The sequence below is a fragment of the Xenopus laevis genome, chromosome 6L (assembly GCF_017654675.1).
Source record: "Xenopus laevis strain J_2021 chromosome 6L, Xenopus_laevis_v10.1, whole genome shotgun sequence".
NCBI classification, from domain to species: Eukaryota; Metazoa; Chordata; class Amphibia; order Anura; family Pipidae; genus Xenopus; species Xenopus laevis.
Window position 1 is genome coordinate 58,288,971 of NC_054381.1, and position 144,179 is coordinate 58,433,149.

The following is a 144,179-nucleotide window of genomic DNA, read 5'->3' on the forward strand; positions in this document are numbered from 1 at the left end:
ATTGGATCGAATGCTTACAATCGTTCGAACGAATGGAAATCGTTCGATTTTTAGCGGTCGAAGGAATTCGAATGGTCGAATGGTCGAACGATCGAACGCGAACTCAAACTGCGAACGTTCCCAAACGTTCGCGAACATTCGGCGGACACGAACAGTCGAAGTTCGCGCGAACTAGTTCGCGGGCGAACAGTTCGCTACATCCCTATTTACTGGCCACTTGTACTGTACCATCTTCAGAAAAGTGATGTGCAGGCTGGCCCAATACTTGCGGGACCCGCAGTTCTGGGGACGATTTTGCTGCAATGTTTGCAGCCTTAGACTGCCGGCTTCATGTAAATAAACCATTTTCATAATAATATACTTTTTTAGTAGTATGTGCCATTGGGTAATCATAAATAGAAAATTGCCATTTTAAAAAATAAAGGCCGCCCCCTGGGATTGTACGATTCACTGTGCACACAAACATACCAAACAAACTATACTGGTTAGGTCAAATGAGCCAGTTAACAGAAAGAATTCTGTCTTTTGCTTCAATACTACTTCCTGTTACAGTTAGAGTTGTAGTATTTCTGGTCAGGTGATCTCTGAGGCAACACACAGACCATCACAAAATGGTGGCTCAAGGCAAGAGATGTAAAGCCAGGGCAATATTAACCTAAATAAATATTCCAGTTTGGTAAGATTCTTTAACATGCCACTTAATTTGATATAAACTATCTGTTGCTTAAGTATTCATTCTGGGGGTATAGTTTCCTTTAAATGACATAGAGAGCAGAGTGTTGCCACAAAAGGGGGAGGAGCAGTGACATAATCAGGTGGATTGGTTATCCCCTCTGAAAGCAGGGATTTGGGGTGGCAGAATAACAGGTAACTTCAAATTTACTGGAAGATAAATTGATAATTAATAAATGCCAGTAAATTGATAATTCCGGACAGGCCTTGGCTGGTGTATTACTGGCTAGGCTGGTAAAATAGGTGGCAACCTTAGTCCAAATGTAGTACAGCACCACATTTACATATAGTGTTACAGTGGGTAAATTCACCATTATCATTGATTTATATGGAACAAGCAAGTTACACAACTCCTGTCAATAATTTATACAAACAGGGGTCTTACAATAATTTAGCTAACAAAGGTTACAGAGTAAAAATCAGAGGGCCCTACTCGCAATAGCATAAATTTAAACAGTCAGAGAACATTTGAAACATAAGGAATATAAAACAATTGGTAATTTGATGTCTGATTAATCAAAATACACTGAACCTTCTTCCCTGCTTCAACTGCAATAGGGATAAAAAAAAACAGCACACTAGATTACCAATATATCAATTGTTAAATGACCATGAGTTCTAAACTAAAGCTTTTTTTTTTTTTTTTTAAACATTTCCTCCTATTGTTTGTTATTTCCTCAGAAAGCACTGTGCATTTTTAAATACATATGCTATGGGTTTGTTTCCTCCTTCGTTTTATCAAGTGTTTTCTGATGCTTATGGCATGCTGGGAGCTGCAGTTCTAACCCTGTTTCAACCTGGACCCACTCCTAAGAAAATTCTACTTTCAATCAGTCCAAACAGAATCAGATCCAGAAATCATATAATAAGAATGAAGTTACATGGCCATTTAGACATTGCTCTTGGCTTGGAGGCAAGACTTGAAAGTGCAACATTTCTTCCAAACAGAGACTGCTGCAAGCAGACAGTTCACATGTGGCCAATCATAGCAATCAGTGCCACAAACCCAAGCCCCACCCAGCCCCTAAGCCCCACCCCAGATCCCGCCCACCCCACAGTTAAAAGACCACACAGGCATCAGTGCTAAAAACTGTAAACCCCCCCCTCCACACTATGTTAAAAAAAGTCATTAATGGCCAGGGTCCCATTATAAGTTAAAAAAAAACCTGTGGCGCCAGGGCCCCCATTAAAGTTTTTTTTAAAAAATTGGTGGTCAGGACCCAGGGCCGGATTTACATAGCAGGTGCCCCTAGGCCTGCTGTCATTCGTCGCCCCTGTCCCCTCCCCTTTATTCACACAAGTTTTTGAAAAACTATTGTATCTCCCGTGCATCCCCAGTGTTTCTGAACCAATGTGGGTTTGGTTGGGCGTCATGCCGCCCCCTAAAATCCTGCCGCCCTAAACCCAGGCCTTGGTGGCCTCTCCACAAATCCGGGCCTGTCAGGACCCCCCTGCAAGAAAAAAAATTGGTGACCAAAGTCCCCCTATAACTTAAAAAACATTGGCACCAGCCCCCCCCCCCCTTAGAAGTTAAAAAGGAACATTAGGGCCCCAGAGAATATTTTTTTAAATACATTGGTGGCTAGGGGTTTAATAAAATTTAAAAAAAAACACATTGGTGTTCAGTAGGACTGAACTTGTGGCTTTAGGACTTCAAGTTCGGCTCCTTTAGTGACTTTGGGTCTTTTCACGGCTTCAGGACTTCAACTTCGGCTCCTCTCCGGGCTTCAACTTTGGCTGTTCGGGGCTTTGGTTGTTTGGGACTTCGGCGGTTTGGGACTATGGCAGATGTGGCAGTCAAGGGAGGCCCAGCTATTTTGAAAGGTGCAGCACAGCCGGGGCCCCCTTTAGGCCCGGTACAGTAGTATTCCCTGTGCCCTCCTGATAGCAATCCTGTGGCTTGCTAAGACTTACATGTACATGTACCATAGTTCAAGAGTGGAAAACTTGCTCTGACTTCTGCTGGACAGAGGGATAAAGTAAGAGATATTTGCCAGATGAGGTGTAACAGAGAAAGAGTGATGGGAGACATGATGCTTTGTTAAAGAATGACTGCTAGATCAAAGTTACAAGATTTCTGTCTGTCCTTTCATTTGAATCAGTTATTAGAGATGCATTCATTATTTATTATAACACACTTTGCAGGTGTGAGGTTGTTAATAATAAAACAAGTAGGCAGAGGACGTGCAGGTGAACATGAATGTGTTAAACCAGGCAGACATATAGGAAGAGAAAAAAATAGCCGGTTGACAGTCTAATTAGGGATGAACCAAATCCAGGATTTAGTTCAGTATTTGGCTGTAATTTTTTTGTGGAGGATTCTGTATTTGTTTGCTTTCACAAAATAATGGATTTGATGCATCTCTAAATACAATATCAATAATGTGTTTGTGTTCATTACATCCAGAAATGTATTAACTACTTGACTGCAGTTGATTCTGGCCCTGTATTTATGCTTTGTGCTCTGTGATATTTAACGTTAAGATATAAATCAGTCGTGTAACTACCATATACAGCAGACCCTGGGGGGGAGGGGGGGCAATGTGGGGTCTGCTGTATGGTAGCCCCATTCTAGTTCCTTTTGTTAATTTAAAGGGGTGGTTCACCTTTAAGTTAACTTTTAGTATGTTATAGAATGGCTAATTCTAAGCAACTATTTAACTGGACTTCATTATTTTTTTTTTTTTTAATTTTTAAATGATTTGCCTTTTCCTTCTGACTCTTTCCAGCTTTCAAATGGGGGTCACTGACCCCTTCTAAAAACAAATGCTCTGTAAGGTAACACATGCATTGTTATTGCTATTTTTTATTTCTTATCTTTATATTCGGATCCTCTCCTATTCATATTCCAGTCTCTTATTCAAATCAGTGCATGGTTGCTAGGATAATATGGACCCTAGCAACCAGATCATTGAAACTTCAAACTGGAGCTGCTGATTAAAAAGCTAAATAACTAAAAAACCACAAATAATAAAAAATGACAGTTGCAAATTGTCTCAGAATATCACTCTCTACACCATACTAAAAGTTAACTTAAAGGTGAACAACCCCTTTAACATGGCAGCCCCAAAGATCTTTTGTAGTGTCCCTGGTGGCACTGTAGATAGTCTGTATGTGTTCTGGAGGCATAAAATGTCACTGTATTTACACCGCTGTGTTTTGAGCATATAAAGATGAAGCTCCCACTACAACTATATTACTATGTGTATTGGAAGTAATCAGTTTGTAGTGTTATTTATTATTAGGAAAGAATATGGCACTGTGTTTATACTGATATGCATTATATGTGCTTCAAAGAAGAACTAAACCCTAAAAATGTATATGGCTAAAAATATATGGCTATATATTTCAAATCAGTTCCTAAGCTCAGTAAGTGACAGCAGCACAGAGCATGTGCAGTGAATCAGTAGAAAAGAAGATGGGGAGCTACTGGGGCATCTTTGAGGCACAGATTTTTACTGCTAAAGGGCTGTAGTTGCCTTGGGCTGGTACTGAAGCCCAAAACATAATGTACAACATTTCTATCCTTTAGTTAAGCTTTAGTTCTTCCTTAAACATGAAAATCCCACTGTATTTCTAGTTTTATGTAGTCTGTGATATTAACAATAAAGGTTTTAAAGGGTTACTATGAAACAAACCTGTTGAATTTTGCTTGAATGTACTGTATTTCTGTTTTATCTGGCTTAATATGTGGTAAATGGCAAATTCTATGGCAGAAAATATAAAAAGCAAAATCGTTAGTCAATGGCAACGGTGGGGGGAATTTCGTAAACAAACGATAACCCACCATTATCGGACCAACTATCCTTTCAAGAGGCAGAAACCATATTTATAGCTCCATAATATCCTTTCCATTTACATTAAGGTGACAAATGGGCAAATAAATAAATTAACTAACACTAACAGATATGACGGAAAATACACATTTGTAACAGATTTATCATCTTACTAAAACAAGAAGTATAAAAATATGATACAAATGGAATAGATAGCATTTCTACTGCCCTTTCCCAAAGCATTGTGGGTTGTGAATATATTAAGTGAATTATTGCTGCCTGTCTGGGAATTACCATATGGACTTTGCACTTGTGTGAGAAATCCGATACTGTTTAACTGGCACTCTGTGATATTTGCATTGCCCTCTACATACTACAGATAGTATTGCAACTTCTAATTCTGCAGTGTGTTTCTGATCGTACTGTAACTACAGCAATAAGGAGTTTTTAGAGCACGAAAGGGATTTCTTTTATTTACACTCAGAGCTTCCTAGTGCCGTCACAACAGAAAGCAATGTGCATGTACACAGAGGAATATTGGAAATAAGCAGGGAGAGATTCCTTTTCAGGGTGTACTGGCAATGAGGCCCCCCAGGGCTGTGGTCTCATAGTTACTCCACTGTTAATTATGGTGCCTTATTTAACAAGAGTAACACACACACTGAGCTAGGCATAAAAGCTTAGGTATAGCTCAGTGTATGGCCTTTTAACAAATGTAAACTTGTTTCTGTGCCTACAGGTTCTGTCCATAGTAGTAAATGAAGTCCACAGTGTTTTAGGGTTAGCTCACAAAAGGAGATTCGGGGAGATTTTGTCGCCTGGAGACTAATCGGCTCTTCTTCTGGGCGACAATCTCCCCGAACTGCCTCCGCGTGTCTTCCCATTCGCTATAATGAAAAGTCGCCTGCGCTAAAGCACATGCGGCGCTTCGTTTTCCGAAGTCGCCCAAAGTTTCCTCGTGAGGCAACTTTGGAAAACTAAGAGCCGGGTGTACTTTTCATTATAGCGAATGGGAAGACATGCGGAGACAGTTCGGGGAGATTGTCGCCCAGAAGAAGAGGCGATTAGTCGCCAGGCGACAAAATCTTCCCGAATCTCCTCGTGTGAACTAACCCTTAAAGTAATGAAAATATAATCATGTATTGTTGCCCTGCACTGGTAAAACTGGTGTGTTTGCTTTGGGAACACTACAATAACTTATATAAATAAGCTGCTGTTAGCCACGGGGGAAGTCATTCAGACTGAAAAAAGAGAAAAGGCACATAGCAGACAGTAAAAAAGCTCTGTAGAAAAGTCAGGTTTACATTCTTGTTTTAGAACAAAACCCATGGTATTCTACAAAAGCGTATCTGCCGTTAAACCTGTCGGACTGGCCCACCGGGATACCAGGAAAATTCCAGGTGGGCCCAGGTGTCAGGGGGCCCTTGTGCTGCTAAAGATTTGGCCTATTTCATGGCCATTTTCTATTTCTTTGAGAACAAAGAGGCTAAATAGATGAAAAAATAGATTATAATATGTAAATAATAGAGACTAGGAGAATAGCGGTTGAGTGAGAAGAATAATAATAGTACTGAGAGTGGGCCCCTGGTCTATGGTTCTTTCGTGGTCCCCTGGTGTCTCAGTCCGACACTGAACCTGTGCCATGTATCCATATTTCAGCTTGAATGGCTGCCCCTATGGCTATACAGCAGCTGATTTATATGAACTATATTAGTGTTTTTGTAGCACATTGCTACCAGTACAAGGCAACAGTAAATTATATTTGAATTACTTTCATACACTTTCATTTTTTGATATTACTGTTCCTTTAAGCTGTGCCTAGAACTGCAATGCAGAAAAGATTATTCAGAAGAAAATGCTATTTACACGTAATTCTGCCTTCTTGGAAGAATAAAAAGGCATGTATTATACCTCCCTAATAACAAGGATTGATTGTCCTAGTCCCTCCAGTATGCCCTCCCCCCATATATACACACATGGAATAAAGAGAGAGTTAGAGAAATAATAATAAAATTGTCGACAAATGCCTACCAAAAATATTAAACCACTTCCTATGTTTAAATGTATAAATACATTGTTTATTAGAGTGAATTTAAATTGGCAGTTGTAGTTGACATACATTAAAAAAAACGTTAGTCAAATCTGTAAGTGGGAACTATTGATTCGTAAAGTGCGAATGGCGATAACCCACCGTACACGGACCAACTAATACAAATAATGGTGCGAACTGTATTTATACCTCTGGCAGTGTAAACTTATTACAGATATAGGGAGCAACTGTACAAGACATAGAACAGAAACATTCGAAGCTATAATGGAAAACAGTATCTTAAAAATATATTCAAAAAGCAGTTTACATTATTTGTTCCCACCCACAGTACATGCCAACGTGGCTATAACTTCTTTAAAAGCATTGTGGGTAATGCATATATTTCTGTGTCTGCACGCTGCGTGTCTGTGCTGCTTGCAGCAGTTACTCTGCTCGTCATGTAAAGGCAGGACAGATTCAGTGGAAAAGGCTGGATCAAATAGCTCTTTGGTTGTGTAAAGTGCAATTATCTATGATGTGAATCGTGCAGCTTACACAGAGTGGTTCACCTTCAAAATACTGTTTTCCGTTCAGTTGTTTTCAGATTATTCACCAGAATTAACAATTTTTTTTCAATTGCTTTCCATATTTTACCGTCTTCCCAAAATCAATGATCCAGGTGCATAATCTGAATGATTACAATTTGCTATATTCGTTGATACATTTAATTAGTTGATACATAGTTGAAGCATCTCTGGAGTATTAGCAACTGTATCAATTCTAACAGTTGCCTTTAATGAAACTCTGGGATTCTGCTCAGCAGGGCTAAAGATAAGAAATGTATCAATTAATGTCAAATGTATCAAATTAGAACAGTCTGTGACCCCCCCCCCCTCCTAGAGCTACTTTAGAAAGACATAAGAAGATATAAAATGAAACTTTAAACTTCATTATTACAAAAATTGTCACAAATAGATAATAAAAGGTAATTGAAGAAAAAAAGCCTTTATTTCTGGTGAACTATCTGGATACAACCGAATTGAAAAAAACATTTTGGAAGGTGAACAACCCATTTAAAACAGAAAAAAATGTGAATTATACTTTCCCATAGTTGCTAAAGGAGCTAGGATCAAATCATTCTATATAAAGAAATAGCAAAACATTTGTCTAATGTTTAATATAATTTAAGCATCACTAAATGCAAGATGCTTATAAGTGCATATTAAATCATTCTTAAAGTGCAGAATTACAAGCTAAAGCCATCCTCAAGCAACAACAATTAAAGGGAAAACATGTTTTTTTCAAAACTCATCATTCTGCACTGAAATCAAATTCTCAAAAGAGCAAACAGATTTTTTTTATATTCAATTTTGAAATCTGACATGGGGCTAGACATATTGTCAGTTTCCCAGTTGCCCCAGTCATGTGACTTATGCCTGCACTTTAGGATGGAATTACTTTCCGGCAGGCTATTTCTTCTACTTAGGGGCACATTTACTATTGGTCGACTATCGAGGGTTAATTAACCCTCGATATTCGACCGTCGAAGTAAAATCCTTCGACTTCGAATATCGAAGTCGAAGGATTTACCACAATTCGTTTGTACGATCGAACGATTAAATCCTTCGAATTGAACGATTCAAAGGATTTTAATTCATCGATCGAACGATTTTCCTTCGATAAAAAAATACTTAGAAAGCTTATGGAGACCTTCCCCATAGGCTAACATTGGTGCTCGGTAGGTTTTAGGTGGCAAAGTAGGTGGTCAAAGTTTTTTTTAAAGAGACAGTACTTTGACTATCGAATGGTCGAATAGTCGAACGATTTTTAGTTCGAATAGTTTGATTCGAAGTCGAAGGTCGAAGTAGCCAATTCGATGGGCGAAGTAGCCAAAAAAAAATCGCAGGCAACATATTACTCTTGAGCAGGGCTGCCCCATTTAAGTTATTTATATGGGGCCCCAATAAAAACAAGTGTGCCCATGTCGCTTGTGTGAGTAACACAAATGATCAACTAGCAGGTAGATGCATTTTGCGATGACAAAAGGGTTGAACTAGTTGGATGTTTATTTTCTACCACAGCCACTAGAATACAAACTCATCAATCATTTTTCTGAAAGGAGAGGTGTAATTATACAGGAAACATACTCTGCGAGGGACCAAGGAACTATAGGGGGACAGACAAGCAGCTGCAGTATATGTTCATGGAAAATTTCTTGTTGCCAACGTTTAGAGGCCCAGTGATCTCACTGTGGGGCCCAATAGTCATTCCACTGCTGAGAGGTTCATGTAGATGAGAAAGTAAATAGCTCCCAATATAAACGGCTGATGTTACTCATACTATACAAATAGTTCATATAAATAGCTCAATTAATTGATTCAGTATTAACAGTTCAATGGGGGGCAGTAGAGTTTGGCCTAAGTTTAATCCTTACTAGGGTTGCCACCTTTTGGACTGTTTGAATCTGGGCAGGGCCGTGATGCAATGGGGAGGGTCTGTGATGCTGCGGGGGGTATGTCGAAATGTCAGGGACAGGTGATCAACCAATTTCCGCGTCAATCATAGGGGATACTGCCTGGTTTTCCTAATTTGGAAAACCGAGCAAGCAGTTTTTTTTACCAAGGCAGCCCTTAAAAAAAAAAAAAGGCTGTCTGAGTCAAAACCAGACAGGTGGCAACCCTAATCCTTTCCCACCTACCTGCTCATGTGTCACTGCTCTGTGCTGTCATTGATTGATACTCATGTTACATAATTTTTTCAAAAGCAGCATAGGTTTTTTGTAAATTGCCTAAGTTTAGGGGACCCAATGATCTTGCTGTGGAGCCCAATAATTAGTCAGTAGTAATATAAATAGTAAAAATAGCGTAAATAAGCAAGTCAGTTTGTTGAGGATCAGTTTTAAATTCATTGGTGGTCAGTGGAATTTGCCCCGCCTGCCCTTTTTAAGCTTCTCTGCACTCTTACAAGTTACATTTAGTTCCTAGGAAAGTCAGGGCAGTTTTTACAGAGGTTACTTTGTGTAAATTTGTGTATAATATAATTTATACAATTTGCGTAACTTTCATGAGGTGGCTAGGCCCCTTTCTGAAGTAGATTTCACTGGGCCCAGCACAACAGTACAACAGTACCCCCGTTTCCTACCAATGGCAGCCCTGGTCTTGAGCAAATACAAGCTATTTCTTTAATTGTTTTTGGGTTCCTTTCCGCTTCATAAATATACCATCTGCTTGTTCCATTCCACATATGAAATTCCTTTACTATCTCCTGGAGACTGTGTGTACTGCCTTAGAGGCTGAGAAAATAAGTGACTGAGCAGAGATCATGGCCTTCAGATGCACCATCCTAGACAAAACATTTATTCAAGACAAAACATTTATTCGGGACAAAAGACAATCCAATATTTTTCTTTATGTTAGTTGCTTGATTTATGGGGTGTAAGGACCTAACCAGGCACTCAGGGAATAATCTTAAAGGGATTCTGTCATGATTTTTATGATGTAGTTTTAATTTCTAAATTACACTGTTTACACTGGAATTAATTCATTCTACCATGTAAAATTTAATTCCTGAACCAGCATGTGTAATTTTTAATTTATAATATTGGTGTGTAGGTAGCCATCTCAGTTCATTTTGCCTGGTCATGTGCTTTCAAAAAGAGTCAGCACTTTAGGATGGAACTGCTTTGTCGCATGCTGTTGTTTCTCCAACTCAATATAACTGAATGTGTCTCAGTGGGACTTAGCTTTTTACTATTGAGGGCTGTTTTTAGATCTAACAGGGTGCTTCTGTCTTGTTACAGCGAGCTGTTATCTGCTTTCCTTCCCATTGTTATTTTGTTAGGCTGCTGGGGAGAAAGGGGTTATATCACTCCAACTTGCAGTGCAGCTGTAAAGACTGATGACTGGGGGCAGCTGGGAAACTGATAATACGTCAGATTTCAAAATTAAATATAAAAAAAAAAGTTTGCTCTTTTGAGAAACAGATTTAAGTGCAGAATTCTGCTGTAGCAGCACTAAATTATGCATTTTGAAAAAAACTTGTTTTCCCATGACAGCATCCCTTTAAATTCGGTCATAATTCAGCCAGCAGAGAAGCCCCAAATGCCTTCTCTCATTGCCTGTAAAGCAAAAAAAATAATAAAAAAAGCAAAAGGGCGCTGTCCAAGCTGCCATATAGGGGTCCCACGGAGTATTACAAACTAACAACACCGATGGCCACAGTGGCTGAGGCATTTAAGCGAGGTCTCAAACATGCTCGCAAGGGGAGGCCAGTGTGGTCCCCCTGGACCCCATTATGGGGTAATGGTACTCTCCCGCACCTAAGTTCTATACCTGATATTAACGCCTGGGCTATTAAGGGAGTAAAGACGCTAGGGGATATTGTAGAGAATGGTGACATAAAGGGGTTTCAGAGCCTAAAAGTGGAATTCCAGTTACCCAACTCCATGCTCTTTAGATATTTGCAGCTAAGACATGCATTCAGAATGCAATTTCCCATACAACCCATTGAAATGGTGGTCACTACACTGGAGAAATACCTACGAAAGGTGGATCTCAAAAAACCGACATCATGGTTCTATACAATATTGTGCCAAGCCTCCCCAGACCCCCTAGCTAAGGCAAAAGAGAAATGGGTTGGGGATATTCCGGAACTGGAGGACGAAATGTGGGAGGATGCACTGAAGCAGATTCCGGACATTACAATGTCAATTAGAGACAGATATATCCAGGCCAAATTCCTTAACAGAGTTTATCTTACCCCCCACAGACTTGCTAGGATCTATCCTTCGACCCCAGACCACTGTGGTAAATGTACACAAGAGGTTGGCACATTTTTGCATGTATTCTGGACATGCCCGCATATCCAGAGGTATTGGGGGGAGGTTTTACAATACATATCTGATGCATTGGGTGTCCCATGTATTAAAAACCCACTGATATGCCTCTTGGGGGTGGTGGACGATCTGGGGCTGCAAGTGGGAATCAAACTATGCTATCTACAATTGCTATACTATGCAAAGAAAGCCATTTTGCTTCAATGGAAGTCCACGGCTCCCCCAACACTAGCCTTTTGGCGTAGACTGGTTAATGACACCCTCCCCAACCAAAAACTGACGTACATTGCCCGGGGATGCCCCCAAAAATTTGAGAAGGTTTGGGCTCGGTGGCTGACCTTGGAGGACTCTAGAAAGGATCCTACAGTGTAATGTGATCACCCTGGGCACAAGAGTGCGGAAGTAAAACGCAAGTAGACGAAGGTGATAACAAGATATATTTATTGATACAGCATTTGTATTTTATTGGCTTGCAATGTCGGCTTCTCTGTCTTCTTTCTTTCCTCCTTTTTCTCTCTTCTCTTTCTCAAATGTGTGTTCTTGGAAAATGAAAAATAAAAACTTTTAAAAAAAAAAAAAGCAAAAGGGGACAAGGATTAAATTAAAGACTCATTGTTTTGATAGTTTAATTATGTTTCTTTTATAGAAATGAAAAACTGAATAAATTAAATATAATAGTAAATAATGTACCCTAAAATATAAGATATTATAAGTTACAAAGTATTTCCATGATTATATAAAAACACGAGGTCGAAAGCGGAGTGTTTTTATACAGATCACGGAACTCCGAGGTGGTTTCTAATATCCACTTTATTTATTATAATACACACATTTTAGTGAGTCGTGTGACAAAAATGACATCACTAAGCTTCGTTTAAAACTGATGACATCACTAAGAGCCATTTATAAGGATATAATTTACAGGATATTCAAGGCTTTTGTGTATTATAAAGTGAATATAGTACCCCCTCTTGTGAATTATAAGGATATTTTTACTTACAGATGAGTTTCATGAACATTTAAAAACACGAGGCTAAAGGCAGAGTGCTTTTATACAGGTCATGGAACTCCGAGGTAACTTCTAATATCCTCATATTTTGCAACAGGGGGTACTTTATTTATTATAATACACTTTTCCGTGAGTCTTGTGACAGAAATGACATCACTACTCACCGTTTATAACTGATGACATCAGTACTCACTGTTTATAAGGATAGAATTTACAAGATATTCATGGCTTTTGTGTATTATGAAAGCATAACTAAACCACAAAACAAATAGAACTAATCTAGCAAACATTGCTTCAAAGATACAAAAAGGGGACTGATCAATTTGTTTTTATTAAAAATTAATTGTTGCAAGTACAGGTGCATGCATATTTATAAACCATGTAGTTCACAAGCAATCCATTATTTGTTTATCATTAATTCCGCAGAAAGGTAGCCCATATGGTTTTAGCAATCCAAATCCTTAACTGGTTGTCTTATATGTCCATTTTGAAAGGACTGGAATCTGCCTATGCGCACATAGGACGGATTGCTCTTTACAAACATGTGCTCAGTAATTTTGCACACAAAAGAAGCCAACTCCCATCCCACCGGCAAAACACACTAAATCTTCCAAATTGAAATTGTCCTAACAAAATAAATAAAGGAGAATGAAACCCAAAAAATTAATATGGCTAGAAGAGCCTTATTTTATATACTGAACTTATTGTCCCAGCCTCTATAATAGTAATGATCCAGGCCCTCAAAGTTGTCACAGGCATTCCTCATCCTGGACACTGTTACGAGTGTTTGCGACACGCACATGCTCAGTGTGATCTGGTGAATCATAAATCATCAAGTAGGTTTGCTAACTTAAGATGATGGTACAGAGTCAATTATTAAATTCTGATTTGGGTTTTGAGCCTTTCATCAGATAAAAACAGAATGGGAATTCAGTACATTTATATATACACACATATAACACAAACACACACACACTTCACAAAATAGAAATATCATGGAAAGAAATGTTAATAAACTATATCAAAAAATTGGTGTCAATTATTGAATTCTGATGTTTCTGATTTGGGGTTGATCCTTTCATCAGATATAAACAGAATGGGAATTCAATAAATGTATGTATACACACATATAACACACACACACTTCACAAAGGCCCTTAACCTTCCAACTAAAAGGTATATCATGGAAAGTAAGGTTAATAAACTATATTATCAAAAAATGAGTGCTCAGTGCAGAGAAAACGGTTCTCCCAACGAGCCTTAAAAGATGGCGCACTTCAACCATGTCATTTTGAAGCCAAGTGCCAGAAAAGATGCAATCCCCACACAATCGATTGAATTTTTATATTAAATTTAGCTATTAATTTGACAAACACCATGGTAATTAAATATTCAATGCAAGTCTGAAGGTCTAGAGCAGTGACTTGTGAGCAACATGTTGCTCACCAACCCCTTGGATGTTGCTACCAGCAGCCTCAGGGTTGGGGCAGACAGGCAGATTTGGGAAGATTGGCAGCCAACAGGAGGCTCTGTGGCCACAAACCTGTTTTTTTTATACAGCAACAACTTGCTTGCAAGCCAGGAATTCAAAAATAAGCACCAGCTTTAAGGGTTGGGGCAGATTTAGTAGCCTGGCAACTAATCGCCTCTTCTGTGTGGCGACAATCTGCGTGGCGATCAAGAATCACCTGCGCTAATACACTTGCGGCGCTCCGATTTCCGAAGTCGCCCGAAGTTTCCCCGTGAGGCAACTTCGGAAATCGAAGTGCTGCGAGTGCATTAGCGCAGGCTATTCTTCATTCAAGCAGACGGAAGGCCGTTTGGGGAGATTGTCGCCACGCAGAAGAGGAGATTAGTTGCCAGGCGACTAAATCTCCCTGTCTGCCCCAACCCTTAAAGTTGGTGTTTATTTTATTTTTGAATTCCTGGCTTGGAAGCAAGTTTTTGCTGTATTTAAAAACAGGTTTGTGGCCACAAAGCCTCCTGTAGGCTGCCAATCCACATAGGACTACCAAATAGTCAATGATATTACCTATATCCTGTCACAGGATTAACACAGAAAGCAGATGTCGCTGCTCATGTTACCACAGTGCTCTGAAGCAAATCTCCAAAATGAACCACATTTGAAAGGCTTATAGATGCTTCAAATGATTTATTGCACAATTCATCTGTATCCCCCTCAGAAAGAAAATGGTTTGTATCTCACAGCTGCTGTAAGAAGTATCCACACTAAGAAAACAATTGGCGTAAAACGTGTCAAGCCAGGCCTTGTATAATATATATAAATATCAAAGATTATTACATCAAACCTAGTAATAAAACATAAAGTGATAGGTAACTAGCAAGTTCTTTCACAGCAAACTACACAACCTTGCACTTCCCTTCCCACAATCCACCAACAATTAGTCTCAGCCAGTAGGTTCTGCCGCCAGGTTACCCGGGGCCATTCAGCGTGTGGCGTAGGAGAGCATGTGACTCAATGGCCACGCCTCTTCCAACAGTCACCGCCCAAGACGCTTTCAGTTTGAACAGCTTCTTCCTTATTTTACGCGCCGTAATAATACGGCGCGAATAATCATACCCGTTACCCTTCTCAACCCCTGTAGGACGGACTCACAGCTTTGTGAAACGTGTACATAACCACAATTGTTATCAATTCGAAATATTCATTCCAGCTAATTCATTCATAATTTAAAAGAACAATTATATTCACAATGGGCGCGCCGGCTGTCGCAACTCGGGATACAGTCCGCTGCATATTTTTATAGTAAACTTGTTTTAGATTTCTGAATACAAAAGAGGGGAAATTTGGTTGATCTCTAAACCATAACTAATGTAGTATGAGGTAAAAAGCATATTGGAATGCACTAAAAAAACGCCAGAGCGCGCCCCCGTTTGAGTCCGTTCTAGAGTACAGGCAGAACAAAGGAAAACAGAGTGCACGGCGGCTCTATAACAGTGTATGAGGGAATAGCTGGCGCCGGCTTCGTTTTCCCTCTCTGCTTTCCTATTGGCTCGTACAGTTCCGGGCGCCCTTGAGCGAGCCAATAGGAACATAGGTAGAGGGAGCTAAGCGCCGGTCATGGGGGTGGCTGGAAGCTGCGAGAGGTGGACGTTTATCTGGGAGATTTAGTTTGGCGCCTGGGGCTGGCGGTAGTGCAAAAGGGATTCCATCGGTAAGGAGTTTCGGGTAGGAAGTACGGAGTGGAGAACCAGGCGACGGGGAGACGGCCATAGACAAGGTAATATAAATGGAGCCGAATTATGTGCCGGGCACATTGTTAATGCGGGCCCTCTATGGGAGCAGACGAGGACAAAGGGGCCGCCCCCGGCAACAGAGGGGGAGGGGCCCCAAATGCAACCTTACAGCTGGAGTTTAATGCGGGAATATTGTCTCTGGGTCGTATCGTGGTTTGATTCAAATAAAACGTTTGGGTGGTCTGGACTAATGCTGTGTAATAGACATTCCGCTTCAATGAATGTGTAAGAAAGCCAGTCGGCTCACACACACACACACGTACTCGGGCCAATCCTGTAACAAGCATGCGACGGCTACACCTAACTTGGAGCTCTTCTCTGGGCATTCTGGGAGTTGTAGTGCGTTCGAACTTAGAATTCGGGTGTCATAAGTTCAAAGACTGTTGACACAGTGTATCTCGGCAGAAACTGGGTTATATGTACAAGTATCTGCATGAAAGTGACAAAATACTTTAGATAGATCTGAAGTATCTAATATAAAGGAACTCAAAGTTGACCTGAAGACTTTATTGTAGGACTGCATATACCAGTTAGTCTACATAGCCTTTATATTTGCTGTTGGTCTGCAAGTGAATCCCCGAAATGGCCCCTTTCTGGCTTTCCAGCTGTTGGACTACAACTCCCAGAACTGACTGGTGAGAAATATATTTAAACATCAGCCCGAGGAACACTTAATGTCCATGACAGCTACCAAACATGAGAGAGAGAGAGATCTACAGAGAGAGAGAGAGAGATCTAGATGATTGAGATATATATATATATAGAGAGAGAGAGATATCTAGATCTATAGATAGATCTAGAGAGAGAGAGAGAGTATTTTTTTTAGCAAGCTACAGGGTTCTCAAAGTATCCTACTTCACTGTAGGGCTATGTGAGTTAATGATGTATGAGTGAGGGGAGCAATGCAGTGATATACTGTTTGCTGCCAATGCAGTGGTAAGGGGTTAAGTGCTACCCTAGTGAAATTGCATCATTTGAGCCTAAAGGATTAGACAGAAATTAAGCTTTTCCACATAAGTCATTGGTGTAGCTAAAACCTGCTGGTGTGGGTGTGCAAAGCAGAGTGAAAAAGTTGTCATGAGATAAGAGTCATGGATTAGTCTGTCAGGCAACAAGAGGAGGTGCTGCGTGGGTGCATACAAGTCACCGTGCAGGAAGTTCTACTGAAAACGTGGTATAGACTAGTGTCATTGACTGGTAGAAAGGGCACATGGGTCTTGAGACATACTGTACATGGGTGGTTTTTAGAAGCAGCAACTTATTAAAATAGACTCCAAAGTGCTCTATGGAAGCAGCTACATGGTCACCTGACAGTTTGTACTGTATCCTGCAGTTTAAGAAGTTCTTTTGTAGACAAGACTGATCAAAAGTTGTGCAAGTCGGCGACTGTTGCATGGTACTGAGCGACCATTCATCCTTTGGTATGTGTTTTTTTTTTTCTCTTCAAGACATTTCTCATGTATTACCTTTTTATAAATACAGGTATGGGACCTGTTATCCAGAATGCTTGGGACCTGGGGTATTCCGTATAACGAATCTTTCCTTAATTTGGATTAAACCTTCAAACAACTAGTTGCTTTCAGATAGATCACCAGAAATAAAGACTTTTTCCAATTACTTTTTATTTTTTGTGTCACTCTTTTTCTAATATTGAAGTGTAAAGTGTCATTTTTCACCTTCTAAAGTAGCTCTGGGAGGGCGGGGGTTCGCCGACCCTGTAAACTGTTCTAAATTGATACATTTAGTCGATACATTTCTTTTCTTTGTCCCTGCTGAGCAGAATCTCCGGGTTTCATTACAGCTGTTAGAATTGATACAATAGTTGCTAATACTCCGGAGATGCTGCTGAGAAATGTATCAACTAAATGTTGCAAAATTGTAACAGTTTAGAGTCTGCAACTGAATTACTGAGCTGCCAGATTCAAACACCAGAGACACGAACATTCAACTTTAAACTTGGATTTTGGAAAAACAGAAAAAAATAAATAATGGAAAGTAACTGAATAAAGTCTTTATTTCTGGGGCACAATCTGAAAACAACTCAACTGAAAATAAGTGTTTGGAAGGTGAACAACCCCTTTAAGTCTCCTTAAAAATCATATAAATATTAAATAAACCCAATAGAATTGTTTTGCATCCAATAAGGATTAATTATATCTTAGTTGGGATCAAGTACAAGGTATAAATACAGAGAAAAAGGAAATAATTTTTAGAAATTTTATGTTTAATTATAATGAAGTGTATGGGAGACATCCTTCCCGTAATTGGACAGCTGGGTGGCACTAGGCATGCTTGATACATATGTCATACAGATCTGGCCAGCACTGTATTCATAAGGAGCTAGGCCTGAACTGTGACCCTCTACCTGCACTTTTAAATATTCATCATAGGGGTCTGTGTGAGAGCAAAACTCCTGGTGTCTGTTATGCTGTTTGATCCTGTGCTACTCATGTCCGCTACAAGTAGGGTTTCCACCTGGCCGGTTAAAATGTAGGTTGATCCCAATGTTAATAGGGAAAAAAGTTAAATATATAGGAATTTCGGTATTTTTTTCCAGAAAATGTGGCAACCCTAGCTACAAGTGATCTAAAAAAGGGTGCAACTGTCATTAAATGTAAGGAATTGCCACAGGCTTTTCTTCATTTACTTAAATGGAAAGTGACTTGGGTAGACAGTGGCCTACAACAATTGCCAAAAAAGGGTTATGCATGTTTCAATGTGAGTTTGCCATCTTTGTTAAGATAGCCATACACTGTACAATCTGGATGTTTGGTGAGATTGCTAATGCACTGGGCCAGATGAAATAGAAATGATAAATTCGTCCAGAGGCAATAATTTGCTGTAATGCGGTGTAGTCCTTACCTGGGTGTGCTAAAAATTAGCCAGTGGAGGAAAATGTACATCACACATTAAAGCTTGCCCCAGCCTCACCCAACATAATAGAACACATGTCACAGGGGCTACTAGGACTGTGGAGTTTTACATGGTGTACATGCACAGGTTATGCACATTCATAAAGGTTCTAAAGGGACGTCCACCTTGGATAGCCATCCATGCAATGTCCTTGTGCTTGTTGGACTGCCTGTATGAAGAAACATTTTCAAAAACTGACTTTGCTTGGTCAGATGGGAGTCGAGAATAGCTAGGGGATTGTCTTTCTTATCAAAAATGTCTTGTTTGACTCCCCCCAGCTTCCTCACAAACTTTGTAACATTCAAGCAAAACCAAGGGGTGTGTAGTTGTAACCCTATGAGCTGTCTCCCTAGCACATGCCAAGTTGGAGGTGAAAAAGTGGGACAGTTGGCTCTCTCCAATCAATGGGTGCAGATTGCTGACAATAAACTGTTCAACAGGGTAGGGGTATCTGGAATATATTTGTGGGGCGCCTTGTACAAAACTGACCACTTACCTGTCCATTTTTAGCCCTTTTTGCAGTTAAAAAAATGTTCTATTGATGGCTCTGCAGACTGTAACCATGGAAGCATGCCTGAGCCATATACTCAAGCATGACAAGAATCTCATTCAGTACCACCAGTGTTCATTTGTCTCCAAAGACCAATCTTTTTTTGTAGAACCATTCGCTCAGCACTTCAGGGCAGCACCTTCACCACCAGACTACGAGGATTTCGGTGATATCACACTTGATGGAAAGAGAATGTTCCACACTCCAAAGAGCAGGCCTATGACTTCCCACAGGTGACTTTAGCTGTGAAAGTCTGCCAAAGTCTTCTCAGGTCTAGACGAGTCCTCAGACTGACTGATGATTGCTGCAGAAGATGGTTAGGTTGTTCATATACAGTGAGCACTTGATTTAAGATCTGGCTGGTCCTGGTGTGGTGATGCCTCTTGATCTCAGTCCCTAAGCTCAGTAAGTGACAGCAGCACAAAACATGTGCAATGAATCAGCAGAAATGAAGATGGGGAACTAATGGGGCATCTTTGGAGACACAGATCTTTACTGCTAAAGGGCTGTGGTTTCCTTGGGCTGGTACAGAAGCCCAAAACATAATGTACAACATTTTCTAGCCTACTTCTTTGCTAACTCAGGATGATTTGATCATTTGCCCCAAGCCAAGTGAATTATATAGCATAGTTTTAGCTTTAGTACTGTGAGTAAAATATGGGTTTTGATATTACAGGAGCATTTCTGTAGTGAGGGCTTGTGAGCCTACATATGCTCTAGTGAACCCGTCATTTCAGTTAATTTTATATTAAGAGTCATTATGAGTGGTAATGGCTTTTGCAGTCATTATCCCTGCGTAATATACTAGTTTCAGTATATTATAACTGTTTAGAATTTTACAGTAGCAAATTTAGAAACTTCAAAAGACAGAAATCTATGATTAAGTATTACGTGTGCATCTGTTGCATTCTCTTTACACACATTGAATGCTCTTGAATAAGAATAATCTTCCATGTATTTTAAAGTAAGTTTATAAACACTGCTGTTTGTTCTGTTTTCTGGACACTAAATATTGGCGTATTGCAAAGTCGCCCGAAGTTGCCTCTTAGGAAACTTCAGACAACTTTGCAATATATATGTTGGTTTTGCTGCCAGTGATTTCAGGTATTCCCAATGGAGACTTGTTTTCAGGAGGTTTTAATTGCTCACATTCGCACATAAATAATTGCAGGTGACCAATCTCCTCGTTGGCCACTGCCCTAAAACTAGCGTGCTTGCTTCAGAAAGACTAATCGTTTATATGAATAAGCATCTGTGTAGCCATGGGGGCAGCCATTCAAGATGGAGAAAAAGCATGGATAACAGATAAAACACCATTGTATTGGACAGGGCTTATCTGTTACGTGCTATGTAACCTGTGCCTTTTCTCCCTTTTTTCGAGCTGGAATGACTGCCCCATGGCTACATATTAGTTATGTGCAGGTGCAGGTCAAGTTTTCCTCGCACCCTCCCAATCCTAACCCGGCCCCTCTATTTATAGACCAGTGCCCGCCCTGTGTTGATGTAAATTGATGTGCCGGAAGCTGGCTGTGTGAAGTTGTGGACGGGAGAGCGGGTTTCGGGATGGCCCGCACATCATTACTACACAGTAGCTTATATATACTATAGTCGTCTTTCTGAAGCAAAAACACAGCTTTTACTAGTGCATGCTAACAGTATATTATGGGGCTGATTTATAAAAGTGTGAGATTAGAACTCGCCACAGGAAAACTCACTTTCTATTCATTCCTATGGCGTTTTTAAAAGCATGTTTATCGAATGGTGAACTCGATTGATAAATACGATTTTAAAAATCCCATAGGAATGAATAAAAAGCGTTTTCTGTGGTGAGTTCTAATCTCGCACTTCGATAAATCTGTCCCTATCTGTTACTTTAAAAATGCTTTAATTTTTTGGTGTTACTGTTCTGTTAATAGCTTTGGCTGTGTTCTTTCAAGTACTGCATGTGGATGCATATTACTTGTTCCTTTTATATTTTGCTACATCTCTGAGGGTACACGGCCATAAAGATCTATCCTCTCTTTTCTTGAGTGCTGCAGTATATGATTATCACCAGAAAACATTCACCACTGTGTTTTTGGCAAATAATCATGGGGCTGTGGCATATTTCAGTGCTTTACTTTCATGTCAGTTGTTCCATGGTAGAACTATGGTAATGACTGGTGTTGAAGGCTTAGCCTGTAGTGATGTGCGGGCCGACCCAATACCGGCGGGTCGAGTGGGTTCGGTCCGACCTTGCACACTTTTTCGCGGGGGTGTGCTCTCCCCGCCCCCCACCGTCAAATGCCGGCTCTTGGCTTTGTCTTTTATAGTCGCTGCGCCTGGTCACCACGGGTCTAGAAAAGCAGTTTAGGGTCGGTTCGGAGAAATCCCAACCCGTACATCATTATTGGCCTGTCACATACAGCTCCATATTGCTCTTGCTTTCTATTTGGAAGCCAACTCTAGTATAAGCAGTTTATTAAGAATGCAGGGATACTAACATAGGTTTTCTCTGATAAGTACAGTTTATGCTAAGGATCATCCTAAGGAGTAGACAGGCTAAAAACTCAGCATCTATTTATAAAATCTAAATGGCTTGGTGGTGACAGGGTGCAGCTAATCATGCACATGTTGGATATTTGCAGTGTACCAGAAAAAAGAGTTTTCACTGAATGTTATGGTAACAGCATGGTCAGCTCCTGAAAGATATTTAACATAAATGAACCACCAAAGTTGAATATAAAAAGATTACTGGCACTACTTCATTTTGCAAGGGCGGTGTTTAATCTGCCAGTAACATAAATAATTTTTTGGAATAATCGACACCCAGTGTTTACCACAATATAATTATTGCTTATAGATAATGGTATTCTGTATAATTTGTATGGGATTTGATGACCACAAATCAATTATCTAGACAGCACCAAAATAGAACAATGCAATTTCCCCTAATGAACAAATCGCATTCCTCCTGCCATGTCTTCGGTTTGCACTGACAGACAGAGCATCTGTGTATGAACACATAGGGCACATGTGTCATTAAAATTGTGAATTTTAACAAAATTCCCACCATTTGTGATGCTAGCTTAACTGCTGAATAATTAGTTTTTCTCTGTTTTATTAGGACAGTACATTATACCTGAGCTGAAAGTACTTGACCTGAATCTATGTTCATGGCAAAACAATCCTGTCGACTCTCATGGTTAGATCTTGCATTCTCCTACAAATTCTCCTATATTAGATCCTTCTGTATAATTCATTATATTCCTTTAAATCTGTATACTGGAAAGGATATAAACAGGCACATAATAGATTTAACTGTATAGAATTCACAGTACAGGTATGGAATCCGTTATCCAGAAACCCGTTATCTGGAAGCTCCAAATTACCGAATGGCCATGTCCCATAGACTCCATTTTATCCAAATAATCCAAATTTTAAAAAATGATCTGTAATAATAAAAAGGTACTGGTACCTTGTACTTGGTCCAATATAATTAATTCACATTGGAAGCAAAACCAGCCTATTGGGTTAATTTAATGTTAACATGAGTTTCTATGTATAAGTTAACTTTTGAGTATGTTTTAGAATGGCTAATTCTAAGCAACTTTTCAATTGGTCTTCCTTTTTTTACCATTGTTTAAAATTATTTGCCTTCTTCTTCTGACTTCAGCTTTCAAATGAGCCCATCTAAAAAACCAAGTGCTCTGTACGGCTGCAAATGTATAGCTACTGCTACTTTTTATTACTCTTTCTATTCAGGGCCTCTGCTATTCATATTCCAGTTTCCTACAAAAATCAATGTATGGTTGCTGGGGTAATTTGGACCCTAGCAACAAGATTGCCACTGGAGAGCTGCTAAATAAAAGGTAAATAACTCGAAAAACAACGAATAATAAAAAAGTTAAAACCAATTGCAAATTGTTTTAGAATATCACTCTCTTCATTATACTAAAAGTTCATTTAAAGGTGAACAACTCCTTTAAGGTATGAAGATCCAAATTACGGAAGATCCGTTATCCTAAAAACCCCAGGCCCGAGCATTCTGCATAACGGGTCCCATACCTGTACTATATTAGGCTTATGTTTGTTAATTGGAAAGTATCAGACACATTTCATTTGCGTAAACCAGGGGTGTCTAAAAGGTAGATCAGGACTGCCAGACCTTTAGCTGGTGATCAGCTGATCTCAAGAGACTTGACTGTCAACAGAAAGCTTGTCTAAATCACTCTCCTATTTCATGCTTTTCATTCAGATATTTATTCTATAAGGTTACATAAGAAATGGGGATTTGTTAAATATAATATTATACATTTTCTCATACATCAGTATTAAAGTAATATTTTCCATAGAACAGAATGCTAACAATTGTTTATGTAGATCATAATGGGACATCATCACTAAAAGTAGACCGTACAGTATGGGCACTCTTGAGGTTAACATTTCTTCAGTTGGTATTTTTCTAGCTGCAGCAAATCCTGTTTCAGAATTCGTTGGGCTTTACCAAAATTCATTGTCTTCCATGCCTCAATGGCGTCTTTCCAATACTTTAATGAACCCTAATTGTATTTCATTGTAATAAAAGTATGCTATTTTTTCATTTACATTCTTTTGTTTTTAACAGCTGGCTGTAAATAATTGGCAGCTGAATAGTAGATTACACGTCTTTCTTTGGCATTGCCAAATAGATTTTACGTGGGCCAGCTGCTTCAGTTTTCTATAATTAGAAAATAATTTTTATTCTTTACGTACTGGCATTGACTTTGTTTAACCACTTAACAATCTGTGATTGTGTGAGGACTAACGGCTATTTGTGCCCAAAGGAGACCCTTATGCCAGAGAAAGTCTAAGGGGGCTCACATGGTATGGACACCATTCTATTGGTAGAACGTGCAAAGAACACATGATAGTTACAGCAGGAAGTTAAGAGGAGCTGCGGCTCCCTTTAACTTCCTTAACTGCATATATACCAGCTGATCTGGTGCACAGATGACAACTTCAAACCTGCCTGATTCCCAAACTGGCATCCATTGTACACAAATATTGGTCAGGATCGTGAGATCACCACAGGTACATTCCATACAATATCATTGGTGTGTGTCTGTGTGTGAGACCAGCTGTAGAATGAAATGATTTTAAATCGTTTTGTTCTGAGACTGGTTGCAATTGGTCTTTGTGTGTTTTCCTGCATTTCTGTAATTTGACATTTTTAATTAGCCATGCCATACAACAAATGTATTCTCTGATTTTGTTACTACTCTGTGTGTTTGCTTCAGAAATACTACTATAGCTTATATAAACAAGCTGCGCCATGGGTGCAGCCATTCAAACTGGAAAAAAGGAGAAAAGGAACAGGTTACACAGCACATAGCGGATAAGCCCAGTCCAATACATTGATGTCTTATCTGTTATCTGCTGGGAAACCTGTGTAAACCATTCTGAAAATAAATATATAATTAATATACAGATTTCTCTTGGCACTGAAAGATCTTATGAGAAACTGCTGAGTGTGGAAACTATTTTTTTTGATGTTATCAGGTCTCTACTTCCTTTTAGGGACTTTACTTTTCTGTACAAAACTTAAAAAAGAAAATCCTCAAGTCGCCATTGCCAGAGTCCGTTATTTCTGAGTTAAAGGATGTCATACACAAGTTATTTATAAATGAAATTTCTATTGAAAGCCCTGTCTATCTGCCTGCCATCTTTGAGCTGCTGGTTCTAACGTCTGAAACAATGTCTCAGAAGCCAGCTGATTAACAGACCTTGAGGAGAACCTACAGAAACTTACGGTATCTGTGTTTGACAGTGGAACTAAAAAGCCAAAGCACAGGAATGCATTCTGAAATGCCTTTCTAAGGCCTGTCAGTATCCCTTTGAGTGTAAAGCTGACCATAGATGCAAAAATCCGATTGTACGAATCCTTGATTAATGTGATTTTCGCATCATGTGTGGAGTGTCCCGACATTCATCTTGCCATGCCGATCGGTCGTTCAGTCGATCCGACAGGTTAAAAGATTTCTGTCGTCTGACGATCATATCTCTGAATGTATTGCCGATCTTCAGTGGGAGACTGTCACGGTCAGCTTTGTCGGACAAAAACTTTCCTACGATTGCTGTGGAGCAGAACATCGGCTGATCTGTTCTTTACTGCTTTGTTTGATCAGAATGGTTAGTGGCAGGTCGGGAGATGAGGACGTACGATCGTTCGTCCGATATTGCAAGGAAATCTTTGCGTCTATGGCCAGCTGTAGGCTCAAATGTATGATTCAAGGCAGGATTTATCCCATAGATGCTTATAAGATAGAGTTACACATAATTGGATTGTTGACTGCTATCCAAATCCCTACACAGCAGGAGAAAGACATCTGGGGAATACAGAAGAAAATAAGTAACATTATTTTTATGTGCTATGTTTAAGGTGTATTTCTTAGCAAACAAAATCTACACGTAAAAGAAAAAAAAAGTTTTTGGGGTTTTTTTGCTGTGAAATCGCAGCAAAAAAAAATGTTTTCTTAGATTTTTTTTAGAATTCAAGTGATCTTGGAAGGAGTTTGCCTCTGAAACCTGTAGTTTTCAACAAGCACGTTGCTATGTATGGAGAGTGCTGATTTTTCAATACATCTATTTGACTGTTCCATAGGAAAAGAGCAGTCAGCACATTGATTCTCAGTATTCTTTGGAGATTGTGCACATTCTACAATGGCCACTTCCCATTGGCAAACTGTGTAGTAGAAGATTGAACAGCACCACCAACTCTTCAGGTAGTTGAAAAGTCTTTATTTATGCTTTTGTGGGCATCACCGCAACGTTTCAGGCCATGCGGCCTGAAATGTTATGTTGAAACTGTCCATAACATTTGTCTAATAGACAGGCTTAAAGGATTTTTTTTATGCGTTTACAAAGGCATCTGAGTGGGGAAAATACACATGTATATTGTGTCTATCAATGTTTTTCATTCATCCAGGTCATGGTATATCTATTAGAAGTAAATGGACTTGCGTCCAGTCGCTTTAGATTAACTTCTAATATATACACTTATATTGTGTTCGGATGCATTTAAAAAACAAAAAAAAACAACAACTAAAGCTGGCCATATATACATGGATCCGCTCATTCATTGAGGACACCATACGAGCGGATCTCTCCCCGATATGCTCGCCTTGTGGTAGGCGATATAGGGCTGATCTGATCATGGGCCCAATGATCTAATCACAACAATGAGCATACGGGCGGTTGATTGAGGACCACATCAACAAACCAATGGGATTTCTAACCCTGCTAACTTTCGACTAGATATCGGTTGGGGAAGCCCTTCGGAGGGCCCCATATACTGACAATAAGCAGCCGAATTAATCTATCGCCAGTTTATATCCGCTTGTGTATGTGTACATTTAGTAAAAAAAAAAGTTTTTTGGAGTTCCAAACAACCTTTTTATTTTTTACTTTGTCAAGTGCAAGAAAATGCAGCATGTTATATCTGAAATAACACAATAAAACACAGATGTAGAGTCAGACGTTTTTGCCAGCCTATTATTTCAGCATAAACCAGCATAAACCATTCCTTCCTGAACGGGTTTTCCAAGTGTGCAAGGACAACAGTTTGAGGAACCCGAGTGAAAAGAAGTTGTTTATTTGACTTCTTGTGGCATGGACCAGGCAGAATAAAATAGAATCAACTCATTTGTTTAAATGCGATCACACCTGCTTCGTAAGCGCTCGTCAGAAAAAAATATCTATGTGTGAGTTCTTGCATAATGCCTTATTAAAAGGCAATTTTTCCCTACTGGAGTAAAAGAAGATTGCTGTATTAAACATAGTTGTTATCAAAGCCCATGTGTTATCTTTAGTATGTAACTTAATATTTTGGTTTTGTGATAAAGAAGCCGTCAAAACGGAGTCTTAAGGAGCAGTAAGCATTTGCAGTTTTACAGAAATGCTCTTAAATTTGCAGATACTAATGGTCGTTTAAAATCATCAGAAATATAAGATGAAATAAGACCTCTTCTACTAATTTAAAGCAGAACTGTTGCAAAAAAATGGAAATTAGATATAAGGATCATATGGACACAGGCAATTCTCTAAATATAATCAACTAAAAGGTCTGGCTCGTTTCTGAAATTATCAAGTTACTCTTTGCTCTCAGCATCTGTCTCTGTTCATGCTCTCTTCATGCAGGAGTTGGGGACCTGATTTTAAATGACGGGCTCCTTTTGCTTAGAAGATGTATTAGAGCTAACTGTTTTAAAATCAACAGAAATCCTGTCTCTCTACATGCAGGGTTTGTGCCAAAGTCAGTTCATTTGTTTAGATTGTGTGTGTGCTGAATCCGTTTTTTAAGTTAACTCTAATATATCTGCTAGTAATGAGATATTGGACTAGAGGAAATAATAATTATTTACATTACCTCTAAAACATCTGCCCAAAAGAGATATTGGATCAACTTTTACTTTCATATTCTGTCTATTTGCAGTTGGTTTTTCTTTTTTACTAGACACTTTGCTCACTGTATTACTTTACTCCAAATGTGCTGGGTACTGTTCTTAATTGTGGATATCCACTTTCATGTGCAACTACAGTCCCCACACAGCTTCAAAGCATTGCATTACTCAGGGTGTGACTTGAAATCTATGTGCATGTGGTGTATAAGTCTAGCTTGTCTGTTACACAAAAGAGACTTTTCAATGAAATCATCTGCTAAAGCCAGTGCTGCACAGTGCCCACTTATATTTTATATGATTTCCATGTGGCATCTAGGAAGTTGAATACTATATTTTGCAAAATGTGTAATATTGCTAACAACGGGTATATACAGGTATGGGATCTGTTATCCTCAAACCCACTATCCATAACATTTACAGGAATTCCATCTCCCATAGATTCCATTTTAATCAAATAATTTAAATATAAAAAATAGTGATTCCCTTTTCATTATAATAATAAAATAGTACATTGATCATAGCTAAGATATAATTAATTCTTATAGGGTTTATTTAATGTTTAAATGATTTCCTTGTAGACTTAAGGTATGGTGACCCACTTTACAGAAAGATCTCTTATCCAGAAAACCCCAGGTCCCAAGCATTCTTGATAACCTGTCCCATACCTGTTCACTTAGTTCTGTAGGTTTGTAAAAATGAGTTCTGTGCGACCAAAGATCTTTAGTAGCACTTCTTTGTAACCTCTAATACAAAAACTGTATCTTTATTTTGTGGTTACTGGTGCATTCTTCTGTGTGGTTTGGATGCCTGACAGGACCATTTTGTGTAATATCTTAAAACCATGAGCAACACTGGCTTGAACATGTGTACATGTTGTAATTAGACTGAAGAAATAGCTGTTGGTTGGCTCCAAAGCCTTCTATTAGAAAACCAATGATTGGTTCAGCAGGGCATTCGTGCACACCCACAGTCTGCGGTGTGTCAGTGTGTACAGCCTTATTGCAGACAGTTTGTTCTTTGTTTCTTTTTAACCAAAGCATTGTCGAATGTATGCACAAAATATCCTTATCATGTAGACCTTAAAATCTAATACAAGCATATTATGCAGGGAAATAAACTGACATTGGTTATTATAAAAATTGTATGATCTATATAGTTAAGAATGGCTATGGCTTGAAACCTCAGGTACCAGTGGGAGTACTGCATTGTGGGTAATCAATGACATTAATATTGTAGCACTCTTATTAAACCCTTTGATCATTGCATAGAACCCAGCAGTCTTCTCTTGACCTTTGCGTTACAGGGGATGGCATGGGACAGGATTCTTATTGACCCTTATTGGGCAGCTAATGGCTAGGTCTGTTTGTGCATAGATCAGTACTATTTATCCTTGCATTTGATCATTTTTATGAATAATACAATGTTTTTATTTGTAGCATATCCTTCCTATAAGAGTGGATTACTTGTGTAATTTTAGAAGCGAGGAAATCAACCTTGTGGCTTTGAACAAAAAGCAAGTTATTAGGTCCTAAAGGTGGCCATAGACGTTACAATTACGATCTTTTCGGGAAAAAGAGTTGGTTTCAATACACACATGTAGAGCTGAATGGTCAGATATACAAGTAGAAACAATAGAATTCTATCTGTAGCTGACGATTCAGCATTAACCGTGGCGATGTTCAGATGCCCAACTAAAATTTTCCGGCAAGCCTGATGAGCCTACAGATATCCCAGTCTTCTGCCGTTCGGCTCGACTCCCATCTTTAATATTAAGATAGAAAATCTTAGGAGATTTGATCTCCTCTTTGTGTGCTTGCTGAGCAGAGAGTAATCCCCCATGTTTAGTCTCGTCTCCTCTCCATATGGTTTGATATTATTTGCTCTTTTTCTTGTCTTATTTATTAACTTTTGTGTTGTATGTTAATACAGTCTTACTTTTGTACAAGGTTCAAAGTTCAGCTTTGTATGTTTGGAACAGCTTTCTTTGTTTTTCATTTTGACAAGTGCCATGCATATTGTATTTAATATCCACATTTAATATATGCTCTCTCTTAACAGGATAATCATGGGCCAGACGGGGAAGAAATCTGAGAAGGGACCGGTGTGTTGGCGGAAGCGGGTGAAATCGGAGTACATGCGCTTACGGCAACTCAAGAGATTTAGACGAGCAGATGAAGTAAAGGTACATAATGATAAATATAGAACAGATAAACTGTAACGGTTTGTTCAAACTGTATAAAGTTTCTTTTTCTTTTCGTAATACATTTCTTGCCAATCCTTTTTATAATACCCTTCTTACCGATACCGATCTTAAATTGGTTTCCAGCAGTCTGCATCCTTCTTGCTTGATTATATACTCTTTCTGCAAATGTTAAAGCCTGTTTTCCTTAGCCTCAGTATATAAACTATGGTTGTTAAACAAAGTTGTGTATTAGGGATTTTATCTTGACTGGGTTACATAGTTAAATCGGTTTGAAAAAAGACAAAGTCCATAATGTTCAACCCCTCCAAATAAAAACCCAGCATCCATGCACACACCCCACCATACCTTCACATAAATTATACATACCCATATCTATACTAACTATAGAGTTTAGTATCACAATAGCCTTTTGATACTATGCCTGTCCATGAAATCATCCAAGCCACTTTTGAAGGCATTAACAGAATCGGCCATCACATCACCCAGCAGTGCGTTCCACGACCCCACTGAGCTCACTGTGAAGAACCACCTACGTTGCTTCAAATGAAAGTTCTTTTCTTCTAGTCTAAAGGGGTGGCCTCTGGTACGGTGATCCACTTTATGGGTAAAAAAGGTCCCCTGCTATTTGTCTTTTATGTCCTCTAATGTACTTGGAAAGTGTAATCATATCCCCTCGCAAACGCCTTTTTCCAGAGAAAGTAACCCCAACCCAACTTCCATCCCTCTAACCAGTTTAGTTGCACGTCTCTGCACTGTCTCCAGCTCATTTATATCCCTCTTAAAAGGATCCTGTCATCAGATTTCAGAACACATCAGTTAATAGTGCTGCTCCAGCAGAATTCTGCACTGAAATCCGTTTCTCAAAAGAGCAAACAGATTTTTTTATATTCAATTTTGAAATCTGACATGGGGCTAGACATTTTGTCAATTTCCCAGCTGCCCCCCTGGTCATGTGACTTGTGCTCTGGAACAGCACTATTAACTGATTCATTTTGAAAAAATTTTTCAAAAACTGCACTGCATACTCCAGATGAGGCCTTACCAGGGACCTATAAAGAGGCATAATTAAGTTTTCATCCCTTGAGTTAATGCCCTTTTTTATGCAAGACAGAACTTTATTTGCTTTAGTAGCCACAGAATGACACTGCCCAGAATTAGACAACTTGTTATCTACAAAAACCCCTAGATCCTTATCATTTAAGAAAACACCCGACACACTGCCATTTAGTGTATAACTTGCATTTATATTATTTTTGCCAAAGTGCATAACCTTGCATTTATCAACATTGAACCTCATTTTCCAGTTTGCTGCCCAGTTTCCCAACTTAGACAAATCACTCTGCAAAGTGGCAGCATCCTGCATGGAACCTATAGTTCTGCACAATTTAGTATCATCTGCAAAAATAGAAACCGTACTTTCAATGCCCACCTCCAGGCCATTAATAAACAAGTTGAAAAGCAATATATGCTATGGGTCTGTTGGCACAGACTATCACAGGCTATCTTTTCTGTGTGAGGTATAGATTAATGTCATATGTTGGTACTGTGTTTGCCCATTTGAATTAAATTGAGTGAGGTAGCCATGACTTCCTGTCCTTTTGATTTAAAGCGAGTCCTTAAAATTCACAGTATGAAATCGACTTTCCATTAGCAGACATGATTTTCTAACTCCCCCTTACCTTTTGCTGAATACTAATAAGTCCATTACAGAAATTATTCCTGTCATCTTTTTTTCAGTGATGTATGATTTCTATCTCTGATGATCATTGGGAAAATTGTCAATATTACTTTAAATGTATAGGGTTCTACAAAGAAGAGTGTCAAGCCCATGAGCTGGCTCGGTGTCCTAAAATCACCTGCATCCCCAGGGAAAACAGTTCTGATTTGTTTGTTGCCGCTTGCTTGTATGGTGTTGTCAAACTGTTCTTTGAATTCCAGAGCATGTTTAACACAAATCGGCAGAAGATTATGGAACGAACTGAGATTTTAAATCAAGAGTGGAAACAGCGCAGAATCCAGCCTGTGCATATAATGACTACAGTCAGTTCTTTACGAGGGACTAGAGAGGTAAGAACACCTTAAAGTGTATTTATGTACACACAGCAGGGGCAGTTAAGGCACAAGATCTACATTGCACGTATCTGAACACTAATACATGAATATTGCGAAAGCTGTGGATAGAAAACATTATTAGCAGTTTTATCCAAAAGCATCAGAAGTTTTCTCTCTACTTTTCTTCTGAATTGAAATAAACAGACCCTCAAAGTAGAAGGGCATAGTTGTTTTAGAAGGGAAATGTGGGAAATGATTATTGGCTCTAAAAAAAAAAAAAAAAGTCATATGACTGGTGTAGGTGGTTACTCAATTCAGCCAGCTCAAAATTCTCGGAATGGAAATGACATCCTGACTCTATGTTTGTTTTGTGGCTTTTATGGGTACTATAAGATATATGCAAACTGAGAAACTATAAAGCTGGTTTCACATGGATAAATTAATTCCCATATTCACTAGTGCAGGGACATACACTTATGAGAAAAGCTCCCTTCTTCAAGAGTGAGGACAGATTCTGTCTAAAGGAGACAGGCTTTCTTTAACTGAAATTTCCATCTTTTGACTGACCATTAGGGAATTATAAAGGATATACCCTGTTTCAGTCAGTCTGCATCTACAGTTCCCCTACTGCTTCTAGCATTGCATCACTGAGGGTGTGACCTGAAACAGGTAACACTGCCTTTATTAAATCATTGTGGATGTGGTGTATGGCCATAAATCTAGCTTGTCTATTATTACACAAAGCAACCGATTCCCATGATGAATCTAGTGAATAAAAGGCCTTGCTATAATGCGAATATTCAACTGCTGCGAGGGAGTGGCATTATACTTTGTGTTTCCTATAAAGGAGAGATTAGCTTTCTCCAACTGAAATTTCCATTGGGCTGTCCTTTGGATTGGCATCTGGGAAATGATAGGGATATATAGGTATTGGACCTATTATCCAGTATGCTTGGGACCTAGGGCTTTCCAGATAACGGGTCTTTTTGTAATTTGGATCTTCATACCTTAAGGTCACTAGAAAATCATGCAAACATTAAATAAACCCAATAGGCTGGTTTTGCTTCCAGTAAGGATTAATTATAGTTGGGATCAAGTACAAGAGACTGTTTTATTATTACAGAGAAAAAGCAAAACATTTTTAAAAAATTTGGATTATATGAGTATAATGGAGTCTATGGGAGATGGCCTTTCTATAATTCTGAACTTTCTGGATAACTGGTTTCCGGATAACGGATCCCATACCTGTACCTTGTTTCAATCTCTCTCTCTGTTATACCCCTTTATGAGGGTTACCTTTGGGAACCCTGTATTTCCCCTTTGTCTTGGGGAATAATTTGTTTTATCCAAGCAACCCAATGTTATGTCACATATGTCGTTATTTTGATAATATATGGTTAAGATAAATAACGATGAGAAAAATTTCAGGTATGGATTTTCATCAGTGAGTATCTTTGTGAAACCACTGCAGACATTTTCACAGTTAAAACGAGGCAACAATAGACCCCAATATATTTTGTGCAGAAATAAAAAATTTAGCTTTTTGTTTAGCAGCTCTCAAGTTTGGGATTTCAGCTATCTGTTTGCTAGGGTCCAAATTGCCCTAGCAACTAAGCAGTGGTGTGAATGAGAGACTGAAATATAAATAGGAAGGGTCTGAATAGAAAGAGAAATAATAAATTGAAAAAATAATAAAATTGTAGCCTCACAGAACAATAGGGGTTTTGGCTTCTGAGATCAGTGGACATTTGAGTCAGAAGAAGAAGGCAAATAATTAGAAACGATAAAAGAAGAGTTGCCAAGAATTGCTCATTCTATAGCATAATAAAATTAGCTTAAGGGTATGCTACCCCTTTAAAGAGAGCTTACTTTCTCCTCTAGTTTTACATAGGGTGGGTGTATACACAGCTAAGCTATGCTTGTATATAACTGCCTCTCTTATTATATACTGTAATTTAATATACCCTTGTACTTTAAATGTTGCAAACATTTGTGTGACTGAATTAGTTATAACCAGATGCAGATCTGTGTATAATTGTTGAACTTTAATGTTTTTCATTGCAGTGCTCTGTGACCAGTGATTTAGATTTTCCAAAGCAAGTTATACCTTTGAAAACACTCACTGCTGTAGCCTCTGTGCCTATTATGTATTCCTGGTCTCCTCTCCAGCAGAATTTTATGGTAAGTCATAGAATTTATTGAATTTCTCTGTGAGCTATTAACTTTTCTATCCAGTCTTTATTATCTGTATTGCCTCAATGCCATAGTTATCCACAGGAAGGAAATATGTAAACACGTATTGTGCTGCAACTGAATTTCCTACCTTCCCAAGGTCCAGGGCTCCGCAAGAAACCAATTAAATACATTCCTATCCTATGACTATACAGCATGGCCATAGTGGGAAAAATAAGACAGAGTTGTCCTGCTGTACATTAAATTCACAGTAGCTAAATGGGGCAGCAAGATCTAGCCCGCAGCTAGGGTAGGACTCTTATTTGGCTTGATATTACACTATTGCACACCAAGTTCTGCTTTGTTTTTTTATTTATCTTAATTGTAACTGCCAGACTGGTTTTACAGTGTGGAAGCACACAGGGTAACAATTCAGTCTTGCAAAACTTCCTTTTTAATGTCTACTCAGCAGAGAGCTAACGTAATCATTTTGGTTGGGTGTGGAGAAGTGTCATTATTTGTTCCATGGGAGCTTGATTCTGAGTTCTGCAGTATATCAGAAGCCTGCACTAGTAAAAGTGACCCTATTTATTTTATTATTTAATAGAACACTGTGCTAATAAATAATTTTTTTTTCTTCATAATTTTTGGATTCTGCTTAATACCAAATCCTCCACAAAATATTTACCCAGATATAAATTTTTAAACCATTATTTGCATACTTGTTTGAGAGAAATACAAAAAAATGCAATCGGAACCCTAAATATTTAGCAGTAAAGATATGGGACCTGTTATCCAGAATTTCTGGGCCTTTCCAGATAATAGATCTTTCCGTAATTTGGAACTTCATACGTTAAGTTCACTAGAAAATCATGTACATATTAAATAAACCCATAGTATGGGGTTGCTTCCAATAAGGATTAATTATATTTTAGTTTGGATCAAGTACAGGGTACTGTTTTATTATTACAGAGAAAAAGGAAATCATTTTTAAAAATTTGGATTAGTTGGATAAAATAAAGTCTATGGGAGACAGACTTTCCGTAATTCGGATCTTTCTGGATAACGGGTTTCTGGATAACTGATCCCATACCTGGGTCCCATATCTGCATCCTGCTTGGATTTCTTCCTGTTAGTTTTTTTGCTTTCTAATTGTGCCAGCTACTGTTGGTTTCACCCATTATTTCCGTATTTATCTGCCGTGGTCATACATTTTTAGTATCCCTTGTGCCTTACCCTTTCTTTTTTGCTATCATATGCCTTCCACTATAATTTATATAATGCTATAATTTTGTGTATAGACATGGGTATGTAGAGGTGGAGAGTGTTCATAGAATAAAGCAGACTCAAGGGCCTGAATGTTGACAGTTTGCTGTAGTTATTAGATTACTTACCTGAACTAAAGCCAGAATGGTGAAAAGTTGCATTTGTGACTGTCCACTAATGTTTGTGCTTAGTGTGTCCAAACATTTTTCATTATCTCCTTGTCTCTCATTATCAGTGTAGTTTCAGTTGGTTCATGAATTTAGTGTAAATATTATGCCTTGGGAGAATTCATTCTGTTTATTTCTGCCACTACTGAAACAGTAGAATCCGAGGGCCTTCCCATATGGAATCCATTAACAATGTATTGTTTAATGGGTCTATAGGGAATAGTCATCTATTAATATGCATGGCACACGTTATCAGGAGAAGGAGAGCAAATGCAGAATAAAGTAAGGCTAAAATGAAGCAGGCTGTTGTAAGGTTCATATGTACAGTTAGCTCCGTAAATATTAGGACAGACAACTTTTTTCTAATTTTGGTTCTGTACATTACCACAATGCATTTTAAATGAAACAACTCGGATGCAGTTGAACTGCAGACTTTCAGCTTTAATTCAGTGGGTTGAACAAAAAGATTGCATAAACATGTGAGGAATTAAAACCTTTTTTTAACACAATCACTTCATTTTAGGGGCGCAAAAGTAATTGGACAATTGACTCAAAAGCTATTTCATGGGAAGGAGTGGGCAATTCCTTTGCTATGTCATTATCAATGAAGCAGATAAAAGCCCTGTTTCCTTCCCCCTGCGTTCCTCCTGCTATAATGAGAAAACGCCAGCGCAATTGCACTCACGGCGATTCGATTTGCGAAGTTGCCTCACGAGGAAACTCGGGCAACTTCTGAAATCGAAGCGTCGCGAGTGCATTGGCTCAGGAGATTTTTCATTTTAGCAGACGAAAGGCAGATTGGGGAGGTTGTTCCCCTGAAGAAGAGGTGATTAGTCGCCAGGCGACTAAATCTCCTCGAATCTGCCCATGTGCCCCTGCCTTAATGGGGTAGTTCACCTTCAAACAACTATTTGTTTTCAGGTAATCACCAGAAATGACGACTTTTTCAATTTCCTTTCTATTGTCTACATGTCACCATTTTTCTAATACTAAAGTGTAATATTTCACCTTCTAAAGCAGCCCTCGGAGGGGGTGGAGTAGCAGACCCTGTAAACTGTTCTAAGTTAATACATTTCTTATCTTTGTCCCTGCTGAGTACAATCTCTGGGCAGCTGTTAGAATTAAAACAATAATTGCTAATACTACAGAGATGCTGCTGAGAAATGTATCAACTAATTGTTGCAAAATTGTAACAGTCTGCACCTGCATTATTGAGCTACCAGACTGAAACACCAGAGACCGGAACATTCAACTTTAAACTCAGATTTTGGAAAAACATAAAAGGAAAGTAATTGAAAAAAGTCTTTATTTCTTGGGAACAATCTGAAAACAGTGTTTGGAAGGTGAACAACACCTTTTAAGCTGCAAAAACTGAAAACCCATCCAAGAAATTGCTACAATATTAGGAGTGGCAAAATCTACCACTTGCGAACTCGGCAATGCAAAAAGACCTGGACGTCCACGGAAGACAACAGTGGTGGATGATCGCAGAATCATTTCCATGGTGAAAAGAAACCGCTTCACAACAATCAAACAAGTGTACAACACTCTCCAGGAGGTAGGTGTATCGATATTCAAGTCTACCATAAAGAGAAGACTGCATGAAAGTAAATACAGAGGGTGCACTGCAAGGTACAAGCCACTCATAAGCACCAAGAATAGAAAGGCTAGATTGGACTTTGCTAAAAAAAACATCTAAAAAAGCCAGCACAGTTCTGGAAAAACATTCTTTGGACAGATGAAACCAAGATCAACCTCCACGTGAATGATGGCAAGAAAAAAGTATGGAGAAGGCGTGGACTAGCTCATGATAGAAAGCATACCACATCATCTATAAAACATTTGGGAGGCAGTGTGATGGCTTGGGCGTGCATGGCTGTCAGTGGCACTGGGACACTAGTGTTTATCCATGATGTAACACAGGACAGAAGAAGTCGAAAGAATTCTGAGGTGTTCGGAGACATACTGTCTGCTCAAATCCAGCTAAATGCAGTCAAATTGATTGGGAGGCAGATGGACAATGACCCAAAACATACAGCCAAAGCAACCCAGGAGTTTATTAAAGTAAAGAAGTGGAATATTCTAGAATGGCCAAGTCAGTCATCTGATCTGAACCCAATTGAGCATGCATTTCACTTGTTGAAGACTAAACTTCCGACAGAAAGGCCCACAAACAAACATCAACTGAAAGCCGCTGCAGTAAAGGCCTGGCAGAGCATTAAAAAGGAGGAAACCCAGAATCTGGTGATGTCCAGGAGTTCAAGACTTCAGGCTATAATTGCCAGCAATTGGTTTTCAACCAAGTATTAGAAATGAACATTTTATTTTTTTCTTATTACTTTTGAGCCCCTGAAATGAGGTGATTGTGTTAAAAAATGCTTTAGTTCCTCACATTTCTATGCAATCTTTTTGTTCAACCCACTGAATTAAAGCTGAAAGTCTGCAGTTCAACTGCATCTGAGTTGTTTCATTTAACATTCATTGTGGTAATGCACAGAACCAAAATTAGAAAAAAGTTGTTTCTGTCCAAATATTTATGGACCTAACTGTAAATGAAAAACTTCTATAAACCTCTGGAAGTAATGGTGAAAAATACTTTTTAACATTTTAAAAACTGCATATGCACATAAGACAACGTGGCATTGTAGAGTTCAGTACCGTGGCTTGTCACAGAATTCCATTTCCTGCAGTAATTTTGCATGCATTATTTCACAACCATATAAAAGCATGCGGCTAAAGGATGATGATGAGTGTTTTTATATAGGTCATGGGGGTACAATACATATTGTACCCCCATGACCTATATAAAAACACTCATCATCATCCTTTAGCCGCATGCTTTTATATGGTTGTGAAATAATGCATGCAAAATACATATGCATGCAAAATATGTACCGTATATACTCGTGTATAAGCCGACCCGCGTATAAGCCGAGGTACCTAATTTACCTAAGAAAACTGGAAAAATTTATTGACTCGTGTATAAGCCTAGGGGTGAGAAATTATTTTAGGACATGGCCAATTTAAAGCAAGCTGAAGCATGCACTGACTCCTCCATGCTGCTGTCAAGGTGAAAAAGGTGGACATGTCATGCAAAAGGCCATTACTGGAACTGTTAACCTTTCAATTATACCTAGTGTTATATATTCACATTATTTTTCTAACACACATGGTCTACTGCACACACAAGTATACATAATTCTGCTCCAGCCCCTCCCCTCTCAGCTCTTGTCAATCAGTCCTCCCTCTCAAATGACAATGGTAGCTCACAAACTTACACGGAGAAGTAAATTGCCGCCTCCTTTCCCCCTATTACGAGGCTACAGCGTCCCAGGGCACATCACAAAGGGAGAAGACCTGGCATGCCGCCCAGCCACTTCTATAATTCCTACAGGAAACCTGAAGCGCAGTTTCCTGTATAGTGCCTGATCGGTGAATTTGTGTGAGGAGAGTGAGGAATGCTGGATCTTGTAGTTTTTCTACAGCACATGCACGCACAACGGTAACGCACGCGCATGCATCAGTGGCGTGTGCACACAACGGGGTTAGGGGGCGCAGGAGGCACCCGGCCTAGGGGCGCGCTATTTTCAAATCCGGCACTGAGTGAGAGCGCACCTCATCCACGTCCTCTTCTAAACTCTTGTGCGCTCCTACGCGCAATACGGTAATGCGCACACAGTACTGAGTGACGAGAGCTGAGAGGGGAGGGGCTGAGTGCTAAGGAAGCCACGAGCGGGGAGAAGTATGGGCAGCACGGAGGAGTCACTGCAGACTTCAATCAGTGAGTAAGCGGCAACCTTTTTTAGCTGACCCGCGTATAAGCCGAGGTAGAGTTTTTCAGCACATTTTGGGTGCTGAAAAACTCGGCTTATACGCGAGTATATACGGTATGTATAACGCACGTTTTTGAGTCATGTGACTGATAAATCACAAAGCCCAGTTCAAGGATATAATTTAAAGGAAAGTCATGGAGAATTAGCAGGGCCACTATCTTTATATATTTAATTTTCATTGTTTGACAAATTATTAGCCTGCAATGAAGTTTTTGGTGGAATTTTCAGGGCATTGCAATAGTAGGTACCAAGTTCCTTAGTCTGTGCAGGAACAACATCAAAATATATACTTCAAGATATTTACCTGCATTAAGCAGAATTTTGCAGAAAAATTGGTTATAGTAGCGCTATAAATATATTCTTAATTTCTCTAAGTCATCTTGGGGGACACAGGGACAGTTGGTATAGCTGGTACATCCAGGAGGGCAGGACACAACAGTAGGAAAAACTTAGCCCCTCCTCTACTGGCTATACCCCCAGCAGGCGGAGCTTAGATCAGTTTTTGTTGTGTCCTCAGGAGGATAGGACGTAAGAATTTTTTCTCTGTTTATTATTTTCATTTTTGCCTTTAGAGGTTACCAATAGGCATTCTACAACGTGGGACCTGACTCCGGGGTCTTTATGTGCAAGACCACCCAGTCTCATTCTAGTCTCCCCTCTTTTAGGTGGAGACTGACTGGCCGGAGGACAGAGGAGACGAACAGGACTCTGTAAGTATAGAGTGCAGTCTTCTCTCCTCTATAGTTACCCCTATCTACATATTAGAAAGGAGGTCTGGCTCACTGACGACTTGTACAGGCTGCTAAACCCCTCCTTATTGCCATGTCCTCCACTATTCCTTATAAGGTTTATTGGGAGGCTCCCTTGGGCTGGCGTGATTGTACTGAGGTGCACTAGAGGGGCAACGCTGCACTATTTTCAGTGAGAGGGAGAAGGTGAGCCAGCAGCCTGTCAGCTGTTCCTTTTTTATTTTCAGCAATGGCACGAGTCAGCAGCAGGGATAGGCTCTTGCCTATACAGTGGCAGGAGCTTCTTCCCGGTGCGCTGCTGCTTCTGGAGGCGCGGCCACAAAATGAACGGTCCAGCGTGGCGCATTCGCTAGGTTCTCGCGAGATCTAGCGCTCCCTCAATCGCGGCCGCCATTTTGTTTTCTCGCCGCACCGGAGTTACATTGCGCACACTATAGCGCAACAGCACTCGCGTGTGGGAGGCAGTTTGAAAGGCTCCCTGCATTCCGGAGTTTTCTTTATTCACTGTGTGACACAGGGATAGTGCGGGAGACGCTGCAGCTCACCGCAAGTCCCCAGAGAAAGCCTCCTCTGCTGGTTTTTACCACAGCAAGCGTTCAGCTAAGGATTTTTCCTCATATATTTATATATTATATATATATATATATATATATATACTTATACTTATTCATATACTGTTACTCTCACTATTAACATGTCTGAGGGAACTGGTGACAGGCCTTTTTCTAAGGGGGCACCTTCTCAGGTCAGATATTTAGCCTGTGCCACCTGCCGCAAACGTTTGCCTCCTGGGCACAAAGAGCCTTTATGTAATAAATGTAAGCCACCTGTTGCTGGTCCTGAATCCCCAGCACCTGCTCTTCCCCAGGTAGACCAAGGTGTTCAAAGGGAACCTACGTCTCCACTTACAAGTTCTCCTCCTCCAGGGCCCTCTCATAAATTGCCTGCCACTCCAGAGTGGGCATCACAGTTAGCTTCTGGGATACCCTTGTTGGCACAGTCTCTAGACAAGCTGCTTTCCCGCCTTGATAAGCCAAAGGGGAAAGTTTCAAAACGCAGAGCTCCTTCCCCATCCGATGAAGAGAGCGATTCTCCTCCTAGAGGTTTTTCGCCATTTCTACCTGATTCCGGTGACGAATTTGGACAATCAGAAGGCGAACTCTTATCTGACTCAGAAAGGGAGGATGAGGATTCACACAAGAATTCCTCCGAGTCCGTAGATGCTCTAATTACCTCTGTGCTTGAGACACTCAACTTTCAGGACTCGGTGACATCATCGGACACCACTAAGAGCCTGTTTAAACGTCATAGTAAGAACTCACCTGTTTTTCCTGCTCATGCTCAACTTGATCAGATCATACAACAGGAATGGGACACTCCAGAGAGGCGTTTTCAGACAAATCGAAAGTTTCAAAGACTCTATCCATTTCCTAAGGAGCTTATTGAAAAGTGGTCAATGCCACCTTCAGTGGATCCTCCGGTATCCAGGCTCTCCAAAAACACCGCTCTTCCTGTTCCGGATGCCTCATCTTTCAGAGATTCGATGGATAAAAAACTGGAAAGTCTTCTTCGCTCCGTGTTCTCAGCTTCAGGCACTTCGATACGACCTGTCCTTGCCATGGCTTGGGTCAGCAGAGCAGTCCAATCCTGGTCAGACTCCCTACTGACTGCCATTGATGCCGGAACACCTCGCCATGAGCTTTCTCAATATGCTTCCCAAATAAAGGAAGCGAATGATTACCTATGTGAGGCTTCACTGGATGCATTACAAGTCATCAGCAGATCATCTGCACTTTCTGTAGCAGCCCGTAGATCACTTTGGATGAAACTCTGGTCAGCAGACCTTTCCTCAAAGAAGTCTCTAACCTCCATCCCTTTCAAGGGCAAGCTTCTGTTCGGTCCGGACCTGGACAAGATTATCAGCCAAGCAACAGGGGGCAAGAGCACCCTACTACCACAACCTAAGGCTCGTCCCTCGTTCCGCAAGGGAAAATTTTTTCGTGGCTCCCAGGCCAAGCACTCGAGATCTTCTCCACCTCGACAGTCTTTTGCAAACCGAGGACGCTTTAGTAGTAAGCAGAGGTCCTCCTGGCAAAACAAGAAACATATCCCTAAATCGGGGGACAAGACTGCTTCAGCATGACTGCACCTGCACTTCGGCAGTCACAGAACCGATAGGGGGCAGGCTCAGCAAATTTTCCAAGGTATGGATCGCACTCATTCAGGACTCCTGGATACACGAGGTAGTAACCCAGGGCTACCATCTAGAATTTGCCTCAAGCCCCCCCAATCGTTTCTTCATGTCCAGACTGCCACAAAACTCAGACAAAAAGACAGCCTTCCTGGGCGCAATATCAACACTTTCAAAGGCGCAGGTGATCGTTCCCGTACCAGCCACAGAACTCTTCAAGGGCTACTACTCAAACCTATTTGTAGTGCCCAAGAAGGACGGATCAGTAAGACCCATTTTGGATCTCAAGGAATTAAACAAATTTCTTCGTCATCGAAGATTCAAGATGGAGTCTCTCAGATCTGTAATTGCGGCCATGTCCCCAGGGCATTTTCTGATGTCTCTAGACATAAAGGATGCTTACCTTCATGTTCCCATTTTCCCTCCGCATCAGAAATATTTGCGTTTTGCCTTCCAAAATTGCCACTATCAATTCACAAGCCTTCCCTTCGGGTTAATGTCCGCCCCGAGGGTCTTCACAAAAATCATGGCAGCAGCAACTGCAGTGATTCGCAATACCGGAGTCTCCATCACACCCTATCTGGACGACCTGCTAATCAAAGCACCCTCCTTTTCGGAAGCTCAGAGATCTCTCCAGATATCCAGGGACAAACTCCAGGAACTAGGCTGGGTCCTAAATCTAGAGAAATCTTCCCTAACACCCAGCAAATCCATGGTCTTCCTGGGCATGAGATTCAATACACAAACACAGAGGGTTTACCTACCTCAAGAGAAGATCAGTCATCTCCAAGCCTTAGTGAAGTCGCTTCTTCAGAGACCCCACCACTCAGTCAAGTTCTGTATGAGGGTGTTAGGGGTCATGGTATCCACTATAGAGGCAGTACCATTCGCACAATTCCATCTAAGGGAGCTCCAGTGGAATATTCTGAGATTTTGGAAGAGAAAATCCCTTGTTCAAGAGATTCGGCTGTCCAGCAGGACAAGAGCATCGCTTCTCTGGTGGTTGGACAGCACTCATTTATCCCTGGGCAAACCCATGGGAGAGCCGTCTTGGCGCATACTCACGACGGACGCGAGTCTCTTCGGATGGGGGGCAGTCCTAGAGGGCCTCTCTGCACAGGGTCAATGGAACTCACTGGAAGCGAGATTACAGATAAACCTGCTCGAGATTCGTGCAATCCGTCTAGCTCTAATACATTGGCAACAAATTCTTCGGGGTCAGGCCATAAAGATACAGTCCGACAACGCCACCGCAGTCGCCTATATCAACCACCAGGGGGGCACAAGAAGCAGAGGTGCACTAGACGAGGTCAATCTAATATTCAAATGGGCCGAGTCTCACCAGACCCATCTGTCAGCCGTTTACATCCCAGGCCTACTAAATTGGGAAGCGGATTATCTAAGCAGACAATCTCTAGACCCAGGAGAGTGGTCATTGAAGGACGAGATCTTCCAGGAGATAACACAGATGTGGGGCACTCCAGAAGTGGATCTAATGGCGACCAGGCACAACCGAAGGGTACCAGCGTTCATGGCTCGTTACAGAGATCCACTGGCGATAACAGCAGACGCTCTAACAGCAAAATGGCAATTTCAGCTGGCCTATGCATTTCCACCACTACCTCTAGTACCCAGGACTCTCAGGAAGCTTCAGCGAGAGCGGACCACTCTCATCCTCATAGCTCCAAAATGGCCGAGACGCTCCTGGTACACAGATCTTCTCAACATGGCCGTAGCAGAGCCTTGGACCTTACCTCAAGTCCCCGATCTTCTAACTCAAGGACCAATTTGCCACCCAAATCCAACAAATCTAAGTTTGACGGCATGGCTCTTGAAATCGAAATCCTGACCCAAAAGGGTTTTTCCAAGTCAGTGGCTAATACCATGTGCGCAGCTAGAAAGCCTGTCTCGGCAAAAACTTACCATAGAGTCTGGTCTACCTACCACCAATGGTGTGTTTGTCAGAAGAAACAGTTCAAACGATTCTCTATTCCAAACATACTTGAGTTCCTTCAAGACGGACTTTCCATGGGTCTATCACTCGGTTCTCTAAAGTCACAAGTATCTGCCTTATCTGTTCTCTTTCAAAGACGAATTGCTCTCCTACCTGATGTCAAGACTTTTATGCAGGGAGTATTACATTTGACTCCTCCAGTTCGAGCACCAGCTCCACTATGGGATCTCACTCTAGTTCTACGAGCTCTCCAAGACCCTCCTTTCGAGCCATTAGGATCTGTACCGCTTCTCTGGCTTACCTGGAAAGTTACTTTTCTTCTGGCCATTGCCACTGCAAGACGTGTCTCTGAGCTCAGCGCACTATCATGCAAACCACCTTTCCTTGTTTTTCACCATGATAGGGCGGTTCTACGCACCATTCCATCATTTTTGCCTAAAGTCGTATCTGAATTTCATTTAAACCAAGAGATTACTATTCCGACCTTTTGCCCATCACCTTCCAATCCTAAGGAGAGGGCTCTACATACCCTGGATCCTGTCAGAGCCTTAAAGTTCTACCTGCACAGAGTACAGGACTTTCGCAAAGTAGACTCCCTACTTGTCATTCCTTCAGGTCCTCACCAAGGAGATGCGGCCACAAAATCATCCATTTCACGATGGATCAAACAAGCGATTCAACGAGCCTACGTGGCACGTGGAAGAACGCCACCATCTAGACTCACAGCCCACTCTACTAGGGGAATGAGTACGTCCTGGGCGTTCAGGAATCAAGCATCAGCAGAACAGCTGTGCAAGGCAGCTACGTGGACCTCTGTCCACTCCTTTTCGAAGTTTTACCATTTCGATACCTTTGCGGCTTCTGACACTCGCTTTGGCAGAAGGGTGCTTCAAGCCGCCGTGGCTACTTCCACATAGGCCTCACTCTCCCTCCCGGAGATTTAAGGGGACAGCTTTGGTATGTCCCCACTGTCCCTGTGTCCCCCAAGATGACTTAGAGAAAAGGAGATTTTGTGTACTCACCGTTAAATCTTTTTCTCTTGGTCACTTGGGGGACACAGGGCTTCCCTCCCTTGACTGAGGCCCTCATTTTTCCGTTAGACATGTTTAATATTAAGTTTACGGTTAATGTAAGATTTTTCCTGTTGACTTTGGAACAAACTGATCTAAGCTCCGCCTGCTGGGGGTATAGCCAGTAGAGGAGGGGCTAAGTTTTTCCTACTGTTGTGTCCTGCCCTCCTGGATGTACCAGCTATACCAACTGTCCCTGTGTCCCCCAAGTGACCAAGAGAAAAAGATTTAACGGTGAGTACACAAAATCTCCTTTTTTGTTCAATCAATGCTGTAAATGGTTGTCTTTTTAGTACAAACTATTTTGAATGTGGCATCGCTGTGCATTAAATGAAACTCAATCTAAACAGGCATGTTTTTTTAACCTTTGATTCAGGTCGAAGATGAAACTGTTCTGCATAATATTCCATATATGGGCGATGAGGTTTTGGACCAAGATGGCACATTTATTGAAGAACTCATTAAAAATTATGATGGAAAAGTTCATGGAGACAGGGGTAAGTTCATTCTTTCTAAAGCAGGGGTGCACGCCTTTTCATATTGGTAAGCTGTTGAGAAAAATTAAGACTATCTAGCATCCGAAGATGAGTAAGTTTCACATCCTTGTTTAAAGAATATTTCCATGAAGCCAGATGAGTCTATCAGTTGGGTTATGGAGAGTTGTTAACTTGTATTTTCATTTTTTTGGCAGTTTTATAAAGTGATTTCCACAGTCACTGTTTTTGCCCCAGTGAAACAACAAAAAACTGTTTTGACATTTTAGATGCGTGTCTTATTTTGATTGGGCCGCTGCAATGTGAATCACATGAAGTCATTTGATAATCTATCCATGTTGTGCATCCACAGCATGAAGTGGGTGGGTTATATAATTTTTCCTGCATTTCTCTGTTACTGTCCCATGAACTAAGTCCACTGTCGCTTCACTATAGTCTTTGGAAACACATGCTACCCATAAAAGGCAATTTGTATTAATAGAAAATCTGTCCCTGTTATTTCACGCTCAAAGGTTTTTTCCAGTTTATCTTGGAAATATCCCTGAAAGATCAAAGTTTTAGCACTAGACTTCAATCGCTGCATCAGCTGTTCTATCTGCACATCTTTTAATCATTTGTACTCAAAAATAAGAGCGTACATTTCTGCTTTAAAAAAAATTAACAGTGGGATTCGTCACTTTTTTTTTTTAACATTTCTGGTTTTATCATACAGTACACAGATCAAACTGAAAGATTTGTCTGGCGTTATTGGGCCTTTAAATTACCGTAGAAAGCTTTAATCAAAATATGAAAATGGGTCATTATGCATTGAAATATAATGTGCTATCAGCCTGCATTGTTAAAATCGGTGTGTTTGCTTCAGAACCTGCACCTATTTTTAATTAATTCGAATTTTAGTCCTATCGTGCTCATCAAGATACACACAGAGGGGAAACTGGGTCGTTTGTGATTGTAGTTATGCACAACACAAAATTATTCTTCAGAAAATAACTGCTGAAGATAATGAAATTAAATACCCTAACATTTTCTCTGCTGTGGAGAAGCATCTGTTCATTCTTCCTCCACTGCCAGGTTCTAGTAACCAGATCAATTCCTGTCAACCTAATTATGAGTGTATATACTTTCAAAAAAAAAAAAAAAAAAAGCTGGTTCAAGTGTAGATTTACCAGTATCAAGTGTTTCAAGTGACGGATGAGTTTTGATTGAATTCGCTCACTTATTGTATTTGTGTTTTCTCTCACCTGAGTTAAACCACAAGGGCAAGAAGTTATATAAATGACATGGATGGGCAGGGTGTGTATTGTAGGGATGCTGTCACAGTATTGGTTAAAGGGATTCTGTCATGATTTTGTGGTGTAAACTGTTTACACTGGAAACTAACATGTAATATTTCATTCCTGAACCAACAAATATATTTTTTTAGTTGTAATATTGCTTACACTTTGCCTGATCCTGTGCTTTCAGAAAGAGCCAGTTCTGCACTATGGAACTGCTTTCTGACAGGCTGTTGTTTCTCTTACTCAATGTAACTGAAGGTGTCACAGTAGGACCTGGATTTTTACTATTGAGTGTTGTTCTTATATCTACAAGGCAGCTGTTATCTGGTAACCTGTTGTTATACTGCTGAGGGGGTAAGGGAGGAGGGTAATATCACTCCAACTTGAAGTACAGCAGTAAAGAGTGACTGAAGTTTTTCAGAGAGCAATTCACATAACTGGGGGCACCTGGGAAACTGGCAATATGTCTAACCCCATGTCAGATTTCAAAATTAAATATAAAAAAAATCAGAAAAACTGATTTCAGTGCAGAAGTCTACTGGAGCAGCACTATTAAATGATGCTTTTTTTATTTTTATTTTTTAAAAAACAAACATGTTTTCCAATGACAGTATCTCTTTAACAATCCCTTCATGAACTGCATAATTGTCCCATCCACACATTGGACATTGCTGCTGTGTAAGGGGGACACCCATTGACTTACTGTGCCAATTATTGGAACTTTCTTTGAAATAGAACTACTTTTATTTTGAAAATCAATTTTATTTAAAAAAAGAAGGCACTTCAATGGAACTTTCAATAGCTTCAGCATGCAGAAACTAGTACATGGCCCAGTACATTATCCACAAATCTATATCATCATCATCATTTATTTATATAGCGCATAAGCAAGAAAAGCAGTACATATTTGCAGTGAATGACGAATGCGTTATAGTCAGTTTGTTTCAGATAAATGTCGGAGAAATAAAGCTTGTTTTTCTGCACAGTTTATATCCCTAAGTATTAAAAAAAAAATAAAGTTTTAATGTACTTTTAAGTAGTTACAAATTATGGGAAATTTGTGAGGAGCCATTGCAGGAGATGCCACATACCCTTTTGTTACAAAGGGCATGTGAAAAAAATATATATTTATCCTCAAAAAAAAAATAGCACAGTACACTTGCTTTGACATTAGACAAACTGGTATATAGAGCATGGACCCAAACAAATCATTCTCCTAGAATTGCCTGCATTAAGAATTTCTAGTCAGGCCGTCTTTCTAGGTATGAGACTGATTGATTGTTTTTGTTTGGATTCTCAATGGCAGGTATTTGTTGTATTGCAGAATGCGGTTTCATTAATGATGAGATATTTGTGGAGTTAGTCAATGCATTGGCTCAATACAGTGATTATGAAGACGATGAAGATGGAGATGACAATCAAGACGATGAGCAGGATGACACGGCAAAAGATCAAGATGATAACATGGAGGGTAGGTCACAACAGACCATGAAACGTTTAATTGAAAGTTTTATTTCATTATGCTCCTATCTGTGCTGAACGCTCTCTTTTTCTTTTACTAAAAGACAAGGAAACTCAACCTCTCAGAAAGTTTCCCTCTGATAAAATTTTTGAAGCAATTTCCTCAATGTTTCCAGACAAAGGTACATCTGAAGAACTAAAGGAAAAGTAAGTCACATCAGCTGCCATTCAAACAAGTGTGCTTTTTAAAAACTAGTTGTTATGTTATACCACTGAACATTCTCATAGAGGGTCAGATATTTAGTTTTCCCACTGAGATGAGACCAAATTCTTATAAAGAGAATTTTTCTTTAGAGAGAAAAGGAAAAGTATCCTGCAAAAATGAATTACTAAACAGTTGGTCACTTCAAAATCTTATTTCTCACCGCCTACTAAGTATTCAAGATTGGTAACTGATAATTGGTACCCCTCCTGGGTAACATGCCTGCTCTTTACCGCTAGTAAACCATAAATTATTACAAGTATAATTAATAGGGATGCACCGAATCCAGGATTCTGTTCAGGATTCGGCCTTTTTCAGCATGTTTCGGATTCCGGCGAATCCTTCTGGCAGACCGAACCGAATCCTAATTTGCATATATAAATTAGGGGCATGGAGGGAAATCGCATGACTTTTTGTCACAAACCAAGGAAGTAAAAAATGTTTCCCCCTTCCCAGCCCTAATTTGCATATGCAAATTAGGGTTCAGTATTCGGCCTTTCAGGAAGGATTCGGGGGTTCGGCCAATCCAAAATAGTGGATTCTGTGCATCCCTAATAATTAATCAATGTAATTGATACTTAACTACTGATCAATTGAATTAATTAACTGTGAGAAGAGTGCTGAGAATTATTGCCTTATGTATCCAAACATTAGCTCCAAATTCATAGAACTAAAGTGCAAGTGCATGAATTAAAAACTGGCTCCAATAAACAATCAATTAACTCCCAGTTCGTAGGACTTAAGTGCAGTGCAAAATTTTTAAACAAACCAATTCCCAATTAATTAGATTAATTCCTTAATAAACAGATTGAGGTCAATCGATCCCCTATTTTTCAATCCACAAATTCATAAAGTTAAAATGCAGTGCCATAAATAATGTTCGTTTCCTTTTCTCTTAGGAAAAATTCTCTTTAAATCAATTTACACTGACTTCATTCATACCTCTGCTATAACTAATTGGATATAATTGCAAACAATCATGGGCACTTTTTCTAATCTTTGTTCACTTGACCAAATTCTTGGCATACAAAGAAAAATACACCATACTTTTTAACATGAGCCTAGACGGCTGTCGGACAAATGTATGCCCCTGACTGAACAGATCATATGGAGTAACATCCTCTGAATGGTGAGGATATTGTACGTTCACGTCAGGTACAGGATAAATGGTTTCTTAGTGGAATCCTGTATGTTTGTGTAAATCAAACCAAAACATGCGTTTATTTCTGGCAGTTTAGGCTGTTTCTGTTCTTTTTTTTATTTTTAACATGAGCCTGACTAAATGGGCTCAAAAAGGGGAATATATTTTCCCTTTGATGAGCCGTTAACAGCTCCATACTGGTGACTGCAATTAAGTGATTTATATTTTGCTAATATATTGAAATCTTGTCATGAATCACCTGTTCCATTTTTGTATTCATTGTGATGATTCTTTTCACTTGTTGAACTGATATTGACATTGATATAAATGTCAGGGGTTAGGCAGCGTGAAGTGTTAAAGGTCTCTGTGATAAGTTGCTTCCAGCTTTGAGCTCAGCAATTCTCTGCCAATATTCCTCTTATAATAGAGCGATTATACTTGAAAATGCATACTTTCAGGCTTTGTGGCCAGAGCGTTCACCCTAACAAGATACCATCATGGGGCATAAGCACTGACAAAAATGCAGTCTGTTTGCTTTATTATTGTCAGTTATTCACAATCTAGTACTTCAGAAACGAATAGGCCTTTTTATTTTCCAGATACAAGGAATTAACAGAACAGCAACTTCCAGGGGCACTTCCACCAGAGTGCACCCCAAATATAGATGGGCCAAATGCAAAATCTGTACAACGAGAGCAGAGTCTTCACTCATTCCATACCCTGTTTTGTAGGCGATGTTTTAAGTATGATTGTTTTTTGCACCGTAAGTATTTTCATATTTATGTTTAATCAAAACACTCCATTTACTTTTGAAGCTAGCTATTGCTAAAATGGCAAATATCTGGGTTACTAAAAACAAGAAATTTCAAATAACAATTTATCAACCGACCACAAATTGCATTTTGGTGAATTTAAACATCTGAGTTTGTGCCCTTTTAATTGGCTGTGTATTATGGAATTTTTAAACTGGCTTGACTTTGGAACTACATTGTCTTATGTCCTTTCCATAGTGATCAGTATTTTATTTTTTCAATTTCATTCCATTTTTTTTTCTGCCAAGTTTTTGCCTTTTTGCTTGTGGAGATCATTTGTATAAATATTCTACTACGTTGCAGTTGTAGCGTCATGTTGATGAGGATCCTGTATACATATTCCTTAATATTTTATTTGTTACATTCTTTTCCATGTTTGTTTTTGTTAAACAGCGTTTCATGCCACTCCTAATACTTACAAAAGGAAGAACAATGAAGCGGCAAATGATGGAAAACCTTGTGGACCACACTGCTACCAGCTTTTGGTATGTTGGTTGGAATTCATTTTGTTTGGATTAATGATGCTCAATGAAATCACTGCATTTGTAAATGTTTTGTGTGGGATCCGCTATTCGGAAACTCGTTATCCAGAAATTATAGGAAGGCCATTTCCAATAGACTCCCATTTTAATCAAATTATTCAATTTGTTAAAAAATATAATTTTTTTTCTGTGTAATAATAAAACCATAGTTTGCATCTGATCCAAACTAAGATATGATTGATCCTTATTGGAAGCAAAACCAGTCTATTGGGTTTAATTAATATTTAAATGATTTTTTTAGTAGATAATAGGTGCCGTACCTGTACTTCAGGTGTTTTTGTTGTTTCAATTTGTCCCAGAGCTACTGGGCATTCTAGATATCTTTTACCAGGTATACATGAACCAAACTACTAACACTGTCAATGACGTGTGCTTCCTGATTCCATTTTCCCTTTTATTTTCTACTGCACTGCAACAAAATTACAGGTCAAATGATGTATTTATAGGAGAAAACAGGAGAATTGGTTGAAGCACCGATTAATAACCCTTCTGCTGTTTTCACCATTGTGAGCAAAGGCTGAATCAAATTATCTTTATAATATATATTTAAAAAAATATGTGCCCTTATTTGCATCCTTAATGTCTCGAAAGTCCCAAGCTAAAGAATTTCCTTGCTTTTTTGTTACAGGGAAACAAATGTGATAAACTGTTTTATGGGGTTCTTTGGACTTGTCATACTTTTCTCTATTCCAGTTGTTGTTTTTTCCGAGTTCATGACTCCCGTCTTTATATAGTAGTTCCTTTTGTGGCCTAATTGTGTTGTGAATGGTTTAAAATAGTTTCCCCCCCCAGAACCTAAATAGTCATGGCGTTATGTAATGTGGTTCTTCACCTCAGACCTGTAGTGGTTTCCTGGCTGTTTGTGAAAGACATTTATTTGGCATGCTACTATCTTATCTCCTGGGAATTTGTAGGCACAAAGTGTTTTGAGAAAATCTTATTTTCCCCAGTGATCACTAGAATGAGCAATACAGCTGTATGTAAAGCTTATTTTCTCTGGAATAATATAAACAGATGTATTTTTTGTAGAGTTTCAGTCCAGGCTAAAGTTAAAATGTGATTTTGAGAGGGCATTGTTGCCAGTTTTGTTGAAAGATTATTATAACTTGATTTTGTAAACACATTTCTCCTTTGCACAACTTTCTTCTGACAAGACTGCAATTTGCCAAGACGGAAAACACCAAGCAATGAGAAAAGAGCAACAAACCCCCCTCCCTCAGTCCACTGTAGGGTTTAAGCACTAGTCGGCACACAATACTGTTAAACAGATTTATACTACGTATTTATAGCATCACTGAAAGGGCCTCTCTGTCTTAAAGAGGTTGCAGTTTATGAAAAAAGTGTATTATGAAGATGTAAACTTAACTTGTCTTGTAGTGTGTGTGTGTTTTTGTTTGTGATGGACCTTAACATTATGGTTTTGAGAAAAAATGCTGTCAAACCTGTATTGAAGGAAGGAGCACGGGAGTTTGCTGCAGCTTTGACAGCAGAAAGAATAAAGACACCACCAAAGCGCCCTAGTGGTCGCCGAAGAGGTAGACTTCCCAACAACACCAGCAGGCCAAGCACACCAACTGTAAATGTGTCAGAAGCCAAGGACACGGATAGCGACAGAGAAGCTGGCACGGAAACTGGCGGGGAAAGCAATGATAAGGAGGAGGAAGAGAAAAAAGATGAGACCTCCAGCTCTTCTGGTATGTATGCCTAACAGATTACCATCAGGTATGTGCTCTGATGTAAAGGAGAAGCCGAACCAAAAGTTAAATAAACCCTACCCCCTCACCTACATAGACCCCCCACCCCAGTGTTACCATGTGCAAATGCTCCTAAGCATTATTAACCCCTCCGTGCAGATTCTATCCAGCTGAGTTCACGGCAGCCATCTTCTCTTCGGAGCGAGACCGGCGGCACATGCACAGTTGGAGCAATTTTCTGGTTCGCGACAACTGCGCATGTGCCAAAACTCATGAAAATTGCCGAAGTGCCGGTCTCATTCTGAAGATTACCAAAGCGGCTGAAGATAGCGCCCGTGAACCCCGATGCCTGAATCTGCACCGAGGGGTAAGTAAAAAGGGTCATTTTCCCGGGGTAACACTTAGGCTGGAGGGAGGGGTGTCTATGTAGGGTACGGTTTTTTTAACTTTTGGGTTTGCTTCTCCTTCTCCTAAAGGAACAGTAACCCCAAAAACTGAAAGTGTATCAAAGTAATTAAAATATTATGTACTGTTCCTCTGCACTGGTACAACTGGCATGTTTGCCTCAGAAGACTACTATAGTTTATATAAACATGCTGCTGTGTAGCCATGGGAGCAGCCATTCAAGCTAGAAAAAAGAGAAAAGGCACAGGTTACATAGCACATAACAGATAGATAAGCCCTGTCAAATACAATGGCATTTCATTGGTTATATGCTATGTAACCTCTGCCTTTTCTCCTTTTTTCCAGCTTGAATGGCTGCCCCAAAGGCTACACAGCAGCTTGTTTATATAAACTATAGTCATCTTTCTGAAGCAAACACACGGCTTTTATGAGTGCATGTTAACTGTATATTATATGTTAATTACTGTAAAGCGCTTTAATTTTTTGGTGTTACTGTTCCTTTAAGAATGGACAGACGCACCATTGTACAGCACTTTATAATAATAATGATATGTCTTAATTATGATAACATGGCAACTAGCAACCTTCCATGCACTTAGACTTAGATTAACAGTTCCAAAACCTTTTTGTTTTTTATATGCGTGAACTGCAGTTTAAAGGACACCAATTATTTCATTATGCTTCATTTTTGTAAATGAATGCAAATCTGTTAATAGTCAGCTTGAAAACAGAACCGTGAACAGGCTTGTATGATAGTGGCCAAACACATTTTTATATGCCGGTGCTAGGGTTTCTGTTTGAGACATTTTGTATTATTATTTTCACATATTTGTAGCGCTAAGGTTTTACCATGGGAACTTCAGGGGGGTTCTAGAAAATAAAATTCTGTAATGAGATAATGTTATCCCTGTAGAAACCTAATTGTAAGCAGTGAAATACCCCCTTCGTTTAACTTGCTCTGACTGCAGAGGATAGGAAACTTCAGACTGTCCCTAACTGCTCTGCAGGGAAACAATCATAGTTCTCTGCAGTGTCCCTCTTACCTGCTCTTGTTCCATTGTGTACCTCTCAACAGAAGCAAACTCCCGCTGCCAGACACCAATAAAAATGAAGCCAAATATCGAGCCACCTGAAAATGTGGAATGGAGTGGTGCTGAGGCCTCCCTATTTCGAGTGCTAATTGGAACCTATTATGACAACTTCTGTGCAATTGCAAGATTGATTGGTACCAAGACATGCCGGCAAGTGAGTTATTACAATAAGGCTGCCAAATCAACAGATTTTTACTATCATCCGACTAATATGACTAAAGTGAACGGTCAGTCCCTCTGTGATCGTGTTATACGACAATTACTGTATCAGAGGTGGAGAGCTTAAAACCCTGAATAAATACCTTTTGTGGTACCAGGTGCTGTACTGAAGGACCCACGCCTGCTTCAGGGTCAAGTAATCCAGTTAAAGCAGATATCAGCAGCACACTGTAGATTTGCACAAGCCTGAAATTTATTGTGTCAAAGCATTTCAAACAGGGCAAAGTTTCGGACCACCCTGTCCCTTTATCAAGCGACAATACTACAATTACGGCAGCTTTTTTGTTCCTAGAGAAATTGTATATACACAAGTGACTTCATTATCAAGTGGTATTTGAAAGTATAATCTACAGTGAGTTATTAATCACTATAAATATCTTCTGCAGGTCTATGAGTTTAGAGTAAAGGAATCCAGTATTATTTCTCCTGTCATTGCTGAGGATGTTGACACTCCTCCGAGAAAGAAAAAGAGGAAACACAGGTCTGGCTTTTAGTTTAATACTTTTGTCGTGTTACTGAGGAATGAATTTGAAAGGTGTAGTATTAAACTGCTCTAATTAACACAGCCATAACTATATACCAAAATATTAGGTTATTCCAAAAATGAGTTTAAAGGAGACATGTAAAAAATAAGAATGTACCAGTTTGTTAAACTCATTTAGATATAGATAGATAAGAATTGTGTACTAAAAGTAGTGTTTTATTGAATTTTTGCAAAAACCCTAATAATCCCTCCCTTCTCTTCCACTTCCTGCTTCCTAAATTCCCAGGCTTTACAGGGGAGCTGGTGGCCACTCAGCTCACTGCACTGTAGGACAGGAACCAATCAGCAGCTAACAGGACTTGATAGGGAACTAAATCCCATCTTTGCAGGGCTGTAATTGGCTATCCCCCTCCTACTGTGCTTCTGGCAGGGACCGTTAGCACACGCCCACCCCTCATTTGAAACACTGACCAGTGAACATCTATAGGGAGCTCCAATAAAGTGGCTATTTTAAAGATAATTTAAATTTTTAGCACCATGTAAAAGCAACACCATATATTACTCATAATTGCCTACAAAATTAGGGTTTTTTAATTTATCCTAAATGTCTCCTTTAAGGGAGTCTGGGTGGCGTTATTTTAAGCCACTGATAATACCTCTGATTATTTGCTCATCATGAATAATTCCATGCCTAAAACATTGTACTACGCTGAGCTGTGTAAAATCAGATTTTGATTGACTGTCGGTTCTAATAGATCTTTAGGGGGGGAGGGTTTCCTTTGCATGAAGCCTATTCTACATAACTAATGATCTTCCTTGTCAATGAACCCTGTTGTCTTGAACTGATTGTGTTTCCAAGCTGACTTTCGTATGTATTCTGTAACTAATTATATTGTATCCTTACAGGCTTTGGGCAGCACACTGCAGGAAAATACAACTGAAAAAAGGTTTGACATTTTGTTTTCATTTTCTGTTGCTCCCTACATGCACAAGGTTCAGCAATCCAATCCTAATGGCAATATATATTCCTGTGCAGAGGTTCACAGTGATGCAGTATTGGTAGCCTTACTGTTCTTATGGAACAAAATCTCCGAAAGAAAAGTTTTTCTCTAAATTTTCTGTTATACAGAGACTTACATGATATTATTGGACTCCAAGGGACTTTTCATATATGTTTATATTTGATATTGTCTTTTCACTTACTCTTCTCTAGTAATGAGGATAATGCCTTGTGCTGGTGATATGAGGATTGTATAGATTTGTTCTGATAGATTGGGGGTATAGTTGCTTTCTTCTTAGGAAGCAATTGAAGAGCAGAACCTTAGAAGAGCAGATCAAATTATTTTGATCATTAAGTATGTGGCCTATTAATTGTTTTAACTACCCGAGCTGTGTTGACAAATTATTGTTTCATGGTAACACTAAATCTGATGGGCCCCATTGACACTAAACTGCGGCACCATTAGCAACCCACCAGACATTTAGGACTCATTTTTTTTAATAATAATATACATCAATTCAAATGCATTGTGCGAGTAAAATGAGTCCTTCACTTTCATTTTACTTGACCAGTGCTGTCCCAAAATTTCCCACAAAAAAATTAGTCTAGTTTCAAGTAGGCTGGGGGAGGAATAAAAATTACCTTTGAGGTCCTCATAAGGCTCTTAGGGGTATATTTATCAAAGAGTGAAGTTAGAGACCAGTCCACTAGCGTGAAAATTCACCTCTCTCCATTCATTTCTATGAGATTTTGTACGTACAGTATGTATTAAATGGTAAACTTTCACCCATTGATAAATACTCACAAGCAGAGCCATTTTCCTATCTTGGGACCTAGGAATATGTTTATAATTTTATATTAATGGCTGCATACTCTTCTGTATAACATATGAAGATTACATTAACTCATTTTAAAGGTGGTGTGTGAGATCATTTTAAATTAACGAGAAATTGATAAAAAAATAATCTTTGTTCGCACACAGTAAATAACTCCATTTGAATAATTTATTAGTTGTTTATTCATTAGAAAATATTATTTGAGGTTTTTTATCTTTATACTAAAACATTAAAAAACTTCATGTGTTAAGTATTATCAAATTTCATATATAAACATCAATTACAAATATGGCCAATGCGCATTGGCAATTTGGAAAAGTTAGCATTCATGATAATCCACAAAAAATCTGGCAAAGGGGGGAGGAGAAAAAGAGGTCACCTGATTATCTGGCACTAGAACGGACAGACTGGCACGGGACTTTCTACATATTGCCCCTACGTGAGAAAGCATTGCAGATATGCCGTGGTGGTAGAGTATGAATGAACACCAATGAATGAATGTGGAATATTAAAGCGGCTAAAAACTTAGACCGCAGCTGTTCAAGCCGGAGAGCCGTTGTGTGCAACGATGGAAGCGGTTTGATATGTAAAGCTCCAGAATACATTGTTTCACTGTTTGTCCTCGTAGCTATAACTATATTGCAACAAAAGCGGAAATGAAAAGTTACATAATTTAAAAATACTCCCAAGCCTAATAGCTGCCAGCAAAAGACATTTGCGGACATGCAAGAACTTGCGATTATTGGTTTGATTCAGAGACATTGATTAATGAGCCAATTTGCTATTACCTCCGCAAGTCGCATTTTTAACATACAATAACAGTTCTAATCTTGGAAGAACAATATTAGCAACTGATGTGTGTATATAAAATTCAATAATGTATAACATATTAGTAATCAATGTATATATATATATGAAATTTGATAATCCTAAACACATGAAATGTTTTTGTATAAAGATAAAAAAACTCAAATAATATATTTTCTAATTAATAAACAACTAATAAATTATTCAAAGGAAGTAATTTACTGTGTCTGAACAAAGAGATTCTTTGTCATCAATTTCGACCTAGGAATATGTATTTCGTTTTAAATGCCTAAGTAATTGCTTATCCATTTTTCCAATAGGAGGCACAATACTATGCCTAGGCTTCTAATTGCACACTCTGTAAATGAATAAAAACAAATTTTATTCCATGCTAGTTACCCCACATGGCAACAGCATGTCGCCCTACGCGTTTCGACCTACAGAGGTCTTCATCAGGTGCACAAAAATCCAAAAAAAAGGCAGGCCTGCCTTTTTTTTTTTGATTTTTGTGCCCCTGATGAAGACCTCTGTAGGTCGAAACGCGTAGGGCGACATGCTGTTGCCATGTGGGGTAACTAGCATGGAATAAAATTTGTTTTTATTCATTTACAGAGTGTGCATTCCTTATTTTCTGTTTTCATGCATGATTTTTTGGAAACTACAGATGGGTAGCCTCCTATAGGATTAGCACCTCGCATATATTTACTTTTTGTAGTTTTTGATTTTTTATTAGGGAGTGTGCGCCTTCTATTTTTGATGTTTTGTAGGCTTCTAATTGCAACCCCTGAATGCCCCAAGCAGCTTTTATGGTGATAGGTGAACTGTGCTGTTGCTATAGAAATCATGTTCAGGAAATGAGAAATGAGAGCCTTTACAGATAAGGCAGATATGCTTCCAAATGGAACCCAGCAGGGCTAGTTGGCTTTGAGCAGGGGGCCCACAAAGCAGTTTGTCTGCTTTTCTATGCCTGCGTTTTGAATGTGGATCTGTTGACACCTGCTCCTTTGTGTAGTAGAGCTACACACTAGTGGCATGGAATTGCGAATGCCAAACTGTTCGTTGCTCCATACAGGCCGACGCTCAGCCTGTCAAAAGGGCTACACGGAAAAGCAGAGGCAGGCAGAGGAAAGCATATGATCTGCTCAGTGTACCCTTAGTGCTAGTAAGGAAACTATAACCCAAAACAGACATACACCTTTCTACAGACTGAAATGAATCCATGAAACTCTGACAAATCATTACACTTTGATGTTGGGAAATGGTTTGTCAGAATATCACTTTTTCTTTCAATCTGTGGAATGAGGTGTGTCTGTTGTCCCATGCATCAATTTCTAAATGGATATCTGGAGATCACAACAACTTGTTTAATAACTAGCTTTCCATGAAATAACTGGAGCTACATGGGTTATTTTGTTATAGTACTCGGTTAGTATACTTCTTTGTTGCTAACATGCTTGTTAGTGGTTTTTTTATTCTTTTATTCAAATAGTCCATCGTATCTGTATTACATTATATATTAAATTACCCTTTGTTCACAGTGTTGCAATTTCATTTATTTCTTTTCAGATGGTTCTTCAAACCATGTTTACAATTACCAGCCGTGTGATCACCCCCGCCAGCCCTGTGACAGCTCATGCCCCTGTGTCATAGCCCAGAACTTTTGTGAGAAGTTCTGCCAGTGCAGCTCTGAATGTAAGTCACTTGTATTTTCCCAGTTAAAACATGTATCTTGCAGATATGTACTTAGCCAGCCTTGATTCTTATTTGTGTTTGCCTATTGCACTGAAGAGTGACCCAATGGTATGGAAAGACCTGGCTAAGCCTTGTACAATCATAAAACAAACAAAACTATCCAGGTCTACTTTCCAAACAGATCCGTCATTATGACTTCTAATATCCTGAAACCTGCAGTGCCAAGAATCTTTGACCTTAAGCAACTATGAACACGAGAATGGCACGGTTCTATTTATCCATTGTATACTTTGCACCCAATTAATTTATTTCTTAATACTGTAACTAGCAGTAGACCGCATAGATACCTTGGTTAATGCAGTCAGCAAATAATATTTGTTTCTTTGCAAGACTTTCAATATCCTTTTCCTTTCACAGGAGTAATTGTATTTGTAGCTTGTGAATGTAATTGTGATGAGTGAGTTTAAGCGGAGAAACTAGTTGAGAATATTGCAGGCATAGATAGTGGCAAACCAGCCTGCACATACTTTTCCTATGTACAGCCTGCACTTGTCTGGAACTTAGTCCTTCTTAGTGACCTAGTCATAGACCTGTACAAAGTGTAATCCTTTGTTTAGAACTGTAATCATTTATGAGCATACATTTTTACAATTTGACAAAAGAGAATAGAAACACCAGAAAACAGGAAGTGAAAATCATTGTCCAATTATCAGATTAGATTACAGGTCAGGTATTCCTACACTTTAGGGCATATCAGAGCAGTGGATGGGGAAGGGGCAAGGTTTGTGTGAGGGTTGGATTTTCATGACCTGATTTGCTGCTCTAGATAAATCATGTTGTTTTGGCCAAGGTTAAATTGCAAGATGAATTTGGAGGGGTTGGGGGGGGGAGATGAGAAGCATAGGTCGAACTAGATGCAAGTGCTTAGGCGTTAACCCTTACACTAAGGTCCTTTTTCCTTTCATCTATTTCAATGCGTGTCTAGTATGTTCAGGCACTTGATGGTGGTGCCTCTAAGAACCAACATATACAATATATTGGTTATCCTTAAAGGAGAACTAAACCCCCCCCCCCATACCAAACAACCCCCCCCTCTTAAAAGAGAAAACCCTTAACAATAAAAAAAACCCTACCCTACATAGACCCCCCTCCTTTCTCCCCCCCCCCCCAGACTAGCTACTCCTCCTCCCTGGGCAAATGTCCCTAACGCTTTACTTACCCCTCCATGCAGATTCTGTCCAGCAGAGTTCACAGGTGCCATCTTCTTCTCTTCGGTAATGTTCAAAATGAGACTGGCGAATTGGCACATGTGTAGTTGGAGCCATTTTCTGTTTTGTGACAACTGCACATGAGCCGAAACTCGCAAAAATTGCTGAGTCGCCAGTCTCATTTCGATTATTACCAAAGCGACTAAAGATGGTGCCCCTGAACTCCACTGGACAGAATCTGCATGGTGGGGTAAGTAAAGAGTTAGGGGCATTTTCTCAGGGGGGCAGCTAGGCTGGGGGGAGGGGGTATATGTAGGGTAGGGGGTAGGGTTTTTTTTATTAAGGGTTTGTTTCTCCTTTAACTGCCTGGCATTGCCCCCCTTCTCCTCTCCCTATACGCACTGTTTATTAGTTAAAAAAAAAAACCTTAAAGAGAAAATCTAAACCTAAAATGCTGAGTAGCACAGCAGAGCTCCAGGGCACCATCTTTGTGTACTTTTCAGACCCAACACCGATTTGAGCGTGCACAGTTGAAGCCGATTCCTGACTTGGCCCAACTGCACATGCTTCCGCAGGCTTTGTGTTGGCGTTGAGTCCTGAAAGAATACAAAGTGGTGGAAGATGATGCCCTAGAGCTCAGCTGCGCTGAAAGCATGAAATCCATATCTGATTAGTGCTTAGACTCAATACTTAGCATGAGCTCAAAAAAAACAAAGGGGAAGCCGCTTTTCTTGCAGATTTCACCAACGCTCCATAATAACATGGAAGCAGAGCAGTGTCTCACTGAGGAAGCCGCTTTCATATTCCGTTAATCCCTGCGTCACCTGCACAGCAGCCTTTAGGTTGGCTCTGTTAAAGGGAATCCATTGCTAAAATGGTTTGATATAAGCTTGACGTCATTGAAAAAGCTTTCCAAAATTCTGTACCATTTCTGAAATAATCCAGCTACTCTTTGGTATATCAACTCCTCCTCCTAGAAATCTTTCTGTCTGCTTGCAGCTTTGTGCTGGAGTCGGTTATTTTAAAAGACCGCTGTAATATATCCACGCAGGAAGGGCACACGCCAGTATGTTGGGCCTAAACGTCAATTAAAAAACAGACACAAAGCCGCATGTAGAGAGATGTTGCCGAGACCAGGATACTTAACAGAAATTTAAATTTGCATTAAAGAAAAAAAAAAAAGTTCAAGAACACACTCATTTTGCTGTCAAGTTATGAAGGGCTTAACACTTCAATTTCTTAATTGTTGTCACTGATTTATATAAAGTGTGTTCCTGCCTTTCTCTAGTTCAGGTTCTGATGTAATTCAATTGGCAATCTGGAGTTTTCTTCTACTAAAGGATGTGTCTGTACATGCATCGAGAGCTATAATGCTGTCCCACTTCCGTTCATCTTTCAATAAAGGCCATAAACAATAAAATATGTATGTGAGACAATAATATAATACACGTGAGTTCTTATGTTATGTCCTCTCTTTATCTCTCTGAAATTCTAGTCAGTGACGGAAGCCTAAGCAGACTGACTGCTTTAGGATAATATCTTACAAGGGTTGTCTGCCTGCCTTCTGGCTGCGCAAGTTGCATTTGGACCCTATGAACGAGCTTTTAACAGAAATTATATACATAAAAAATGCTCCAAGGACCATGTGGTATATTGTTTCCTGGTAAATAATGCCTCGTAATTTATCTTTTCATGCTGACAAGTCACTTTGCACCATATACAATAAATATCCACATCGACTACCTCAGAGGCAGAAGTCAATACTCTGTCCCTAGGAAAGCTTTTACTGTCCAGTGTAAAACATACAAATCCCATCTACATTCTTAAGTCAGCAAGTCAATCACTTTCTTTAAATCATCTCATTAAACATGCTTCTCTCGTTAAAGCTGGGTAGCCATGTTGTTGTGCATTTCAGCACCACATGCAAAATGTTTTTGTTTTTTGTTTTTTTGCCATGAAATTGACCTGTCACCTTAAATCTGCATAAATGAAATAAAGAATTGCTGCTTTTTGAGGCAAATGCCCAAAAAATATATATATGTGGGTATATGGGGAGAGATTAAAACCTATTTTGGATGCTGCCTAGGCAAGTTCTTTAGCTAGCATGATGCTTAGGCTTTACCAAAGCTTGCACAGATGGACGCTTTATTTAAGGTGAGAGGCCCCTTTCCTGCTTTTATTCGTGTCTGAGAAAGCCTGTCCTATTTGTTATTCATGCCATGTAAAATGTGTTTTTAAAGGCCAAAACCGGTTTCCTGGATGCCGCTGTAAAGCACAGTGCAATACCAAGCAGTGCCCTTGCTACCTGGCTGTACGGGAGTGTGACCCAGACCTGTGCTTGACTTGTGGGGCTGCTGATCACTGGGACAGTAAGAATGTGTCCTGCAAGAACTGCAGCATTCAGCGCGGTTCCAAGAAGGTTTGTTAATTATGAGCATCATCTTAAATGTGGGGGGGGGGTTTGATTTGCTTTCTGTAGTCTCTTTAGTGCTAACATTTTGGTTGTACTTAATATCGAAAAAGCAAAAAAAAAAATAGCCAACGAGATCCTGTGGGAATTAACAACATAGCTAAATATGGGTCGTGCATCCCAGAGAAATCTAGTAAGACACTGTCTCAAATTTTTTTATTTTTTTTAAATACATCAGTTAATAGTGCTGCTCCAGTAAAATTCTGCACTGAAATCCATTTCTCAAAAGAGCAAACAGATTTTTCATATTTAATTTTGAAATCTGACAAGGGGCTATGCATATTGTTAGTTTCCCAGCTGCCCCCAGTCATGTGACGTGTGCTCTGACAGTCCGTCTTAACCTAGTTGTGCATTTATGGGTGTTATGGCTGCCCTAATATTCCTCTCAGAGTAATCATTAGACATATAACTATCTGAAAGCAGGCCTTGTTAAGTCTTTTGTTGTTCCTCTCCCTTCGCATTTTGTCATAGATGAAATTTAGTGACTCTTGAGCTTCTATTATGTTCACAGAGCCAAGTATCTGTTTTGTAGAATCTTAATCTTAACTGTGATGCAGGCATTGTGAATATCTCCACTGACTCGAGGAGGATACTCCATTTGTTGCCCTTTTAATTACTGGCACTGCACTTTATAGAATGTATTTTACAAATAGTTTTTTGTATTGACAACAAATTTTCCTTTCTTTCCTTAGCATTTGCTTTTGGCTCCTTCTGATGTTGCTGGCTGGGGGATCTTCATCAACGACACTGTACAGAAAAACGAGTTCATCTCTGAGTACTGTGGAGAGGTGAGTTCAATAACGTGTATTCTCTTCTCTAATGCAGTGGCAGTATATGTGAAGAATGCTTCCACTCCGTCCATATGGTTTTTCGGCATTCATTACAGAAATACACTTGCTGAAAGGTGTAGCTGTTTCTGGAAAAACACCTGCAGCTTTTTTTTTCCTTTTGTTAAAGGGATAAAATGAAGGCGGCAAGGGTTTAAACCTTTAGTACTACCGAACGGGAAACTACAATTACTGATCCTTGTTTGGATTCAGCAGAACAGTGCAGCCCAACTTTTCGGGCAATGACTGACAGAATGTTTTGTCACCGACTGGAAATTTTCTCTCAGACAATAGTATCTGAAAATAGCTTTTCATCTGTACGAATGAACATCACCAAACATTGAAAGACTTTATATTTGCCGTTCGGCAGATGCTACCTCCTCTTTTCTGACGCATAGTCTATAGCCATTAGTTTTAAGGGTTGATTTCCAGGCATGGGCATGACGGTTATCCAATTATTCAATGAATGCATCTGACAGTTGGAGGAGCTACAGCCTGTCCTAAGGTGGCCATACAGGGAGAGATTGGCGATGTTGCCAAACGAGCGGATCTCTCCCCGTTGTGCCCACCTCGAGGTGGGCAATATAGGGCCCAACGATCGGATCCTAACGGATCGCGGTCCGATCGCGGAACCGCATCAACGAATAGATGCGGCCGCTATCTGACGGGATTTTTCCCGGCCAGATCTCGATCGGGGAAGCCCGTCAGGGGGCCGCATACACGGGCCAATAAGATGCCGACACGGTCTGTCTGCAGCTTTTATCGGCCTGTGTATGCCACCTTTACTTTCACATATGCTGATGACCTATCCACATCCCATAGGCAGATTATATGTCTGGACAGACTAGCTGTGATCTGACAGGGATTCCACTATCATGCTGAACATTAAACTGGATTAAACTGTTTGTCTAGATCTGGACATATATGGCCAGCCAAAATCTGCCACAATTTGATCCTTGTACAATTTAAGAGCACAGAAATCCAAGGAATATTCTCTACTGTAGTAGAGCTGTAGTTTTAATTTAACAGATAATGTTTACTATTAACTTCTCTTGATTTGTCCTTTCATTTCAGATCATATCCCAGGATGAAGCTGATCGAAGAGGGAAAGTGTATGATAAATACATGTGTAGCTTCCTCTTCAACTTGAACAATGGTACATGATCTCGCCAGCAATATGTCCTTTTCTAAGGGTTTATTATAGTGATTCTGTGCAGATGGAGTGCACATTCCACCAACCTATCTCTAAATGGAGTTTACGGTCTATTTAAGGGGGATAGTCAGAAGATAGAAGAATGTATCAAAGGAAGTTGTACGCAAATAACTGTTTTCAAACTTTATTGTATGCATAATGGTGAATATTTGAGATCAAGCTCTAAATAATAATGTATCCCCACTCCCCCCCCCCTTTTTTTTTTAAAGATTTTGTGGTAGATGCAACACGAAAAGGCAACAAAATCCGATTTGCAAACCATTCTGTGAATCCAAACTGCTATGCAAAAGGTAAGAATTGAAATGATTTGTCTCTTGGGTTTGTTGTGTTAAAAATATAGGGCCCATTTCATGTTTTATCAGGAATACTTCAGTATGCCCTTTCCAAGCTTTCAGCTATTTGCATGTGTTGAACCCAACAACTTTAAGAACAGGGAAGTTTATGTTGATTTATTGCAAAACTTCCCCCATTCTTGGCATGTGTGTTGGGAATGGACGCAGGCGAGGAGGACTGGGGGTAACTCTGTAAATGTGGGATTGCTGCTGGGCAAGCTCTCATAGCCCTGTTAAAATATGCACCATAAATCCAAAAAACTAAATTATCATATCATACGATTATTTCTTGACATTTGAATGAAATCTTGCAGAAATGCCAACAAGGGGTCCGTTGTCTGAAGTTCAGGGCTTTAGTGTTATCATAGCCTTCTTAAAATGCTTCACTCAGCTCATTGTAATCTAATTTGGGAATCTCTTATTTTTCTTTTTTTATGGTTTTATATGAGACTAAGTAAAGAAATAGTTTTGATTAATGATTTGCTCCTCTCTCTTTAGTAATGATGGTTAACGGAGACCATAGAATAGGGATTTTTGCGAAGAGAGCCATTCAGACGGGTGAAGAACTCTTCTTTGATTACAGGTGAGAGTTTTTATTTGCTTCCTCAAATATTCTGCTTGCCGTGTGTTGTAGGAAAATGGTTTTGCTTAAAGGGCAAGTCAACCCCAAAAATAATATTTTACCTAATAAAAGAAAACAATTCTAAGCAACTTTGCAATATATATATATATATATATATATATATATATATATATATATATATATATATATATATATATATATATATATATATATATATATATATATATATATTTTCACTACATATTTTTTTTTTTTTTTTTTTGTATATGTATTGCTATTGAAAGCAGTGTTTGTCCCTTTCTATTTTCTGTCCTGATGGCTGAGACTGTTGATACAAGGCAGCTGATTAACAGACCTGTCTTTGCTGGGGAACAAAGACTTTTGCAACATTGTTTAAAAAGTAGCAAGAAGTTAAGCAAATGCTGCTTTCAATAGCAATTGTTTTTATGAATAACTTTAAAAGCACTGAACATTTTAAATAAAAGTTTATTGGAAATAATTATTTTTTTCTATTAATTAGGCAAATATTTATTTTACTTACCCTTTGGGCAGCAAAAACAAGACCAGCAACACCGAGATAACTTGTAGAATGCTTGAAGTTGTATTGTGAAATTACATGCAAGCCGACTTGTTTCGGTCCACATAGGGACCTTTCTCGGTCCCTGTGTGGACCGAAACGTCACTTCGGCTGTTCTCTACACCTTCTTAATCAGTGTTTCTATCCTTCGTATTAAACCTCGCTGATTGTTACTACCTTTCAGTCCCCTTGTCTGCGTAGTTGAAATACAGTCAAAGGGATGGTTCTCCTTTAAGTTAACTTTTAGTATCGTTGTAGAATGGCCAATTTGAAGCAGCTTTTCAATTGGTCTTCAATATAAATATTTTTTTAATTTGCCTTTTTCTGACTTTTTTTTAGCTTTCAAATTGGGGTCACTGACCCTGTCTAAAAACAAATGCTCTGTAACATTTATTGTTATTGCTATTTTTTTTTTATTACTCATCTTTCTATTCAGGCCTCTCCTATTCATATTCCAGTCTCTTATTCAAATCAATGCGTGGTTGCTAGGGGAATTTGCTGATTGCTGAAATTACAAAATGGAGAGCTGCTGAATAAAAAGCTAAATATTTCTGGCTTTTGAGTTAGTTTAAAAAAATGAAACCCAATTGCAACTTGTCTCAGAATATCACTCGGTATATGATACTAAAAGTTAACTCAAAGGTTGAACCAACCCCTTTAAAAAGAGTTTAATAACATTTTACTACTTTAACTGATAAAAACTTCTTGTGATTCCATGAGAATAGTGATGGTTACTCCGGCAGCATGTTCAAGTACAAACACTAGATACAAAAGGCAATTTAAATAGAGATACCTCTGCTGCTGTTGTACTAACATCCCTGTTTATTTCCCTGGATTATCCCTTTGAATCTCTCTCTTTTGTACATAAAACACGGGAATAAGTCGCCCGCACTCGATCTAAAACATATTATGGAGTTGACCAGCTGCTAGAAATGATTAAAAACCCATAGTTTACCTTTAAAAAAACGATTACAAAAATTTGGTGTAAGTTACCTTATATAATGTAAGCCCTATTAGCCTATTCACATTCTGAAGGAGGCCAAATACAGGCCTAAATGTTGTCAGCAGCTTATTGGCCCATGTATGGGGCCCTCCAACTGGCTTCCCTGGCCAATATCTGACCAAAAATCAGGCATGTATCGGACAGGTTTAAAAATCCTGGCGGAGCGAGGACTGCAATGATTCATTGACATGGTCCTTGCACCAACTGCCTGTATTCCCATGGTTGTGATCCAGTTGTAGAGACCTAGGATTGGATCAGCCCAATATTGACAACCTCAAGTTCGGCATATCGGAGAAAGATCCACTTGTTTGGCGACGTTGCCCTATGAGCGGATGCCCAGCTTAATTCTGAATCACATTTCAAATAATGTTCCCCAGAGTCGTAATATCATGTGCACATTTTGTTCGCTCTCACCCTTGTACAACACTTTCCTGTCCGTTTTATGAATTCTTCTCCTGATACTGAAATGTTCCTGGTCTCTTTCTCTCCTGCAGATACAGCCAAGCAGATGCGCTGAAATATGTGGGTATTGAGAGAGAAATGGAAATCCCCTGATTCTAGCTACCTCCTTATGAAACCCATGCCTTACCTTCTTCAGGAATTTCTTACTCGCAATTTTAGATACAAAGAGGGGAAGAAAAATGTGGGAAGCTGAAGTTCTGAGTTACCGAGTACTGTAACAGTAATTTATAGTGATCTGACCATAACGCAACGACTTTCCTTTGCCAGTTGCAATGTATTTTGTACCTAGGAACGTTTGGCAATAATGTTATTCAGGTACATGTCCCACCTCAAATAAAATATACTTGAACTTCTGTATTTTCTGTACTTTTCATTTGTCAGGCTACAACTTTAGATATTAAATAGATATGAAAAAAACCCAGCCTTGCCCATTCTGTGCATTTTCTAAGGTTTCTGTTGTGTCTTCTTGACTGTAAAAGATAAGTAAGATAGAGTTGTAGGTCCAATCAGCTCTCACTGGATCCGGACAATTTCCCAACTTGCTCCTCATTACAGTGCGGAGACTCACAACCTGGATCTTTATACCACTTCTATTATGTGGCTGATTGTTACTCTTGTAAAAGAAACACTTGAGGGAACATTACATGCAGCAACAAATGTACTCACAACTTGTTCAGTATGGCAGACTGTTGCAGTCTTTTGGACTCTGAGCAGCAGGCATGCCTTCTCTGAGCTGCAGAAATGACTTGCCACTTGCACTTGCTCTTCTGGTTTCCATGGAGATGAGGGAGTGTGTGCATGGAGGTGAAAAAAGGGGCGAAAGGGATGTGAGGAGGGCCTGGAAGGGGAGTGTGGGAGAAGTGAACAGGGCATCATGGGAGGAGCTGGGAATAAGCAAGTATTGGCTCTGTTTGAGTCATGTCACATACAAATATACAGGGCTGCCATCAGGGGGGTACAAGTGTACCGGGGCCTGAAGGGGGGCCTGCAGTGCTGAACTTTTTGAAAGAGCCTGACTCCCCTTGACAGCACCAAAGCCGTGCTCCTCTCGAAGTCCCGAACAGCCGAAATGCAGAAGTGGCGAAAAGACCCGACGTCACTAAAACAGCCGAAACTGAAGTCCTGAAGCGGCGAAAAGACCCAAAGTCATGAAAGGAGGCAATACTTTCCCAAAATTGGCGGTTTTAATGAAATACTTGGAAATCGACTCAAGGCTTCCACTTTCTAGGGGTCCGCTGAACACTTTGATGCCGTTATAGATTTACCAAACTATGTAGCGAACAGAGGCACCAAAATGAAAACATGCATATACATTTTCATGGCTGACGCTACAGCAGGGAAACCCTAGAAAACTATATATTTTCAGGAAGTACACATTGTGACGATTTCAGAATGGGTAAATACATCTTTCTACTGCAAACTACCAAACTGCAAAGCTATGTTAAACGTAGCATTTTGTTATGAGATTTTTAAAAAGTCTGCACAAAGCTTGTATTTTACCCCATTGTATGTCCCACATTTGGTAATGTACCACCATAAAGCATCTTAAATATGAATGCCAGGGGTCTACTGAACAGTTCTTGTGTTCAAAATGCATAGATTTACCAAACACATCACACCACTACCCCAGGTGCAAATATGCTGCGAATACGCTAATTCACTTTCACTAAAATACAACGTTTTGTCCCGGGCGTCGAACTTCGTTACTTCGGCTGTGTGAGCATTTCATGGTGAACATGCACTAGCGTTCATTTGTGCCTAGCAAAACTTCACTAGTGATCTTGCGCTTAGGTCAAATCGCATAGGGCGGTAAATTTATAGTTGTATGGACGTCTTTATTATAAGTGTTGCTGCAAATGGTTTAAGTTACCGGTTTATATTACACATGTCCAGGGAACCTTAATAAAGTAATGTATATAATAATATAATGTCCTACAAATGAGCCCACCATAAAATTAATGTTCCATATGTTAGGAAATGTCTGGAAAAAAACTGGTTCCCCAAATATGATTAGGACTTTTGCAGCCAATCACGCTGTAAAAAGGAAAAGTCACCAGCGGTTTTGGAACTTTAATGCATTTTCAGCACACGGGATATGATGTAAGTGACAGAAGACTGAGGAAGATCTAGCTGCTTTATAGCACTTTGTCTGGTCTCAGTTGGCAAAGGCAACTCTGGCGAAAGGGTTAATGTTCAGTAAAATCCGCATTTCAGTAGACATTTAGTAGAATTTGCATAGTAACGTCCGTTCGTCAGACCGAAAAGTTGCCTGGACATAGTGTGAATGAAGGCTAATGACGGTCTGTTTCGCTAGCAAATTGGCGCCTGTTAATAAACTGCCGATGTCCCTGCGGCTGGAAACTCTGGCGAAAAGTCCCTAGCATTAGCCTCTTCGCCCTTTAGTAAATCTAGCCCATAGTGTATCAGTGTAAAAATGTATGTGTGCCTGCACCTGGCCAATCCGTTCCCCTGCTGTGCTTCTTGCCTGGAATTTCTGCAGAATGTAGATTCTACGGAAAGATCCCTTATCTGGAAAACCCCTGATCCCGAGCATTCTGAATAACAGGTCCCATACCTGAACTAATATGATTTCACATTTTATCAGTTCCATTCTAAGCTTTTAGTCTTCAGGTCTGTTGTCCGACAATACTTGTATAAAACGTCCCAGTGGCAGTGTTGCAGAAATCATCATCATAGAATTTGTATCATAGTGCCATTCCCACTGAAATATTGCTTACATTTTTAATAAAAAAACATATTTCTCACTGATTCTGCCATGTTGCTGAGCAATATTCTTCTGAAGGGATGCTGGCTTCCATTTTCCGATATCTTTATAGGTATGGGACCTGTTATCTGGATAACTTTTCTGTAATTTGGATCTTCATATTGTAAGTCTACTAGAAAATCATGTAAACATTAAATAAACCCAATAGGTTTTTTTTTGCTTCCAATAAGGATTAATTATATCTTAGTTTGAATCAAGTACAATGTACTGTTTTATTATTACAGAGAAAAGGAAATTTGGATGAAATGGATTCTATGGGAGACGACCTTTCAGAGCTTTCTGGATAATAAGTTTCCAGATAACGGATCCAATATCTAAACATAAATTTGCCACAATTATTTTTGCTGTACTAGTATTTGTAACTGAGAATCTAACAGCTTGTGTAGCTGCTACACACACACAGCATTAATCATGTAAAAAGGGGCTTATTTATCATGCTGTGTAAAACACTGGAGACAAACATAACCGGTGATGTTGCCCATAGCAACCAACCAAATCTTTGCTTTTGTTTCCTAACTTGCTGGTGACTATTGAAATCTGATTGCTGATTGGTTGCCATAAGCAACATCACTGGTGATGTTTTTCTCCAATGATTTACACAGCTTGATAAATAGGCCCCAAACAGTACAGTGTTCCCCCAGGGCATTTGTGACAGAGAAATCGCCTAGCAGTTTTTGCGGCCACCCGGCTCCCCTCCTGTATGCACATCACTTTTTTTCATTTTAACAGAAGCTGTTAGAACCACCGTGTATTGCGGTTCTACCAGATTTTTTTCTTCTGGAGAGCAGGGGCGCGCCGCCAATGAGGCGAGCTGAGACGCTCGCCTCAGGCGGCAACGCCGAAGCGGTTTCCAGGGGCGGCAAAAAGCCGCTCCTGCACCTTTAAGAGCCGAATTTCCGGTTTTTAAACCGGAAATTCGGCTTTACTAATGCGAGAGAGCGCAATTGCGCTCTCCGCATTAGTGTTCCTGCCTCCCCTCCCGACAAGTAAGTCGGCGAGGGGGGGCGGCATTGCAGGAGCCGCCTCAGGCGGCGCTTAGGTCCGAATCGGCGCTGCTGGAGAGACCACTGCAGTATACAGCCAGTCTCCTCCTCTCAGCAATGTCACAAGAGTTTTGGCTGCTGATAGGCAGAACACAATATATATATTTATTTATTATATTTTTTTTTTTTTTTTTTTTGAAGCGATAAAAAGTGTTGTGAAGAAGGACTTAGGGCACAGACACACAGGGAGATTAGTCGTCCTGTGACAAATCGCCTCTTCTTCGGGCGACTAATCCCCCCGAACTGCCTTCCTGTCGGCTAGAATCTAAATCGCTGGCGGGATGGCACTTTATTTTCCGAAGTCACCCGAAGTTTCCTCATGATGCAACTTAGGAAAACAAATCGCTCCGAAGGCCATCCCGCCAGTGATTTATATTCTAGCCGTCGGGAAGGCATTTCGGGGAGATTAGTCGCCCGAAGAGGCGGTTTGTGGCCGGGCGACTAAATCTCCTGGAATCTCCACTTGTGTCTCTGCCCTAAAGAAGATTTGAGAGATGAATCTAGTATTGATGAAAGCGGTTTCATCCATCAATTGTATATATCCAACTTACAATTTCATCAATTCCTGATTCATCTCTCACATCTTTAGTCCTCATTCACAACACGTTTTATCTCTTCAAAGAGCAGCTGAAATGTGGTCCTCATTCCTAAAAATGGATATTGAGCCCAAAACTCTCATTTCCACATTACGTTATAATAGAGGTATGTTTTCAAAAAATTGGAGGGAACAAGAATTTCAACTCCGACGGCTATAGGAAAATTCAGGAAAAAACTTCAAACTTCAAATTAACTCAAACTTTGATAAATAACTCCCTTAATGTTTACATGATTTTCTAGTAGATTTAAGGTATGGAGATCAAAATTATAGGAAGATCCATTATCTGGAAATCCCCAGGTCCTAAGCATTCTGGATAACAGGTCCCATACCTGTATAATTATATCCCCACAATTTGTAATATTAGTTTTATGAAAATGTTGATCTCCAAAAAGAATAAAGACCATTCATAAATTGTCTAAAGAACAAGTGAACAATTTGTTTATGGTTACGGCTTCAGCTTGTAAATCAATTTTCAAAGGAGGATTGAACATAAAGTTCCATCTTTAGAAAATATTTTGTCATTTACATAACCTATGTATACAAGAGGCAGTTTGATACTGGGGCCCAAAAAATTGAGCTTTTTATTTAAATACTATTGATGTTAAGGAAAACCACTTAATATATAATAAATTCATTCTCTTCAGTCACTTGGGAGACACAAAGACAGTGAGTATAGCTGGCACCACTAGGAGGCAGGACACTATAAAATAACAAAAAAATAGTCCCTCCTCCGCCTGCTATACCCCTCCTCTGCAGGCAGAATGAGCTCAGTTCGTACCAAAGTCAGAGCAGGAGGTTACTAGCTAACAAAAACTTTTAAAAATTAGCTAATTACAGAAACTGATGATTGGGTATGTCAACCATGTCTGAAGCCAAGTGAAGCCTCAATCCAGGGAGGGAAGCCCTGTGTCCCCCAAGCAACTGAAGAGAAAGAGATTTAACGGTGAGTACACAAAATCTCCTTTTCTCCATGTCTGCTTGGGGGACACAGGGACAGTGGGGACTTACCAAAGGGCGGGAAGGAGAGGCCTACGTGGAACCAGCTACTGCAGACTGGAGTACCTTCCTGCCTTAGCGGATGTCCGGAGTACCTTCCTGCCTTCTGAATGGCCTGTTTGATCCAGCGGGAGATGGTTGTCTCAGTAGCTGGGGTGCCCTGGAGGGGCAAAGGACCACCCTGTCATGATGAAAAGTCAGGAAAGGAGATCTACCGGATAGAGCTAAAAGTTCTGATACCCTTCGTGCTGATGCTATGGCCAGTAGAAATACTGTCTTATATCAAATCCATCGGCTCATAAGGAGGTCGCTGTTAGGAACGCAGAACGAGAGTTAAGTCCCAAGTGGGCACCGGTGCGTGGACAGGAGGCTTCACATGTGCAACCCCCTGTAAGAAGGTCTTGACATCAGGCAGAAGAACCAGGCGCATTTGGAATAAGATGGAGACCGCTGAAACTTGGGATTTTAGGGATCCCAAAGACAGTCCCATGGATAGTCCATGCAAAAATAGATTGGGAGTGGGAAATTTAAGGAGTTCAGCTCAATGGTTCTGACACCATCATTGGTTAGTGGACCATACTCTATGGTAGGTTCTATCGGAGACAGGTTTTCAGGCTGCCCTCTTAGTGTGAATTACAGTGTCGGAAAAACCCTTTTTCATTAGGATCGTGGTCTCAGTAGCCACGCCATCAAGTTGAGGCTGGCTGGGCAAGGATGTTGAATTGGGCCTTGAGGAAGGAGGTCTGGAGTGAGAGGTAGAGTCCAGGGTTCCTACACAGACAGGTTGACTAGATCCGAGAACCAGGTGCGGCGAGGCTATCTTGGAGCTATGAGGATCAGAGTAGTGCATTCCCTCTGTAGCTTCTTGATTGTTCTGGGGATGTAAATTGCCGATAGTTGGGACTGGTGCTTCTCTGCTTCTCTGCCCAATGAAGAATAAGGCCGACCTCGTTTAACGCCTTTCTGCTTCTTGTTGCATCCTAGTGGTTTATATATGCTACTGCTTTGGCATTTTTCGGTTTGGATCTTTATCGCCTGTCTGGCTAGCTCCATTTGCCAGTGGGCTAGAGCAAGATGGATTGCCCAGCTCTCTAGTTGGTTGATGTGGAGACATTGCTCTGCTGGAGTCCAGCGGTCCTGTGCTGGACGTCCTTATAGTATTGCTCCCCAGCCGGAGAGACTTGCGTCTGTGGTGAGGAAGCGCTATTGAAGGTCCCCAAGGGGTCTGCTCCGAGTCAGTTAAGTGGTTTGCATCCACCAGTGTATGGATGCTCGGGTCTTTGGTGAAATGCAAATTTCTTGAAGCAGGGATTTCCGCTTCCAGCCTGAAAGAATGTTCCATTGGAGTTCCCTGAGGTGCTGCTGTGCAAAGGGGACTGCTTCTTTTGTCGAGACCATGACTCCAAGACCAAGACCTTCATGAGAAACTTGGCTGTGTGAGTTGGTTTCGACAAAAGGGTCCGTAAGGTGGAATGGAGACCGCCTGTGACTGTGTGTCAAAGGACATTCCTAAGAAAACCATCTTGTATAGGTTGAGGTACCAACCCAACTCTCGCAGCCTGTCCATGGTGACCCGCAGTGCCTGTTGAGTCTCTGCAAAGGTCGGAGCCTTGATTAGGAGATCGTCCAGGTATGGGGTTATGGATACCCCCGAGGAACGGATCAGTGCTGTGGCTACCGACATGATCTTGGTGAATTTGTGAGGGGCCGATGTGAGGCCGAATGTAAGAGCTGTGAATTGGTAATGGTGATTTTGGAATGCAAATCGCAAAAACCTCTGAGAGGGAGGGAAAATCGGTATATGAAGATAGGCGTCCTTTATGTCCAGGGAGGCGAGGACATTGCCACTATGACCGACCTGAGAGATTCCATCTTGAACCTTAGTGGATGAATGAAGGTGTTGAGCTCCTTGAGGTTCAAAATTGGGAGGGCTGAGCTGTCCTTGGGGACTACAAACAGGTTTGAATAGTATCCCTTGAACCTTTCTTCAGGCGGCACTGGAATGACGACTTCTGATTGGAGAAGATTGTCGATTGTGTCCTGGAGCTGCCTGAGATTTCTGATATTCTATGGGAAACCTGGACATGAAGAAGCATCAAGGGGGGGAGTTTAACTGTAAATGATATCCTCGAGTTACAATCTTGTGTACCCAGGAATCCTGAGTCCGAGTCAGCCATGGGTTGCTGAAGTGTCAAAGTTTTCCCCCTACGGACGATTCGCTTGGTGGTGGTGGAACACAGTCATGTGGAATCGGGCTTGCCAACCGGCTTTGATGAAGGCTTACAAGGCTGCCAAGTTGATCTGGGCTTCCTTCTACCTGCAGATGAGTATTGGGGAGGGGACGATCTAGTACCCTTGTTCTGGGGGGCCACGACCCAGACGAAAGGATGAACGTGCCTTGGGTTGAAGCAGGAGGGTGCTCTTACCCACAGTGGCTTGACTGATGATTTTGTCAAGGTCAGTGCCAAAGAGGTTACCCTTAAAGGGGATTGATGTGAGAGACTTCTTGGAAGAGAGGTCCGCTGCCCAAAACTTCATCCAAAGGGAGTGGTGCAAAGGGAGAGGTTCTGCTAATCACTTGGAGTGTGTCGAGCGAAACCTCACATAAGTAGTCATTGGCCTCCTTAATCTGTGAAGCCAAATGACAGAGATCCTGCCTGGGGACCGCTGTAGCGATTCCACGGCATAGGGAGTCCGATCATGATTGGACAGCTCTACTTACCCAAGCTGAGGCTAAGACTGGGCAAAGAGAAGTACCAGAAGAGAGCATAGGAGACCCTCTCGTTTCTTATCCATTGATCCTTGAAGGCTGTGTTCTTAGAGAGACGTGACACTGGAGCGTTCACTGAAGGGGGAGAAGTCCACTTTTCAGTGAGTTCAGGTGGGAAAGGGTATAGCCTGAGGAAGTGACAATTTGCTTGGAAATGTTGCTCTGGCTTGTCCCACTCCTGTTGTAAAATTTGTTCTAACTGGGCGTGGGATGGGAAGGAGGGGGAAGATGTGCTTTTTTTATCATCATCATTTATTTATATAGCGCTGTCAAGATACAAAGTGCTTTGTAATGTAAAGACAGTACCAGAGTCTCATATTGTGTTAAACAGGTATGGGACCTGTTATCCAAAATGCTCGGGCCTGAGGTTGCCTGGATAAAGTATCTTTCTGTAATTTGGATCTCCATACCTTAAGTCTTAATTAAGATTTATCTAAAGTCTTAAATTAAAATAGGATTGTTTTGCCTCCAATAAGGATTAATTATATCTTACCTGGGATCAAGTACAAGGTACGGTTTTATTATCACAGAGAAAAAGGAAATCAATGTTAAAAATCTAAATTATTTGATAGACCTTGTAATTGAGAACTTTATGGATAATGGATCCCATACCTGTACATAATAATGGCATAGGAGAGCATCTCATTATTTCTATGCAAAGCCAATGGAATTCTGGGAAGGAAAGTCAGTATTTCTTCCAAAACTTGAGTTATATACTGGGTTTTAAAGCAAAGCCAGGGCAGTACACCCCCCCCCCTGCTGTCTCACCTGGGCTGGAAGTCTACTGCTTAACTTCACTGAAGTAGAGAGTGCCTCCCGTTACAGCTATGGGACCTGTTATCAAGAATGCTATGGGACCTGTTATTCATAATTTGGATCTTCATACCTTAAGTGTACTGGAAAAACCTATAAAGCTTAAATAAACCCAATAGGCTGGTTTTGCTTCCAATAAGGATTAATTATATCTTAGTTGGGATCAAATATAGGGAACTGTTTCATCATTAGAGAAAAAGGAAATCATTTTTTAAGATTTGGATTATTTGATTATAATGGGAGATATATATGGGAGACTGCCTTTCTGTAATTCAGAGCTTACTGGATAATGGGCTTCTGGATAATGGATCCCATACCTGTACTGTTTTATTATTACAGAGAAAAAGGAGACCATTTTTAAAAATTTGATAAAATGGAGTCTATGGGAGGCCCTCCTGTAATTCGGAACTTTCTGAATAACAGGTTTCCAGATAACAGTTCCCATAGCTGTACAATGAGCAGGGAAGCATCAAGAGGTGCTTCAGTAAAATAAGCGCTTGCTGTTCTGTCCAGGCTACACCATATTACAAGTGGAAAAAATACCTATATATTTTTAAAGATTATATGTCAATATAAAAATGTACATAAGGTAAATATTTATCAAGCGGAGCACAAAAGCAACAAAATAAAATGAACTTAAATAGCAGAGGGAACTTTAGCGAAACATTTTCATAATTATCTTTATTTACATTTAGAAGAAGGAAACTTGACACAAAAAAAAAAGCCAATGCACCTTGTACAGAAATTGATTTTTTTTTTCCTGTTTTTATTTTTCACACATTAAAAAAAATGAAACACACTATACAAATGGGTTTTCATAGCGGATACATTAGGTCCATTCAGACTGGCTAAAGTGTGCCGCCACAACCCTAGGGACTGATCTGCTTCATTGACTGACGGCTGTTGCTGCTCCAGCCAAGGTGTATTGGTTTACAGGAGTGGTAGCATGCAAACTTCTCTCTGGGTACAGGCTCCCCTCTCTCCCTAAATCCCAGCATGTGGCTGTCCTTGTTTCCATATGTACTTGCTCCAATGAATAGTCTCAGTCCTGAGCAGTTCCAGTGGAGAGCGGAGGCTGGCTTTTGGAAGTGCTGTTGTTAAAAAGAGAAGGACCCAGGCAGTAGCAGCAGCAACATCGTCCTTGTGAAGTTCATTTGTGTCTCCATTCGTTCCATCACGTAACGTTTACTATCTGCCGAGTGTCACACCAATGACGTTTACCACTCAGGCAATCACTAAATATATGTATAAAAATGTTATTTAAGCCAGGTAACTGTATGTGTCCTTTTCTCCATCCACGCGCTCCAAATACTCTTTTTCTATAAGGATATCAATGCATTTCTGGGGAGGAAACAGAAGGTCGTTAGACAATACACTCGTTCTCAGTCCATTTTTAAACGAATCATAGAGAGGGTGTTCTGTAGAGAGAATTGGTTGAATAGATCACCTGATTTGTGTTACCACTAGCGACCTACCAGGGAGATTTGATGTTAGCACAGATTTAACCGCGGTTGTCAACTCTCTCTGTCTATCAGCCTTAAAGGAACAGTAACATCAAAAAATTTGTGTTTTAAAGTAATACAAATATAATGCAGTGTTGCCCTGCACTGGTAAAACTGATGTGTTTGCTTCAGAAACACTACTATTGTTTATATAAATAAGCTGCTGTGTAGCAATGGGGGCAGCCATTCAAAAAAGGAAAGGCTCAGGTTACACAGTAGATCAGCTCTGTAGAACATAATGGTGTTATCTGGTATCCACTATTTAACCTGTGCCATATAGTCTTTTTTCAATTTCCACCATTGCTACAAAACAGCAGCTTGTTTATATGAACTATAGTAGTGTTTCTGAAGCAAACAGATCAGATTTACCCTTCATTACTTTAAAGGACCAGTAACAGCAAAAAATGTTTCTAAAAGAAAATTTGTTTGTATGCTATGAAAAAAAGACACCAACTCATATTAAACTTTAAAGTCACTAGGCCTTTATTAAGAAATGACTTACCAAAAGTCCGATTGCGCTCCTCTTCAGAAAAGGCAATCGGCGATCCATCGTACGGCGCTCCATTTCTACTCCCTGCCTGCCTTATAGGAGATAAGAAGAGGAGAAATCGAGCGGCACACAATCGATTGTCACCCTGTCGCCGTTTCTGAAGAGGAGCCCAAACGGACTTTCGGTAAGTTATTTCTTAATAAAGACCTAGCAACTTTAAAGTTTAATATTAATATGAGTTGGTGTCTTTTTTTCGTAGCATACAAACAAATTCTTTTTGCTGTTACTGGTCCTTTAAAACACTTTCAGTTTTTGGTGTTACTGTTCCTTTAAGATAGAGATCCTTAGCTAAATCCCAGCGTCGCTCCTTCTGCTACTGCAGGGACATAATGTCAAGTGTCACTAATAGACATATAATATAGACATACAATATAGACATATAATATAGAAAGCAATCTCCACATGTGCATGTGAGGTCTTTTTTGACTTTAGCTGATAAGGTCATTAGTTGGCCGAGTTAGAGCAGTTTTTGTGGAGTGTTGCTATTTAAAACTTGTAGGGGTCCAGCATGTTATTATATAGTGTAATTGTATGCTACTGCTTTAAAGTCATCCTCCCTCTGCTGATTTAAAGAGAAGGGAATAAAATCAAAAGCAGATCCATTCAGAATATTTCAGAAAATTCATTTTTTTTTTAAGAATAGGTAGGACATATTTAATACAATAAACACAAACATACACTGGTCCCAGTTAAGATTTATACCGGTATAGATCTTTTATCTGGAACCCATTAAGTAAGGAAGTAGCAACATATAACAAGACACATAAATAATAACCAAATGCACAGAAACCTTTTGCAATGAGATTGAGTTTCCTGATGTGCATGTTCTGCTTCTGAGGAAAGTCAATTTAATTCAACTTTCTCCTCTTGGTGCATTTGCAACTACAATTAATGCATCGAGTAAACATTTTGAAATATTCTACTTTTGCTGTCGAATAATAAAATACTGACCTACAGCTCTTTATCCTTGGTGTTTTTGGGCCTGCACTCTGAGGGTTAAATAAATATGCAGGGGGCGTCTACAACAAGCAATGGCTCTGTACATTGCTCGCTCAGTCCTGGAGATTTTACAGGTATATGGGAAATAAATCTCTTTTCTCATGGTGAGGGACAGTATCAGTGAACTGGTCACTAATAAGAGGGGTAGTTATTAAGGAAGGCTGCCCTGGGTTGTAGTAGAGAGGCAGCAGGGACTAAGTGAGAAACATCAGAACCTCTTTAAAGTATTTAGTAGTTATTTATTGATAGTATTTAGTAGGATACCAACACTGTATTTGCTGAACCCACCTTGATAACAGGGACCCGTGGTTTGAATCTGGAGGACAGCTGAGTCAACACTTCTCCAAGAAGCTGCTGGTGTTTCAGAACCTTCCTCATCTTCATTATTCTCACAATGGCTGCCTAGAACAGAAAAAAACATTTATTGCAGCACACATGCGAAAATATTAATTTATTGGCTCAAAATAATAAAACAACAATAGCAAAGCAATGTTTCAGGCCCCACTGGACTATTTCTGAAGTCTGAATGTGTATATGTGTCTGCCTATATAAAGGGCAAATTCTAAACACTACTCCAACAACAGTGTTATAATACAGCATAAGAGAAAATATTGGCTAAACAGTGTACACTACAGATATTCCAGAACAGGGGCCGCAACATTCATAGGAGTATACATATATAAGTATACATAGAGTGGATAAAGGCCAATCAATATTGAGCAGAACAGAAAGTACCTGGATGAGCAATTTTCTGTCTTCCTCTATATTTTTGTGCGTTGTTTCCTGTTCCTGCTTCTGTTCTGTCTTCATGGGCACATTTATGTTCACTCGTAACTTCTTGCTGCAAAGGAAAAAAAAGAGTTACGGTATCTTTAAGATACAATCCAGGGTCCCTAATCCAAACAGACTGCAGGATGGGAAAACAAAACCCCAACAATATTTATGTGTAATCTATTTATCCACTGCTATTCATGTTGGCTACTTTGCATTGAAGTGCTGCATACGCAAAACCAGAAGTACATCTCTCCAAAGCTGCTCCAGTGAATACTTTTTACTTTGCTTCTAGTTACAAAAGACTTGGTACAAACCATCTTTTTCCAAATATCAACATAAATGCTCCAACTGCTGCTAATTAGATGCGATTACAAGGTAATGAATTATATTGTTAGCCCCTTTCATAGAATTGTCATCCTACATATGCTGCTAAACTTACTTCTTATAACCAAGGTAGAGCTTTATTAAAATATCCGGCTTCAAGTCTACATCATCCACATTTGCATTTTCATCTTCTAAAACCTACATCAAAAAAGGGAAGACATTTAAGAGATTTGCACAGATACAACCCACTCAGTATGATACAGTTTAATAGTGCTACAGCAAGGACAGCAAAATGCCATGCACTCGTTACTATTTAGTATTAAAAATGCATTCAGCTTGTTATTGGTTAAACGCTCATGATATATTTGTGCTCAACACAGATGCTCAGTAACAATGGTCATGTTATATCAAGTCATCCTTTTAACAAGCCAAATATATTTCTTCCTGCAGCTTTAGCCGTTTGCTCTATTGTGGTTTGTAGTACAAAATAAATCCTTTCCAAGGCCAGTGCAAGCTATATCCCTGGTGGCTGACAACTTCTTAGATACCCCTAGTAATTATAATTGCTAAGCTAGGACCCCAGCTTGAGCTCTTCCCCTTTAAAAAAAAAAATGCTCCAGCCTGGTGAATTCTGCAGACAGTCAGGTATAATTTGAAGCTGAAAGCTCATTTACAATTCTGGGGATCTCTGGAACTATATCAGAATGAGCGCTATGACTACAATTATTCTGCCTGTGGTTGCTTCAGGTGAGCATTAGGAAATGTGCAACTTACCAATAATTTAGACTTTAGCAAAATTTGGAGAACTTGCACAAGAATATCCTGGAAAAAGAAACACACATTTAAAATCATTTTATCCTTGATACAATAAAAAACCCAGCAAAGTGTGATATGAGTAACTTAAAAATTTCAAGTCTGAGACTTTATTGAACCAAGAGCTTCCATTCTATTGGTCAGTAAATCAGTGGTTTAGGATGATGGTTCAATACAAATTCAGAATGAAAATGGTTGGAGAGAGAAGGTTGCGATTACAATAATGTGTGGCAAATCTGCTAAATGCTAAAACCAACACGTGACATTAGCCATTAGTCTGACAGTATTAGGCTAGAAATGAAGTAACCTATACACAGCTGCAAGGCTAAGTGGGAAATGGGAATGCATGTGTGTGTATTATAATAAGCACTACTAGTAGCCATCAAAATGCATAGTTCCACACAGTCCCAACCTCAGTTGCCATAACTATTATAATTATAATCACTTCCATGACAATTTATGATGAGCACAGTTGCTATACGAAAAATGCCTTAATATGAATATGACAATAGATTATGTAAGGTTACCATTTTTATCTGAGAGCTATCTGTCAGTTGCTGTACTGTGTAGGCATCTTCTGTGTTGAACTGCAGCAGGATTGCCATCTGGAATGTGGATGCCTGTAATAGGAATGAGGGAAAAAAGCCACAATAAATCCTACCCAACAAACAGCAAAGACAACGCAATACTAAAAGTTACTGAAATAATTAGCCTTTGTGGGTGAATTAAATCCAGATTAGGAACAGTAACACCAAAACATGAACGTGTATAAAAGTAATTAGAATATAATGTATGGTTATGCTGCACTGGTAAAACCCTATATTTGCTTCAGAAACACGACTATAGTTTATATCAACAAGTTGTTGTGTAGCCATGGGGTCAGTAATTCAAGCTGGAAAAGGAGAAAAGGCACAGGATACACAGCAGATAGCACATAAGCTCTGTAGTGTACAATGGGATTCTTCAGAACTTATGTTATCTTCTGTGTATCCTGTGCCTCAATGGCTGCCTCCATGGCAACAGAGCAGCTTCTTTTAAAAATAGTAGTGCTTCTGAAGAAAACACACCAGTTTTACCAGTGCAGGGCAACACTACATTATATTGTCATTCCTTTAAAACACAAATTTTTTGGCGTTACTGTTCCTTTAAAGTGCTAGTAAACATGAAGGGAAAAAAAGGGTTGCATATGAAATTAAATATAACAAACTGATATAATGAATTGGTAAAAGTTGTGAGTTTTTTCAGAAGCTCTATTATAGCTTATAAATAAACTGCCATGTAGACAATGGGGCAATGGCAAACACCTGATCCTGACACTATCCCCCATACATAGCTAAGTTTACTGAGGAGCAGTAACCCACAGCAATCAATAAGATGTTTGCTTTTAAACAGGTGACCAGTAGATGCTACCTGCCGATTGGTTGCTATTAGTTACTGCTCTTGGGCAAACTTAGTGTCTTTTATTACAGCACTCCATATATGTCAGGAACAAATTTCAAGGGTAAGAGACATTGCTCAAAACTATTGTAGATGTTTATTAATTCCAGTTGCAATCAATGTAACCACACTATCTGCACTGTGAATCTCCACATCACACCAAAAAACATGTGCATACAATTTGTTTTATACATAACACATTCCTTTGTTGCAACACACCTGCAATGTGTATCTATTTTTAAAGCAGTTGGTGACGAGTTCTCCTTTAGACAACTGGTATAACCATGTCAACTTCCTTCCACTGTGACGGCTGGCATAGAAAGCTGTAAACCTCTGATAGCTGCGTTCCAACTGTAAAGGAAGAGAAACCGAAAAAAAACATGCTTTTTAAAAAAAAATTGGACTTGTGTTCTCATTATGCAGAGCGGGTTGAATTGTCACATTCATGAAAGAATCCATCTACAGTGAATAAATCTGCATAAATAACATTCAGTGTGGACTATTTTTACAGGTTAAAACAAATTGGTCCATATCAGGAGAAAAACACAAGCAATGTGAGCAATGTTATGATAGAAGCAAAGCAGATAAAATTAGTAGGAAAGGTTTAGTGACAGGAGCCATTAAAAAAACCTCAGATTTCGGTGCAAAGTTCTACTCACATCAAGGGACTTAAAAGGACTTATAAATGCCATAGACCACAATGTAAATAATGCACTTATGTAGCCACAAAACTCTGGTGAGACAAATACTTCCCAAATTCCAAAATCATTCTTTTATAACATTTACTGAATGCTTGCTGATTTGTAGCTGCTATAAGTTACATGTGATCTTTGGGGACTTGTATATATGAACACAAAGTATTTCTTACCCGTTTATCATCAAAGTCCCAATACACTAAAAGTTCCTTGGATTGGATGAAGTGTCGCATAATTTGAAATAGAGCGACAGATAATATAAACATCTCTTGAATAAATATAGAAATAGATCTGACAGCATTTTCAAATATATTGTGTCACTAATGATTTTAGCTCCCATTTATTGAATGTAGCAGAATTCAATAAATTCTGCTACATTCAATACATTTATTTATTGAATGTATTGTGTATTTATTTGTAATTTGCTGGTTTATTTATTTGAAGCTTGATGAAATGTGTCATTCTAGTATGGCTGCAAGTTGTAACTTATTGTTGAATTTAATTCTTTATTAAATATGTTGCTCCAATATAGATGTGCCATCTCTATTTGTTGTATTTCATTCTCTAATATAGTTGCGCCATCTGTTGGTTGAAAACTGTTACTTTTAGTTAGTTTTATTTCATTTTCTAATATAGTTGTGCCATCTGTTGGTTGAAAACTGTTACTTTTAGTTAGTTATATTTCATTTTCTAATATAGTTGCACCATCTGTTGGTTGCAGACTGTTACTTATTTTTCTATTTAATTCCTAATGAAAGGTTGCTCTAGTGCAGTAGAGCCATCTGTTGGTTGCAAGCTGCAACACTGTTGAATGTAGAAATGTGTTGGGCTCTAGCAAAGTTGCGCCATCTGTTGGTTGCAAGCTGTAACTAATATAATTTATGAAATGTTTTTTATTTTGAATGTTGCACCACCTGTTGGTCACACAGTTAAAGGAAAACTATACCCCCACAATGGAAACTTGAGTAACAGATAGTTGATAGTATCAAGTGGCATACAAAAAAACTCATCAAACTTGAATATATATTTAGGTAAATATTTCCCTTTTAATTCTCTTGCCTTGAACCACCATTTTGTGATTGTCTCTATGCTGCCTCAGAGATCACCTGACCAGAAATACTACAACTCTAACTGTAACAGGAAGAAGTGTGGGAGCAAAAGTCAGAACTCTCTGTTAATTGGCTCATGTGACCAAACGTATGGTTTGTTTAGTATGTTTGTGCCATTAGCAGGTGTGTATAATTAGGTACTGTGGAGCTGTGACCATTATCAGGAACTATCATGGGAGAAGAGTTTGAGTGTGATTCTTTCCCACAAGTAAAAAAGTCAGCTAGATGGCAAGCACAATATATTTTTCATGCCAGTGCATATTAGGTGTGCTAACGCAGAATTGGACGCAACCCCTCCCCGGTCCAAAAAAGGCTGGGGACCCCTGTGCTAACGCATTTAAATGAAATAACCATGTAACTATCATGTTGATATCAAAAGCCACAGCTGGATCTGTCAAGGAATAAGAAAGTATTTGTTCCCATGGGCTCTGTGTCTGGAAAACAAACTTATCTAATGCCACTTTTAAAAGAGAATTAAACCCTAAAAATGCCTATGGTCAAAAATGCCATATTTTATATATTGAATTTAATGCACCAGCCTAAAGTTTCCGCTTGTCAATAGCAGCAACGGTCCAGGTTTTTAAACTCTGAGCAGCTAAGCTTAGGGGTCGTCGTAAATTACCAAGCAGAAAATGAGGTTGGCCTGTAACATAAGCTGATGCTACAGGGCTGATTATTAAATTCTGATGCTAGTTGTACTGGTGTATGTGCTGCCATGTAGTAATTATCTGTATTAATTACTAATCAGCCTTATATTGTGACATTTATATTCTAATGTGTACTGTATATTTTGAGTGGTTCCCTAAGCACAGCACAGAGCATGTACAGTAAATCAGCAGAAAAGTAGATGGGGAGCTACTGGGGCATCTTTGGAGGCACAGATCTTTACTGATAAAGGGTTGTGGTTGCCTTGGGCTGGTACAGAAGCCCAAAACATAATTTACAACCTTTCTAGCTACTTCTTTAGTCAAACTTTACTTCTCCTTTAAAGTTATTCCCTAAGAAGGGAGCCTACAGCTAATATTCTACTCCTGACATAAGAAAAAGAGACTACAGACAGTTTAATGGAAAAAAGGAAAATATACCGTATATCCTATGTTTGTTATATATAACACATGCATATTCATTTAGTGCACAAACCATTTGCTTTCAATAAGCAATGTATGTGACTGAGCTTACCTCAGAAGGTAAAGCAAATGTACAGAACTGTTGGAAGGGCCATGATCCAGAGCTCAGAACCTGTATGCTGAAGTCCACTGCATAGAGAAAGACAGATTGTAAGACAAGTTAAACAAGACATTATGCTCAAGATCTGCAGCAAACATATTATGGTAGTGAGCAATTTTCAGCTATTTTTAGAGGCGTATAACACAATAGCCAATACCTACTTGATTAGCAGCACATATAGAACTGCACATGGATTTTTTATGCACATTGCCAATATATTGTGCCAGACCAAACCCACGATACTCTGAATCCCTTATAAATACGTATACTAAATCATTTAATCAGATCCAAATCGATGTTGTGATAATCAAAAAAAAAAAAAAACACACAAACAATTTTAAGAGGATCTGCAGTAACACAAATTTCCCAGGTTCTATAAACCATAGAAGTATGTAATATTTACAAACGTGTTCTCAGTACTTACAGTCTAAAGGCTCAGAATTGGTCAGGTGCTTTTTGAACTGCTCATTTAGATCTTTGCTCACGCCTATATCTTGAAACATTCGCTGAAGCTTTGATGTATACTCAAAACCACAGGCTTGCTGTAACATAAATGCACACACAAAGAGAGTCACTCATTTATGCAGAACACAAGTTTAGCCAGAACTGTTTGAAAAACTATGGCAGTACAGATCATGCAAAATTATCATGGAAACATGACTAAATATGGGTAAGACACTTCTGCATGTTAATTATACCTTGCTAAAGGGGAACTAAAAGAGGTTTAAAGGGTTTAGAAGTCATTTTAAAATGGTTTGTAGAACTACGTTTCTTTTTTTTACTTGGTCCTCCGATAAACTGCTTTGCAAGGCAGATAAGGATCTTTTCTAGCTCAAAAGCAACCTTAGCAAGCCACCGTCAGCCTAAACCCCAGTTTATTAACAGATTCATAGCCCATAAAAAAGAATTTCATAATTATAGTACAGGAAGGTCCGTTATAACCATTCTGCGAGGGAAGGTGCAAACTCTAAGTTAAGTAGTAGTTTTAGCCTCTTTAACAGGTTACAAAAATAACAGTGGCTTCATTTTGGTGAGCTTGGAATACTAGGTAAGGAGATAAGGTTTAATTGATCTACAAAGCAATGATATGCTCTCACATTTAGGGCTAGTCCACACGAGGAAATTCGGGGAGATTTTATCGCCTGGCGACTAACCACCTCATCTTTTCACCGACTATCTCCCCGAGCTGCCTCAGCGTTTTTCCCCATAGGCTACAAAGAAAAGTCGCCTGCTCTAATGCACACGTGACGATGCATTTTCAATAGTCGCCCAAAGTTGCCTCATGTGGCCTTAGGGTAAGGACACACTGGACGATTTGTCACCAACGTTTTTAAAAAGCAAATCGCGGCGACATATCGCTCGTTTTGTCTCTGAAAAAAACCAAATGAAAGACGCCAGCTCCTGTGCCCACAGCGCGTTTGTGAATCACCTGTAGCTCCAAAACGCACTGAGACCCTTTTCCGAGCGATTTATCAGAAATAGCCTGTACTTAGAAAAGCACTGAAATCTCCTAGACACGCACACACATACAGATAAGTAGCAGCAATTGTATTCAAATTACAATACGAACGCAATGACGCAAGAACGTAAAGACGGCAGGTTACAGCGGGAAGCACAAACCGTTTCCAGTTTGGGTGGAGCACGTACCGCACAGAGTAATGGGATACAAATCGCTCTGTGCCAATAGTCGCTGTGAATCGCTGTTCAAAAAAGACGATCGTCTTGTCGCCGCGATTTACTTTTTTAAAACGTTGGCGACAAATCGTCCAGTGAGTCCCTACCCTTACCCTTAGGACTGATAACTACTGATACCAAAAGACTGAATACCCTTTCAAGGTTTGTGAAGAACAAAAGGTTAAAGGGGATTTTCACCTTTGGACAAATGTACAAAATAAAAAGCCCATGCCATTACATTACTAATGGATAGTTTTTTTTTTTTAAATGAAGCTTTTCCAATATATTTAGCTGTGCAGCTCCTCTTTGTCAGTCCTGAACAAATCTGATTCCCCCCTCAGCTGGGGCGTCACCGACTTTCTGCAACAGCAGACCCTGCTCACAGGACATCTAAAGGTGGCTATATACGTGCAGATTTACCTTCATATCGGTGCCATCTCCCAACCTGCCACTAAGCATTCAGATCAAATAAAGTAGTAAAAGAACAGATCAGATGATGTTCTGCTCCTGACAGCAATTGTCTGAAAAAAGCTGGTGACAGTCTCACACTGATATCGTCAGATCGGCAATACATGCAGAGATATTATCGGTAGCCGACAAATTTTCTAACCTGTCCGATCGCCTGAACGGCTGATCGCCATAGCACGAAAAATGCTCTGGCCACTCCATACACGGCACAAAAATCATACGAAACGGAGATTAGTATGATCAAATCTTTGTGTCTATAGCCAACTTAATAGGCTCACTGATCCAGTGCTACAGTAGTTGTCCCTTCAATCTGCATGGCACTGATCAGATTAGATTGACTGAAGTGCGCCATCCAATAGGACTGTTGACTATTGGACTGTTTAACTGGAAGGTGGTTAAGCAATAGGACTTTTTTGGCACTCTGCAGGGGGCAGAAAAGGAGATTTTGTGTACTCGCCGTTAAAGGAGAAGGAAAGAGTAAATGTAAGTAGATTTCTATCATAAGACTGGTACATTCATAACTTATAAAGCGTAGTTAATGCTTTCTCCGTGGTGTCTAGAAGAAGGAACAGCGCTCTGCAGAGAATCTAGCAGTGGACTCGGGTGACGTCACTAATTTTCAATGCAGCTTCCTCCCTGCTGCCCGAGGCAGCCTTGAGGCGCGTTGGGCTCAATTATAGTTTAATGCGCATGTCAGAGGCGCAGCCTTTCTCCCCAGATGACGCGCTCATGCTGCTATTGCTAATGGTGGGGGATTGAGGCCTATGTAGAAGTAACCACCAAGGCCTGAAGCACCTTTCTGCCAAAGCGAGTGTCCAGTTTCCATAATCCCCGCTGCATCAAGGGCATCCCAAAAGGTCAATTCCTTAGGGCCAGGAGGATAGCCTCTAGTGACCAGGGTTATAGGAGAGCAGCATCCATGTTGGTTGAGAGATTTAAAGAAAAAGGCTGTAATGAAAGAACCCTAACTAAGATCGCTAACGAAGTAGGAGAAATTCCAAGAAACATATTATTGACAAAGAAAACAAAAGGAGAGATGAGGGATATCCCAAAGAGGATTCCATTCGTTAGCAAATTTGCTAAACAAAGTAATTCTATTGAGAAAATCATAAAGAGGTTTTGGCCAATACTACATAATAATAAAGACATGGGCAAGATCTGTTCTAATGTACCGTTATTTAGCTATAAAAAAGGCTCCACATTACGTGATATTGTCTTACCTGCTGAAGCGAGGGAACTTAAAAGAATGGAAAGAATTTTCAAAAGCAAGCCTAATGTAGGTACTTTTCCCTGCCTCAGCTGTGTTTGCTGTTCATCAATCATTAAAGGTGAAGCTGTGCAACACCCCAAGGGGAACAGGATGCAGCTTAAACACTTTGCTACATACACCGGGGTTGGTGTACATGTTAAAGTGCCCCTGTGGGGAAGTCTATGTCGGCCAGACAACAAGACATATAAAAGCCAGAATCAAGGAACACAGAGGGGACATTAAGAACTTCAAACCTAACACCTACACGGATACCCCAGTTTCATGACATTTTAGTCAACACAGACATAATATGTCACAGTTAAGGTGGTTGGTACTTGAGGTGGTACATGACCCCCAAAGAGGAGGTGATAAAAAGAAAATACTCTTACAAAGGGAGGCCTTGTGGATAAAAAAAACGTAAAGCATTGGAGCCATTAGGTTTAAACGATCAATGGAGTGTGGCTTGTTTTCTATAGAACTTAATACTAGTCTTGTTTCCTTCTCCTTCCCCGAACAGCTAGAGCTGCCTTTGAATTTGATTCTTCTGTATGGTAAGGTACATTAGTAACATTTTTGTTATAATTAATTGTTGGCAGCAATATAGTTACATGTGTAGCAATTTCCTAGTTCAGATTGTAACAATTGTCCAAACATGAGATTTTGTTTCGATTAACATTGCTTTTCAGCAGGCCCTTCCATAGGCTGTGCAGAGGTTTAAGATAATTAATGTATTTATTCCCACAGCCCCCATAAAAAAGAAAAAATAACTTTGATTTATGGACTTTGGTTTGAATCTGTGGATCAGTGCGGAGCACAAGGATTGTTATTTTGACTTTTGGACTTTATCACTAGGAATACACAGACTTTGGACTCTTGTGTTAATTGAGCCAGCCAGGCTGAAAATCCTCACAGCAGTGGCTGTTTTGACCAATCATATGTATGGTGGGAGGGCCATATTGTATTTATGGGATGTTCACTGTTTGGTAACTTCACACTTGATAAAGAGCGATGATGCTTGAAACATGTTGTGTTTGTGAATAAAGGCACTTTTTGCAGAAGTACTTCTGCGCCTATTTGTACCCATACCTCTATATTGGATTTAGTGTCAATAGGAATAGCATAATGAGCGTCAAAATATGGCACAGGCCCCATAATTTAATAAAGTGTCCACTGCATCCTTAACAGCTTTACTTTATGTGTCGTGTCCTCTTTGTACATGTTTTAACAAAAACGTAATTAATGTGAGAACATGTAGCAGGAAGCTCTTACCTTAAGCTTGGATATCATACTTGCTTCTGCATCATCACTGGCGCTGTTTTGATGAACCAAGCGCTTTGCAAGCATCTTTGCATAGAATTTCTGAAACACATCCTTGTCTTCTATGTATTTAAAGACTACCATCTAAAAGGAGAACAATTTCAAAACAGATACCATTTACTTAAGGATACTGAACACTCATTTATATGAAAAATACATTAAACAAAACATTTTACAATATTTGTGTAAGTAGATCTATAATCTGCAGTACTGTACATCTATGTGGAAGAACTAGTACACGTATGGGATCCGCTCTCCAGAAGCCCATTATCCAGAAAGCTCCCAACTACAGGAAAGGCCATCTCTCATAGACTTAATTTTATCCAAAAAAATACAAATGTTTTAAAATTATTTCATTTTTCTTTGTAATAAAACAGTACATTGTACCTGATCCAAACCAAGATATAATTAAGCCTTATTGGAAGCAAAACCAGCCTACTGGGTTTATTTAACATTTAAAGGATTCTCTATACAGTAAGAAATTAGTTTGGGATAATACAGCAAAATAAAAATATACATTAATATAGTGTTCCTCTTTTTACTTCCGATCTGAGGAGGAAGACCAGTAATTCAATACATTTGATAACGTGCACATTTTCTGCTTACCACTTGGTTAAGGGTATCTTCCAACTCTGCTTCCTCTGGGTTCTTGGAACTTAAAATCAAAAGAAGTGTTTATTAGTTTACTTTGCACAAAAGAAATCAAGTTTTAATAGAAATAAAAGTTTCAGTAGATAATAGAGTGGTGGTAGGAAATGTTTTGTGCTTGGAAAGTTAATCCGGTATACAACTAATTTAAAGGAAAACTATACACCCATAACATCTATGCAATATATTGCATAAAACAGCCCATATGTTAAACCCTACTTCATATAAATAAACCATTTTCTAAAAAATATACTTTTCTAGCAGTATGTGCTATTGTGTAATCCTAAATAGAAAATAGTAAACATAATTTCAAGCACCTTTGCAATATACATTTCATGATTTTTAATGGTTTCTGACAGTTCCTTAAGCCTAGCCCCCTGCTGATCTTTCTGACTACTTTGCTGAGCTGGCTGACTGCAGTTACTTGTATCAAAAGCCAACTGTCCTCAGCCTGCATCCTCCAAACCCCACAATTCCCTGCAGACATGATTTCAATAAGGAACAGAACATCACAGTGCAAGGCATTATGGGTTATATAGTTTCTACATGCTGCCTGTAAACTGTGGTGAAGTTGTTACAATTTGTAACATCAGTCTTTTAGTCCCTCCTTCCATGCCAGGATTTCAAATGATGCAGAAAGCGAAGAACTGTTAAATAGCTGGATTTCAGCATAGACAATGGTATTTATTCATGCTTTTTGAAGAAACGGGTAACTGTGATGGGTATTTTAGGGGTTTCTGTGTTATGTGGGCCTCTTTACCACGTTTTGGTTTGGAAGCCAGAGTTCCCCTTTAACAGGCAGTATAAAATCTCAGTTGCAGTGAAGGGTTAAGCTTTTTTTTTTTTTTTTTTTTTTTTTTACTATGACCCCAAATAAGAGGCATTTCTCAGGCCTTACCCAATTTATATATACCAACACAAATACTTTAAAAGGTGTCACACATGCAGAACAAGGAGCCCAGTTAGGACTCACTGGACTTTCAAGTAGTCTTAGAAACTGGCCCCTGGTTCTGACCAATAAGATAATACATAAACTTTTACTTAAGACTAATTCTGCTTACCTCTTCTTCAAGAGAGAGTCACAATACCGGGCAAGTAACTCTGGTGACTTGCTAGAAGACTGAGCCATTTTTGTCACAGCATTGTTATTTATAAACCGACCACAAGCCTAGGATGTACCATAAAGAGTTAAATATTAAAAGAAAAATACCCTGCCATTGTTAGCCAGAGAAATTTAGATGGAACTTTACTTACCTTATCTAGTGCAGCCACAAATCCAGCATCATTGTTGAATGCAGACATGACTAGGGCATTGTATTTCTTGTGGACATCCAAAACAGTCTGTACATACATTTTGGGATCCTGAAAAAAAAAAAAAAAAAAAAAAGATAGGACTTCATACATAAAATTATGGCCAAGAATCTAACAGTATATTTCAGTGAGTTTCTTTTTAACCTAACAGTATAATAAGGTTGTACAAGTAAATTCAAAGTTTACTACAGCAATTTAAAAATAATCTTCAACAAACAAGGAACCTTTTTATCTAAGGTGCCATACAATAACCACTACTGCATTTTCCAGCAAAAATGGACCACGACTGACTTTATAAGACATTTCCTCTTAAATGCTGAAAACACCCTACATGTGCCTTTAGCCTAGGCTCAAAAAGCCATATATGTGCTTTGTTTACTGTTTACAACAGTACAGGCAAATACAGAAATAAAAATACAGGATTAGTGGCTTACATTTTGTGCAGCTTCCCCACATTTTTCTATGGCAGCAAGTCCCTGATTGTGAATATGAGTTTCTAAAAGCTTTTTCAGCTCCCCCAGACCATCCTGGATTCGGGAAACAAGATTGTACATACGGCCCAAGTCTGTAAGGCAAAAGTACATAAGACTTTAAACTAGCTAGATCGGGGTATGAAAGTAACAGAGTAACAGAAAGTAATATTGTTAATTCTTAGCACGGACTTGGAAAGGTGAAATTTAGGCAAATCACAAGGGCCAGTGGGAATCTAAGCATTCTTGAAAGTTTTTGCTTTAGCAATGACAAAGAGTCACATTGGGAAGTTCACATGTTATACATCAGGCTGCCTATCTATTTTGATAAAACAATAGTAAGTCAAGCATTTCTATTGAAACTCTTGTGTGCATGCACCGTTGTATGCTAGGAAACCAACTCTCAGCATTACACAGAAATTAGATGTTGTTTTCCATAATAGCTGGAGGCCTTCATGTTCAATTCAAGTCAATACTTGAAGATGTTAAGTTTGGAGCAGACTGGCCCATCTTCGATATTTACCTTCATTTTTATCAGCATCAAGTAAATTCTGGAATTCAGTGTGGAAAATCTCTAGATGTTTTTCAATTAGGACTTGTTCACATTTCCGCGCCAATTCATCCTGTGTGCTCTCATGTAAGTATACTTGTACTCTGCGCTGCTCCTCCAAAAGCCGAGCTTCTGCCTAAAAATGACAAAAGCATTATCAACATGGCAGCACTCACTATTAAATAAAGGGTAAATGCAGAGTAAGTAAAATCATGAGAATACAAATAAAGCCATCATTGCTCTCTATATATGATAGAATTAAAATTCTTAAAATGTTTGCATGAAAGAAGCATAGTGAATGGTGTAATCGATGAAGAGAGAGCGCTATCTAGCCCTATATAATGTGTGTAGCAGTCGCATTGCCAAGTGACTGCATGACAGCATGTACTTTTAATGTTATTATTTATAATACTTTACATACAAGGTTACACTAAGCCTGCTTGTGTCTCTTTGGAACTAGGTTACCTCATCCAAGTAGGAGAATAGACCATTTTTAAGAGTAGACTTACCTTTTTCATATATTCTGTGACAGGGTTCTGCTGTAAAAACTCTGTGCTCTCTCTTGTATAAAACCGTTCTGTGTCTGCCAAAAACTGGGACTCAAAGGACTCTTTATAAACAGTCAGCGTTGGGCCTTTGGCAAATGCATCATCTTCATTCAAGCCAAGCTCAACTTGAAAGAATAACATATTTTACAGCTTTGTGATTTTTTTTTTGTTTTTTTACATTGGCAACATGATGCATTTTATTGCAAGGATCCTTTAACTTGCAACAACGTGAAGCAAAGTGACTAAGCTTTTCTCCTATCATATTTGGGGACAGAAAATCATGCAGATAAAATCAGATCATTAGCAAATAAATTATTTAAGAGGGTCTCTCAACAGATAATTCTGCTAGCACACACACACACATCACTGTAAAAAGAATTAAAATAATAAATAAATTATTTTCTGAGGGTGGCACTGATCAAGTTTTATTCATAGAAGCTGTTTTGAATGAAAATCAACTTGTGATCTAAGTGTTGGTCCCTGTGGGGGGGAAGAAAGGAACATTGCCTGTACCACCCTGTAATACAGTAGGGTAGGCAATGAGGATACATATACCATGAGGATAACTGGATAGAAGGGACCCCCACCCATATGGGATAAAGGCAAACTAATTTTAAGGGAGGACTAGTGCTACGGTTTATCCTACTTAATGAAGGTTCAAGGGACCAAAACAAATCAATAGGGCACAAATGTTTACAAAAAATCACGTGAACAAAGGAGAAATAATAACATAAGATTTTCATTTATTTAATATATTTCATTATATTTTTCAAACAGTGAAACAGGTCCCCATTGTGCAGAAGAAAACTTCACCGCACTTGCCCAATATCTAATATGCAGATCACTGTATTGTTCTGAGTCACATGTAGAGGTTATTGTAGAATTAGCAAATACATAAAGATTAACACTGCACTTACCATAAGATTGCACTACTCCACTTATAAGCCTGGTGTTTATTGTTTCACCATTTCGCTCCTTTTCAATCAGTTTCAGCACAGCATTTGTTACCTTGTGAAACAGACCAAAAAAAATACACAAAAATATTTTACCTTTAATGACTTAATGCCACTGCCATTTTATGTTACAGGCAGTCCCTGGGTTACGTACAAGATATCATCTGTAGGTTTGTTCTTATGTTGAAACATATACATTTACTTATTAGATGCAACTTAGATGCAACTTAGACATGTCTGTTATAACAGTATTTATTTTTACCTTTCTGTGCCCCGCAGTAGACAACACACCATAGACGGCTTATTAAAGCTAAATGCTAATAAGAGTCAAGCAAAACATAGTATGTTACTGTAATAATGTAACAGCCTCTGTTTGTTATTGTGAGTTGTATGTAAGTCGGGTGTATATAACTCGAAGACTCCCTGTATATGTAAATGCAGGTGAAGTTGTGATGCAAAGAAATATGTGGCAGGTTGAAAAAAAAAAAAAAAGTCTACAATCTTGAATGTGCAGAATTAACAATGACTACACATATTACTAGTGAAGATGTTTCTGCTGAAGAGAATGAACACCTCAGTTGCCCTTGGCATAGAAAACTGTGAATGCTCCACACAAAGTCAGGGCTTTGGAGGCCAACATCTGAATTATATTTTGTAATTCAGGTTTCTGAACATAGCAGCCTAAAGTATTATATAATTGCATCACTGCTTTCCTTGTGTATTGCTTACTATTTGCTGTGGTGAATGGTAAAAAAAAAAAAAAAAAAACAGCAAAAAACTAACAAACCAGTTATATTTGAGAGGGGAAGGAATGGGAAATAGCAAACGCTTTGCCTTTCTACCATGCTATATTTTCAGGATCAATAACACAGTGGGGCTCATTTATAAACACTGGGCAAATTGGCTCCTGAGCAGTAACCCATGGCAACCAGATGATTACTTTCAGTGTTTAACCTGCAGCTGACCCCAGTGTCTCTATGTTGAACAACAGCTACATGAATAACATTTTCACACAAACATCACAAATAACATTCATAAACAATAAGTATGACTGTATAACAAGGTGTGGAGCTTTACCTGCTTATTTAATGGCTTAAACAGACAATCCCTCCATGTCACCAAGGCCAGCTAGAAGGAAGGAACAAAAAAACAAAGACCTGTCAAGGAAACTTTCAGCAAGTTAAATAAGATGCTCTATAACACACAAAAGCCATGAATATCTTGTAAATTATATCCTTATAAACAGTGAGTTCTGATGTCATTTCTGTCACATGACTCACTGAAACTTGGGTATTATAATAAATAAAGTACCCCCAGTTGCAAAATATAAGGATATTAGAAGTTACCTCGGAGTTTCATGACCTGTATAAAAGCCTTTGGCCTCGTGCTTTTATTTGGTCATGAAACTCCTCGGTAACTTATAATAACCTTATAATTTACAAGAGGGGGTACTTTATTCACTATATTATCAAGCAAACTATTTAAGAGATTTTGTTATTAAAGCAAATAGTATCTAACTTACAGAATATATTTCATATATTCCTTTGCGACCTTCATCACACTCACGGCGAACCCAGTGCCGGTTGAGGTATGCACAGATTCCATTCAGCACTTTACTTGAAAATCTGTAATCTTCCCATTGCTGTGTGTAAAACTTCAGTACGCTCTCATCCATTAAATCTTCTCCATCCTGAGGAGAACATATTCATAAAGCATATCCCAAAACCATTTCAATGGCCTTCTATACAGTAAAAATTCCATATGAAAATATTAAAAACAAGTGTAGGTTATTTTCTCTTATTATCACTGCAAAAAGCTTTAGCAATAGGTTTTGATGCACAAGACCTGTCTAGTAGATAAAGAAGACCACTGAAACAAAACAATATACTTTGATGCTTAGAATACAGGTGGTGGCAGATCAGCAGCTGCAGCAAAACTGAACTGTTAACTACTAGTAACCTGCAGCTGGTAGCTAGGTCATCCCCAGTGCGCTACAGCATTTAATTTAAACTGACAGTTGCACAGTAGTAGTGCCACTGGCAAACTGAATAATGTGTTTCACTTAGACTGTAAGCTCTACAGGGCAAGGACCTCCTTCCCACTATTTCTCTAACCACATAGCACTTAAGCTCTTTGTCCTGATATGATTTGTGTGTATATTTATTATGTGATTTGTCTACCCCGTCTTCTTATACTTGTGTATATATATATATATATATATATATATATATATATATATATATATATATATATATATATATATATATATATATATATATATATATATATTGTACTTTTATACACTGTACAGCACTGCGGCTCCTTAACAGCGCTTTACAAATAAAGTTATACATACGTACATATTGCTTTCCTTCACAGATAATAAAATCAACAACTTACCTTTAGGAGATTTGTCAAGTAATTCTTCAGGAACTCCTTTAGCCTTTTGTACAGCTCCAGACCAACGAACTGGGCACCTCCAGGAGTCTGGCCTTTTTTAGATTTTGATGGTGGTACTCCAGCCCCCCGTGCTTGGTTAGACTGGTGCACACTGGTGCAATAGTTATAAACATGTCTCAAAGGGTATATTAAGGAACACACAAAAGGGGCAAACCTGATAGCATAAAACATTCATAAATTAAAAAAAGCATAAAACACAGAAAAGAGAAGAAGTCCACCTTTACAAACACCTTACAATAATAGACACAAGATTTTTGGTCTTCTTGGATTTCTTCCCCTTCTCTAAATATTTGTTTTGGTGCCAACAAAAAGCTGATAACACACACAAGGAGATTTTCAGTTAGGCATAGAGCCTCTAATATTACTCCATTTCACCAGAATCTATCACTTGAACACTTTTGGGGTAAAAAACACTATTACTCGCTCATTTAGGCGCACCCATACCAGGTGGAGATTTCTGACACTTTTTAGCTAGATAAAACAACCCCATATATCATCCACATTCTGAAAGCTGCAAAACAAAATAAAAAATAACACAAAATTTTAAAAACCACAAAGAATAAAACATGGAGACCACTATAAAAACTCTCAGAACGGTCTACATTATCCTCAAAGCTCCTTTTAAGGTGTATCTTCCCTTTAAATGTAGTTAAGGGGAGAATATAATAAAATATTGCAGATTTATCAAAATGTGAAATTAGAATGCATCGCAGAAAAACTTGTCCATGTTTTATTCATTCCTATGGGATTTTTAGAAACATATTTATCAATGGAGTTCACCATTTGATAAATATGCTTTTAAAAATCCCATAAGAATGAATAGAAAGTGAGTGAGTTTTTCTATGGTGAGTTCTAATCTCACACTTTGTTAAATCAGCCCCTAAGGGTACATAAAATTTAATTTAGGATTTCACATTTAAATAGCTGTATTCAGTCAGCATCACATAATTACACCTGCACTTGTTCTGTGCACTTGCTATGTGTGCAAAAAGAATAAATTATTTAGCGTGCCCCCGTAATGATGCTGAGAATTATGGGATACAAAAACTGCACTGTAGGTAAAAAAAAAATGGCATCCAAAATTGCATCTGTAGAACAACCCTTACAGTTCTCAAGGCACATTTGGAATCAGAGTGCAATTTCATTATATTTAGAATGGCCGTAAACCTAAATAATAAATATATATCTATCTATATATCTATCTATATATATCTATATATCTATCTATATATCTATATATCTCTCTCTATATCTATATATCTATATATCTCTCTCTATATCTCTATATATCTCTATATATCTCTCTATATATATATATATATATCTCTCTCTCTCTATACATCTCTCTATATATATATATATCTCTCTCTATCTATATCTCTATCTCTATCTATATATATTTATTATCATTTCAGTTATGAGACTGTAGATGTATTTTGCACCTAGGAAATTCTCCTACATAAAACTTTAAAAGAAAAATTGGATTTTGCTCTATTTTAAAGGAGAAAAGGCGTAACAAGTTAGAAAGATGAGGAGTTCCTTTTAGGTCAAAACAACATGCTGCCAAAAACATGCCTCCTGATCTTTACACAACAGGAGAGCTATTTACAAGGAGAAAGACTGCAGCAGACAATTTCCAGTATAAATGACAATATGCAGGGGACACTTTCCAAATCTGCTCACATCTTACTTGAGCTGTAGTGCAAATCCATTAATATCATACAAACAGTGATATTTATGTCTGTGCAGCTGCTCAGGGTAGAAATATTTAACATCTTCTATGAATAATACATGGATGGCAGCCAGATAAAAAGATGTACAGCTTGTTTTTAAGTACATAGTCTGTGCACTGGTTAAAGGATTCTCAAATGATATACTTTACCCAATAGCACAAAAAGATTGTTCATAAATACAAAAAAAAAACAGCCTTACAATCAGGGCTTGATAAATCCAAGCAATAAGACACATTACACAGGACCTTGAACCAGGATTTGGTTCGGGTTCAGCCTTTTTAAGCAGGATTTGGCCGAAACGAATCTGAATTTGCATATGCAAATTAGGGGTGGGGAGGGAAATTGTGACTTTTTGTCTTAAAATAAGGAAGTAAAAAATGTGTTGCATATGCAAATTAGGAGTCGGATTCCGCCGAATCTTTTGTGAAGGATTCGGGGGTTCGGCCGAATCCAAAATAGTGGATTCGGTGCATCCCTAAATGTTAGGCACCCCCACATGAATTTATTTACTTACCTGAAACCCGGGCCGTTGTTCCTATCAGCAGAAAACTGCACCGGCTCGGGGTTATTCCAGCGAGCACCACAGAGCGATTCTCTTCCGGCTTCTTCTTTATTCTGGCGGCTGCGCATGAGAATTAGAGTGAAAAGCTGAACTTTAACTAAAAAGTCAGCTATTTCATTCAACTGCACATGCGTCTGCCCCGTGAAATTTGAAGAAGGAAGAAGCCCGAAGAGGATCACTCTCTGGTGCTTGGTGGAATAACTACGGGCCGGTGCAGTTTTCTGCCAATAGGAACACCGGCCCGGGGTTTCAGGTAAGTAAATACATTCAATTGGGGGTGCCTAACATTTGGCACCCCCAATTGTGAAATGACTTTCCTTCCCCTTTAAGGCGTTTATAAATTGTAAATGTAATGAATCTGTAACAGCAGCGCCCCCTGCTGCTCAGTTCTTAAGACAGTACATTAATGCAGAATATTTTACAAAGGAAACGGCGTCCTATATTTTAATGTAACTGTGGCTAAATAGGCTGATGCTTTCCTAGAATTGTAACCTGCTATGGGGCTAGGTGCAGCCTGTACAAAGGCTTATTCTCCATGTTGGGGCTTGAACCAAAAAAGTTCAGTAACCACTGATATTAAACCATCTTTGCATTGCATGGAAGTGAGCGTTATATATATTAGGAATACTTGGATACATATGATATCATTTTAAAGATATTTATGATAATGTAATACATTGCAAATAAATTATAAAAATGTACGGTTAACTATACTTAAAAAATACCCTATAGAATTCTTTTAACACATAAACACATATGTAAACTTTGTTTCTGGAAACATATACATAAACAAAAATGCAAGGAAAGGCCTATTACAAAGAGCACTCCATTCTCTCTCAATCCAAAAATGTTGGGACATTATGAAATAGAAATACAGAATATAATGATTTGCAAATCATGTAAACCTTATACTTATTTGCAAATAGTTTGAAATGTTTAAATTGAGAAATGTTATTGTTTCATGAAAGAATATATGCTTTATTTTTAAAAATGAGATGCCAGCAACATGTTGGATCAGGGGTTTGTTTCACCTGCTTGTCTCCCACTGTGTTGCATCACCCGTTCTTAACACTGGGGAGAACAACTGCTACAATTTTGGAAGGGAAACATTGTCCCATTCTGGCCTGATATAGGGTTTAGGTATCCTTTCTCATATTTTTCGTTTCATAATGCACTTAATATTTTCAATAGGTGTCAGGCTGGACTGTAGGCAGGCCAGCACAGGGCTTTTACTATGGAGCCATTGGCAAGAGCTTCCCAGAAAAATACATCATCTTGACGGCAGCATATGTTGTAAAATCTATATGTATTGTAGATTGTTCAGTATTAATGGTGCCTTTCCAGATGTGCAAGCTTCCCAAGGCATGTGAACTAATTTACCCGCATACCATCACAGATGTAGGTTTTTGAACTGTGCCCTCACACAGATAGTCTCTTCTCGAGTCCAGAGAAGGTGGTGGTGCTTCTGGATCTTGTTTATACATGGTTTCTTCTTTGCATAGTAGGGTTTTAACTTGCATTTGTGGATGCAGTGGTCAACTGTACTAACAGACAATGGTTTTTGAAAGTATTCCTTATTATTGCGTCTGTTTTTATTGCAGTGCTATCAAAGGGCCGAAAGAACAATGCCATATCAATATTGACATTCAGCCTGGTCCCTTGCTCACAGATATAACTTGGGACTCTCTGAAGATGAAATACCAAAATTCTTTGCAATTTTACACTGACAAACGCTATTCTTCAATTTCTGCAATATTTGCCCTTGCAGTGTGGTGTACCTCTTTACTTCTGAGAGCTCCAGCCTCTCTGGGATGCTCTACTTAGTATTACACAACTTTGCTGGCACATATAGATATACGGTTTAAATGATTTGCAAATCTCCCCATTCTTTTCTAATTACGTTTTACACCAGTGTCAACTGTTTTGGAAATGGACTGTATATAACAGCAAGCACAAAATAGTTCGCTCTAATGAAAATATATAGTACTGTCAGTAGACAGGCTTTGCATTTTTTTTAAATTGTAGTTTAATAATTTTAAATTGTAAGTTTAATTTTGTGTTCCCCAACCACCTAGCCCATTAAAAAGCATATTAACCTCAATCACCTAAAACTACATTTTTAACAAAAATTATTAGTCACCAAGAAAAAAAAATTACTGCCAATAATATTCATATTTTGCAGTAGCTTATCAATCAATTATGCCTTTTGCAGAAGGTAAGGCACATGTAATAGGAGTTACATTAAGGATACGTATAGAGTTCCATATATCTTGACTTTGCCATGCTCTGTCTTGTATAAACTTGTTGGATCCCGGCCCGCAGGTCATCCCATATTTGGTCCAAGCCAATCTGTTTCAGTCCATGTGGATTTTGACTCCTGTTTGAAGACATCTTTGTCCTCTCTGTGTGTTTTTTCCACTCTAAGAAATGTCTTTCAGTGCCACAACTTCCTTTAACGACTTACTTAAACCTCCATAAGATGATAAAATGCTGGAGCTTTCCAAATCTCATGTGAATTGATGCTGTTGGGCAATGTAGATCCTATCAGTTAAAATGCCTAAAACTGAAAAGATAAATATGCATTAAAGGTGCTGTATTTATAATTAACAGTTTTATAAAAATACATTTAACATTTTTAGTCATGGTTGGACAAAAGTAAAAGGTAATTGTTCTGCTATGCATAGACGTCTCTTCTGTCAGGTTATGATTTTATTTTTTATAAATCTTCTGCTGTTTTACTTTGATTTGCACCATGTTAACATCTATGCTCTCAAATACCTTTCATGCTAAAAGGACAATGACTCAATGGCTTTTGGAGGTAATGAGGATTAAAAAAAAGGCAATAGCTGGGACAAGACAGACAAAATCAACAAAGTAAGCAGTATATTTACATAAGTAAGAAGAGAGGCAATAAAAAAATATCTAAAAGGACAAGGAAACCAGCAGGCAAAATAAGGTTTTTACACTAATAAGAGTTCAATGTACATACTGCTAGACATGGATAAAGAAACCTCACCCAAAGCATTAAAGTTGATCAGCTACAAGGGAAACCCAGACCAACTGTTGATCAGGTTCACCATGTATAAAGGGTGATAATCTTACAACAAATTTCATGGAGCACATTTATAAGCCATCTCACCAAATGCAATTGAAGCAGTATAATCGGGTTATCCATGAATAATTTGTGAACTGAAATAGTTAGTAGAAGAGTATTTAGGACACTCAAAAACTAGATCACACGATTACTTCCTATTAAGGATTGCACATTATGAAGATATAAGGGAAAAAATGCAGCAGTTAATACAAGAACAAGTCTCCTTTTACACAACAGTTGAAGTCACACAGGGAAATATGAACCAATGACCTAAGAATACTAAAATCTATTATTTACTATGTTAACTGCAGTCCCTGACCATACACCTTCACAACACAAACAATATCCACCTCTTCACATCCCTATTTAAGCGTGTACTGTTCCACTCTGCAAATTGTTAGTGTACTACCTTTAAAACCCATTACTAGGTTATACTTCAACTTAAGAACCAGTAAAATCAAAGTAAAAATTTTTGTACATTTAAAATTTGTATATGCTGATCCTACAATGAACAATTATTTTGTATAAAATGTCCTATTTTATATTAGAACGTTCTCTAGATGGATATATATGGTATTTGACCTGCATTTACCTCTGAGGGCTCTGCTGCTCCAAACTTGCATTTTTCTGCAGGATGAGAGAAGAAGATCAGCTCCCATAACCAGCTCCTTCTATCTGCACCAAGAGGCATATTTATTATGCTGTGTAACAAAAATGGCGGGATAAAACTCCACACATGGTCAGACTTCACTGTGTAAAAAAACGGCATTTTATTTTTAGACGTTTTTACTTAGGGGCCGATTCATCAATAGTCGAATATCGAGGGTTAATTAACCCTCGATATTCGACTGGGAACTAAAATCGTTCGACTTCGAATATCGAAGTCGAACGATTTAGCGCTAATCCTGCGTTCGATCGATCGAAGGATTTTTCGTTCGATCGAACGATTAAATCCTTCGAATCGAACGATTCGAAGGATTTTAATCCAACGATCGAAGGAAAATCCTTCGATCAAAAAAAGGTTAGCAAGCCTATGGGGACCTTCCCCATAGGCTAACATTGACTTCAGTAGCTTTTAGCTGCCGAAGTAGGGGGTCGAAGTTTTTTTTAAAGGGAAAGTACTTCGACTATCGAATGGTCGAATAGTCGAACGATTTTTACTTCGAATCGTTCGATTTCGTTCGAATTCGAACCCAAAAAATACTTCGAAATTCGAATTTTTTTCATTCGAATCCTTCACTCGAGCTTAGTGAATCGGCCCCTTAGTGACTTCTGCCGGAAGCAATGTATAATAACAGTGGCAAATATGGCATTCACATGATGTAACATTACACCCACTACGCAATATTTTACACAGCTTCTTTCAACATTTTTTGGGCAAATTTAATTTTACACTGCATAATAAATAACCCCCTAAAAGTGCAGCATTCGCTTGAGTGCAGGTACACAGAGTGGAGCAGAGGTCAACCTGAAAACGCGAAAGCAGGCATTTTCGGGCCGACCTCTGCTCTGAGTACCTACAATCAAGTGGAAGCTGCACTATTCTCACTCGGGCGTTGTGTTTTTGTGTATTCAGTGCTTTCGCGCCCTATATTAGGACAGGAGGTGGACAAAACATCCACCAAGCCAAATGTTTGCGGACAAAATGGATTTAAACAGTGATATAAATGGAGTTTTTTGGCAGCGTGGAAGCCAAAGGATTCCCTTGGAGGGCCACGTTCATCCTTCAGGCCTTCTACTTGACAGCAATGCTGTAGGAACAGCGGCAGAATTTACCAGACGGAACATAGGCAGCAATCTCCTGATAGGAATACATGCTAAGAACTGAATTGTGAGTAGATCTGATGCCTTCTACGATCGATTGTCTAAAGGTTTAATACACTATCGAGTTTATTCTTCTTTTTAGGGGATTTTGACACTTGCTTACCTATTAGCACACCATCCCTGAACCCTTAATTTGTGACATGTGACAAGTGGGTTCACATACATATCGTTGGTGCTGCTTTAGAGACACTTATTGGACTTAGCGCAGTATTTCACTTTATTGTAACTTAATTTGAAGATAGTATGGGGAATCAGAACTTTTATTTTAAAAATAACCATAACAGAAGAATCCAACTTTCCTTTGCTTGGAATAATTCCATTTACAGCCAAGCAAAGTACAAAAAACAAGGTCTAATTATAATTTAAATATGCATTTTTAAATTTCTAAAAATCTCCAGTACTGACCCATAATCTAATATAAACAGTCCAAAAACTAGACACAGACAGAAATCGGTCTAAACTAAAGTTGGCCACAAATTTGTCTGATTGCAAAGTGTTCCAGCTTCCTCTGACAAAGCATTAAAGCATTCACGCAGCACTTTGGATGTAGAATGTCAGTTCCTGACTGGATAATTACTTAATCACTTAATACGTGCATGGAGGGAAGTCATCAAAAGGGCAGATTTCAGCCCAGACTGCGCAATAGATAGTAACAACGGCAATACTAACAATGGCAATATTTTTCAGGACCTTTTAGAAATGTAAAATGTTTAGGGGACCCATTTTATTAAAATAAACAGGACATACAAAGGAATCTAGAGATCGATGAGCACACTGTGGAACCAAAACATTAAAAATGGCATGCGTTTATTAACTTGGATAGACCTAACAATGCATGACATGCTGCTTGTCACAGGTTTTGCTCTGATTATATATTTTGGAGCTAAAACACGTGATTTTATTGTGTTCATGTTGTTATTGACTCATACCACTATGATGACCATGACTTGCATTTTTAAGCGCTCACCCCCTGAACACTTAAATCACATATTTCATTTTCGTCAAAATCATACCTTTTTAAAGTAACATTTAGAAAATAAACCAAGTCTACCATGAGTTCCAGCTCCGCCATTTTGAATTCCTGCCTGACAGAGAACCAGCCTATCTAAAGAACAGAGCAGATGCTGCAATTTACCCACCCACTGATCTGTATGTCACACAGCTGCTTGACTTCAAGTGAAGGGTAAAAAATGCCACACATTATTTTAGCACATTACAGCTGCTTATATTTCTAAGTTAAAAATTATAATTGTGTCCTCGACACAGAGGTAGTAAGCAAAGAAAAATCCACTGGATATCTACAGAGGAGGTGGTGTGGGGGTCTATCGAGCTGCAGAGCTAAATATAAAACAAGAAATAATATTTAGTTAGGAAAATGTCTGTGGAACTTTAACACACTACTTTATGCCCAGGCCATTTCTTTAACTACTGCACCACTGAATCGACATCAATCAAAAAATGGAAGGAGATTTCATGCAATAAAATAATTTACCATATATGTGGATAACAAAGTCCCACACACGTTCAGTTTTCCATTGGAAAAGTGTACAGCTTTCTTTTTGAACATGTTAGGAATCCAGAAACAGTACGGACATAAGAGTTAATTACGTTTCAAAACCATGATAAGCCTTGCCCGCATGGCAAAAACTGCCCATTTTGTAAAGTGTCAACATAGTCCAAGCCCACATAACAAAAAACAGATGTGCCAACAGATGGATATTTATATCTATTACATCAACAGTCCTGAAACATCTATGCTGCTGAAGAAAAGTATGTTACTATCTTTACTGCTTAAACCAGACAGAATCCCTCATTCTAATATATAAACACAACTGAGACAATTTGTAATTGGTTTTCATTTTTTATTTGTGTTTTTGAAATATTTAGCAGCTCTCCAGTTGCTGGTTGCTTTACAGAGCATTTGGTTTAAAATGGAATCAGTGACCCCTATTTGAAAGATGGAAAGAGCAAGAAAAACACATATAATTCAAAAACAATAAAAAATAAATAATGAAGGTCAATTGAAAAGTTGCTTATACTTAGGCATTCTACAACATACTAAACATTAAATTAAAGGGAGACTAAAGTCTAAAATAGAATAATGTTAGAAATGCTGTATTTTGTATACTAAACATAAACATGAACTTACTGCACCAGAAGTCTAATTAAACAAATTATTTATGCTTTCAAAGTTGGCCACAGGGGGTCACCATCCTGTAACTTTGTTATACACCTCTGCAACCAAGACCAAGCACATGCTCAGTGTGGTATGGGCTCCTGTTGGGAATCTTAGGGATTGTCATAAATTATTAAAACAGCACAAGTCAAATAATATCTGCCATAGAAGCCGATAAAGCAAGACTCATTAATAATGAGAAAATGCAGACTGCACTGGGTCCTGTGTTGTCGTGCAATCTAATGCGGATTTTATAGATTTTATATTGTTTAATACAAACTTTCTCCAAAATAGAATACCAGTTATCTGTTTAAATCTGGCTCCATGATCTTTGTCCCTGCAGCTGGAGTTGGAAACAGAGGATGTAAAGGCAAAAATAAAATACAATTTTTACTTTATTAACTAAAAAAGAAACCTATCCCCAATAATAAATCTTTACCATTGTTTATAAGAAACCTGACTATATGCACTGAAATTCCCCCTTCATTTGCTCTGACTGTTGCGGATACGAATCTCTACACAATCGCGAGCTGCTCTACAGGGAAACAAACAAAACTTTTTTCCGAGTTCTGTGAAGGTGTGTGTGTGTGTGGGGGGGCTCCCCCTGCTGTTTCAAAGTGTGATCCTTTCCCTGCAGAGCAGTTAGGGACCGTCTGAAGTTTTCTATCAGCAGCAGTCAGAGCAAGTAAAATTTAACTGCATACAGTCAGGTTTTTTATAAAAACAGTAGACATTTTTTAATTGAAGTATATTGGAGATAGATTTCTCTCTCATTAAAGAAAGTAAAAATGGGATTTTATTTTTTTCCTTTCTATTCCCTTTAAAGGCAAAATACCCCTTTAAAATGTGCGATCCTAACTTGGCCCATGGTTGGCACAGTTCGCTGAGCTGGCAGAATGATTACACCCAAAACGTATAAAATAATATGCAAACATTTTAAATGATATGGCAACATCTAAGGCCGCATTCACACTATGGACATTTGTCTCATTTGCACCAGGATTAGATGGACAAATAATTTACTCATCGACAAGATATTTATTGTACTTCCATATGAAAAATTAGAATGGAACACATTAAATGCTCCTCCTTAGAAGTTCCGGTCAGGCTAAGTCAGTTAAGTGTTGATTTTGGGTAAACATCCACTTAGTGCCCAATACCTTTCTGTTCACAGGCATAGAGGGTTATATATGTGTATGACTGCCTCACACCATTTGCAAAAATCGAGCCTGTATGGCTATAAATAAATAGATGGCCATTCATGTTTACTGCAGAATATCAGTTTACTTTGGGGGGGGGGGGGTGATTCTATAAAGGTGGCCATTCAGTGGGCGATACTCTTCAGTATCCAATTGATCAGTTGGTGGCTAATTAGATGGCTATTGTATGAGTGCTCATATAATTTACAGCCACCTTCATATTACTTTGTTTGCTCAAGGCACCAGCCCCAAAGATCAGAACAGCAAATGAAGAGGGGCTGCGGCTCATCTTGGTTTATCTGCCAATGTGCCACATGCTCTCTGACACTGCACATCATCAATGTTTAAACATATACAGGTATGGGATCCGTTATTCGGAAACCCGTTATCAAGAAAGCTGCAAAATAAGGAAAGGCCATCTCCCATAGATTCCATTTTATTCAAATCATCAAATTTTTTTTTAAATGATTTCTGTTTTCGCTGTCATAATAAAACAGTAGCTTGTACTTGATCCAAACGCAGATATAATTAATCCTTATTGGAAGTAAAACCAGCCTATTAGGTTTATTAACGGTTTAAAGGACTTTCCAGTAGACTTAAGGTATGAAGATCTAAATTATGGTAAGATCAGGTCCCGTACCTGCACAATCCACAACTGACTGATATCTACAGTACAAGGATATTGGACTGTAATGTCTGCCCAGTAAAAGAGATATACTGCATTTGCTGGTACCTATATGGTCAGTTTAACGTGCTACTCGTTTTGTAACTCATTTTTTAGGTTGCTGAATTGTAATGCATGCAGATGCTGCACACTAATTACTTGGGATTTGGCCTAAATCTATATATGATCCATTAGAAAACACACATTCATACACACACACACTGCAATTTATATGCACACATATATAATGTACACGCAAGAACATACAGGTGTTACAGTCCAAACACATCACTTAGATTCCAATATATATATATATATATATATATATATATATATATATATATCTATATATATATCTATATACATATATACATATATATATATAAACATGATCAACCCTACACAAATATAAGCATATCTATCCACAGAAACATAGACAAAGCACACTAACTAACAGACTGCAGTGCAGACTCACATGAGAAAAATAAGAAACACGGTTTATATGTCCATATAGGTAGAAACGTCACGCACTAATCATTTCATATTAAGAGGAGCACGTACAATACAAAACGAGAACCTACACATAAGTTAGAGGAAGCTAGGATGTTTATTAGTCTATGAGCTAGTGCGAACTTCCATAATAAATGTGTATAGAGAATTATTTTCCATTACACATACAGGCTCGTAGATGCCTTCACCTCATGTCTGTAACAATTACACTACAGCCGTGTGCGGCGGAGGACACCCAGGCCAGGATTTTCTAATAATCTCTATAGCCGGCCATCACCCGACTTCCACCCTTAAACTCCAGCGCCGCCATCTTTATTACGCCAACCTCACCTGAATCTCGGCGGTAGACGCAGTAGAAAGAACACCCGGGAGAGCCGGGTACTGGCAGGCGGAAGTTCCACCCCTACTCCTTTACACAACCAGCCAATAGCTGGGCTCTGCGAGGTCGAAAGCACTTCCGCCTGGCAGTAAGCCGACATCATCGTCGCTTCCTCAGGCAATAGCGAATGAAGAGCGGGCAAAGGCTGGCGCGAATGCTTTCGAGTCATCCAGTGACAGCTGAGACAGGCGTACGAATGGAAAGGGCCAAACGCGGATGTGTACTACAGATTATTATAGTGAGCTAGTGCGCATTTACTCGTCATTGAATGATGTTTGCCCCTGGCAATCCCGTTTGATATTGTACGACATAGCAGCCGCCACATTACCCATAGTTCCCAGGTCCAAGACATACAACAGTCCGCCCATTTGATTTAGGGTACGATTTATTTGAATGTACAGACCCTGGAACCTTATTATCATGCCTCTTTTATTCTTACAAACGTGTTTGTTGGGTTAGGACGATAATGGCCGCTCCAAGGTCTCCCAAGGGTGTTCCTCACCTTTTACTATAGCTATGGGACCTGTCATGCAGAATGCTTGGGACCTGGGGTTTACAGATCTATCTGTAATTTGGATCTTCATACCTCAAGTCTATTAGAAAATCATGTAAACGTTAAAATCCAATAGTCTGGTTTTGCTTTTAATAATGATTAAATATAGCCTCAATTGTATCAAGTTAGGTACAGTTTTATTATTACAGAGAAAAAAATAAATCATTTTTAAAGATTTGAAATATTTGGATAAAATGGAGTCTATGGGAGATGGTGTTCCCGTGATTTGGAGCTTTCTGGATAAGGGATCCCATACCTGTAAACCCCTTCATATTGTGCTGTCAATGGCTTCCTGAATATTGCCACTCTGCAAGGGCTTCCTAGTACCAAGATTCATTCTGAACACTACTAAATACAGGGCTGATATTGGCTGCTGACTTAAGTCTTGGCCACGGGGTCTTTCCTCTAACCAGGTCCCACAGCTTGCACACACATACATACATACATATACATATATATATATATATATATATATATATATATATATATATATATATACACACACACTTTTTGTGCAAATCTTTTTGTGTATATATTAAATAGATCAGCATTCCATGTGTTCTGTATTTCTCTGTTGTCTTAGGGGGACAAGGGGAACAATGATGGAGCTTAACCCCATCGTTCCCTGTGTCCCCCTTTCGACTACAGAGAAACAGATTTACTGGTAAATATGAAAAATCTTGTTTTCTCCTTACATGTGACGTGACACCATCCATGTCTGCAGAAATCAACCACTTAAATAAATGCTATTCAAATAAGTGTGTTTATCCTTTTCTGCAACCCTGTTGCCATATCTGACACCATTATTTTTGCACCTTAGATTTCTGAAAGTTATTAAAGGGGTGGTTTACCTTTAAGTTAACTTTTAGTATGTTACAGAATTTCACTTGGCTATTATTTTTTTTTTTTTTATAGTTTTTGAACTATTTGCCTTTTTTTACCCGACTCCAGGTTGCTAGGGGAATTTGGACCCTAACAACTAGATGCTGAAACTGCAAACTGGAGAGCTGCTGAATAAAAGCTAAATGACTCAAAAACCACAAATAATGAAAAATTAAAACCAATTGCAAATTGGCACAAAATATTACTCTGTATCAAACTAAAAGTTAAAAATCAATGGCAAAACTTTACTTGGCAAGTCATTTTTGGCAGAAGTCAATGTATGTGTAAACTTATTTTGTTTTTTAAAATAGAAAATGCTGCGTAGCAAATGCAGTTTGCTAAGCAGCCACTGCATTTTAAAACTACATTTTACACACAGCTTTACTATCAACTAAATTAAATAAGCCAAATTTTTAAAACATATTACCCTTTTCCCTATAATAATAATAATAATAATAATAATAAAACAGTAGCTTGTATGTAACCAAAACTAAGATATAACTAATCCTTATTAAAACCAGCCTATTGGGTTTATTTAATGGTTACATGATTTTCTAGTAGACTTATGGTATGAAGATCCAAATTATGGAAAGATCCATTATCCAGAAGACCCCAGGTCCCAAGCATTCTGGATAACAGGTCCCATACCTTTATTGACAAATGCTTGTGTGCCTTTAAGTTATGCTCTGTGTTAAATTTGTCTAACATGATTTGCCAGTCTAACTCAAATGTTTCTGGAAGGTACACCAGTTATAGGTAGGGATGCACCGAATCCAGGATTTGGTTTGGGATTCGGCCTTTTTCATCAGGATTCGGCCGAATCCTTCTGCCCGGCCGAACCGAATCCGAACTATAATTTGCATATGCAAATTAGGGTCTGGGAGGGATATCGCATAACTCTCTCTCAAAACTGATTCGGTATTCAGCAAATCTTTTGCGAAGGATTCGGGGGTTCGGCCGAATCCAAAATAGTGGACTCTGTGCATCCCTAGTTGTAGGCCACAGCTGCCCCAAGTCAAGCATGTTTGCTCTGCCATCAAATAACCACCTCTTGTTTGCCGCTATGCAAGACTTTTAAAATGTTTGTATGTCAGCAGAGAATTACCTGCTAGTAATTCTAACATACCAATATAAAAGAAGCTGCAGAGAACTGAGGTTATGGGATTTGCAGAAAGAGAAGTGTGAGCAAGAAATGTGTAGTATATGAAAAGGAATGGAGTGAAAGGAGGCAGCAAATGTTAAACATGGAGTCTTGCTTGCAAGAAAACAAGAAAGATAGGGGAAGATTGGTGAACATTACAACTGAAAACAAATAGAGAGCATGGGTTAGAAAAGCAATTGAATTAATATTTGTAAAAGGAGTAACAAGGACAGATGAGGAAATTGAGACAAAAAAAACAGAAGAAAGTGAACACAGAGCAAAAGAGAAGATACTGTATATGGGATCAGTTATCCAGAAACCCATTATCCAGTATGCTTTTAATTAGGGAAAGGCCATCTCCCATAGACTCCATTTTCCCCAATTAATCCACATTTTTAAAAATAATTACCTTTTTCTCTAGTAATAAAACAGCACCTTGTACTTGATCCAAACTAAGATAAAAATGAATCCATATTGGAAGCAAAATCAGCGTATTGGTTTTATTTAATGTTTACATGATTTTCTAGTAGACTTAAGGTACGAAGAGCCAATCTGGAAAACCCCAGGTTCTGAGTATTCTGGATTAACAGGTCCTGTACCTGTAGGTCTATATTAAAATTTCAGATCCCAAGTGTACCTAAACAAATTCATAGGCACTGCTATACCTACTTGGATATCCAAGGTAAAGGGATGTTGGAGGTCTGTACAGATGAAAAAGAATTGAATGCTCTGCTTCCAATTAAAGGAACAGTAACGTCAAAAAATAAGTGTTTTAAAGTAATGAAAACATAATGCAGTGTTGCCCTGCACTGGTAAAACTGGTGTGTTTGCTTCAGAAACACTACTATTGTTTATATAAATAAGCTGCTGTGTAGCAATGGGGGCAGCCATTCAAAGGAGAAAAGGCTCAGGTTACACAGTAGATAGCAAATAAGCTCTGTCTGTCTAATGGTGTTATCTGTTATCAATTAGTTAACCTGTGCCATATAGCCTTTTTTCAATTTCCGCCATTGCTCGACAGCAGCTTGTTTATATGAACCATAGTAGTGTTTCTGAAGCAAACATGGCAGTTTTACCAGTGCAGGGCAACAGTACATGATATTTTCATTACTTTAAAACACTTTACTTTTTTGGTGTTACCGTTCCTTTAAGTCGCTTTGTGCCAACAACTCCACTGTGCCAGTAAATCAAAATAATAAAGGAAGGAGAACTCCAGCAAAACTTTTATTCCAGGCTGTGGTTACACGACCTGTTTCAGGTAGATACCCTTTATCAAGTGTATCTTGAATATCCACAGTTATAACTAGTAACCTCTCCTATTTATTGTGTGAATAAATATGGTGAGGTGTTTAAAAACTGCTTTGGCTTTAAAAGGGGAGTCACGGCAACGACTCATGGTTGGTAAATTAGTCCTTCACTATCTGTCTGGCAAAATGTGTCTCTGCCTCTATAAGAAGTTATACAGTGCTATATCTCTCTCTCTCTCTCTCAAAATAGAATGAAAGCTGTTGCACAACAGGGTCTTTGCAAAAAAAGTAATTATTTATTATTGCACAAATCGAGATAGATATATATATCTATATATAGATATATATCTATATATAGATATATATCTATATATAGATATATATCTATATATAGATATATATCTATATATAGATATATATATCTATATATAGATATATATATATCTATATATCTATATAAATAAAAAAGAGTGAAAGTTGTTTTGTATAACTTATGTACTAATCGCGCACCCAGGCATATTTTTTTTTTTTCGTGAGTGCTGGCATCCTTTGGAAAAAAAAAAAAATTATATATATATATATATATATATATATATATATATATATATATATATACACATACATAAAGAAGTAGCAACAGCACTCACGCTTTAATCCAAGTTCAACTTTCTGGTTACTACAGAAACATTGGCCGATTCTATGCAGAGCCTATCCTACAGTGAGAGAATTTATCTCCCCTCCGCTAATATCGTACAAAAGAGGAAAAACCATAGGGTCCAAATTAACTAAGTCTTTAGTGCAAAAAGATAAAACAGTGACAAGTACATTTTTGGGACAACGCAACAGTGGCATGTATCCTTGCCTTGATTGCAAACAGTGTAGACGTGATTAAAGGCAAATCTTTTTTACATCCAGGTACGGGAGAATCTATTCAAATTAGGGGATACCATACCTGCCTATCACAATTTGTGGTGTATGCGATAGTTTGCCCATGTGGTATGATCTATGTTGGGGAAACTATCCAGAAGGTCAAATCACGGATATCACAACACAAGTCCACTATAAAATTGGGAAACATTGCATTACCATTGTCACGTCATTTTAAAAAAAAGGGCCATACTGTGGAGCAACTACGGTTCATGGTACTAGAATATGTGCCCCCATTAGTTAGGGGAGGAGACCGTGAACTTAGGCTCAAACAACGGGAAGTATGGTGAATTAAAAGATTAAATTCACTTCATCCAGCAGGCCTTAATAAGGATTACAATTTATATCTATTTTTGTAGCTATATCTGTTTCTACATGTATTGTGTCTATTATATTAAGGTTTAACCATTTGAATTGAGACACACAGATTTTATTCAGCCATTGCTCAGTATACATTGTATCAGAGGATAATGAATATGTATAGAGGATAATGTATAGAGGATAATGAATATGTTGCTATGTCACTTCCTTTGATGATCCTTAAATATTCACATGGATTGTGTTTGTTCTTGATACCATTGCTACACATGGCTTGATAAAGAGCCTATGCAGGCTCGAAACGTTGCTTTTTATATGTGCACACATATGGTGATGTATTTTTTTGAGCATTACAAGTGAGTGCTGTCCATTACTACGTGTATATATATATATATATATATATATATATATATATAATTTTTTATTATAATGACATCTTTATAAATGATTTTCCTTTTTTCTGTAATGATAAAACAGTGCCTTGTACTTGATCCAAAGTAAGATATAATTAATCCTTATTGGAAAGCAAAACCAGCCTTTTGGGTTTATTTAATGTTTACATTATTTCTAGTAGACAAAGTATGAAGATCCAAATTACAGAAAGATCCATTAACTGGAAAGCCCCAGGCCCCAAGCATGCTGGTTAACAGGTCCCATACCTGTACTTTTGAAATGAAAAATTCAATGTATAGCTCTGTGTTGCTTTGAAACATTTCTAAGGACTAATGATTAATATAAAATGTTCCTCCTTGACCCTTTATGCACTGGAGAATAAATAAAAAAATAAGATACACAAAAAAATAACCTATTTTTATACTCAACGTTCATGAGGGGACCCCGATATATTAATGTGGATAAGCAGCTGCTCACAACAGGCTGCAAAACCAGTTTATGTAAGGGAGTATGTAAGGGACTAGGAAGAATACAGCTGTCGTCATCAAATGAATATTAATAGCAACACTTTCAGTAAAATCTCTGCTTCAGTAAAGAACATGTACAGTAACACATTAACATGAAAACAGTATGCTTCACTTGTATTGCTGCATTGGGAGTATTCACAAAATATTTTTGTAAATACTCACAAAAAGTATGCAGATGCTCATTGATATCTGGTTAAGAGCTTATGTACAAAGTCCATGGACAGAGTACCTCCAGGAAGAGGAGTATAAAGAATTAGGCACACCTAAATTAAAATTTACATGGCAGATATTCAAACTGAAGGCCTTAGCTGTAGCTAACTACAATTCCAAGCACTTTTTGACAACAGTCAGAAGTGCAATGTCCCTATAAATATGTACATATAAAACATTATTACTACCCATATCACTATGAATATGTAAGCAAATATATTTCAGTTCCAGATCCTCAGATCCTATGCTATAACGCAATAAAGATTTGATAAGTCACTAAGGAGTACCATGATCATATAAAGGCTTTTAAACAGGCCATTTCACGCCACTGATTTCTAATATCCTCATATTTCATAATACACCCATTTTATGTAACACAAATTATATCACTAAACCATAAATATAATTTCTGATATAACTAAGCACCATTTAGAAGGATATAATTTAGAGGATATTCATGCCTCGTGTGTTAGGTCTTTGCTATACAGGTATGGGACCTATTATCCAGAATGCTTGGGACCTGGAGTTTTCCGGAGAATGGATCTTTCCGTAATTTGGATCTTCACACCTTAGGTCTGCTAGAAAATCATGTAAATATTAAATAAACCCAATAGCTGCCTTTGCATCCAATAAGGATTAATTAAATATATCTTAGTTTGGAACAAGTACAAAGTACTGTTTTATTAGCACAAAAAAAGGAAATCATTTTAAAAATGTTGATTATTTGGATAAAATAAAATAATCTATGGGAGATGACCATTCTGTAATTCGAAGCTTTCTGGATAACGGGTTTCCAAATAATGGATCCTATACCTGTAGCTGCTTATGGAAAGCTCTATTGTTAAAATACAATTCCTATCATTTTGTATATGCTTTTGGCCCTGCCAGACACAGAGGTATCACAGTCTTACTTTAACTAGCAAATGATTAAACCTTCCTGACCAAGCTGGCACACCTTCACTCTGTGTGTGGGCCATTCTAGTAAATGGACAAACTTATCTACCAGTAATATAAGGACGGCAAGTAAATGGTAAGCCCATATTTAGTCCATATAATGCAACAAACAGGCACTGTGCTTTATATATACAGTACAACCTAGTTAACCACCAATCGTTTAAGGAAAGACTAAGCAAAGTTTAAAGAATGTGATACTTCCAAAACAGAGACAAAGCACTAGCCACACCTTCAGTGATGACAGACTTGGTAACTGCTGATATTATTACAATATCTCTGTTGCGTCACTGCAACAATAATGATGTGTATATTATCTTGGTGATGCTTCTCATTGGTTCCCAACCTGATAAACCTGCTTGTAACCAAATGCTAGTTCTTAAGCAGGAACTGATATCAAATGAAAACTGGGTCACATATAACTGCAAATTGGATGGAAATTTTTTACTTTGCTGCTTTTTTTACTGGGCAATAAGGATGCATACTCCTTGACATGCCATTGTGTGTCACTCCACTGACCTTTTAGAATGATGTTCAAAACATATGGAGTTAGAGATATATATACTGTATATATAGGCAAGCTGTAAGTAAAATATGTAATCTGCAATTTAAGAACATTTTTATGTCTACATATTAAAGGCCATAAAAAATTTAAAAAGTGGGGGATGCGTCCAACTTTCTCTTTTGTTAAGGGATAGTCCTGTTTTCCATGAACAAAGGGACTGTAGACTTTTTGGAAAGGAAAGGGAGCTAGTATGGATTAGAAAATAGCTAGATACATCAGAGAAGTTACACTATGGGAATGATTTATCAATGTTAACATTTTTACCATGATTTAAAGGGGTAGGTCACCTTTAAATACATTTTTATTATGTTATAGAATGGCCCATTCTAAGCAACTTTTCAGTTGGTCTTTATTTATCTTTTATAGTTTTTGAATTATTTGCCTTCTTTCTGGCTTTCAAATGGGGGTCACTGACCCCATCTAAAAAACAAATCCTCTGTAAGACTACATATTTATTGTTATTGGTACTTTTTATTATTAATTTTTCTATTCAGTCCCTCTTCTATTCATATTCCAGTCTCTTACTCAAATCAATGTGTGGTTGCTAGGGTAATAAGGACCCTAGTAACCAGATTTTTGAAATTGCAAACTGGAGAACTGCTGAATAAAAAGCTAAATAACTAAAAAAAAACACAAATAATGAAAACCAGTTGCAAATTGTCTCAGAATATCACTCTCTACATCATACTAAAAGTTAATTTAAAGATAAACAACCCCTTTAAGTTTTTTTTTGCGCTAAAACACAAATGTTAGAGACTTATTAAGTTGCAAAAACTTGAATATAAGATAGGTAGAAGTCAGTGGGAGTTGTCATAGACAAAATTTAAGCAATTTCTAAAATTCCAGTTCTTTAAGGTTTTTCTAATTTTTTTTGAGAGTTGGTAGACCCATTGAAAATTGGTTGCAGCATCTTAGTTTTTCTCATGCTTTTTTTCCATTCGAGTATTTTATGTTCAAGTTTTTTCATAAATAAGCATACATTTAAGTTTGGTAGGTTTTGGAGTTTATTCAAATAATATATATAATATATATACGCCCCTATATACCAACTATTATGCAGGTATGGGACCTGTTATCCAGAATGCTTGGGATCTGGGGTCTTTCTGTAATTTGGATCACCATGCCTTAAGTCTACTAAAAATCATTAAAGCATTAATAAAACCCAATAGCATTATTTTGCCTCCAATTAGAATTAATTATATCTTAGTTACGATCAAGCAGAATATACTGTCTTATTATTACACAGAAAAAGCAACCCATTCTTCAAAATGTGATTAAAATGAAATCAATGGCAGGTGGCTGTCCCATAATTTTCAGCTTTCTGGATAATTGATAACAGATCCAATACCTGTATCTAAAAATATGGAATTTGTAGTGGCAATTAAAAGTTCTCCTTTTGGAAGGTGTTACAGTCCAGTACAGAAAGACAGCCGTAAAATTTCCAACAAACCTGTTTAAATGATTTCCCCATATAACTGGTCACTTTTGAAAAAGATCAAACAACTATTAGGCCTGCCTTTATTTCCAACAGAAAAGGATAGCTTCAGCCAAACATCAGAAAACTATGGTTTAGAGGATTACCATGGTTCTTGACATGTGGCCGGATAAAAGAAATGAAAAATGAATAACAGTATAAACCAAACATTGGAAAGAGCCACCTACAATGCAACACTCTCCATCTGTATATAAGTCACATGACAATGCAATCCTATAAATCTGAATCTATAATTAGAAACTGGAAAGGCTATTTTATGTTTCTGGTCTTACTGCATTACTAGCATTCACTGATTATGTATTTGAATATTCAGTTCAAGTTATATAAGCTGTCCTATCAAAAATACTCATTCGACAAGTATAAGAAAAATATATTTGCAGTAATTTATCCAAAGTAAACAGCAAGTATCATAAATAAGATCTAAAGCCTGCCAATGGGACAGCAATGTGTATAAGCACCCACATAAAAATAAAAAATACCAAGTATAATAAAGTATTAACTTTCATATTAGTATAAAGATGATTACATGGAGAAAACCTTAACATTAGTTCATAGCACACAGTATGAATAGTTCATATAAAAAGGTCACTTGTTAGAACCACATAAGGTACAATGTGAAAATGCAAATAAGAGCAAATGGGTTCAGGTTATCGGATGCTGCATGTTGCTCATATGCAAAATCAAATAACCATTCAAAAAAAAAAAAGTATATATATATATATATATATATATATATATATATATATATATATATATATATATATATATACTGTATATAGTCAGAAGAAGTTGCACTCTCAGGACTTCGCTTGAATAAAGAGAAAATTCATTGTGGACGCCTTCACGTGACTAACAATTCGGCTGACTCCTCAGCCTTTGTCAAAATGCAGGAACAAACAAAATCACCTTAAATATCCAGTGTGGCGGAAACCAGGAGTGACGTGCAGTGTGGAATGACGCAACCAGTGTCAGAATACCAAAATTCAAAAGACTGCCCCTAATTGCTGTAAAAACAAGTGTAAAAAAAACCAAAAACGCTCTATATAAAAAAAAGTAACAATATCGGCACAAAGTAACAGTTATACTAAGTGGAAATAAAGGTTGACACAAAATTGATACAAAAAGTACAAACAGTAGAGAGGCAGAGGCTGTGCGCATATATATATATATATATATATATATATATATATATATATATATATATATATATATATATATATATATATGTATATATATATATATATGTATATATATATATATATATATATGTATATATATATATATATGTATATATATGTATATATATATTTTCCATTGAGAAAGGCGCATACCACGATTTTTCAATTAAAACTTCATATTTATTAAATAAGTTTAAAACAGGAACCGGCCAACGTTTTGGTCTTTCTCTAAGACCTTTATCAAGAACCTAGGGTCTTGATAAAGGTCTTGGAGAAAGACCAAAACGTTGGCCGGTTCCTGTTTTAAACTTATTTAATAAATATTAAGTTTTAATTTAAAAACCCTGGTGTGCGCCTTTCTCAATGGAATATGGATAATGCAGCTTTTTTTGGGTAGCACCCAGGTATGTGATCTATACATATTTTGAAGCACAATTGGATGGTGTGCGCTAGGACTTTGAATCTATTTGATATATATATATATATATATATATATATATATATATAATATATATAATTTAAGTTTTAAAAATTAGTGGCGAGCACAACTTTCCCTTGTTTGTTATAGTTTACACAGGGAGCAGTGGTCAGCTCAATGTTGTAGCTCCCAGCTATAGTCAGGTGATCCCAGTGGTGGCCAATGAAAGGGCAACCGTGTTTGGGCGTTTTAACCTTGAAAGCAGCAAGTAAGTTGCAGGTAAAACTTAGTACCTCTGTAAAATGTATAATGAAGCAATAGAATTCTTAATGAATCAGATGAAAATTGAGCGTAGGACTGGCCAGATATGGGATGACTTTGACGTAGTTGGCCAGCTTAAATATATTGCAATAGATGGACAAACAATCCCTGTTTTGTTTAAAGGGTAAGGCATTTTTCAGTAGCTGTATGCACAAAATGTCTCAATGTCTTAAATATATTGATAATGGGTTGAGTGCAGAGGACCTCTTGTATTTGTCTACTGTTATCCAGAATGCTCGGAACCTGGGGTTTTCCAGATGACAGATCTTTCTGTCATTTTGTGTACTAGAAAATTATTTGAACGTTAAATAAACCCAACAGGCTGGTTCTGCTTCCAGTAATGGCTAATTATATCTTAATTTGAATCAAGTACAAGGTACTGTGTTCTTATTACAGAGAAAAAGGAATCATTTTTAAATATTTGGATTATTTTGATAAAATGGAGTCTATGGGAGACAGCTATTCTGTAATTCAGAGCTTTCTGGATAACAGGTTTCCAGATAACAGATCGCATACCTGTATGTATGTGTGTGTATATCTATCTATCTATCTATCTATCTATCTATATATATATATACACACACACACAAGCCATAAATATGCTTATATCATATGCAGTCATAATTAATCAGTTATAATTGATTTTTAGTGATGTAACTTTAGTCACAGGACTCACAAATATGTGTATTATAATAAATGTACCCCCCTGTTGAAAAATATGAGGATAGTAGAAGTCACCTTTCAGCCTTGTGCCTTTATATGGTCATGGGACTCCTCAGTGACTAGTGTTATATTTTACAACAGGGGTACATAATTCACTATACAGATATGGGATCGCTTATTCTAAAACCCATTATCCAGAAAGCTGCAATCTTTCCATGACTGCAGATCTTTCCATAATTTTGGAGAACAGGTTTGTCGATTAATGGATCCCATACCTGTACTTGAAGGTATACATTGTTGCCAAAACATTATATTGGGTTTATTTAATGTTTAAATGATTTTCAGAAGATCCAAATAATGGAAATATCCCTTATCTGGAAAACCAATCTCTCAAGCATTCTGGTACACAGAACCTATACCTGTAAAAGTAATCAACACTGCCACAAGCAGAGCAAAGAAAATCTGAACATCTGCATTTGGGTGCAGTTTCAGTCTAAGTGGAGCAAAACATGAATTTCAATGACTAAGTAAACTCTTGCATCTGTAGGGGCCTAATACAATAGTTTCCCCATTTATTGTGCATTCCCCTAAGGTTTGGCCACTAAAGTGCCATGGGGCATAACTGCAAAGGAAGCTGACCCTCGGCTGCATGACCCCTACTTTTCTCTAGTTTAGCCACAAGGTGGCACTGTGTTAAAATATATATTTGGGAAGCCTTGCTGTTTCAAGGCTTTTTGCCTGGGATTTCCTAGTAAGTGGATGGGAGTCAAGAGTGGGACCCCGACCAGTGCGTTATCTCCTATTATTGGTCTCTCTAGGAGAGACAGTTAGGCCCAGGGCTATTTAGCTGAGCAGTTTTGGGGCTCTACTGAGGAGTGTTAGATGGGCTAGGTCCCCAGTGGCATTGTTTGCCCAGCAAGGGAGAGAGTGAGTATGTAAAGCTGAGAGGACTAGACAGTTCCTACCTAGGCTCCGCATAGAGAAGAGTCCCAAAAGAAGGGCATGATTGGTCTCAAAGGTTTCATATATGTGAATGTCAGTCTCTCAGTACTATTTCAGGAGTTTATGCTGACTGTTAGAGATTGCGATTTACATTATTCAGTAACTTCCTTTGTGGATTTGTTATCAATAAACCATTTTGGTTAAGTTATAAGAACCACTTGTGAACATTCTTGTAAAATACCAAAGATCCACAACACCCTGCCTCGACATCATTGCGAGGGCCCACACCTGAGCATATGGTAAAGCTAATAGTTCTGAGTAAAGGTGCTGCTCCAATTTACTATAACCTTACACATCAAATAATGCTCTATGGCTTTATAGCTGGACTTAATAATGAGTCCAACTCCATAGAACATTATTAGATGCAATTTGAGTCTGACCTAATCATGTTGCATCTCACGGATTCAGATCAAAATTACAAAGAACAACAAAAGTACACATCAAAAGAAAGAATACGGTTTCTTAGATACTGCAAAAAGGGGTGTTCAACCAAAGGGCATAATATATATATATATATATATATATATATATATATATATATATATATATATATATATATATATATATAGCATAATAAAGTGTAAACTGCAAAACATGGGAATGGTTGCCAACAACAACACATAACTTAGGTTGGTAGGATTTCTTAGGAAGGCTTTATTGAAGTTTAAACACACACTATATCATTATATTAAGTTTTTCTTTTACTTCCAATTTCTTAACACACTTTAAGCAAAATTATTCATAATACTTGTCTGTTTTAAATTAGATTACCTTTGGCCCCTAGGCTCACACAACTAATAATGAATAGTTACATAGTCTTGTACACCAGCGTTGTCCAACTGTTTCCATATAGTGGGCCAAAAGTTCATTAAAGTGTTTGTTTGTTGCTCACTTTATGATGCAATGATGTTGCCATTGATAGAGGACAGTTGAGGTCTTAAGCAGTTTGGGGGGAGGGTCATGAAATCCCTTGAAGGGCCACATCCAACCCACTAGCGTGTATAACATTTCATTATTTTAGGAATAATGTATGTATATTTGTATTAATTATATTTTAAGCATATTTTGATTATGTAAGCAGTGCTGTACAGAACAGGGGTCATTACAATAATAAATACAAATAATTACAAAGTACAGTTACATGAAAGATTGAGTGATGCGTGGAAGTATCTAATATTATCCTCTTATGTTTCAACAGGGTGTACATTGTTATAATAAGTCATGTGACAGAAATGACATCACTAAGCGCCATTTATAATCACACCATTTACAGGATAGTCATGGCTCTTGTGTATTGTATTGTGAATAAAGTATGGCTTTTATACGGCCATTAAACTCTGAGGTGACTTCTAATATACAAGTTTCAGTGAGTCACGTAAAACTGAGCACGTAACGTACATAGTGAATAAAGTACCCCCTCTTGTAAAATATAAGGATATTATAAGTCACCAAGGAGTTCTATGACCATATAAAAACACCATATCCTCATATTTTGCAACTGGGGGTACTTTATTTATTATAATACACAAGTTTCAGTGAGTCATGTGACAGAAATGACATCAGAACTCACCGTTTATAACTGATGACATCAGAACTCACAGTTTATAAGAATATAATTTACAAGATATTCATGGCTTTTGTGTATTATATATATATATATATATATATATATATATATATATATATATATATATATATATATATATATATATATACAAAACAAAAACAAAAAATGCAGCTCATCCATGTGTGGCAATTAAAATCAGTCTGGTGCATGGGTGTGTGGCTTATATCATATACTGAACTAAACAAATTAACCCAGCACTATCATTATACAACTTTAAGGAACAATTGGATTAAAGAGAACTTATCTGAATTTGGCAAAAAGAGACACTTTTGGTTACATGGTTTGTACAAAGTATGCATAAGCTGATGCGCCCCGCCAAGGCAGTGTCCATGCATCAGTCCTACCTAAGTGAAAAAGGGTATTTTCTTTGGGAGGAGAAAGACCATACCTGCTTCTCTCTTTATTTGGCATGACCTCTTCCAAAGAAACATTCAGCATTATGGGCTTTTAAGTAATCTGTAGGACTGTGTTTAGAGGGGCGGGGGTTGGGAGAGCAAGCATTAAAGGGAAAGCCACTTTCCTTTATAGAATATACAAATATATATATATATATATATATATATATATATATATATATATATATATATATATATATATATATATATATATATATATATATATATAAAATCCCTCCAATGTCGGCACTCCAGAATCAGTCACGCTTGAGTCAGAAGATCAATATCATAAAGGTTTATTAGGATAGACCAACGTTTCGATACCACACAGGTATCTTCGTCAGGATACCTGTGTGGTATCGAAACGTTGGTCTATCCTAATAAACCTTTATGATATTGATCTTCTGACTCAAGCGTGACTGATTCTGGAGTGCCGACATTGGAGGGATTTTGTATGTGTTTACAGTCTGGCACCCGGCCCTTGCAGCATTCATGGTCGTGCGTTCCTGCTCGTCCATATATATATATATATATATATATATATATATATATATACATATACACACGGGATGTCATTCACATGATATTTATTATTGTATATTACAAACTATAATACTATTAAGCAGATACCAGACACACTTGCTACAAATCATATGAATGTGACCTGTTTCTAAAATCCACCTCAACAGACATACGTGCATTCCTCACTAACAACAGTTACAAACACGATAAATTCCACTTAACAGCTCTCTATTCACACTTACACACCAATCCGAAAGGTCAACACACCGCACATTTGAATGATTGTTTCATTACAATATACAATACAAACAATTCAGTGTGTGCCAGCAGGCAGATTATTACGCGCAAATGAATAGCTGAATCAGTTGTGCTCTGTACTTACCAGCATTCCTGTCAGTCCCCCGGCCCGCCTTCCCCTGAAGAGCTGCTTCGTATTCGTATTCGCACAAAGATAGGGTTCCCCTTCTATAGGCTGCCAGCAATTGAACAGACGCAAGAGGAAGCAATAAGTAGTAAGGCCTCTCTCAGGCAACCGAGAAGTCCCAGCGATGTCCTGTTCACATTGGCTGGATCCTCCCAGCAACCTCTTTCTAGCTACTCCTCCCTCTGCCAAATGGAAAGAGAAACCAACCCCACAGAGTGTTATTTGGCGTAAATGCTGTCAGTCAAAAGCCAGTTTAATACATGTCAGCCTGGCAGTAAACGTCACTACGGTGTCCATTTTAGGACATCTGTCTGAAAAACCTCCGTATTGCAAAGAAATCCTTATCACACCTGCTGGTAACAGTTATGGGATCTTACTTTGTACTGACAAGTCCTGCCTGCCTCTTTCATCCTCCCTCTCAGTTACGCGATCTCTTACTTTTTCCTGACAGATCTCCACTTACTGAACGCATTCCCACTTCCCCATTTATCCTCCTCTCTATGATGCCATCCTTCATCCCTCCTCAATGCAACGTCATTCGTGACCCCGCCCATGAGCAATGTCATGCTTCTACTTTCCACCATCATTTTTACGGGCAACAATTATTACTCCTCCATCACTCTTGTGCCACAGACATCCGGTTGTCTCCGAAGTCATCCTAATTCCATTTTCAAACATATATTCAGGGGTGTCACTACAGATGAGGCAGATCCTGTGGCTGCAGGGGAGCCTAGAAGTCATATACAATTTCAATAAATAGTGAACAGGTCAACTTCTAGACATTTAGGGGGCCTGAAAAATAATTTGCTGTGGGGCCCAGTATTATCTAGTTACGACACAGTATGTACTAATTGTGGTTCATAGGTACTTCTTTATTCTCTATTCACATTCTGTCCTTGGCATCTATAGCCTTTTTCATGCTACATACGATTTCAGTTATATGTAATTCCCTCTTCCCTGCTTCAAACACATTTTAACCAGCTGCCCTATATATTTAAATGGTAAGTCATATTTAAATTGGCCTAATAAAAGAAAACATAATTCTAAGCAACTTTGCCCTTAACTCTTTACTTACCCCTCCGTGCAGATTCTGTCAAACAGAGTTCACGGGCGCCTTCTTCACCTGCTTCAGTAATCTTCGGATTGAGACTGGTGCTTCGCCAATTTTCGTGAGTTTCTGCGCATGCGCAGTAGTCGCGAGACTCCAACTACGCACTTGGTAATTTGCTGGGCCTCATTTGAAAGATTACTGAAGAGAAGAATATGGCGCCCCTGAACTCCGCTGGACAGAATCTGGGGGGGGGGGTGAAGGGGGTCAATGTAGGGTAGGGGGTAGGGTTTTTTTTTATTAAGGGTTTGCTTCTCCTTTAAAGGGGTGGTTCACCTTCCGAACACTTTTTTCAGCTGAGTTGTTTTCATACTGTTCCTCAGAAATAAAGACTTTTTTGAAATACTTTACATTATTTAAAGTTGAATGTTCCTGTCTTTGGTGTTTGAGTCTTGCAGCTCAATAATTCAGATGCAGACTGTTACTGTTACAATTTCGCTACATTAGTTGATACATTTCTCAGCAACATCTCTGGAGTATTAGCAACTATTGTATCAATTCTAACAGCTGCCTTTAATGAAACTCAGGGATTCTGCTCAACAGGGACAAAGATAAGAAATGTATCAACTAAGGATAAGGCCACACTGGGCATTTTGGGGAGATTTGGTCACCTGGCGACTAATCGCCTCGCTTTGGGGCAACCAATCTCCCCAAACGCCTTCCCTCACTCTCGTGAGGCAACTTCGGAAAATGAACCATCGCGTGTGACTAGCACCGGCGTTTTTCTCATTTTAGCAGGAGCAGAGTGAGGGAAGGCGTTTGGGGAGATTGGTCGCCAGGCGACCAAATCTCCCCAAAACACCCAGTGTGGCCTAACCATAAATGTATCAATTTCGAACAGTTTACAGGTCCCCCCTCCCACAGCTGCTTTAGAAGGTGAGAAATTACACTTTAAAATTCAATATTAGAAAAACAGTGACACATCGAAAATAGAAAGTAATTGGAAAAAGTAGTTTGATGATCTATCTGAAAACAACTAGTTGTTTGAAGGTGAACAACCACTTTAACAGACCTGTCTTTGCTGGGGAACGTTTGCAACATTGTTTAAAAAGTAACAACAAGGAGTTAAGCAAATGTTTTTACAAATAACTTGAAAAACACTAAAAATGTTTAATAAATGTATATTGGAAAGGTGCTTAGAATTATGTTTTCTTTTATTAGGCAATTGTTATATTTTGGTTGACTTGCCCTTTAATATGTACCTGCATACAGTGTTCTTGTTCTCATAACGTGCATATATGCAATGTTAATGGCAGGGTAATCATGCTTTTTGAGAAGTATAATTTCCCTTTTTAGCCTGCAGTTTAGCAATGCAAATATAAAACTAATGTTTTCATTGCATAGTTTTATATTATGATATCATATGACTGAAGCTAAAAAGCGTACTGTAGAATGTGGATAGAGAAAAAAGAAGGGCTTAAGAACTAGATTGTATGTTTAAACACTGAAGTTGGATGGATGACTTTGCAACGGGGAGGGAGGAGGTGTGTGGGATAATGGGATGAGAAAGCAGGGCAGATGGAGAACAAATTCTGCAGATTCGGCAGCCCTTAGAAAAAATGGAGGAAAGCCAAGGCATGATGTCACACGAAGGAGTGCTCAGGCATAATAATAACAGGGAGAAGGATGATTGGGGAAGCTGGGACATGTCAGTACAAACTAAGAGTAGATTGCATAACGGTGCAAGGTGTGATAAGGATTTCTTAACAACATGGAGACTTTCCAAAGGGGAGAGGGAAAGATGCACTTAAATTTGGTACATAGTTGTTCTGAAATGCACACTGTATGCCTGAGTGATTGCCATTCCTGTGACATTAGTAATCAAGTGCATAGGAATGGTAGTTCTTATAAATATTTCAAAATAAATAACAACTCAAGACAAGTAAAATCTTTGGAAGTACAAGGCCGCAACTTGTTTATTAGAAATACATTAACAGCTTATCAGCTATTCACAAAACTTCATTCTCACCAAAAACTGAAATGTTAGTTTTTCATAGACTAACATACTTGAGGCAAAACCTGAATTCATGTATCCATTAAGTTCAATGTAATCATTTTTCTATTGTTCCCAGCTTTCAGGCCTCTAGATAGGTCATTAACTAGTTGTTTAACTAACCAACATTTAATTATGTCTTTGTTGTCCAAAAGTCTCTGAAAAATGCAATTCCAGCAATCTTTCTCTTAATTCTAGTTACAGATACAGTTACAATAAATGGACTGCTAAAATATCTTTATTCACAGCTGCACTGAATATTTTTCCCTGAACGTCTGTCAGTTCTTCCATGATTTGCAATGAGCTTTCAGCCATGGACTTCCTCAAGATATTGCTTAACTTAGATAATGCCAGATAATGTTCCACAGATATTTAGAGAAATAAGGACTTTCTACACTTGCTTGACTTGCTAACTCCCAGAATATGCTAAACTGTGAACAGAATGAACTGGCAGCTATTTTATTTGTACAGCCTGGCACATGTGTAGCCCTACACAAAATGTTCAGCTCCAAGACTTTTAATATAAAATGTCTTAGCAGCTTCCACACTGGAGGGGAATCAGTCCTCAAGCTATTGATATGACAACCCACACTACTGTATTGTTTATCAAAACAGTTAATCAAAATGTGCCTATTAGTGAGCTTTTCACTCAATATTTCCATTGCTAACAATAGGAAACTATAAGAACTTTAATAGAACTAAGTTTCTAGTTAATTCATTGTCCACCTAATTCTGCATCAAAACAAGTCTCCATCAAAACAGTTCCATAACCTCAGAACACATCTGTGTCTGTGGATAATTGAAGAGCATTTTTATTCATAACTTCAGATTTCCAGCAAGAGCAGCCATTACATTTCTTAGGGAATTGTTTTTGGAATCGTACTTTTAAGTCTTCTTTTACAGGCTTTGAATTTCTCAGATGCGAATGGGGCTTCTAATGCCAACTTAAAGGAACAGTTCAGTGTAAAAACAAAAACTGGGTAAATAGACAGGCTGTGCAAAATAAAACATGTTTCTAATATAGTTAATTAGGCAAAAATGTAATCTATAAAGGCCGGAGTGAGCGGATATAACATAACACAGCTTCCTGCTTTTCAGCTCTCTAACTCTGAGTTAGTCAGCAACATTAAAGGAGAACTAAACCCTAAAAATGAATGTGACTAAAAATGCCATATTTTATATAGTAAACTTATTGCACCAACCTAAAGTTTCAGCTTGTCAATAGCAGCAATGATTCAGGACATCAAACTTGTCACAGGGGGTCACCATCTTGGAAAGTGTCTGTGACACTCACATGCTCAGTTGGCTCTGAGAAGCTGTTGAAAAGCTAAGCTTAGGGGTCTTCAAATATTATGAAGCAGAAAATTAGGTTTGTCTATAATATAAGCTGATGCTACAAGGCTGATTATTAAATTCTGATGCTAGTTGCACTGGTTTCTGTGCTGCCATGTAGTAATTATCTGTATTAATTACTAATCAGCCTTATATTGTGACATTTATATTCTATGTGTACTGTATATTGTGAGTGGGTCACTTAGCTCAGTAAGCGACAGCAGCATAGAACATGTGCAGGGAATCAGCAGAAAATAAGATGTGGAGCTACTGGGGCATCTTTGGAGACACAGATTTTACTGCTAACGTGTTATGGTTGCACTGTGCTGGAACAGAAGCACAAAACATAATGTACAACATTTCTAGCCTACTTCTTTAGTTAAGCATTAGTTCTCCTTTAAGGAGAGCCACATGGCACATAATTGTTCAGTATGTTTGCAATTGATCCTTAGCATGTAGGTCAGATTCAAAAGCAAGCAGTTATGACCCATGTGGCCCTCTCTCAAGTCACTGATTGCTTACTGCCTGGTAACCAATCAATGGAAACCAGGAAATAATGTTATGTTATGTTATGTTAGACATCCGCTCAATCCAGCCTTTGTAGATCTAACTATAATGAAAACATTTTTTATTTTGCACAGCCTATTTACCCAGTTTTTATTTTAACACTGAACAATTCCTTTAAGGCTATATTGCCTATAGCCTTAAGCCACCATTTAACTCTTACCTCATCTATCTTCTGCCCAGCTATCCCCACCATCTCAGGCGCTCAAAGGTGGTATCCTTTACATTCCTTTAACCACATTCTATCATTGCAAAGTCTCTTCTGCCATTTCTTATCCTGGCATAGAGCATTCTGTGTGCAAAAACATATGTTGTTTAACAAGGACACAATTGTTTATCTGTGGGCAGTAGGCATCTATTCTCTTTAAATGACTATGCACTGTGCAAGCTAATGATTCATCGACTCTCGCTGCTGGATTAAAGGTCAGAGATTCTTTGGAGCACATTTATTCCTGTCACGACTTACTACTATTATGTTACATATGGGGTTTTGTAGCAATGCTGTTCTTCAGGAAATGTTCTTGAGTTGCTTTCAAACATAGTTATTCGGAATTGCTACAAATAGAACACACTGTGTATTGTAGACAGTTGTTCAGCAATTGTCACTTTTGAATGTCAGTAGCAATATGCTACTGACATCAGTTATATAACTATACAATTAGCAAAGTTGAACATTCTTAAAATGCTGGCCATACAATCATGTGAAATTGTATAATTTTCAGTACAGGTATGGACCTTTTATCCTGAATGTTTAGGACCTGGAGTTTTCCAGGTAACGGATCCTTTTGTAATTTGGAATGTTATACCTTAAAGCTGGCCATAGAAGCAAAGATATAGTCGTACCATGGCGATCGTTCGTTTAGTTGATCGGACAGGTTAGAAGATTTCTGTTGGCTAACAATAATATCTCTGCATGTATTGCTTATCTGACAATATCAGTGGGTGATTGTCACTACTAATTGTCAGACATAAACGATTGCTGTCTGTGATTTCATGACAAGAACATCGTCTGAATTGTTCTTTTCACTGCTTTATTTAATCTAAATGGTTAGTTGTAGGTTGGAAGATTGTTAGACATAATGATAAAATCTGCACATCTGTGACCAGCTCTACTAGAAAATCTTGTAAACATTAAATAAACCCAACAGGCTGGCTTTGCTTCCAAAAAGAATTCATTATATGTTTGTTTTGTTTTTTAAAAGATTTTATTTATTCTGTTTTCATTTTAAACAGGAAAATAAAGAAGAACATTAGAAAAACAAAGAGTCTCAAGAGCCTTTTTGCAGTAAGTTTAACAGTGCAGCTGCAGACAGTTATAAATTATTACAGGGTTGTTGCTGCTTGAATATTCTTGTGCCCCAGACTTTATCAAAATTTTTAGGGCATCTTCTGGCAATATAGAGAGAGATTCATTGACTAGCTTCTTCCAGAATTCAATAGAAGGAGGTGTAGTTTATTTCCAGTGTATCAGTATCACTTTCTTAGTGTAATATAAGAACTGTAAATAACATATTTCAGGACTTAGTGTGGAGTCTACAACTATACCGGAGGCACAGTAAGAGAGAACGGATATTGTGGAGGCTAATGTTCTTGGCCAGGTAGTTCAGCACATCCCCCCCAGAATCTCTGGATTTCTCCAGAATATATGAAAATATGTCCCTATGGCTACTGCATATTTAGGGCATGTATTGGAGGCAGTGGGGTACAGTTTTGACTATCTATAATGAGTAAGGTTAACCCTATTTAGAAATTTTATTTGTATAAAGCAGTCTCAAATACAGGCCCGGATTTGTTGCAAGGTCACAAAGACCCGGGCCTAGGGCCAAAAATTTTAGGGGCGGCATGCTGCCCTGGCGCATTGGGAACACAGCATTCCCCAGCGCCATGGTGGATGTGCGCAAGCGTGGGGGGGTGCGCGGCCGGCAGGGCGCCGCAGACGCAAATACGGCCCTGCTCGTATAGAGATGGTTAGATTAGGCACTTGTCACTTTAGTTTGGTTAGGACCTGTTAAAGGAACAGTTCAGTGTAAAAATAAAAACTGGGTAAATAGATAGGCTGTGCAAAATAATTTGCATTTGCAGATGCAATGTAAACCAGTGTATGATGCATCAGCAGATGAGGAAGCGAAGGCAAGTCTATCTTTATTTTCCCAACCTGAAGCAATGGAACAATAAAAAGGTGTCCATAACATGTATAGTCACCATGGGCCAATCATGATACTGAACATTGGCCCGTGTATGGCTACCTAAAGCTGGCCATAGATGCAAAGATCTGATCGCTCGAATCCTTAAATGATTGGACTAATCGGATTTCCCCATCTCCCAACCTGCCACTAACCTTTCAGATCAAATAAAGTAGGAAAAGAATAGATCAACCGATGTTCTGCCCCTATAGAAATCTTACGAAAGTTATGTCCGACAAAAGCTATTGACAGTCTCCCACTGAAGATCGTCAGATCGGCAATACATACAGAGATATTATTGGCAGCCGACAGAAAATTTCTAACCTGTCCGATCGACCAATCGGCATGGCGCAACAGTTGTTGGGACACTCCACACACAATCCGAAAATCGTATGAATCGAGGATTCGTACGATCGGATCTTTATGTCTATGGCCAGCTCTATCCACACTATAAATTAAACATAAGATGTTTTCCACTGCACATTTTATCTGCATAGGAAAACACTAGGTATAGTTACATTTCAATTTTGCTGAACACAGTGTTACTTTAAAAATACTGCTAAAAATAAGCATTTTACATAACACAGAATGTTAATCAAGCGTGGGATCTTTGATCTGTATTTTAATTTTTTTAGGAGGCAGTTAGGTCAGTTGCTATAGGAACAGACTGTTTTTATTGGTAAACTGTGTTAGAGTCGAAGGCTGCATCTGTTCTTGTGGGCTTAGCTTTCTATTAAAGGGAAAATATACTCCCCTTTTTACTTTTTGACATGAACTCATTCCAAGGTCCGAGCATTCCATGCTCCCTGTTTGGTTGGGCCCATAAAAAAAAAAAATGTGGGCCAGCATTGAGGAGCGCTTGCGCAGCGGCGCACATATGCGCCGGTGATGTGCATGCACATATAGATGCAACATGCCAGTGTTCACACATGCACACATGCACCGGTGTTCGCGCATGATCACGTGCACCGTTGTTCGCGCATGCACACATGCATTCATGCATGCGTGACACGCGCACGATGGGGCCCCGGAGGTATGGAACCCTGTGGCCCCCCAATGGTCCAGTCTGACCCTGGCTCATTCAGTTGGGCTTACCTAGAAAATGTGCATAAACACAGTAAATATGTAAAAATTTTATGGGATGCACCAAATCCAATGTGTTGGCATCAGGCTGAATCTGAAAATAAGGGACAAAGAGAATCGTGTGCAACTTCCTTGTTTGTGTGACAAAAGTCACATGACTTTAAGGATTCAAATCCAAATTCTGCTGAAAAAGTTTGAATACTTTATGAATCCAAAACCGAATATTGGATGCCTGCATTCCTATTTTTTTACACCAAGACACCCAGGTCAAAAGGAAACCAGTACAGTGCAGGGTGTTATCAGAAAGTAAACTATATTGTAAAGAAAAGGTGTGAAAAACTATGCAAGAGTCTAGCAGACCACCATCATCAACTCATCTTTCATTGGTAGGCAGGCAGTTCAGGATTTCAAAATCCATAGTTTGGACAATAATTTCTATTAAGTCCCGTTCCTAATTAGTCTAGTCACCCACATCAGACCTTAGATATGCCAGTGGAAAAACTGGAACTTACAGGTCTACTCTGTTTCCATTAACAGATGGATTCTCACCAAGATAAATGTCATTGTTGTAGACGCCTAGTTCTCTTCCAGTTATTGTATAGAACACTATACACCCTACATCTACCAGTAACTCCTACGTGGGATATGTTCATTCTTTTGGTCTTCCCTCCTGCTACTCTATTTGCTCTATCTTGCTCTTCTTCTAGCTGCTGCTATGCTCAGTGCTGGAATTAGGGAGGGATGCACAGGTATGCCATCCCTTCACTTCTTTATTTTTGTGAAATCGTATTCCCTCAGAGGGAATGCAAGAGTTTTGAATCCCGGAACTTTCTTTTACTCCTCTCCACTTCTGCATGCAAATAAAATGCAGAGGTAAAATGAAATATAGTTAAATATATAGAAGATAAAAGGAGAGAAAAGATTGCTGGGAGAGAAATAGAGAAGAGATAGAGAAGCTTTAAACAGATAAAGAAGGTGGAGGCATCAGATATACGATATGATGGGGTTGTTATGACACAATACACAGGCAAGGAGCTGTATTTGCTGAAGCTGGATTGACTGCCAAGAAAAGTCATATGCACAATTTTCGTTTTGGGGTCCCTACAGGTCACATACTAAATCTATGCATACTGGCCATCAAACTGTGCATTAGAAGGAAATACCAAAATGGAAATAGCAAAATGATTTTGCTTTAAAGTGGGTGAAACCATTTAGTTTTGGTGTGTGAGACTTATTATAACAATGGGTGTGGCTTATGGAGGGAGGGGCTTGTTTTAGCACGCTCACCACACAGAGCATCTCTCCACTTTTTTCATTGCAGTTCAAGCACTGGCTATGCCTTCCTTATGCCTTCTTAGAATGCAATGTAATACAGCTGGCAAAAATATTTGTCACAAGATTACTTCCACAGCAAAGTACACATAAAGCCATACCACTACATAAAGTTGATGAATGAACCTTTATGCTCCCCTTCTCACGACTAATAACAGTACAGGCAATATCATCTTGAAACTACATATACACTTTGAGACAATTTTTTTCTCTATGTGTCTCCATTATTACCTTAAAAAATATGAAGATTCTTTGTACAATAGTTAACGTGAATTAAAAGGAGGTGCATAACTGATTGAAATCCATTTTTGGGCCATGAAGCCGAATCATCACCTTCATTCGTGTCCTCTGTGGAAGATGTTTAAAAAAAAAAAAACTATCCTTCAAAAAAAAACTAGAGAAAAAAAACGTGTAACTTAAGCAGCTAGAGCCGACAAGGCCTTGTGGAATGTATGGGAGAGACAAGCATTTTGTGACATACAATGAACCTGTTCTGCCTGGCTAGGATTGAACGACTTCTCTTTATACTGTTACTTCCCCCTCTACACTACAGACACCATAGCTTATTGTTACAACACAGACCCACTATTTACACTGAGATTGAGAACCACCCACAGAAAGAATCATCACAGCCACTATAATCCTCTTCACTGACATCACTCCTTTTTTTTTCATGATTTGTCTTGCAGCAAATTCCAAACATCTCACTAAATTAGGGCATTTGTTTAGTTAAAATGTAAAATTATGTTTATAGGGCTCATTTACTATTCTGGGCAAACTGCACAAAAACCCACACAAATAACTCCCCTTATAATTCTCAATTTATTATTTATCAAGATTTTTTTGAATTTTTTTTTCATTATGGTATCATATGTGCCCAGTGTAGCTGATCGGGCATTTGCCCAAAAACGCAAAGGAAGGCAGTTTCCCTCTTGGTTTGGCTTCCGAGCAGAGGCGGAAGCTGTACTTGTCAGTGCATTTTTACTGAGGTGGGGAAGGGAGAGGATCCATCTCAATTAGGGTAGGACTACACGGGCGTTTTTTGGCGCGATCCGATGTGCTGTAACAAAACACATGAGATGGAAATAAGGTAAGTGGATGCATGCTGCAGACTGAGCTGATTTTTGTGCAGTCATGCATTATGCATCTAAATTAATTGCTAACTAGCCATGCAGGCTGTGGATTCCAAAGTAATGAAAATATCATGTACTGTTGCCCTGCACTGATAAAACTGATCTGTTTACTTCAGAAACACTACTATAGTTCATATAAACAAGCTGCTGTGAAGCAATGGCGGAAATTGAAAAACGGCTAAATGGCACAGGTTACCTAATGGATAACAGATAACACCATTAGACAGACAGAGCTTATTTGCTATCTGCTGTGTAACCTGAGCCTTTTCTCCTTTGAATGGCTGCCCCCATTGCTACACATCAGCGCTACACATCAGCTTATTTATATAAACAAAAGTAGTGTTTCTGAAGCAAACACAGCAGGGCAACACTGCATTATATTTTCATTACTTTAAAACACTATTTTTTGACTTTTACTGTTCCTTTAAGAAAATAGAGCAAAACACAGAAAGAGAGTGTAAAAAAAACAAAATTTGAAAGGGACTAGAAGTGAACAGCAACAACACAAACACACCCAGATCGGCTCTGGCCCGAATTCAGCCACCCAAATGCTGGGTCGTACCACTTGCTCTGGAGGGACCCAATGTCACCTTAACACTTACTTGAATCATTAACCCCCCCTAGCAAAAATAAAGCAGGGGATATGTTATCTTTAGTGCAGAGTGACTATACATCCCAACTGTCCCGTTTGTTTCTTTTTCTGGCTGATCAATGCAGAAGAAAAAAAGTTTCTGAAATGTAATCAAATAAGAGGGTCTTGGCAGAGAAGCAGGTGCACATAGATACATTTGTAACTATTTAAGATAAGTCAAGATACAATTAAGATAAGCAGGTCTCTTGGGAAAAATGTGATTTTGCCACTGTTCCGACACTGTTTTTAACCATGCCTGATCAACATCTGGTCAGAGGGCCCTACAAAAGAGCCAATAAGCTGCTGACTCAGTTTGTTGGCAGTTTTTATTGTCCCGTGTATGTCTAGCTTAAAGGGCAATTCACCTTTATTAACAAAACTGTAATAACACATAAAACCTAACCCCAATACCCCCAGAAATGTGTTCAAACTTTCCATAACCTGACAGATTTTTTAAAATGGATGTGGTATTTAGGAGGTTTGGCCAAAAAATGGGCATGGTCAAAAAAAATTTGCTCGGCAGATTTTTTGGTCCATCTTTCTATTTTTCAAATGTTGGGAGGTATGTAAAAACTGTGTGACCATCATTCTATTGTATATTTCCGTTAAGAAAAGAAACCCTGATTAGTTATCCCTACCAGAGGAATATGTTCAGCCGACCATGAGCCAAATTACTGAAATGCAGTGTAGAACTGGGTGGGTCTGGGTCCACTGGGGCTGTCGGAACAGGGGCCCGCACATACCTCCACAGTGTTGTTCTAGGGCAGAGGCACGCTGCGACAAATCGATTCTTTGGCGACTAATCTTTGCAAACTGCCTTCCCACCGGCTACAATGTAAATCGGCGGTGGGATGGCACTTGGAATGCTTCGTTTTCCGAAGTCACCCAAAGTTGTCTCACAAGGAAACTTCGGGCGACTTCGGAAAGCTGAAGCGATCCGAGTGCCATCCCGCCAGCGATTTACATTCTAGCTGACGAAAACGCAGTTCGAGGAGATTAGTCTCCCAAAGAAGAAGCAATTTGTTGCTGGGCGACTAATCTCCCGAAATAGCAACATGTGTCTCTGCCCTTAAGGATATTATTGGTGATGTGGCTTCCTTTCTTCAGTAGTCAAGCATTCATTGTGGCCGGAGTACCGGCCAGCCAGCACCTGATAACATAAGTTTTAGATATGCTGTGGGACGGTAAAAGGCGAAGAGCTGCTGGTGTGGCTTGATTCATTTACTTTACTACACTGTAGTTGCTGAACCAAAAAGAATTTAGAGAAATCAGTAGCAGTTGTCTAAAGAAAACTCAGCAGTTGCAGCACATAGGAAAGGTGCCTTATTCAATTTGGATAATTGGTGCATGAAGCTCCATGATGAACAAGCTTCCAAAGCAATGTCAACCTCAATAAGATTATCCATCTGCAGGAAAGTAGGAACATTTTATTTTGTGGGGATATTTTCAACAGTCATTATTTATCTTAATATGTCCTTCAGACTCAAGTATAACCTTTTTATTATGTTATAAAGTATCTTCCATCATTAGGCCTTTAGTTGTGTTTTATATTGAGCATTCGGTTCCTAAAGTCACAAGTGGTTTCTGCAACTGAATACCTGGGCTTGCTGCCAATTGTTTTTCCCCGACAAAAAAATTGGCAGGTTTTTGGTGAACACACTTGGGGAAAAAAAAATACTATTTGTCAACAAGCCCTTTCGGATGTAGAAACATGGAGGCTTAAGAATTAATAAGTAAACCCCATAGTGTGCTTACACTACTAAAATAAGTTACATTGTGGTTAAAAGAAAATGCTTAAAGCTGGTTGATCTTTTTCTATTCTTTGACGGAAAAAAAAAAATTAAATTAGATCCCCCATTTTCTCTTATTCAGGGCACCAGATAAAATCAGTCAAATCAGTCAAATGCGTTCTGAATTATTTATTGATGGGACTCAAAGGAATGAGCTTTCACTGTATAGTTCTTACTGTAAACATAAAATAGATAAATAGAGAGAATAAAGTCAATGCCTCATCCCTTTCTTAACCCAAAGGCTAATGGCTAAATACATTTTATACATTTTTTCCATCGCTGCGTTGCAACCATCTAGTATTTAGCTTTGATTTAGCATAATGCATGCAAAATATTGAAGGCAAGTGTCTGATTGGCTGCTTACTACAGCATATATAAGACGTAGTTTATGAATGCATGTCACTGCAGGTGCTCTGAAATGTATGCAATGGAGAGTACATGTTGATGTAATTCATTACAGTATTTCTGTGCTTCCATGTGGGTGTAAATTGCATCCATCCAGGCTCTTCTGATGAATGGAGTGCAAATGCACTTATTGACACTGAGGAACCCTGAAGCTACGGCCATCCTGGATCCTGGGTTTGCCAGCTCCTGAGGTTCCCATAGTGGGTTGCATTAACAGAAACACCAGACTTGCACCTAGCAAATCTGATGCAAATGCTGTTTTGAACACATGCTCTGGAAATGAAGCAACTTATACTCTGGAAATGCTAGACGCAACTTATACCTGATTTGTTTCACAATTGCATCCATTTTGGCTCATGTGAGAAACTGCAGAAAAAAGCCCTGCATCCTAAATTTCAATTTGCACACTGCATTTGTGGATGTAAAGTAACTCTTATAGTTATACTACACAATGGGGTTTTCTATCAGGACTGTCAGATACAGGACTTCAAGGCTGGGATAGCTGGGTCAGTTTTTAAACAGACTTTCAAGTCTATTACCTCAGTGATAGGGAGGATACTTAAATCCTAGAAGGCTTTTGAGTTGGACAGCCTTGTACTGAATGAAAGAAGAAGGACTCAAAGCAATGTTTTTGGACTATGTGTGCCAAGCCTCACTTTGGTAATACACTGACCTTAGAGAACTACTGTATGGGTAAGGGGGTGGGACTATGTATGCCCTGTATGCTTTAAATGTTGTGGTAGCACAAATGTTTGTATCTTGACAAAGGGAAGGTTAAACCCCCCCCCCCCCCGAAACATTGATGCACAGGTGGTCACAATAAAAGAGGTAAGCTCCCCACCTGCAACAATATGGTGTTTGTGTGACTCTCTGAACTCTTCACCTAGTATACATAGCACATATCTTTGGGGCAAAATTATGAAAAAATACAGACTTCAGGGGGTCATTAAACCTGTAAGAGCAGCAAAGGTTCCAGCGTGCATTCAGAATAGCTTTTGCGTTCAATGGGTGAAAGGGCTTCCCTTTCCTTCCTGAACCTTACTTTAGACTACAAGTCCCAATAATATCAATACCACATAATACTCGGATTACTTTAGATTTTCTCTCTGGTGATTTTTTGCACGTTTGTTTTTTTTTTGCTATAGATGTTCAGTCTCACATTTACAAGGGACAAAGGCAGAGAATTTCTGAAGGACTGAGGCCTGACCGTTGTTCATTTTGTTAGGTATAACTAAATGTTAATTCCGTTACTTCACATAAATGGTCAGGAAAGTCATGTTTTAAAACATAACCAGGCAAAATGACCTGACATGGCTGTCTACACACCAATATTACAAGTAAAAAAATATACTTATTTGTTCAAGAATGAAATTTTATGTGGTAGAGCGAATTATTTGCAGTGTAAAGTATAATTTGGAAATAAAATGAACACCATAAAAATCATGACAGAATCCCTTTAACTCCTGAAGACAGGCACCACTCACCATAGTTTGCACTTTTCCTAATATACAGTGCACATCAGGGCAGAGCAATGCCACAGAATTCACCCTTCTCTCCATGTCCTGGTACCTTCATGTGATGGGAGAGGCAGTCAGACGTGTAATGGAACAGTTTTAGTAAAGACTCAAGAAACCCACTTATCTCCTCTATGTCCTGGTACTGATCAAGACACTGGCACAATGCAGGGTTAGATTCAGCCAAAACAGATCCAAACCCTTAAAGGAACAGTTCAGTGTAAAAATAAAAACTATGTAGATAGATAGGCTGTGCAAAATAAAAAAATGTTTCTAATATAGTTAGTTAGCCAAAAATGTAATCTGTAAAGGCTGGAGTGACTGGATGTTTAAAATAACAGAACCCAACTTCCTGCTTTTCAGCTCTCTAACTCTGTTTGTCAGCAACTTTAAGGGGGGCCACATGAGACATAATTGTTCAGTGAGTTTGCAATTGATCCTTAGCATGCAGCTCAGATTATAAAGCAAACAATTATGACCCATGTGCCCCCCCCCCTCAAGTCACTGATTGTTTACTGCCTGGTCAGTGGAAACCAAGTGAGCTGCAAAGCAGGAAGTAGTGTTCTGGCTATTATGTTGCACATCCAGTCACTCCAGCCTTTATACAGTACATTTTTGGCTAACTGACTATATTAGAAACATTTTTTATTAGAAACATTTTTTATTTTGCACAGACTATCTTTTTACCCAGTTTTTATTTTTACACTTAACAATTCCTTTAAAGTCGTATGAAAGCTCTGGACAACTGAAAGCAATAATGTTTTGCTTACAATTGATGACATTTTTGGATTTTTTAACTGGCACCATGTAAAAAAAGTGTATATTGCAAGAAAAACTACAAACTTAGCATGCAAAATTCTGGTCTGACTGTAATACTGTTAAAGGAGAACTTGCCAATAAAAACCCCTACCCACCATAGTCCCCACTGCTATCCCCGCAAAGGTGTTAACACAAGTTAATGCCCCTAAGACGGTAATTACCCCTTTGTTGCAGAGTCAGCACAGCGGAGCTCATGGGGGCCATCTTCAGCGATTCGGTAATCTTAAATAAGTAAGCACGGTATTAGTGCATGCGCAGCTGGACCATTTTTCCAGTTTGTTAAAACTGCGCATGCGCCGAAAGTGATGAAGATTACAGAAACGCCGGAAGATGTCGCCCGTGAACTATGCTGCGCTGACTCTGCAACGAGGGATCATTTCCGGTTTAGGAACATTTACTTGTGTTAACACCTGTGCAAGGGGGAGCAGGGGGGACTATGGAGGGTAGGGAGTAGGGGTTTTTATTAGCAAGGGGGTTTAGTTCACTAATTTACTGATTCATTCAGTTTAAATCTTTTAGATTGTAAGCTGTTATGGCCATGGCTCTTTTTACACTTTGTATCACTTATTTTTATATAATCTTGTATGTTCAATGTATGCTTTATAAATGTGTGTTAATAATAAATCAAACCTCAGGCCGAAATATGACTATAGTGTGCTATATAACAAGTTCTGCCTGAACATTACAGAATCTAACACTATTAATAAAATATATCTAATAAATTAACTCAACAGCTAATAATAGTTGGACAAACAGTGAACTTCTTTGTATACTTACTGGAAACACAGGCAATGTATTTAACTGTATGACATCTAAACTTGAGTTGTTTATTTCTGTAGTCATCGTTGCAATACCACAAGTTAGTTTTATGAGGTTATGGGCCTTACTAAATAAGGTTGGGTGCAAAAAAAGCTTTTGATTCACCATGTCTTTCCTCAGAATGGAGCATTTGCCCCAGAATTCCAGTATCATTGCACCTGCTGAAAACCAATGCAAACTTTTGCAATCTGGGTGGAAAATGTTGCATCCGTTTGTTAATCAATTAATTTAGGGGTTTTGTGTATGGCATTTTTGTGCTTAAGGGTAAATGTGCCCTGTTACCTCAAACCAATGGGATTCAATCCTCTACTGCAGTGATCCCCAACCAGTAGCTCGTGAGCAACATGTTGCTCTCAGGGTCCTCAAAGCAGGTTCTTATTTTTGAATTCCAGGCTTGGAGGCAAGTTTTAATTGAATAAAAACAAAGTATAGTGCCAAGTAGAGTCTTTTGTAGGCTGCCAGTCCACATAGGGGCTACAAAATAAAGACATTTTCATGCTTGTGTTGCTCCCCAACTATGGCTCACAGGTAAAAAAGGTTGGGGACCCCTGCTCTACTGCATGTGCACATCTCTGCTCCCTATTGCTGCTTACTGTCACTGCACTTTGCTGCAAAAATATTGCCAGCCACTTGGGGGCACATTTATTAAGCTCGAGTGAAGGATTAGAATGAAAAAAACTTTGAATGTCAAATGTCATTTTTTTGGCTACTTCGACCATCGAATAGGCTACTTCGACCTTCGACTATGACTTCGGATCGAAACGTTTAAAACTAAAATTTGTTCGACTATTCGATAGTCGAAGTACTGTCTCTTTAAAAAAAACGTCGACTACCTACTTCACCACTTTAAACCTACCGAGCATCAATGTTAGCCTATGGGGACCTTCCCCATAAGCTTTCTAAGTTTTTTTTGATCGAAGGAAAATCCTTCGATCGATGGATTAAAATCCTTCGATTCGAAGGATTTAATAGATTTTTCCTTTGATCGTTCAATCGAAGTATTTGCGGTAAATCCTTCGACTTCGATATTCGAAGTCGAAGGATTTTACTTCGAGGGTCGAATATCGAGGGTTAATTAACCTTCGATATTCGAGCAATAGTAAATGTGCCCCTTGCTGCATTTAGACACCAGTGTAGATATGTACAATTTAAGGGGGAAAACACTTGTAGGTCCGGATAACACCAATGCAATTTTTCGTCATAATAAGTCAGTACAGAGGCCTGTCTGGGTCAGGTGGTATATTATTTTGCCTAATCAAATCTGAAAACAAAATCAGCTTGTGGAAAATCAACAAAGACAAACAATAAGCTCATTTAGAAAGAAAGGAGTTCTGGTTTTCTTGTTAATGTTTATTTATCAATCTGTTTTCTAATAGAATTTTCATCTGAAATAAAAGACATTCACGAAGAGTATTCAGCA

At 38.7% G+C, this 144,179-nt stretch overlaps 2 protein-coding genes and 2 non-coding genes across 10 annotated transcripts; 1 reads left to right on the top strand and 3 right to left on the bottom strand.

Annotated features, from left to right (window-relative positions):
* Positions 1–4,466: 4,466 nt before the first annotated feature.
* Positions 4,467–4,535, bottom strand: rny5 (RNA, Ro-associated Y5). The gene is given in 1 exon segment (NR_033284.1): positions 4,467–4,535.
* Positions 4,536–6,637: 2,102 nt separating this feature from the next.
* Positions 6,638–6,715, bottom strand: y-alpha (small cytoplasmic RNA Y-alpha). The gene has a single exon (NR_033283.1).
* Positions 6,716–15,401: 8,686 nt separating this feature from the next.
* On the top strand, positions 15,402–68,487 carry ezh2.L (enhancer of zeste 2 polycomb repressive complex 2 subunit L homeolog). Of its 4 annotated transcripts, none has more exons than XM_018266394.2 (21): positions 15,402–15,622; positions 16,972–17,059; positions 29,580–29,703; positions 31,663–31,791; positions 33,841–33,957; positions 45,555–45,675; positions 48,256–48,420; positions 48,515–48,617; positions 50,413–50,576; positions 51,019–51,110; positions 52,621–52,861; positions 54,342–54,511; positions 54,963–55,057; positions 55,967–56,007; positions 59,270–59,395; positions 62,844–63,022; positions 63,766–63,861; positions 64,975–65,056; positions 65,323–65,403; positions 65,944–66,028; positions 68,103–68,427. In XM_018266394.2, exons 3-21 carry the CDS (start codon positions 29,587–29,589, stop codon positions 68,161–68,163), a joined length of 2,265 nt encoding a protein of 754 aa, XP_018121883.1. In that variant the 5' UTR covers positions 15,402–15,622; positions 16,972–17,059; positions 29,580–29,586; the 3' UTR covers positions 68,164–68,427.
* Positions 68,488–77,812: 9,325 nt separating this feature from the next.
* On the bottom strand, positions 77,813–126,545 carry cul1.L (cullin 1 L homeolog). Of its 4 annotated transcripts, XM_018266693.2 has the most exons (23): positions 126,431–126,545; positions 126,012–126,235; positions 102,700–103,011; positions 98,094–98,268; positions 97,216–97,383; positions 96,771–96,821; positions 95,658–95,748; positions 94,702–94,865; positions 94,166–94,328; positions 93,607–93,737; positions 93,116–93,223; positions 92,923–93,029; positions 91,820–91,868; positions 91,166–91,297; positions 86,930–87,047; positions 86,458–86,534; positions 83,694–83,825; positions 82,565–82,657; positions 81,999–82,046; positions 81,340–81,422; positions 80,862–80,967; positions 80,415–80,528; positions 77,821–78,416 (listed from the first exon to the last, which is right to left on the bottom strand). In XM_018266693.2, the coding sequence occupies exons 3-23, from the start codon at positions 102,837–102,839 to the stop codon at positions 78,336–78,338; spliced, it is 2,331 nt and encodes a 776-aa protein (XP_018122182.1). In that variant the 5' UTR covers positions 102,840–103,011; positions 126,012–126,235; positions 126,431–126,545; the 3' UTR covers positions 77,821–78,335.
* Between the last annotated feature and the right edge of the window lie 17,634 nt (positions 126,546–144,179).

Excerpts from the sequence above, each read along its gene's own strand:
- ezh2.L (XM_018266394.2), top strand. The coding sequence starts at position 29,587 with ATGGGCCAGACGGGGAAGAAATCTGAGAAGGGACCGGTGTGTTGGCGG. Across the intron at positions 50,577-51,018 it reads GTATGATTGTTTTTTGCACC|CGTTTCATGCCACTCCTAAT; the intron begins GTAAGTATTTTC and ends TTTGTTAAACAG. Across the intron at positions 63,023-63,765 it reads TTCAGCGCGGTTCCAAGAAG|CATTTGCTTTTGGCTCCTTC; the intron begins GTTTGTTAATTA and ends TTCTTTCCTTAG.
- cul1.L (XM_018266693.2), bottom strand. The coding sequence starts at position 102,839 with ATGTCTTCAAACAGGAGTCAAAATCCACATGGACTGAAACAGATTGGC. Across the intron at positions 91,869-92,922 it reads GACTCTCTCTTGAAGAAGAG|TTCCAAGAACCCAGAGGAAG; the intron begins GTAAGCAGAATT and ends TTTGATTTTAAG. Across the intron at positions 80,529-80,861 it reads ACAGAAAATTGCTCATCCAG|GCAGCCATTGTGAGAATAAT; the intron begins GTACTTTCTGTT and ends TTTCTGTTCTAG.